This window comes from Lynx canadensis, chromosome A3 (genome assembly GCF_007474595.2).
Source record: "Lynx canadensis isolate LIC74 chromosome A3, mLynCan4.pri.v2, whole genome shotgun sequence".
NCBI classification, from domain to species: domain Eukaryota; kingdom Metazoa; phylum Chordata; class Mammalia; order Carnivora; family Felidae; genus Lynx; species Lynx canadensis.
Window position 1 is genome coordinate 120,284,654 of NC_044305.1, and position 121,896 is coordinate 120,406,549.

The 121,896-nt window shown below is 49.5% G+C and overlaps 3 protein-coding genes across 6 annotated transcripts; 2 read left to right on the top strand and 1 right to left on the bottom strand.

Annotated features, from left to right (window-relative positions):
- Positions 1 to 13,744: 13,744 nt before the first annotated feature.
- ADCY3 (adenylate cyclase 3) lies at positions 13,745 to 103,721 on the top strand. 2 transcript variants are annotated; one of them, XM_030311523.1, is made up of 22 exons: positions 13,745 to 13,807; positions 14,307 to 15,135; positions 59,197 to 59,346; positions 81,965 to 82,095; positions 82,632 to 82,743; positions 82,896 to 83,023; positions 84,134 to 84,292; positions 85,045 to 85,222; positions 89,453 to 89,581; positions 91,125 to 91,267; positions 91,404 to 91,565; positions 93,183 to 93,270; positions 94,045 to 94,161; positions 95,906 to 96,165; positions 96,423 to 96,488; positions 97,877 to 97,958; positions 98,795 to 98,953; positions 99,469 to 99,615; positions 100,154 to 100,273; positions 101,258 to 101,381; positions 102,045 to 102,169; positions 102,716 to 103,721. In XM_030311523.1, the coding sequence occupies exons 2-22, from the start codon at positions 14,461 to 14,463 to the stop codon at positions 102,896 to 102,898; spliced, it is 3,438 nt and encodes a 1,145-aa protein (XP_030167383.1). In that variant the 5' UTR covers positions 13,745 to 13,807; positions 14,307 to 14,460; the 3' UTR covers positions 102,899 to 103,721. The 2 variants fall into 2 exon arrangements, with proteins under 2 accessions (XP_030167383.1, XP_030167382.1); XM_030311522.1 differs by lacking the exon at positions 102,716 to 103,721 and having other exon boundaries at positions 102,045 to 102,373.
- On the bottom strand, positions 100,439 to 117,385 carry CENPO (centromere protein O). 3 transcript variants are annotated; one of them, XM_030311526.1, is made up of 8 exons: positions 117,265 to 117,385; positions 116,910 to 117,011; positions 115,284 to 115,450; positions 108,834 to 108,951; positions 107,882 to 108,141; positions 105,711 to 105,882; positions 104,601 to 104,767; positions 100,439 to 103,511 (listed from the first exon to the last, which is right to left on the bottom strand). In XM_030311526.1, the coding sequence occupies exons 2-7, from the start codon at positions 116,938 to 116,940 to the stop codon at positions 104,631 to 104,633; spliced, it is 885 nt and encodes a 294-aa protein (XP_030167386.1). In that variant the 5' UTR covers positions 116,941 to 117,011; positions 117,265 to 117,385; the 3' UTR covers positions 100,439 to 103,511; positions 104,601 to 104,630. The 3 variants fall into 3 exon arrangements, with proteins under 3 accessions (XP_030167386.1, XP_030167387.1, XP_030167385.1); XM_030311527.1 differs by having other exon boundaries at positions 104,656 to 104,767; positions 117,249 to 117,385; XM_030311525.1 differs by having other exon boundaries at positions 117,249 to 117,385.
- On the top strand, positions 117,382 to 120,448 carry PTRHD1 (peptidyl-tRNA hydrolase domain containing 1). Its single transcript, XM_030311528.1, has 2 exons — positions 117,382 to 117,638; positions 120,107 to 120,448. The coding sequence occupies exons 1-2, from the start codon at positions 117,387 to 117,389 to the stop codon at positions 120,275 to 120,277; spliced, it is 423 nt and encodes a 140-aa protein (XP_030167388.1). The 5' UTR covers positions 117,382 to 117,386; the 3' UTR covers positions 120,278 to 120,448.
- The last annotated feature ends 1,448 nt before the right edge of the window (positions 120,449 to 121,896 follow it).

Genomic DNA, 121,896 nt, shown 5'->3' on the forward strand with positions numbered 1-121,896 from the left:
ATGGCTCAGAGCCTGGAGCCTGCTTCCGATTCTGTGTCTCCCTCTCTCTCTGCTCCTCCCCCATTCATGCTCTGTCTCTCTCTGTGTCTCAAAAGTAAATAAACGTTAAAAAAAAAAAACATTTAAAAAAAGACAGAAATCACCCCAACAACTATCATATAACCCAACTGCCAAAAATGTTGCTGGCCCCACCCTGGGAGAGATATCTGAGAACGCCATCATTTTCAGTGTATTAAAGACAATTTCTGCATAAAACTACAAATTTTACCCTTGAGAGGGATAAATCACCAAGCTTTTAACACCTTTGAAATTATTCATTTATTCCTAAGCATTCCTTTCTCCAAGCATTTACTTAGTGTCTTTTCTATGCCAGTCACTCTGCTATACTCTGGGATAAAAATATAATGAACAATAAGTTTCAACTTATAGCTAACATCTAAATCCTTCACATCTTTCTCTCTAAAGCTATTTAAATGTGCAGCTGACCTTTGAACAGCATGGGGGGGTTAGGAGCACCAACCTCCACACCGTTAAAAATCTGAGTATGATTTTTGACTCCCCCCAAAGTTAGCTACTCACAGCCTCCTTTTGACCAGAAGCCTTAGCGATAACATAAAGGTTTGATTAACACATATTTTATGTTATATGTATTAATGCTGTATTCTTATAGTAAAGTAAACCAGAGAAAAGAAAATGCTTTCAAGAAAATCATAAAGGAGAGAAAGAAAGTACATTTACAATACTGTTCTGTATATATTCACAAAAGTCCATTTGTAAGTGGACCCATGAAGTTCAGAACCGTGTTACTCAAGGGTCAACTGTATTATTATTTAAAAAAATTTTTTTAATGTTTATTTATTTTTGAGAGAAGAGAGAAAGAAAGCATGAGCAGGGGCGGGGCAGAGAGAGGGAGACAGAATCTGAAGTAGGCTCCAGGCTCTGAGCTGTCCTTAGAGTCCAACAAGGGGCTTGAACCCATGAAGTGCGAGATCATGACCCGAGCCGAAGCAGACGCTTAACCAACTCAGTCACCCAGGTGCCCCTGTAAATTATTATTTTTAAACAATGTTTATTTATTAAAAAAAATTTTTTTTAACATTTATTTATTTTTGAGAGACAGAGAGATGCAGAGCATGAGCAGGGGAGGGGCAGAGAGAGGGAGACACAGAATCGGAAGCAGGCTCCAGGCTCTGAGCTGTCAGCACAGAGCCCAACGCGGGGCTTGAACTCACAAACTGCAAGATCATGACCTGAGCCGAAGTTGGTCGCCCAACCAACTGAGCCACCCAGGCACCCCAGACAATGTTTATTTATTTATATTTAGACAGAGAGAGAGAGAGAGAGAGAGAGAGAGAGTGTGTGTGTGTGTGTGTGTGTGTGTGTGTGTGAGCACGTGGGGGAGGGGTAGAGAGAGAGAGGGAGAGAGAATCCCAAGCAGACTCCGCACTGTCAGTGCAGAGCCCCACGCGGGGCTGGATCCCATGAACCGGGAGATCATGACCTGAGCCGAAATCAAGAGGTGGACGCTTAAGCAACTGAGCCACCCAGGCGCCCCAAATTATTTTTGTTTAAAGGCGTATTTGAACTTAGACTTCATTAAAACAAAAAACAAAAAACAGACCACCTAACTCCCGCTTACGGCTACATTCATACGAAATTACGAACAAGATGCAGTCTCCAGCTCCATCCAGGTTAGTGTCTGTGACTTGTGGAGCAGCTCTTGTTGAGAAGCAAGGAAATGCGGCCCCTGAGAGACGTGCTCCTGCCCTAGGAAAGTGCGAGAAGGGGGCGCGGGCCGAAGCTGAGCCAGGCAGGGAGACGGGAGACGTGCTCACCGCCCCAAGAAGTGACAGCGCAGGAAGGAGAGAGCAGAGGGCTGCCAGCCAGCAGAAAGACTGAGTCAATGCTAGCACCTCCTAAAAATAGCAGAGCAAGGCTATAAGCTTTCCTGTCCAAACAGATTTAAAGCTGACAGGTAGTGTGGGCTCTGTGGGGCTGTTAATGAAGGGAAGGGCTAGAGTCATCATGACCGGAAAGCCTTGCACTGGAGGCTCTGGGTCATCGCTCAGCGGTGAGGAAAGTGGTTGCTTGCCTCCCCCTGGTCGGGGCTGGTTGCACATAAAGCCAGAGGCATCCTAGAGGAGGGGTGAGAGACAGACCTGCTGAAACCCACGCTGAACCTATTTCACCAAGATGGGTTTTAATCAAATGAAAAACTTTTAAATTAAAATAAAAGCTCTAGGGGCGCCCGGGTGGCTCAGTTGGTTGAGTGGCCGACTTTGGCTTGGGTCATGATCTCGTGGTCCATGGGCTCAAGCCCCGCGTCGGGCTCTGTGCTGGCAGCGCGGAGCCTGGAGCCTGCTTTGGATTCTGTGTCTCCCTCTCTCTCTGCTCCTCCCCTGCTTGTGCTCTATTTCTCTCTGTCTCTCAAAAATAAAGAGAAGTTTAAAAAAATCATAAAACTCCAATAAAAACAAAAAGGGCTAAGCCCTTGATCTGGTTTTGAAAAAGCTTAGCATGTATTCCACTGAAGAGAACATCTTCAGAGAGGTGCCTGGCACCCCCCACGTGGCACAGCAAGGTTGTAAAAAGGATGGCAAAGCGGGTAGCTGACTTCTTTCTGCCAGCGCTTGTGCAGTAAACAGCATCTTTTTTAAGAGCACAAGAGGGAAAACAATGCCAGCATGAATTATTTAACAGCTATAAACGTTACTATCTGTAAAAACACACGAATATGCTTACCCAAAAACCTGTGAGTGTCTAATTTGAGTGCAAATCCGCATGACAGCTTCATGTGCGAGGCCTGAGAACTTTGTGGAACGAATCCTAGAGAGCATTACTTAATTTGGACCACTGTCTTCCGGTAGTTTTTTTTTTTGTGTGCCTTCTTGCCAGTTTTCCCTTGACAGTCTCTTCCTTTTCCAAACCATCTTTTATTCCAAATCAATTCTCTGAGAGAACGGAGCTGGTCAGGACCTGTCATTTGTCCAAATGAAGCCTCAACAGCTGTAAAGCCCAAACGTAGCAATTCTAGCTCGGCATTCAAGGCCTTCTGTGATCTGGCCCTTTTCTACCTTTCTTGCCTTGCCACGACTTCTCTTTCTACACCCTTCTGCTATCCACCTGCATTCACCATTCCCACACGCTTGCTGGACTTCCCCGCCTCCACGTCTCTGCTCCTGCTGCTCCCTCTCTGCTCGCTGCCCCTTCCTCATTCCGGGCAGATACTCTTCCCCCTCTTCCTTCTCAGGGGCATCCTACTGCACGGAGCCTTTTCTGGTCTCCTTTTTTGAAGCAGACATTATGAATGCTGCTGAGTAAACTTCCGCAAGAAGCTTGACCCGGAAGAAAGAAGATAAGGTGGCAGCTAGAGGGAATGAAGAGCCCAGAAGGGTTGTCATTTGTTTATGATTTAAGATGGGAGCGGCCTTGCCTGTTGACAGGGAAGAGTCAGGAGAGACGGGGAAGGAGCAGAGTGGGGTGTACGGGATGGGCTCCAGGGCAAGGGGAGGGGCCAGCTCTGCACAGGAGGCAGCGACCTCTCCTCTACAATCTCCACTGTACTTTTGGATCATGTATGCTCTGATCTAATCGGGGGGGGGGGGGTGCTGGGAAGGCCACTCTGCCTACAAAATACCATCTTTCTTACTCCTTAGTGAAATCTGAAATACCATCTTTCTGACTTATTCCTTTGACCCATGGCTTTGACCATCAATCCAAGGGGTGTGTGTGTGTGTGTGCGCGCACACACACATGCATGCATGTGTCTGTGTGTGTACATGTGTGCATCTGTGTGCGTGTCTGCACATGCCTGCATGTGTCTCTGTGTGTGTATTCACACATACATCTGTGCGTGCACGTGTGTACTTGTGTGTGCATGTGTGCACATGCATGTATGCACGCATGCATCTGTGTGTGCCTGTGTGTACATGCCTGTGTATATCTGTGTGCATGCATGCATGCATCTGTGTGTGCGTGTGTGCACATGCATGTATGCACCTGTGTGTGCACATGTGTATGCATCTGTGTGTGCATGTGTGCACATGCATGCATGCGTCTGTGTATGCGTGTGTAGAGATGACTATTAGTGAAGTACCTCTCCCTCTTTTGCTTCTACAGAGACCCCCCTGGAGAGCTCTTCTGGCTTCAGTAACTTTCTTCTGGTGAAACGGGGAACAGGAACTGAGCCCCATCTGCTTGGCCCTCTCACTCTGTTCTCATTTGCTAGCTGAGTGAGCGATAGGGTGCATTTTGTTCTCTTACTTCCATATCCCCAGGGCAGGCTCTGCACCTGGAGGGGGGACATTTGGCCACCCCCCATGCCTGGGGCTAGGTGAAGGGGCTCAAGTCCAGAGTGAAGCATTATCACAGACTGTGGCCAAATATCTGAGCCCCAAGCTCTGACTCACTCCATCCCGGGTGACCTGTGCGCCCCACCTGCCTGCTTCCAGGGTCCGCTTCCTAGGTGGCTCAGAAGCGGAAGCAGGCAGTGGCGGAATTGATGGCTTCTAGACCTCAGCAGTAACGTGTCCATCTCTCCAGCTTCAGGCGGATCACTCTCTGGGATCTGGTCCTAAGAAGAAGAGAAGGTGAGAGGCCCAGACACTGGGAGAAGGGAAGGGAGGGTGCCTTAAAAGACCAAGGGGGACAGATAAACCTCAGCTTTACAGACCTGGGCCTCACTCTGCTCTGACTTGGTAAATATAATCGCGGAAGCTTATACTCAATGTTTCTTATTTTAAGATATGAAAATGGGTCAGCAGCATGCAAATCAAGCTGACCTGAGTCTTTCCTAGTCGGGCTGCAGGCTGCAGGGTCCCCCTGGGTGTCGCCCTGTTGTGGGCCTGCTGTCTGGTTTTCCACCCTCCAACGGGGCTGCCTTCCTGCCTCCCAGGCTAGCGACACAACTCTGGATTTGAACAGACATATCTTCTGGCAAAGGCCTAGTCTCTCTCCTGCTTTGCTTTCCCCTGACTCGCACCCTGTGGTCTGGCACTAACTTGACCCCTACCCAAGCAGGGGGTCAGGCTACTGAGTCTATCATTCCTCCAGCAATGACTGATAGGCTGGGCAGGTCGGATTGCACAGAGCCTACGTGCCAGGCCCTGGGGTCACGTGCATGGGTACAAACTTGGCAGTATCCTTTATCTGCTGTGGAACCTCAGGCAAGTTATGAACCTAGTCTCAGTTTTCCCATCTGTAAAATGGACATAATAATCATATTTACATCATAGAACAGTTGTGATGATTACATGAGATAAGGAGCTTGAGACCCAACCAAGAAATATCCTGGATGCTAAGGACTTTAGAATCGAATCTAAAAACAGTAAAACCATAGGAGTTTTTGAGGAAGTGCAAAGTCTAAACCGTGGTTCTGGAAGACAATTCTAATGACGGCATGAAGGGGACTTGGAGAGCCTTGGAATGAATCCCACAAATCTCAGGCATCTCTTGTTCCCGACCAGCCTTCCTGGAACAATGGGTCTGTCCTGTTAATGTAGATTAGGTAACGTGGAATAAAGGTGGGGAAGATCTCAGGCAGATAGATGAGTTCCTTCTAGAGCTTTTTCTTGCATCAAAAGATTTCAAGGACCTCTTTCCTCTCAGAAAAAAGCACCTTTTCACAGACTTTTTTTTTTATTTTTTTAACATTTATTTATTTTTGAGACAGAGAGAGACAGAGCCTGAACGAGGGAGGGGCAGAGAGAGAGGGAGACACAGAATCGGAAGCAGGCTCCAGGCTCCGAGCCATCAGCCCAGAGCCCGACGCGGGGCTCGAACTCACGGACCGCGAGACCGTGACCTGAGCTGAAGTCGGACGCTTAACCGACTGAGCCACCCGGGTGCCCCAGTTCACGGACTTTTCAGATGCTTTACAATCTCCAGATTTAACCTGTTAGTGACATTTCGTGCAGCATCAAGATTAGAAACATCTGGGGAAGATTTGTTTAGGAGAAATGAACTAATATGGATCCTTGCTATAGGCAGCATTGCCTGGCCATCCTATCAGGAGCCTACTGTGATAGATGGAACAATGGCCCCCAAACTGTCATTATCCTAATCTCTAGAAACTGTGAGTGTGTTACCTTACATGGCAAAAGGGACTTTGCAAATATGACTTAGGACATTGAGACGGGGAGATTATCCAGGTGGGTCTAACCTTCCCATGGGTCCCTAAAATTGGACTTTCCAGGCTCTGTTACGGGGAGATGTGGCTATGGAAGAAAGACCAGAGAGATGTAATATTGCTGGCTTTGAAGATGGAGGAAGGGGGCCATGAGCCAAGGAATGTGGGTGGTCTCTAGAAGCCAGAAAAGGTAAGGAAATAGATTCTCTCCTAGTCTCCAGAAAAGAACGAAGGCCTGCCAAAGCCATGACTTCCGCCTGATGAGACCCATTTTGGACTTCTGACCCCCAGAACTGTAAGATGATATGCATTTGTACTATTTAGACACTAAATTTGTTATGGGAGCTATAGGAAAGGAATCCATATACTATGGGCCGGTTTGATGCTAAGCACATGAGAATCAGCAGTTTAAAAAGCCAAAACGAAACAGGGTTGTTTTGTTTTGTTTTGTTTTGTTTTGTTTTGTTTTGTTTTTGTTTTTGCCAACGGAACTCACATTCCATGGGGACGAAACAAGACTTAGGAACAAACAGTTATACACTGTCATTTCAGGCAGAATGTGCCATGAAGAAAGACGAAGCAGGGTGAGGAGGTGGATGAGAACACATCGTCTGCCCCTGAGAGACTCCGCCAGAGCGGGAGACAGATGAGCAGACCGTCCTCACAGCGGTTCTCGAGGGGCCTCCCCTGCCTGGGGATAAGAGAGGACCTTACAGAGCACATGGCATGGGAAGGGGGTCTTTGAGGATGGGTATCTGGTGGACAACAGGAGGGAAGAGAGATCCAGGCAGAGGGAACGGCATATGCAAAGTGGTGAGGGCATGAGAGCGTGCTCGGAACCGTGAGAGCTCCACGCGGCTGGAGAGCAGCAGCGCAGGCCTGGGTGACGGCGTGGACCTTGGGCGTCTCCAGCATTCCTGGACACAGAGAGAACGAGCCCTCCACGAGCTCTGGAGGCACGATCCTATGTCCGTTTCCTCACAGTCTTGTCTTGTACCCCAGAACGGATACAAATTCATGTGTTCCGCTCCCCAATCAATTCCTGATGGTTTCGCGATAAAAATCGTGATTAAAATTACTTGCCGGTTAAATCACTCGACTTCCCTCCAAGGGGAAAAAACATCACTTCAAGTACAATTGAAGTCTGGGAATAACTATGAGGTGGATTTTGCCACCCCCTGGCATGTCTCCAGGTCACTGAAGAAGCTCTGCAAATGGAAAAGAGGATCCAACAGAATTGTTATTGTTTGTATTTTTAAATTAAAAAAAAATGTTTTTAATGTTTATTTTTGAGACAGAGAGAGACAGAGGATGAACGGGGGACAGGCAGAGAGAGAGGAGGACACAGAATCCTTAGCAGGCTCCAGGCTAGGAGCTGTCAGCACAGAGCCTGACATGGGGCTCGAACTCACAAACCGGGAGATCATGCATGACCTGAGCTGAAGTTGGATGCTTAACCTACTGAGCCTCTCAGGTGCCTCAGAATTGTTATTAAAAAATTTTTTTTAATGTTTATTTATTTTGAGAGAGGGAGAGGGAGGGGCAGAGACACAAAATCTTCAGATTGAAGCAGGCTCCAAGTTCTGAGTTGTCAGCACAGAGCCCGATCCGGGGCTTGAACTCACAAACCACAAGATCATGACCTGAGCCAAAGTCAGATGCTTAACCAGCTGAGCCACCCAGGCTCCCTAGAACTGTTATTTTAATTCAACAAGGTTTATTCATAACCTACCAGGGGCTGGCATTCCAGGTATACAAGTAAACCAAGGCCTTGACCCTGGGCTCAAAGTCCAATGAGTGGGGCAACAGTCATGTAAAATTACAACAAGTCCTAGTAGGTGTTAAATACAGGTATAGAAAGTGTACTATTGGATCCTGTCTTAGGTTTCTGTGGGTGTCATAACAAATGACCGCACCCTGGGTGGTTGAAAACAACAGAATTTATTCTCTTGACATTCTGGAGGCCAGAGGTCCGGAATCAATTGGTCAGCAGGCCTGCACGTCCTCTGGAGTCTCAAGGGGAGAACACCTCCTTGCCTCTTCCAGCTTTTGGTGGCTCCAGGCACTCCCCGGCTTGCGGCCCCTTCCCCTCAACCTCTGCCTCCATCTACATGTCATCTCCTCCTCTGTGCCTGTCTCACCTGAGGACACCTATCATTGGATTTAGGGCCATCCAAGCAATCCAGCATGGTGTCATCTCAAGATCCATAACCCAATTACATCTGCAAAGACTTTTTTTTCCAAGTAAGGTCACATTCACAGGTTCCAGGGATTTGGACACGGATGTACCTTTTTGGGGGCCACCATTCAACCGAAGTAAAAAATGACTGGCGTTCCTTTAGTGCAACTTGAAAGGCAAGGTGATAGCTGAGCACTTCATAAGTACCATCTTATTTAATCCTAGCGTGTGGCAAGGTGGGCAGTCCTCTTAGCTGGGGCAGGGACAGCTAGCGACCGGATTCTCAAAGGAGATGGGGACAAGATCAGATTTGGATTTGGAACAATCGCCCTGGTTTTGGGGGTAGAGAATGGGCGGGGGGTTGAGAAGGGCAGAGGCAAGGGTGATTCCTGAGATGGAGGTGGGGGCTGGGGGGAAGCAGACATGGGGACAGTAGATTGTTTTCATCTGCAGTGAGGGCTTTTCACCAGCACTCCTTTAGCCCCTCCAGCCTGACCCCCCCAGGGGTCTCAGCCTCGCTCTTTAGGGTGTTGTGGCTTCCCACCTGTGAGAGGGACGGTGAAGGTCGGGGCCCCATGTCCTCCCCACCCGGGCCTTCTCTAGCCATCTTTTGTTGTTCTAAAATCTTTGTCTGTTCCTTCTCATCCCCAGCAGGCCAGGGAGAGAGTTGTTAGCACATATTTCTATGGTGCCTCTTCCCAGAGGGGCCTTGGCTTGAGTGCTTTTGGAAACGTGACATTTCCACAGAGGCCCCGGGATTACTCAGCATTCACACATTGCTTCACACTCCATGGGCATGTGTCTTGCCTTCCCCAAATTTAACCTGTCTGGGCCTCAACTTCCTCATCCGGGCTGGGGCAGAATGATGCCTCGAGTCTCTTTCTCTGCCATCTAGGGAGCCACAATTCCACAGGCTGCCTCTGGCTGCTGGCTAAGCACCTGGTCCCCAAGATCAAGTATCCCTTGGTTAGAGAGGCAGCAACTGACTGACTGGAGGAAGCTTCTTGAGGATTCCTGCTTGAGCCTGACTTCTGTGTGGCCAAGAGCACATTCAGCATCCAGCCCCCTCTCTGCCGCCCCTAACTGAGGGGTCTCTGAGCCCCAGTTTTCTCACCCACGTAATGCGGGACGTTCGTACTTACATCATAAAACTGAAGGAGACAACACAAACCACAGGGTCTGGAAGCACTGTGCTCTCTCTACTCGCTTCCGTCTGCCTATTCGAGAGCTCAAAAGATCCAAGGGCAGCGAGTAGGCCGTGCAGGTGGACAGAACAAGTGGGGCACGGGACCAGAAGGACAGGCTGGAGCCACACCCACAGGGCACGTGCTCACACTGCACACACACTCACCCACGTGCATGCTGATCAAACACACTGATCACACATGCTCACTCACACCCATCACATTTGCTCACGCTCACCCTCATGCACATGCACACTGATCACACACATGCGCACTGATCACACACATGCCCACTGATCACACAGGCTCCCAGATGCAACCAGAGACAGCTCGAGGGAGACAGCAGCCCACCCTGGAACAGTCACGCTGGGACAGAAGTGGCCAGAGCGCCTTGGGGATCCAGCCATGAGATGGATGGGAGCTCCTCCCTTTGACTTGCTCCGGGGAGATCTGCCAACCGCTTTGGTTCCCGTTAATTTCCTCCTTCCTCCCAGTGACCCCATCTAGGGGTTAGTGCTGGGTCATTGCCCTGCCAGGACACACGGCCAGTGCACAGGGGCCAGCTTTGTCCTGTACCACGTGACTCTCTCCTCCAGGTGACAGGATCCAAACCTCTGAGTTGGCAGGAGTTGACAAGGGGTCTGGTCCCTTATGGGACAGTGGTGTGGTGTCTGCCCATCCTTTGGGCCACCTGTCCACTCTGTCATGCAGCGGACGCATGTCGCCTCTCTGCACTGTCTTGTTCCCTGCCTCGTCGTCCCTGAAGCTTGTGCACACCGGGAAGTACCCAGTGGGGTAGGGAAGCGAGTGCATGAATACTCCCCTCTTCCAGCCCTCCAGCGGAAAAGTTCTGAGTTGCTTTTTGCACTCATGGATTGAGCCCTACTGTCCGTGGTGACCACTCATCACACACCCTTGTATTTACCGGCTTCCCCACCTTCTTTCTCTGGGAATCACTTGTTCAATTAAACCAGCTGTATGCAGGCCCTGGTCTCGGGCTCTGCCTTCAGCTAAGGCCCCAAACAGGGCTCTCCTGGGGCCCAGCACCAGAGGAGCTAATGATCTTCTTTCCTCCCACTTCTCTTTCCCCAGGACACCAGGGTTCTGCTCGGATCTATTGTTTGCTAGATTCGGGAGCCGCCACATTTCCCCAGGGGCCCAAACCACTCCTGTTTATCCAACAACAATTAACACTCTGCAATCATCTCTAGTCTCAAACCATACAAGCAAAGAGGTACCTATCCTTTGTCCTGGGCTAGGGTGGGAGTCAGGACACCCACCCGAGCTGACACAGGAGCTGGGCGTGGTCTTACCAAGTAGGAAGCCGGGCGGGAGAACTCCAAGGCAGTTGACACCCAGGTTCTGTCCCCAGTTTAGGACATGCGTCCCAGGCAAGTCACCCACGCAGCCATTCACGGTCTTGGGTTGCGTGGGTGCGTGCCTGTGTGTACATGTGTTTTAAGATAGATACAAAACGTGTAGCTTAGAAACTGAAGATACTTCCTACCCTTTTCTTGAGTGGGGTTATTTTTAATTTCCCTGGACCAGGACATTTCAGCATCAGTGAATGAGGCCCGAGGGCTCCCTCAGGGGCAAGAGGTGCACTTACAAAGTGCCATTTCTTCCTAGGGAAATCATTCATTCAGTGACTATCTGGCTCCAGGTGCCGGAGAAGCTGCGGAAGGCTCTCAGGGCCGGCTCTCAGGGCCGGCTGCCTGTCTCCCACTAGTTGTGTTTTCCCTGATCTCTTCCGCATGCAGGACCTTGAGCTGCTTTCCTGCTCTGGAATATTCACTCAGTGGCCTCTGGCTCCTAGGGAGGCCCATGGGGCTTCCCACATCCCCAGGGGAGGGCTGAGCCCATACCCAGAAAGCAGAGTAGGGACGGGAATGTGCTCCGGACGCTCCCCTCCCCCGCGGAGCCTTGTCAGAGGCTTCAGGTCTCTGAGTGCGCCCCTTTCAGAACGAGTCAGATCCTTCCACCCAGTCCTGAAAGGCCCAGTTTCGGGTCATCTCTGATTGCCACCTGGGTGCAGCCGAGGGTCTGTCTTATTGGTTATTTGGTGCCCCCACAGAGACGGCAGGCATCCTGAGGGCAGGGACTGTGTGGCTCCTCTGGCCTGCCCCGATGCCCGGCCCGGCTGTTGATAGGTGTCCACAGCAGAGAGAGGAGGATTGTGGAAGGTCAGGAAGTGGAGTAGTGTAGGCCAGTGATTAGGGCAGGAGGGGCAGGAAATCAGGCTTGTGTTTTTGTTTTTGTTTTTTTTAACCAGGGGTATCTGTGCAGAAAACTCTCCCTTTGCTAGGTGAGTGTGGTACAAAGGCTGGGACGTGAGGGCAAAGGCCCAGCAAAGAACCCACATGGCCCGGGAGCTGGAGGTGGTCTTGCCAAGTAGGAAGCCGGGCAGGAGAACTCCAAGGATTGTCTTATTACCAGGAAAGGGGGAGGGTGCAATGTGGGTGTGCTTTGTCCCAAAGCAGGCCCAAACAGTATTTATCGGCTTTTCCCCCTTTATTAACACAGGTCCCTTTGTTAAACATAAAAATCATGTCCCATTTAACATCCTGTAACAATTCAAAATAAAAAAAAAAAAAAACAACTTTGGAATGCCAAACAAATTAAAACAAAGGGGAAAGGTGCTGTTTTATTCAAATTATGCTCCTCCAAACTCTGATGCTATGCCCCCCCCGCCTTGGTAATCAATGCCCTGACAGGTTTGGACTGAGGTTGGCAAGTTTTCAGAATTAGTAGAGAGAAGGACAGAAACAGCTGTGATAGCATCAATTCTCTGATGAATCTATTCCTGAGGGATGTGAGGTGGCTGAGGCTTTGGAAAGGGCATTCATGGATGACTCTCAGTGGCACGAAGAGACTTGTCCTTCCAGGGCCTGGATGGCTGAGTTTCTCTCCTCTCTGACTCATTTCTTCTGCTCTCCCCATGGAAGCCCATTCCCTAATGCTGCTGGCAGTCTTCAGCAACTCCCCACCCCTGACGCCGCACTACACACACGTTTTGTTCCCCTTTCCCTTTATCTAAATTCTTAAAGTCTGTGGTTGATCTTGGCAAGGTGTTCTGTCAAAGCCAAGAAACGTAATTTATACTAAGGTGTAAGAGACTAATAGGCTTAACCGTTCACAGGAGCATTTTAGTTTTTAAGCGGAGTTTGTAAATTCAGACCCATCTCAAGCAGGTGGAATGTGCACGGGAGATCTTTCCGAAGCGGATCTCTTGCGATTCCACGTGCCAGGTGCCTACCGGGCCACTCCTACCCTCCTCCTTCAGGAACAATTCAAACAGAGCTCAGCTGCGGGCCCTTCGGCGGAAGGCTTGGACTGCCAGGGTGGGCGGGGACACTTAGGCCCGGCGCGCCCGGCGGGGCAGCCAGCTCCAAACCTCAGTCCCGGCCTCTCCTCTCCGCGCCCAGAAGGAAGCCGCGGCCAAGGAGGCGGCGGCAGGGGTGCTGCGAGCGCGCCTCACCTGCGGGAGGGCACGTCCCGGGCTTTCATCCTCCGAGACCCGGCCTGCCCAGGGCGGAGGCGGGGGCATCGGTTCGCCCATCCTTCCTGCCCGCCGCCCACCCCGGCGCCTCCACGCAGCAGCCGCAGGCAGCTCGCCTCCGGCCGCTGGGGCGCGGGGCCACCGGGGCCCCTGCGACTCTCGCCCCCGCGCTCCTCCGCCTCCTACCCCACGCCGGCCGCGGGGCTGGATCGGGGCGCTCGCCCCCCCCCCCCCCCCCCAACTCCGGGACGCGCTCGCCGAGAGGGCGGCGACTGCGGGGAGGGAGGGGCGCCGCCCGCCTCCCGGGGCCTGGAGCGCGCGTGGCCCCGGAGCCGCCGGCGCCGCGCGGGGACTCACACAGTGCAGCGCGCCGCGCCCGGACTCGGCTGGCTCCGCTCGGCGCGCGGGCGGCCCAGAGGATGCTGGCGGGCTGCCCCGGCCTCGGCCCGCGCTCCCGCCCGAGAGGGCCCCGGGTGCGCCCCTAGCCGCGCCGCCGCCGCCACCGCCACAGCGGGGGCGAGAGGGAGGGGTCCGGCAGTGCCGCGAGCCGCAGCCCCGGAGGCGGGCGCCCCCCGATTTTTCAGCCCCCGCCGTCTTCCTCCTCCTGCGGCCGGGCGCCTGCGGATGCTGAGGGGCAGCCCCGCGCCTCTCCCGGCCGGATCCCGGGCCTGACGGGGGGGGGGGGGGGGGGGTCGCCCTCCTGCCGGGGACCGGGACGCTGGCGGGGCGGCGCGGCCCCCGCGCGCCACACGCGTGACCCAGCCCCGCAGCCCGAGCGGGGACCGGCCGGACTACGCGGCTCCCGAGTTCCCGCACAGGTAAATGCAGGGGCAGGCCAGCCTTCCCGAGAGCAGGTAGTGCCCGGAGGCGGAGAGCCGGAGCCGCCCAGGGTTGGGTGGGAGAAGGAAGTAAACACCAGGAAGATTCAGGAATCGCCGGGATGGCTCTGGTTGCTCCCGGGCACGTTTAATCTCCAGCTTCTAAGGCTTGGGCCTGTTGGAAATTTAGGTGAGGAAGTCAGGGACTGAGGGAGAAGGGATGACACAGATGGACCCGGAGTGTGAGGGATGGAGAGGTGGCCGGGCCTCTGGCAAGCCACAGACAGGAAACTGGTGAGGACGGGACCAGGTGTGTGGGTGTGTGTGGGGGGGGGGGGGGTCCGGTGGTGGCGTGAGCGTGGGGGTGACTGGAGAAGGCCCTGATCCTGGAGCCTCCGGCAGCAGCAGCAGCGATTCGTTCGGGAGGGGTAGGATGGGTCACGAGAAACCACAGATGGGAATGAAGAGCCGTGTATCTACTTGGTGTTGTCCTTCTAAGTTCCAGATCAGCGCTGCCTGTGCCCTGGAGACCTGCTCTGCGTCCTGCTGGAGGTGGCCGGCCCTCGAGAGCCCTGGTAGGTGGCCCGTTCCAGAACCCTTCCTCTGATCCCGGTCCACCTCTCCTGGGCTGGTAGAAGCAGACAGTCGCCAGGATGCCAAGGAACCAGGGCTTTTCGGAGCCCGAGTACTCGGCTGAGTACTCCGCCGAATACTCGGTCAGCCTGCCCTCTGACCCCGACCGCGGGGTGGGCCGGACCCATGAAATCTCTGTCCGGAACTCGGGATCCTGCCTCTGCCTGCCTCGATTCATGCGGCTGACCTTCGTGCCCGAGTCCTTGGAGAACTTGTACCAGACCTACTTCAAACGGCAGCGCCATGAGACGCTGCTGGTGCTGGTGGTCTTTGCGGCCCTCTTCGACTGCTACGTGGTGGTCATGTGCGCGGTGGTCTACTCCAGCGACAAGCTGGCTCCCCTGGTCGTCGCTGGGATGGGACTGCTGTTGGACATCCTCCTCTTCGTGCTCTGCAAAAAGGGGCTTCTCCCCGACCGTGTCACCCGGAAAGTGGTGCCCTACCTGCTGTGGCTGCTGATAACTGCCCAGATTTTCTCCTACCTGGGCCTGAACTTTGCCCGCGCGCATGCGGCCAGCGACACAGTGGGCTGGCAGACCTTCTTTGTCTTCTCCTTCTTCATCACGCTGCCCCTCAGCCTCAGCCCCATCGTCATCATCTCCGTGGTCTCCTGTGTTGTGCACACACTTGTCTTGGGGGTCACCGTGGCCCAGCAGCAGCAGGATGGCCTGAAAGGCAGGCACTTGCTGAGGGAGGTGAGTCCCGCCTTGAGTCCCACCCAGGGGCTTCCCTTCCCACCAGCCCTCCTGCGAGGTGGTACCAGTTTCAAAGGTGGGATGGCATTGTTGTCTTTGCCCTTGAGTCAACATATGTTGGGGGAGTGCCTCCGGGGCTCTGGGCTTCTTGTACAGAAAGACCGTCTCTCTCTCAACCTCTGGAGTTTCTCTGGAGCTTCTCTGTGCTTGGCCTGAGGGAGTGGAGGATGTCAGGACATTGGGCCTCAGGGCCACTCTGTCACCCGTGTCCAGCCCAGGTGGGCAGCAGGAAGGCCCACTAGGCCTGGTTCCAAGGCAGCGTCGTCCTGGTCATTGCTTCTGTCCTTGATCTCCAACAGAAAGACCTCTTATGGGGAAGGGGAGGGTTCCCTTAGCCTCTGGTCTCCAGCCTGTCCTTGACTAGCTTCAGCAGTTGACTGACTTGTGTGGTGCCCCTCTGTCGGGTGGGGACCGTCTGTCTGCATAAGTGGTTGTTTTCAAGATCAGAGGGCATGTGGGCGAAGATGCCCTGGGAAACACAAAGGTGTGATGGTCCTAGATCCTGCGTCTGCCGCTGGGAGCTCACGGTGTGTAGAGCAGTTGGAAGGTGTGGGGACGTACATGGGGACAGTCGTGCTGGCCACGGTAGTGGAGGGTCTGCTAGTTCTTTGAGGACGCGTTCTGCTGGAAGGGGTGGAGTTTGGGCCATCACTTAACTAATCGCTCCTGAGAGGTGTGATTCTCAGCATCTGAGTTTATCTACTTACCCATCTGGAGGAGCCTGCGGGGCTTAATGAGCTCCACAGTCTTGTGCCCTACCTGCTGCCTCCTTTATTCGTGAGCCCAGAGATGGAAAGTGCCCTGTTCGAGGCTGCATAAGTAGTTACAGTGATCACATGCCTGGAGCGTCCATTTCTCGATTCCGGTTCCAGTGCTCTTCCTCCTATGTCATGATGCTGGCTACATCTCTGCCAAAGCCATTATCATGGTCTCTTGGGCTTGAGAGCTGAGTCTCCATAGGCCCAGCAGTGCCATAGGGGTTGATGTAAGAACCCCAGGGAGCCGTCCCATTGCCTCCCACTTGGTTAGAGGAAAACACAGGTTTTCTGTTTTAACTTTTTCCTGCTCATGCAGGGTCCTCTCTTAGGAAGCCTTGTGCGTTCTGCAGGAGCCCAGCCCCGGGCTGGTGTGCACGGGCGCCGTGAGTACACCAAGAGTTCCCTTGGTTTTTCTCCCGATGCCCTGTTCACATAAAGTGACAATCCGCCATTGCTACCTTGACTTTTGAGTCCGTGAACTTTAGCTTGTGCCTCTGCCAGTCAAGGGTCCTGCTGGAAGCTATCTGGGGAAGAGTGGCAGGGGTCATTCCTGCTTGGAAATGGTAGGAAGCACAGCTCAGAGCAGACAGGCGGGTGGGCGTGGCAGCCTTTGGGGTCTGACCTCCAACTCAGAACCATTACTTTCTACTCAACAGTCACTTCTGGCATCTTCCTCCCTGTCTGGGCCCCTGGACCACAGGAGTTTCCCATATGCTTCGCTGTCCCTTAAGAGAGCAAAAACAAATTCTCCCCTTTGGAGCCCAGCCACTAAACTCGTGATTTGCTGGTATCCTTTGGGTGCTGCTAAGAAGAGACAAAAAACCCAAAAGATTAGGAAACCGGGAAAAAAGAAAACGAAGTAAATAGAAGATAACAATATTAGCATCCCAGGAGAGCATGGCCCTGGCATGGAAGCAGTGCCCTGAATGTGACTTTGGGAATGGAGGGGAAGGAGGAGGTCCCTCTCAAGGTCCATTTGGGAGCCTGAGATAGAATGCAGGAGGCCCCAGCTTTCAGTGGGCTGCATTCCAGAAGTTTGAGTCACTTGTTTGGAACTAATGTGCCTTTTTAAAAGGGGCCTGGGTTCCCAGACCCACTTGCCCAAGTTTTCCTTAAGTCACAGAGTCCCTGCATTCAGTATTTTTGAATGTGGTGGAAATTAAGCCCCAGGTGGCTGTGTGCGCTGTGGGGAGAACACTGGATATATCTCTCCTCCAGCTGTGTAATGAAGCAACACCCACCTGCCCTCTGCTCCTGCGGGCCCATGTTACCTCCTGGGATCAAGGGTAGGATGGGACGGAGATGTGAGAATGGGGCAGCCGGATCCCCAACTAGGGTAACCCCAGGAATGTTCTCCAGACCCCAGCACCACCGTGCTTTTCTTTCTCTTGCCTAAAGACTCCCCTTTTCTTCTTCTTTGCCCATCACCTGTTGGATCCAGCCAGTGACTCCCTCCTGGGCCGGTGGGGGGCGGTGAATTGGGTTCCAGCAGGCACTGGGTCTGGGGGCTTTGGGAACGCTCCTGTTGCTGCTGCCACCGGCAGCACTAAGAAGCATTTTCACTGTCGATGGCTTCCTCCTCTGCACCCTTCGTGCTCTCGAACCCATACTCCTCTAGTGGGGGGTAGGGGATAGACAGGGACAGGGAGACCTCAGGGTAGCCTGAAATGTCAGCGGCAAGACATCCAGCCTGCCCTGGGCTCTTCTCCTAGGAGGCGGGAAGGTTGGGGTTCTGACCAGAAAAGTAGGTCGAGCCGGGCTGTCAGATGGGGTGTGGGATTGGGGTGTTGCTGGGGTTTCACTTATTAGTGGATGAGAGAAGATTACTGAGCAATAGTATGGGCCTTGCTGCCTGTGGGGTCTGAGGATAATGGAAATCAGACAATCCCAGTCCGAGGCTGGGGGGTGTAGGGGAGCTGGGCTGGGGGGAGCAAGCTGCAGCTAGTGGGGTCTCCGCACATCCCTCCCTTTGCCTGGGTCCTGGCGCCACCCTCCTCTTATGGCACAACTTGCCCTCTACTGCCCCAAACTGCCCCTTAGGGTGATGTGATGGAGCAGGATGGGGTCCAGGGCAGGGCTAGGCAGCAGCTGATGGGGGAAGGGGGGGTGGGCAGAAAACGCAGCTAAGGTGGTAGGGAGCATTCCTGAGGCCAGTGGCGATTCCCAAGACCCTCAATGCGTCCACACAACCTGTTCCCTTCTGGTGGGGTTGTTAAAGAGTCTGTGACCGGTTAGGGGCAAGGAACAATATTTGAAAACTATTTCATAGCAGAAAGGCTGTTTGAGAGCAAAATTTTCTCTTGGAATTAATAGCCTGTTAAGACCTTTATTTACAAATGGGAACACGATATGCCGGGGATGTGTAATTCCTTCACATGTACACATCACACAGCATTCACCCCATGGATGGACATTCCGCTCCGGGGGGGCTGGAGGCAGCTATAGGAGGGATATTGTGTGAGAGGGCTGATGCTTCCAGACTCCCTCATCCACAGGCTGGAGTTTAGGGTTCTATATACATCATCCCATTTGATTCTGGATGTTACTGGCTCCATTTTACAGATGAGGAAACTGAGGCTCGGGGAGGTTGAGAGTTCGTGGAGGGGCTGGATAACGGGGGAGGGGTCCCTGCTGAGTGAGAAGGGGGATGATGGGGGAGAGGGGGCAGGACATATCCAGAGGCTTCCCTGAGATCCTCTCTTCCTCTGGAATGCAGGCTTCTGAGCCTCTTCCTGCTTCTCCGGCTGCCCCGAAATGCGTTCGCTGAGTGGTGTTGAAGAAAGGTACCAAGAGGTGGGAGGCCCTAAAATATCACAGCAGGCACCCCCCTGTCTCCCCCTGGGAATTGGATACAAGGAAGGGAGAGGCCATGACGGACTCTTCCTGGTGGGGACATGGCTGGGTGGGTATGTGTGAGATGAAATGTGATGAATTGGGGCAGGAGGACAGCAGGCTGGGGGGCTCTGAGCAACCAGAGGCATCAGGGTGAGAGAGGCAGGCGTGCAGGAAACGGGCGGGGAGGCAAAGCCACCGTCCCAGAGTGGGACAGAAGGGTCATCCGTCTGCGCCGTGTGCGCAGCTGGGCATGTTTTAGGAGCCAGAATACTAAGGAAAGGTGTAGAAGGGATGGGGAGGCATCAAATCCAGCTGTGGAAGAACAGTGCATTACTGAACATGGAAACAACTTTGCAGAAAATCACCCCCTCAATCCCATCCCGGGTGTGTGTGTGTGTGTGTGTGTGTGTGTGTGTGTGTGTGGCCTTTTCTGATCCTCCTGTGTGTGAGAACAGCTTTTCTAGTACGTCCTTGTCGTGCATATGCAGTGGGTCCTGACTTTCACCACGTTACCTCACTCATGTTTGGCCATGAATATCGGATCCCTCATGTTTATTTTAAATTGGCACTTTATCATTAGCTGGTTTTCCTGGAGAGTAAACTAAAGCCTGGGGCTGGGCCAGTAGTGGGGGACTGGGTAGCAGTGCCAGTCGGACCCCAACATCTGTGCCCGGGTCTCCCCTTGCCCCGCCCCCAGGCTTGCTTTGTAAACTCCAGGATGCACACACACGTACGCCCCTGGACTTGGTCTGCCCAACAGCCCTCGTGAATGCTCCTTGAGGTGGACTTCCTAGGACTCCAAGGTCATTCTCGTTCTCCAGTTCCTTCACGTTTGCACGCTAAACCCCCTAGGGTGTTCCAACCCTGAATACATATTCAGACCTTCCCTCCCTGGCCCCACCTCCACTGTGTCCTCTTGATAGGCACTTTTTTTCTTTTTTTTTTTTTTTGAGACTGAGCATGGTGAATGTGGTGAATGAATAAGCACAAGGGAGGGGCAGAGAGGTATGGGGAGAGAGAATCTTAAGCAGGCTCCACGCTCCGTGCTGAGCCCCACGCGGGGCTCAAGCCTGCAACCCTGGGATCGTGACCTGAGCTGAAATCAAGAGTTGGACATTTAACCAACTGAGCTACCCAGGCACCCCATTGATATGCACTCTTGATGATAGGCTTCCGTGGGTGTAATCCTGACCAACGCTCAGCTGTGTGTGCTCAGGGGGAACACCCACGTGCAGGGCCAGGCCCACTGAATATGGAGTATAGACAGGATGCCCTCATTCACTGAACTCTTGCTGTGTTTCCGGTAAGTAGCTCCCAGCAAGAGGTAGATATTGTTTTCATTTACAGATGGGGAACCTGAAATGTGTATAAGTGACATGACTGGTCTAAGGCCATATAGCGAGCAGGTGGCAGATCAGGATTCAAACCCAGATCAGTGAGGTAACAGAGTTCCTTCTCTTCAAACATAAAAGAACCCCTTAGACTGTCTTTCCTCAGACCTGTTGAGATAAAGTTCCAGCAGGGATAGGGTCCCAACCCTCAGAAGGCGCTATGCGACAGAGGATGAGGTGTTTCTAGGGGCAGGCATATTGCTACTGATCAAGGCGTATAGCTGTCCAGAGATTGAATGGGGGTTGCAACCAAAAGCCTACATACTTCTGTGACTTCTGGAGATTTCATTAGGTCCTAGGACAGTGTAGTTCCTGATGTCTCTGCAGCGATGACCCATTCATCAAGAAAATATTAAGTTACATTTAGTGTAAGATGGGGTGTGGTATTGCATTCTAAAAACCTTTTTGGCCAGGGGCGCCTGGGTGGCTCAGTCGGTTGAGCATCCGACTTCAGCTCAGGTCACGATCTCACCGACCATGAGTTCGAGCCCCGCGTCGGGCTCTGGGCTGATGGCTCAGAGCCTGGAGCCTGCTTCTGGTTCTGTGTCTCCCTCTCTCTCTGGCCCTCCCCCGTTCATGCTCTCTCTCTGTCTCAAAAATAAACGTTAAAAAAAAAAAAAAAAAAAGGGGCGCCTGGGTGGCGCAGTCGGTTAAGCGTCCGACTTCAGCCAGGTCACGATCTCGCGGTCCGTGAGTTCGAGCCCCGCGTCGGGCTCTGGGCTGATGGCTCAGAGCCTGGAGCCTGTTTCCGATTCTGTGTCTCCCTCTCTCTCTGCCCCTCCCCCGTTCATGCTCTGTCTCTCTCTGTCCCAAAAATAAATAAAAACGTTGGAAAAAAAAAAAAACCTTTTTGGCCAGAGTTTGATAAAAGCTAATTTGGATATTTTGGTTCTCTAGGAAACTCTTTAATGTGGAATGGCCCACTTCTCTTTGGCTTTACCGCACATAAATGCATCCAGTTTACTAAGTGTTTCAGTTATCTATTGCTGTAACAACCTCAGAATAATAGCTTACTATCTTATTCTGTGGGTTGACTGTGGTCAGCTGGACAGTTTTTCTGTTTCAGGTGGCACTGGCTGGGGTCACTCACTTGACCGCCTGGGCTGTTGCATTCAGCCATTGGCATTCAGCTGACCACTATGCTGGAAAGCTCTAGGGAGGCCTGGAGCCTTGGAGCTCCTCTAAGTGACCTCTCCACGTGGTTAGCTTGGGTTTCCTCACAGGTGTGGTGGTCTCTGGGAGGAAATGGCAGCTACCAGAGTTGTTTTTAGAGGCTAGACTGGTCACTGTGGTCAAAGAAGGTCACGCTAACCTGGATGCAAGATAAGGGGACCTTCTACCCCTTGATGTGAGAGTGGCCTGTGCATACAGGGAGGAAAGGGATGGAGAGCAGGCATCCTCTGAGGCTGCCTACCAAACCAGGGACACATGGAGGATGGTAGGGAGAAGGAGTTAAAGAAATCCATGAGTCTGGGTGGGATACCAAAATACCATGTGACCACAGGATGCTTCAAAAGTTAGAAATGTGGTCCAGAGCAAGGCATAATATAACTTCTTTAAGGTATTGCTTCTCTGTGAAATCCATCATTTCTGTGATTTTTCAGAAATTTTTAGAAACTGCAGCGCACATAAAAAAAGACAGTGGCTCATAGTTCATTTGCGTGAGCTTTTCATGCATTATATTCTTGAGAAGAATCCTCTTGTCAAGGGTGCAGACCTGCTCTGTCCAGGGCACTGTGCCAATTTACAGGGAAGCTGTCTCTGCATCCAACCACAACCCCAGCACCAGTGCTGGTCCTTTCTCTCCACACATCATCTAGATCAGCAGCCTGGCTTTGATATTTGTATTCCTTTCCCAGGAGGTGGGAGTTTGCTCATGTACATGTTTCAGAAACATGTCAAATTTGTCTTTCTTAACAGGTTGTCATTGCTTCAAGGAGAGGCTAAGACTGATCGTAGAATTCCTTTGCAGCCCTTTGTGGTGCCTTGGTTGTGACTTCACTCTATAAATGTTGAATATGTACGTTCCTGCTCTGGTTTTGCCTTTATTTCCTTTCCCATCAACTCATTGAGAGTTTCATAAATCTTTGGCTAGATCCAAGATCGGGGAAATGTTTTAGGGTTAAGCCGAGTGATTTGAGAATTATTATTTTTTAAGTTTATTTATTTTGAGAGGGAGAAGGAGTGCAAGAGAGAGCACGAACCAAAGAGGGCCAGAGAGAGAATCCCAAGCAGCCTCCATGCTGTCAGCACAGAGCCCCATGTGGGGCTCGATCTCACAAACAGGGAGATGATGACCTAAGTTGAAACCGAGAGTCAGATGGTTAACCCACTGAGCCACCCAGGAACCGCAAAAATTATTTTTTAAAGAAAGATTTATATAAAACCTTTCAGGGGTGCTAATCAATACTCCTTTGCCACTTGTTCATATCCTTGTGTAGGGAAAAACAGCAATAGAGGAGGGTTTTTAGGAGCCCAAAAAATGAGTCATAGATATCCTATTGGCCTAATTCTAATCTCCTTGCACAAAAATGATTTGTGTGAGATCATGTAGGAGAATGGCTGAGCAGAGTTGGAGCTGTTACCATCCCACCTTCTCTGCTTGTTCCTGTAGTTTGAGAAACTTAATTCCTTCCATCACTTATCAAACATTTCATCAGGGTAGTAAGCATTGATCTAGTCAGAGTATACAGAGAATGTCTAAAACTTAGCCCCTTCCTCAAGGAGCTCATGGGCTATAGTGCAAGTCCTGTTAGTGAGGACCTACCTAGGGAAACCAGAAGGCTTCTAAAGAGCTGGCCATTGAGCTGGAATTTGAAGGATGAGTAGGAGTTTGCTAAGTGGAGTAATGGGAGCGGGGCTTCTCAGTCAGAGTCCTAGGAGGTTCTCACTTGGTCAGGACTGGTGAGCATTATTATGTGACAGGAGCATGAGTGGGTGATAGGAGCTGGAGAGACAAGGTGCAGAGAAGCCAGATAGCAGAAAGGCTAAAGGATTTTTTGGCCTTTATTCCTACAATGATGAGGTCCATTGTAGGAATTTTAGCAGGGACAGATAGGATCTGATTTGCATTTAGAAGAGTCATTCTGGTGGACTTGAGTGAGGGCAAGACTGATTAGGAGACTTCTAAAATCATCCAGGCATGATGCCGTGAGAGCCATCCACCAACATGGAAATGGGATGGAGAAGAGGACTTCAGTTTGAGGTGTCCATGGGACATCTGGGTAGAACTATCAGATTATTCAGTGGGTAATTATTTGAAAAAAAATTTTTTTGATGTTTATTTTTGAGAGAGAGAGAGAGAATGAATGAATGAATGAATGAGAATGAATGGGGGGGGGAGGGGGGCAGAGAGCAAGGGAGACAGAATCCAAAGCAGGCTGCAAGCTTTGAGCTGTCAGCACAGAGCCTGAGTGGGGCTCGAACTCACGAGTCGTGAGATCATGACCTGAGCCAAAGTTGGATGCCCAACCGACTGAGCCATCAGTGGGTAATTATTGAACACCAGGCCCTGTGTTCAAGATCTGGAGCTTAGAAGAGAAATCTAGAGTTTCAGATTTGGGAATCATTAGCATTTAAATGGCCCCCATCACCACAGAGAGGGTGCATTTTGCCCAAGGAAAGTGTGGAATCCAGAGAAGTGGGCTTAGGATCTAGCATTAGGGAGGAGCCCAGATGAGGAGTTCCCTAGCCCAGAGCATCCATGCCCCACCCCATCTACAAATACAGCTTAATTTCTTCCTTGCCCATATGGATGCCTCATTTCTTTTTCTTGTCTGATTGCTATGGCTCGGTCTTTCAGCACCATGTTGGATAAACATGGCAAGAGTAGACATGTTTGTGTCGTTCCTGATCTTAGAAGAAAAGGACTCAGGTTTTCACTATCGGGTATGATGTTAGCTGTGCATTTTTCATATATGGCCTTTATTACATTGAGGTATGTTCCCTCTGAACCCACTTTGTTGAGAGTTTTTATCATGAACAGATGTTGAATTTCAGCAGATGCTTTTTTTGCGTCTTTGAGATGATCATATGATTTTTATCCATTTTGTTGATGTGGTGTATTGTGTTGATTGATTAGCAAATATTGAACCATTCTTGCATCCCTGGAATAAATTCCACTTGATTGTGGTGAAATTTTTAATGTATTATTGAATATGTTTTGCTAGTATTTTGTTGAGGATTTTTGCATCTGTGTATATCAGGGATATTGGCCAGTAGTTTTCTTTCTTTCTTTCTTTCTTTCTTTCTTTCTTTCTTTCTTTCTTTGTGATGTCTTTGGCTGGTTTTAGTGTCCGCTTAATGTTGGCCTCATAGAATACATCTAGAAGCTTTCTTTGCTTTTCTATTTTTTGGAATAGGTTGATGAAAATTGGTATTGTCTCTTTAAATGTTTGGTAGAATTCTCTTGTGAATCCATCTGATCCTGGACTCTTATTTTATGGTAGTTTTGATTATCAATTCAATTTTGTTACTAGTAATTGGTCAATTCAGGTTTTCTATTTCTTCCTGATTAACTTTTGGAAGATTGTATGTTTTTAGGAATTTATCCATTTCTTCTAGGTTGTCCAATTTTTGGCATATAATTTTTCATAGGGTTCTCTTACAATCCTTTGTATTTCTGTGGTGTCCGTTGTTACTTCACTTTTGTTTCTGATTTATTTATTTTATTTATTTGGGTCCTTTTTTTCTTGATGAGTCGGGCTAAAGGTTTATCAATTTTGTTTATCTTTTCAAAGAACCAGCTCCTGGTTTCACTGATTTTTTTTTTTTTTCGATTTTTTTTTTTCAGTCTCTGTCATTTATTTCTGGTCTTGATCTTCATTATTTCCTTTTTTCTACTCACCTTGGGTTTTGTTTGTTCTTTTTTTAGTTTCTTTAGGTGTAAGATTGATTTGTTTGTTTGAGCTCCCTCTCGGCCAGTCTATGTCTGATGCCTCTTCCTTCCTCTGATCAGGTTTTCAGCTGTTTCCTCCAGCAAAGTTCCTCTTTGTGGTTTCTAAGAAATTTCCTTTGATTAGTAATGAAGGTTTTTCTTTTCCCTTTCCTCTCTTCAAGAATGCTTTCTTTGTTGTAAACAGAACAGAAAATGACATGTTTAAGATGAAATCCCACCCCACCCTTCACCCCCATTCAAAACCCCAAAGTACGTGGTCTGGATTTGAACCTTTGCAAAATTTCCACGGTTGTGGTTTGTTGTTCCTGCACCATTTCAAGACTGGTCCTCGTGAAATGTAACCAGCTGAGTCTGATCTGGCAGCATAAGGTCAGGCAGCTGCCCCTCCCAGTTCCATGGTCGGCTCTAAGTGGGCTTCTTGGCTACCCTGGGAAGGCTCTTTTTCACTCGGTGGGACCGGGTCCTGGGTAATTGATCCCCGTGGGCCAAATTCTTAAGAGACTGACTGGTAAGCCCAAGGCTTGGTCGCCAACTTGATGATAGTAGATGGACCTGGCTACCCTCCTAAGGAGGGAAATACTACGTATGTCTGTTACTCGGTACATGTTTGCTACAAATTCCTAAGAAACCAGATCAGTAATTTCCTGAAGGGGAATTGAGCAAAGGACAGTGCATGGTGCTGAGTGTGGGTCCTCGTCTCAGGCTGGGAACTGCTCCTGCTGCCCATAGGCCCATTTCCCAGTGTTGGCGACTCCGTCCGTTAGACATAGCCTCCCTCTGATAGCCAGGAAAGTGGCACAATTCTCTCTCCAGCTCTTTTTCTAAACTCCTACATGTGATTATAGTTTATACTTCACAAGCACTCTGAAAGACACTAACACCCCCACCCCTACCCCCACCGCACACTGGGATTGTAGTTGTTTAAATCACCCATCTCTGGGAACACACCTGGGACCTTATCTCTTTATTTCAGAAAGGACCCAATGTAGCGTGGTCATTTTAGGGAGCATTTTCTCTTCCTTCCATAGTGTCTGGTCTCAGACCCTGCTGACCTCTATAGTTATAAACCAGTGAAGGGACCTTGGGGGCCTGGCCTGCCAATGGGCTTTGTGCTTTGAGAATCCATAAAGGCACCGGCTTCACAGTTATTTGACTCAAAGTACTTCCTAGCTCCCAACTTACCAACTATAAGAGCTTAGGCATGTTATTTAATCTGTCTGGTCTCTACCTCTGTGAAATGGGGTAATCTTCCTTCACTGGGTCAGTGCAGTGATGAAATGCACTAACCTATGTACCTGGCTTTCCGGTGTAGGGCTGAGGCACCGCTGGGCCTAGCAGTGCCCGTTGCTCTGGCTTTTGCTGTCGTTATTACTGGCTCCACTGGAGAGGAATTTTAGAACAACTTGGGCCAGTCCCAAGGGAGAGAAGAGAAGCTCCATGCTCCAGATGTCTGGAGGGCACCGTGGTTGGGTCATTGGAAACTTAACTCCCCTTATTGGGGGATAGGGGAGCTAGGCCAACATTTTGTTGTTGTTGCCTTAGACATGTTAGAGGGAACGAACTTTTCAGGTGAAGTTTCCCATGAGGACAAAGAACACTGGACTTTTAACGCAGGCTTTTTGTCCTTTGATTTTTGGGGGGGTTTCTTTTGCTTGTTTTTGTTTTGTACCATAGCAGTGACCTTTCATTTAATGTCTTTCTCTATTTTGAGAAGGATGAATTAAGAGTAGGTAGCGGGTGAAGAAAGGCTCCAGAATGATTTGGACTGGAGGAATGTCAAATCATTCTTCCATTGGGTCAAATCACTTGGGCCATGTGGAGCTTGGTTTCTTTATTGAGAATAAAGAGGACCCTGGGGCTGTGGGACAGCCCTCCTGGGTGGCCTCGCTTTGCTTCTCTTCACCAGCATACGCTAATACACACTTCCTGAGACTTCTCACTGGATTTGGAGGTGGAAAGGATCTTTGGGGCTCATGGTCCAACTTGTAGGCTGTGGACTCCCCAGCACATACTCTAGTCTTGGCTTCCATTTCTCTGGGGATGGGGCACTCCTCTTCCTTCAGAACAGCCTCATTGGTCTGAAGGTGCTGTTAAAACTAATTACAAAGGACATTTACATAGATCTTTAAAATATTTTTTATCTACTGAATGTCTTTAGGCCTCATACCTACTTTGAGTTGATATTCTTGCCTCTGGCACTGTAGATGGAGAGAAAGGGAAGGAAGGACATGGTGCAAATATGGTGCCTAGAACCACAGTGAAAATGCAAGCAGGTTAATCTCAGGTCTTCCAGATCCAAATGCAGTGAAAATGCTCTTACCAGGTGAAATTGGGACATGTAGGTGATCAGTTAATGTGCAAAGTTCTCGTGATGGTGGCCACACAGCTGTGTGTCAAAACACATAGACTCTACACCAAAAAGAGTGAATGTCACTGTAAGGAAAGGGACTAAAAATCAAAGCTTGGAAAGATAGTAGGCGATGGGTGACCTCAATACAGTGCGGTAAGAGCTGTGATACCTCTGCGGACACACTGTGGGGTGAGGGAGCAGGCTTGGATGGGCCCTAATAGAGCCTTTTGGGGCTCTGAATCACGATTGTGGGTGTAGTCACATAGCTGTAGGCATTTGTCAGCACTCATCAAAATACACGCTTGCTGATTGTATGTAAAGAGTAATGCAGTGAGGTAGATTTTTAGAAAGTCCGTAAAATCCAGGAACCCAAAGCAATTGTACGTATATACACATTTATATGTATTTAACATTATTTTGATTGAATACACTTAGCTATATGGTCACCTGCTTATCTTTTGTTGAGGGAAAGATCTTTCCTTTGTGTCTAGGTGCCCACATTGGTTTCCCTTGTAGTTAAGATGTGTCATCTGTAATTTCCAGGTTCTTTTAAAGGAGAGAGAATTCAGTCAGTTGGAAATAATCCGGGTACAGAATTTTAGATTTTTATGACTTCCTGGCCATGTTTTTGTTATTATCTTGTTCACTTACTTTTTAGAAACATTTTTTTAATGTTTTTATTTATTTTTGAGAGAGAGAACGAGTGGGAGAGGGGCAGAGAGAGAGAGAGGGAGAGAGAGAGAGAGAGAGAGAGAGAGAGAGGGAGACACAGAAGCTGAAGCAGGCTCCAGGCTCTGTCTGAGCTGTCAGCACAGAGCCCAGCGCAGGGCTTGAACTCATCATGAGCATGAGATCATGACCTGAGCCAAAGTTAGACACTCAACCGACTGAGCCACCCAGGCGCCCCTATCTTGCTCACTTCTAATTTACTACTTTACTAATTTTAGCTGTTCACTCAAAAACTTCCAGAATATTCACTTTCCTTAGAAACAATTGCATTTTTTTCAAACTCCTATTCTGTTTAGGTTATATATAAATTATGTAAATAGGATACCAAAAAACAGCTGACATAACCAGGCTTGGGACTAAACACAGCTGCCTGTGGGGAAACACTCCAGAAGTTAGAGCAGAAATGCAGGAGTGTTCTAGATCCTGCCAGCTGTGTGTGTAAGGCCAGTGGGTCTTATTGAGGGACAGATGGTCTTGACTCATCTGGAATATTCAGTGCTGTCCCACGCTCCTGGCCCTTCTATTTGAGCCCCATCCTGCCCTCTCTTAGTGTCTGTTCCCTGTTCAAAGGGATGCAGAGAAAGTGCTGTGCACCTGCCTCCTGTCTTCTGCCTGGCAGCCCTTGTGGTATTTGAATTCAGCCATCTCACTGCCCCTAGTCTCCTTCTCAGCCTAAACCACTTCTCCTTTCCAAGAAGTCCTCAGGTGATGTGGGTTTTGAACCTTATAGGATCCCAGGCATTTTTTTTTGCGTGCAAACTGCAACTCCGTACCCAGGGGCCCCTGCTCCTGTTTTACAGATGCTGTTCTCCTGCCTCATTGCAGGACACGAACACTAGAGGCAGAAATTCTTCTACAGCTATAATTTAAGGTTGGTGGGGAGAATGGTCTCTACTCTTGGAAAATTTAGGTATTGAACCTTCGTGAAAGAATCATAGTCTGTGTAAACATTTACATTAATATAGAGAAACCCACTGCTGCCTAGATGGTGGGACAGCTCTGTGGAGACTGTTAGAATGTTCCCCTGCCTGGCAGCATGTGCTGTTTAAGGGAGTGGGGAGAGGCAGAGGAGCCCTTTCAAGGGACCATTCAGCTGGGGACCGCTGGTCATCGCTGAGGGGTTGTGCTTGCCAACCTGGCTGCCCTCTGCCCATGGCCGTGACCCTCTGCAGCCTGCACGCCCCTCACGCTGTTTCCTTTCTCTGTTGCTTCTCTGCTCCCGTCACCTTGCCAGAGCAGCTGAGATTTGCAGGATTGCCAAGTTAACCAGAGTCTGACCCATCCTCTTTTTTGCCTTTTTCGTCACAGGGATGCTGCATGTGGTATTGATCATCTAGACTGTGTAATCTTATTTGTTTATTGATGGGTATCTGTTGTCCATCTAGCTAGCAATTTATCTTTTCGTTCAGCCAAACACATAGGTTCTAGATGCATGTTTGCACAAGTTGCCAGGTGCTGGGGCTACAGAGAAGAATAACCTGGGGTCCGGCCTGCAAGAGGGACCTGACTTGGTTTATTTACTTTCTTAACACCAAAACAGTTTGTCCAGATATGGACACGGCACAGAGCGGTCCCTCCATAAATATTTGTTGAATGTTAATGCTTGAATTTTTATTAGGTTGAATCACATGAAATTACCAATATCCAACCATGTTCAATCTGCAAGAAATGCTAATTGCATTTCATATGGTTCAATCTACTACAACAGTAACAAACGTGTCCATTATGGAAAGCCCGGAAAATACTAAATAGTGTGGAAAAATATTACCCATAGTATTAGCCCTCAAGGGTGCCTACTGGTGGCATCGAGCCCTCTTTTATATCTGGATCAATAGGTATGAAGATTGATTTCCCTCAATGTTGTGCAAGTGCTTGTAAGAAACAATTCCACCCAGGCAGGAGTTGTAAAGAGTAGCCGTGAAAGCCCCTCTTCCCAGCCCCCTGCCCCACTCCCCTTCCCATAGGCAACCATTGCCAAGTCTTTGGTGTATTTGCAGAGAGCTTTCTATGAATTTGCATATTTATGTGAATCTATGCACATTTAGGATTGAGAGATTATTTATACATTTATGCAAATCAGTGAAAGTATGACTGTGCTAACGCCTACATGCTCCTCGCTGGTAACCAGTTTCCCTCTCAAGGTGGGCAGTCCGCAGCCCTTTCCTCCTCCAGCCAGGAGGTCCCGCCTGAGGTCCACACTGGTGGCTTCTTGTGTGTAGTCGTGTGGCTGCTCCTTGAGTGGAGGAAGAGCCAGGCTGGCGTGGCAAGCTGCTCCCGCCAGCCTCCATGTGACACAGCAAGAAGGACTGTGTGTGGGTCCCACTGAGCAGGAAGCGTGGGCCCAGCCCAGCCCAGCCCAGCTGGCTGGGTACAGGACAGCAGCATCTCAGCTGGGAGCCAGGGGCTGCCATTAGTCCTGGCACCTGCAGTGGCCCTTGTCCAAGTGGTTTATTCACTGGGACGCTCCAAAGCATCTAAATCCAACACAAGTCAACTTGCAGGGCGAAAGAGAGAGGGTGGCGGTTTGTACAGGAGGAGGGAAGCCAGGCCAGGAGCTAGACGCCCGCGGATCTCTCGGTGAACCCTGAGCCTCTGTTGGAGGGTTGGGGCTCTGTAGTGCCCATGTTTCTGTCAAGTGCTGACATCCTTTGTGTTTCTGATTTTGCCCATTTCACCGTTGTTTTGTCAGTGAACAGGAGTGGAGTTCAAACTCTGCCCCTCTGTGGATGCTGGGGTCTTAGGCAAGCCATTTGATGTCACTGAGTTTGGTTTGCTCTTCTGAAAGTGAGAAGGATAGAGGGGCATGTACCCGATGAGTAAGTGCCAGACCCGAGGCTGATGCTGGGGTTCCAGGGCCGGATCTGCCATTTATCAGCTCTGTGATCTTGGTCAGGTTGCTTAGCCCTGTCTGTGCCTTCTTCATGAAACCTCTAAACGAGTTACCATAGGTAAAGCTCTTAGACTAATGCTTACCTCAGAGGTTTGCTGTGATGATGACCCACCAACTGGGTTGTGGCAAGGACTGTATGAGATAATGAGTGAAAGTACTTTGTAAACAATGAAGCCATGTTTAGATGCAAGTGTTATTATGTGTTGATAACTATGTTAAATCCAAAAATGTATCCCCATTGAGAGGTGCTCAGCAGCATTTTCCTTGAGTGGAATTTACAAATTGGGATGAGTTGAGGTTTGCATCTAAGAGGATCTTGTTCCTGCTGCGCTCTGTTCCCTACTGCCCTTGTTGCTTCTGCCAGATGGGGATAGCCTTGGGGATATTACTGTTTCCAGAGAAAGAATGCTGAGACCCAGAGGGGAAGTCACTTGCTTGAGGTCACACAGACAGTGTCAGTCATCCCAGCCCCCATCTGTAGCCTCAGTCTCCTGGCCCCCAAACCAGTACTCTTCCACCCACTCAAAGAGGAAGCTAAGGAACACCACGACACCTGTTTATGTGGTGAGGCAGGGACCTGCAACAGTATAGGAGATGGAGGGCCTGTTCATGAGTATCCTTTGTGGCTCTGCTCCAGGAACTTCTGTGGAGATGGGAGAGCTTCAGAGGGATATGGGTGGAGGGGTAGGTGGGCACTGGGACTTGGGGTGACAAGGGTGAGTGAGGGGCTACTGGGGTATTAGGAATTTATTCAGGTGGAAGGCTTTTGAGTATGTGGTTGTGTGGGGAAGATGACGGGAACAGGAGGTGGGGATAGAGGGAGGGGAGGTGACCTGGTGTGAGAGCATTCGAAGGAGCTGGTCTGGAGTTCTGTGCCTTGAAAGAGTTTCCAGGGGCGCCTGGGTGGCGCAGTCGGTTAAGCGTCCAACTTCAGCCAGGTCACGATCTCGCGGTCCGTGAGTTCGAGCCCCGCGTCGGGCTCTGGGCTGATGGCTCAGAGCCTGGAGCCTGTTTCCGATTCTGTGTCTCCCTCTCTCTCTGCCCCTCCCCCGTTCATGCTCTGTCTCTCTCTGTCCCAAAAATAAATAAACGTTGAAAAAAAAAAATTAAAAAAAAAAAAAAAAAGAAAGAGTTTCCAGTGTGAAACTGAAGTGGCTTCAGGCTTCAGATTTTTGCTGGGGAACTGCTCTTGGTTGCATGGTTAATCTTTTGTTCTCCCAATCTTGGGACTTGTTTGCTGCCCTGGGGCCAGGGCTCTCTCCCCAGAGACCTGGAGCCAGGAGCTGTGTGGCTTCCTGGGACACGATTGCCCGCGCATAAGATCTCCTGGCTTTATACGAAGGAAGTCACCGGCTGGCATGTTTTTTCCCCCCAACTCCTGAGAGGCCGTATTGAGAGAGACCGATCCGAGAGTAAATACCCTTAGATGTATTTCCTCTGGCTCAGAATAATTGACTTAATCTGTGATGTGGCTCATTTATTCCCTTTGGAAAAAAGAGAGATGCTGCCTGACTCACTCCTTCATAAGATACTGTTGCTCACCTTCTCCCTTAGGAAAGTCTCATGCAGGCACATTTTGATATAATCATTACTTGTACTCCTGTCACAGAGAGAGCATGGTCCAATACCTTTCCTTCTCCTGGGTATGAGAGTGGGGCTCATCCCAAGTTGACTGAAAGGATGTCCTCAAGCCTTCAAGGGGCCACTATGACCCGCAAGACCGGAGAGTGTAGAGATAGAGCATCTTTCTGCCTCGGTTAGGAGAGGGCTCATGGAGGAGGCATTACTGAGCTGGGCCATGAAGGGCAAATTCCATTTTGAGCCTTACATTGATAGAGAAAAGGCAGAAGCAGATTTTGGTGAGCAGTGGTCTAGAGGATGAGCATGTGTGTATTAACAGATATCCTTTGGAGAAATGTGTGAGATAGTAAGAGAGAAAACTGGAAGGTAATTTTGGATCTGAAGCAGGGGACCTAGACAGTTATTTGAGATTGCTTTGACTGTAAACTGTAGAGGGCAGGGAGCAGTGATATCCCAGAAAAAGAGAGGACAGAAAAAATATTTGAAGTAATAATGGCAGAAAAATGTCCAAAAACTATAAAACCACAGTTTAAGAAGCACAGCATAACTCAAATACTAAAAAGAGAGTCACACAAAGGTGTATCATAATCAAATTGCCTAATACTCATAATAAGGAAAAACTAATAAAAACAATCAGAAAGAAAATAAAAAGACCTATTACATAGAGAACAACAAAGAATGATAGAAGATGTCTGGTCAGAAATTATTCTAAGGCAGAAGGCAATAGAACTGAAAGATGAAATCTAGAATTCTATACCTAACAAAAATATTCTTCAGAAAATGAAGGTGAAGTACTTTTTTTTTTTTGTGGGAGATGGTGCCTGGCTGCCTTAGTCAGAAGAGCATGTGACTCTTGATCTTGAGGTGCTGAGTTCAAGCCCCACATTGAGAGAGAGATAGCATGAGGGGAGGGGCAAGAGTGAATCCCAAGCAGGCTCTATGCTGTCAGTGCAGAGTCTGATACAGGGCTCAATTTCACAAATTGTGAGATCATGACCTGAACCAAAACCAAGAGTAGATGCACCCCATGATTTTCTTAAATGTATGTAAATTAATAATATGTGAAGTATACTGTATTAAGTTAGAGAGGTGTAAATATCAGAGCAACCATTACAAATGCATAACAAAGACATATGGCACATAAGCCAATAATGGAGAATGATAAAATCAAAAGGTGGCAGGAAAAAAGGGAAAAAGTAATAGAACAAATGAGACAAATAGAAGACGGTCAATGTGATGGTTTTAAATTCAGCCATATTGATGAAAATATTAAGTGTATGTGATATAACGATGCAGCTTAGTAGACGGATATTGTTACGTTACAAAGCAAGAATGGGGCGCCTGGGTGGCTCAGTTGGTTGAGTGTCCAACTTGGGCTCAGGTCATGATCTCACAGTTTGTGGATTTGAGCCCTGCGCTGGGCTCTGTGCTGACAGCTCAGAGCCTGGAGCCTGCTTCGGATTCTGTGTCTCCCTCCCTCTATGCCCCTCCCCCACTTGTGCACTTTGTCTCTCTCTCTCTCTCTCTCAATAAATAAAAAACAAATATTTTAAAAAAGAAGCAAGAACCAACTATAAGCTATCATAAAGAAACCCATATTAAATGTAAAGACACAAATAGATTAAAAGTGAAAGGATGGAAAAAGACATTCCATGCAGACAATCAAAAGAAAGATGGAGTGGCTGACTGTATTAAGCAATACATAAAGAACCTGTAGACTTTGGAATATGGAATATTATCAAGGACAAAGAGGGACAAATAACTTTTCATAATGATAAAGGAGACAATTCATCAAAAATTCATCATAATCCCGAATACATAGGTACCTAGTAACAAAGCTTCAAAATACATGATGCAAAAACTGACAGAATGAAAAGGAAGAATAGACAAATCCATAATATTTGAAGATTGCATCACTCCTCTCTGTAACTGGTAAAACAAATAGACAAATGAGTAAATATATAGACCACTTGAACCATCTGATCAACCAGTTGGACCAAAGTGGTATTTTATAGAACCTTCCACCCAGCAACTACAGAAAATGCATTCAAGTGCATGGAAATATTTGTGAAGACAAGCAATCTGCTGGACCATAACACAAGACTCAATACATTAAAAAATGATTAAAAGTATGCAAAGTATGTTCTCTGACAAAAATGATGGATTGAAGTAGAAATAAATATGTCTTAAAATCACAAAATTATTTGGAAGTTAAACACATGCCTAAATAACCCATTAGTCAAGACAGAAATCACAAGAAACATTAAAAAAAATGTGTTGAATTAAAAGAAAATGAAAACATGGCCAAACTTGTGGGATGTAGGCAAAGTGGCACTAAGAGGGAAATTTATAGTATTAAATGTTTATATTAGTAAAGAATGTCTAGGGGCTTCTGGGTGGCTTAGTCGGTTAAGCATCCGACTTCAGCTCAGGTCTTGATCTCATGGTTCATGACTTCAAGACCCACGTTGGGCTGCCTGCTAACAGCTCAGAGCCTGGAACCTGCTTCCAATTCTGTGTCTCCCTCTCCCTGCCCCTCCCCCACTCACGCTCTCTCTCTCAAAAAATAAACATTAGAAAAAATAATGTCTAAGATCAATTAGGCTTCCACCTTAAGTAGAAAAATCCAGAGTAAGAAATAGGAAGTAATTGGGGCACGTGGGTGGCTCAGTCGGTTGAGCGTCTGACTTCAGCTCAGGTCATGATCTCACAGTTTGTGAGTTCGAGCCCCACATCAGGCTCTGTGCTGACACTCAGAGCCTGGAGCCTGCTTCACATTCTGTGTCTCCCCGTCTCTCTCGGCCCCTCCCCTGCTCATGCTCTGTCTCTCTCTGTCGCTCAATAATAAATAAACGTTAAAAATTTAAAAAAAAATAGGAAGTAATAAAAAAATAACAAAATCTGAACGAATAATAAAGAAAAATTGGAAAATCCAAAGCTAGTTCTTTGAAAAAGTCAAAATAGATAAATCTCTAGCTAGATGATCAGGGGAATGAGAGCGGATGCAAATTACAAATACCAGGAATGGAAGTGGGAACATGACTTTAGGTCCTACAGACATTACAGAAAAATAAAATGTTTATAAACTACTATATGCCAACAAATTTGACAAATTACATAAACAAATTACTTGATAGACCTACTACCAAAGGTGAATAGTCCTGTATCCATTAAAGAAATTGAGTTTGAACTTAAACACTCCAGTCTCAAAGAGACCCCAGTCCCACGTGGTTTCAATACTGAATTCCACCAAACAGTTAAGGGTGAAATAATACAATTCTATATAAACTATGCCAAAAAATAGAAGCAGGAACGTTTCCCTACTAATTTTAGTAAGTCAGCATTGCCCTGATATCAAAACCAGAAAAAGGCATAGGAAAAAAAACCACCGCAGGGAATAGTTCTCATTGTGTATGTAAGAATCTTTAATAGAACATTAGCAAATAGAACCCAGCAATATGTAAAAAGGGTAACACATAATGACCAGTTAGGGATTTTCAAAGGAATGTAATGTTTTAGCATGTTAAAATCAATTGATATAATTCAACATATTAGCAAACTAAAAAGGAAAATTCATGATTATTTCAATAAACACAGAAAAACACTTAACAGAATTGAACACCCATTTATGGTAAAACCTCTTTGCAAACTAGGAATAGGAAATTTGAGTTCAGCAAAGGCATCTATGAAAAACCTACATCGTATTTAATAGTGAAAATCTGAATCTTCTCCTCCTAAGCAGGTTTGGCTTTTTGGGCATGTGACTTGTGCAGTCTTGAAATTCTTGATTTTTATCTTTGACCTCGTGTTTTGTAATTAAAGGCTACTTGTATAGTGGAACATGCCCACGTGCAGAGGAAATATGCACAATATGGGTGTCTTCCATTCTTTGCCTGGCCCATGTTCATGTAGTGTTTGCAGTGCCCCAAGAGCATCAATTCTGGTAAACTCACGGTGTCTGGGATTCAGCAAGATGCAAAGCAAGTACAAGGTAAACATGTTACATCTACGACTAAGTGGGGATCCTGAGAGGCCATGCTTTCTGTTCAAACTAGAACTTGCTTCTAATTCAGGAGGAGGGCAGTGACATTCTAAGAAGTGTGAGCATGCGAGGAACCACGTCATCTCTTTATTACCCATTGCGTCCCTGTGTTAGCCAACTATTTAATGCAGAGATTGATTGCATAGAAGGAAAGGGAGGGATTGAAGCCATAGTTCCTTTTCTTTTTCAGTCCTTCATCAGTAAGCTGAAGATGGGCAGTGTTAATAGAATGTGTGCATATCAAGAAGTGAAACACAAACAATTGAGTTATTTTTGTACAGTGTTTCCACTGTTTTGGTAAGAATGGAATACATGTATACACATATGTGCATCTAAGCCATGAGATACTAATTGTTCCATTTCTGTGTTCTGCATATGTGTTAAATGCTCTTATATTTGCATTTAAAATTGGCATTGTATGGGGCGCCTGGGTGGCGCAGTCGGTTAAGCGTCCGACTTCAGCCAGGTCACGACCTCGCGGTCCCCGAGTTCGAGCCCCGCGTCGGGCTCTGGGCTGATGGCTCAGAGCCTGGAGCCTGTTTCTGATTCTGTGTCTCCCTCTCTCTCTGCCCCTCCCCTGTTCATGCTCTGTCTCTCTCTGTCCCGAAAATAAATAAACGTTGAAAAAAAAAATTAAAAAAAAATAAAATTGGCATTGTACAGGGGCGCCTGGGTGGCTCAGTTAAGTGTCCGACTTCAGCTCAGGTCATGATCTCTCGGTTCGTGGGTTCAAGCCCCGTCTCAGGCTCTGTGCTGACAGCTCAGAGCCTGAAACCTGCTTCGGATTCTGTGTCTCCCTCTCTCACTGACCCTTCCCCATTCATACTCCGTGTGTCTCTGTCTTTCTCAAAAAATAAATAAACATAAAAAAATAAAATTGGCATTGTACAATGTTAAGGTAGTGAAATCAGGGCTAATGATTTTAAAATTTAACTTTTCTTAGACCAATGTTGAATAGAAAATAAAAATTATTATGACAAGTAAAAATAAGCCACAGAGGAAAGGGCAAAGCTATATGTTTTAGTACATTTAATGGCTCTTTTTTCCTGCTTTTTGAGGAGGGAACCTTTGTTTTCACTTTGCAGTAGGCCTCTAAGTTACGTAGCTGGCTTTGTCCCTCAGTTCAGGAACAAGACAAGAAAGAAAATTCATTCTCACCACTTCTTCCATTAGATCCTATCCAGTACAATAAAGCAAGAAAAAAAAAAAAACTCCTACAAATCAGAAAGAAATGAAACTGTCTTTATTTTCATGTGATATGGTCATCTGTGTAAAAAATCCTAAGGAATCCTCAAAACTCCTAGAAGAAAGTTTAGCAAATTTGGAAGTTACACAATTAGTATTAAACGATCTGTATTTTTGTACATTGGCAACAATTGGAGATTGAAAAAAAAATCCGTTTAAAATAGCATCCAAGGGGCGCCTGGGTGGCGCAGTCGGTTAAGCGTCCGACTTCAGCCAGGTCACGATCTCGCGGTCCGTGAGTTCGAGCCCCGCGTCGGGCTCTGGGCTGATGGCTCGGAGCCTGGAGCCTGCTTCCGATTCTGTGTCTCCCTCTCTCTCTGCCCCTCCCCCGTTCATGCTCTGTCTCTCTCTGTCCCAAAAATAAATAAACATTGAAAAAAAAAATTAAATAATAAAATAAAATAGCATCCAAAACCATGAAATAGTTAAAGCTAAATTTAACAAGATAGGTGCAAGACCTTTATAGTAAAAACTATAAAACATTGCTGAAATCAAAGACCTAAATTAATGGAGAGATCGCAGATAACCATATTAAGATGTCAATTCTCTGTAAATTGGTACAGATTCAATTCAGTCCAAATCAAAATCCCATCAGTCTTTTTGTTTTTTTTGTTTTTTTTAAACTGAGTTGAGTCTTCAGCAGCTTTTTTTTTTTTTTTTAAGTTTATTTTTGAGACAGGGACAGAGCATGAATAGGGGAGGGGCAGAGAGAGAGGGAGACACAGAATCGGAAGCAGGCTCCAGGCTCCGAGCCATCAGCCCAGAGCCCGACGTGGGGCTCGAACTCACGGACCGTGAGATCGTGACCTGAGCTGAAGTCAGACGCTTAACCGACTGAGCCACCCAGGCGCCCCAACCCATCAGTCTTTTTTGTATGAATTGGTGATTAAGAATTTATATGGGTATGTAAATGAGCTAGAAAAATTAAAACTTTTTTTAAAAAGAGGACTTCTGCTACCTGATTGAGATGTAATATAAATTTATAGTAATCAAGACAGTACAGTACTAGGCTAAGGATAGAATCCAGATAAAGTCCAGGAATGAACACATCTTTGGTCAATTCATAGTCAACTAAAAATGCCAAGGTAATTCAATGGAAAAATGATAATCTTTCAACAAATGATACTAGAATAATTAGATATCCGTATGGGAAAAATATAATGTGTACCTCATCCCACATATAAAAATTAACTTGAAATCACAGTAAAACTTATAGAACTTTTAGAAAAAAAAACAACAAGAGAAACTCTTTGTGACCTTGGGCAAAGATTTCTTGGATGGAGGGGAGTATTGAGGCTGCTAACCTTCCATGTGAGGAAGTTGAAGGAGGAGGTTTTATGGGACCTGCAACAAAACGATAGAACAGGAGCTTGTCTGGCTCCGAAGCCACTGCTTATGCCATGGCAGCACACTGCCCCCTATTGTAGGGGCAGGGGAAGGGCTTGCTGACTCATGACAGGTTCTTTGGTGTCCCCGGACAACAGGCAGCACCGTGGGCTGGCGAGGTACTTGGAAGGGCAGTTCGGGCAGGTGGTTCCAGTAGCTGCTGGCACTGCTAGAAGGTCTTCCCAGTTGGAGTGGGTAAGGGAGCAGGAGAGGGAGTGAGCAGCAGGGTCTTGGGGTCTAGCTGGAGCACACCGCCAGCACATAGCGATGTGGGGAGAGCTGACGGGCAATGGGGGAGGGTCACAGCAGCAGGAAGACACTGAAAGCTGTATGGGGGGGGGCAGCTTGAGTAGGCATCAGGGTGAACCTTACAGGATGAGGCTAAGGACCATGAAGTTGCATTTAAATAATAAAATGTGGCAGTAAGATTATACTTGAATCTCGTGGTTCCCAGGTAGAACGGGCTACGCCAGGATCCCGTTCAGTGGGGAGGAGGGCTTTATTCAGAATAGAGGAGGGGAGGAGGGGAGGAGGGCTTTATTCAGAATACAGATTCCCGGTCCTACACCAGATATACTAAAGCAGAGTCCCTGAGGGTGGAGCCTGGGAATACAAGTGCAGACAGGTTTGGGAACCATTGATAGTCCTACCTTGCCAGGCGATGAAAAGACAATAAAGGAGGCTAAGAAAGCTGGAAAACTGGGAATGAAGTTCAGTGGCAATGTTGGGAATTTATAGTATGTCTGATTATAATAGCTAATATTTATTGAGCCTTACTGTGTCCAGTAGGGTATGAGGCAGGGCGCTTCACCCCCATCGTCTTACCACATTCCCCCCCCCCCCCCCCCACCGAGGCAGGACCGTTTTATCCTGGTTTCACAGAAAAGGGAGCAGGCTTAGAGCAGAAGTGACTTGCAAAGGCCACAGCCAACAGTGGTAGAGGCAGGATTCAAGCTCTGGGTCTAACTGCTGTGTTCCTGGCCCCAAGCTGTATTTCACCAAGGGAGGGAAGAGTGTGTGTGTGTGTGTGTGTGTGTGTGTGTGTGTGTGTGTGTGTTGGGACAGATGGTCATCAGGGACCCACAGGAGGATGCCTTGGGAGCATGGTGCCCAGGCTGTGAGCTGGGAGAGGTGCAGTAGCCACTGTGGGCAGAGCTGGCAATGGCGACGATGGGCTTAACTCCCACACTTGGGCAGAGAGGGTCCTGATCATGTCATTTGTGTGTCAAAAGCATAAGGACGATAGGTGGGGAAATTAGGCAAAAACCAATGGAAAGACTTTAAAAGTCAAGAACCTCTCAGGAAGCCAAGGGCTGGCTTTAGAACTCGTTTGGAAGCCTGGAAAATGTGTGTTCCCAGGATGAGAAAATCCCAGCTGGCTGGGTGGTGGAGGCCAGTCTTTGAGGGAGAGGATGGACGGTTGGCTCTCACAGGTGGAAAAATCATTTGAGGGCAAGAGGAAGGAAACTAGGTGGTTGCAAAGGAGATTAGCCCATCAAGTGAGTCGTGGGGCATCATCTGTAAGGGATTGTCAGGCTGATGCTGATAGGCCCTTCATGCCAACAGCAATGATCCAGCAGAGCCCTGGTGATGGGGTGGCTGTGCCATGTGCATCAGCTGGCAGAGAACCACTCAGGATCTTCCCTTAGGAAAGGCTCATCTGAGTGAGATGGTGATTCTGTGGGGACAGCCTGAACCAGTTCCAGTTTATAAGGAGAGTGCATCCTTTGTAAATGTTGGCACTGAATGATGAGGGACAAACAACTAGCCTGGCAGCATACTGCACAGTGATCTTGGGGCAAACAAGGCATCTTCTCCCGTCATTCCTGGTGGCGGTGACCCTATGGTTCCCAATTCCTGCATTTCACAAAGCAGAGCAGGAGGGCAGAGGGTGAAGTCATTGGATTCTGTGCCCAGGTCTTGTTTGAGGACTTGAGGAAGATACATCTTCCCGGCTGATCCTTTGAAAGACGTGGGAGGAGAAGTGTGTCCCGTAGAAACAGGTGCACAGAGAGGAGCTGCTCAGTGGACTCCTGGACCAGATACAGAGGCTCTGTGGTGGAGCTGCTCTCCACGGGGCATTTATTGAGGGCCTTCTCCATGTGAGGAGGGCATTTCCAGGAAGCTGAGTCTCTGTCTCAAAGGGTCCCCAAGTCTGCTGGTGGGCCGGGTATTCCAAGTGAGTAGAAGAATAGGAACTTTCAAATAGTGCTCATTGTCTTTATTTTCTTCTCACAAAGAGATTCACAACAGAGAGGTTATAAAGCAAAAAGGAAAACAGAAGTTGTCCTAAATCCACAGCAACCACTCCCCACACACAAGACTTTGAATTTTTACCTTTTAGATGATTGGAAGCTATTGATGTGTTTCGAGCAGGAGGTAGGGCTTGCAAAAAGACAGTTTTGGAAGATTAATGTGATACCAGGGATGGGTCGGCAGGATCAGAGAGGGCCCAGGGAGAAGTCTGTGTCTAGTCCTATGGAAGGTAAGGCTTTGGCCAGGAAGTGGCCAGAGGAGTGACAAGGAAGGAGACCAGATGGGACGAATGACCCACTAGAGGCACAAAAATGACCACCAGCCCGACAGGGCTAGTGCTCGTTCAGGCGTTCAGCAAAGGTTTACTGGGTGTGCACAACGTTCAGTGCTGGATTCTAGTTATCTGGAGTGCACGGTCGGTGAGCTGTGGTCCCATCCCTAAGCTGGCAGAAATGGACCTTCAGATGAGTCTGGGTGGGGAAGACCATGGCAGGCTTGGGTATTCCCACTCACTCGAAGTGTTGTGTCGCACCTCTGGCTGCACCTGAGTGTCACCTGGGGGCTTTTAAACAATGTCAATATCTGGGCCTCTGGTTCCATTGTTTTGGGGTGCTGCCTGGGTATAGCTCTCAGGTGATTCTAAGGTGAAGCCTGGGGTGGGAACCCCTGGTAAGGATGAGGAGAGTACCCCCAGGTGGTGCTAATCCAAGACAGTTGAGGTAGAAGAACAGAAATTTAGGAGATGTGATAGTTTGCCAGGCCTTTGAATTTAAAGTTTGGAATTTGAATATGCCATGTGATTAAGACCTCCTTGAGAGACCTGGCCCACGGCCTGGCAGCGTCCTCACAGGCCAGTCTTTCTCTTAATATGTGCTAGCTCTTTTGGGAGACTGGAGAAGGGCAATCAGAAAAAGGGACCATAAGAAGGAAATTTGGAAAATGACTTAAAATCCTAATTGAGGACTAGGAGACTAGACTCAAGGCAGGACCAATGAAACCACATTAATAGATGGAAAACATCTCTGTGGGTGTGGCTTTGACTATAACGAAGAGATGCTGGTCAGACAGGGAGGAGGTGTGGCCACTTGGGGTGAGGGGTGAATATTAGAAAAGGAAAGCAAATCAATGGATAGAAGAGAAGCAGGTGACAGGCACAGGGAGATGACATGAAGCAGTCCTGTGTGTCTAGAGTTTGGTTTCCAGAGCCAGGGAAGTGAGAGGATCTTGGCTTTGCTTTAATGCTTATTACACCACCTAGAACAGTAACTCGTAGAAGAGAGTGTGAACTGCAGGTCCATGGGCCTCAGTAGGCAGGTGGGACCCAGGAATCTCCCTTCTTCACCTGTTCCCCTGGGGATCCCAGCGCACTTGGCTTAGAAGCACTGACCTAGAGAAATAGCAACTAAGGAGTAAGTCCCGAAGGGTTGAGTTGAAACCAGGGACTAAAAATACCATTCCAGATGTCCCTGGACAGGCTCTGAGGGGCTGTAGGGAAGTCAGACCACCGGGTAATGCCTAAGAAGCACAGTGGGAGAGAAGAAACGGGAGGGAGTCCCCAAAGAGGAGGAGCACTGGCTGGTTTCTGCAGCTTGAGAGTCTGCCAAAAGTTTCACTCTCAAGACTGGAGTCATTCTGAATTGAGAAGTAGGGAACTCTGGAATCCTAAGAGCTTGCTCTGCTCTGTGGGTACGTACAGAGGGGCTTTGATGTTTTTGTGTGATTGGTGATCTCCCTCCACATTTCCTCATGCTAGGTTTATGTGATGATTATATTTCTGGAACTCTAAGAATCTTCTGTCTTCAGATTATGTGCTCCTCTTCCTCTGGGCTGGTACATTTGCTCTTGAGTAAAGTCAGGATCTGTACGTTAAATGCAACTGGTATTGCTCAGAGGTTAACAGGACCTGAGCAGGCAGCATAGGACTGTGTTGTCATTCTGATTACTCCCGTAAGTGTTTTGCTAATTTTTCTTTTTCTTTTTCAACTTTTTTTTAATGTTTATTTATTTTTAAGAGACAGCGTGAGTCTGGGAGGGGCAGAGAGAGAGGTAGACACAGAATCTGAAGCAGGCTCTAGGCTCTGAGCTGCCAGCGCAGAGCCTGATGTGGGGCTTGAACTCACAGACCACGAGATCATGACCTGAGCCAAATTCAGATGCTCAACCGACTGAGCCACCCAGGTGCCCCTTTTCTTTTCTTTTCTTTTCTTTTCTTTTCTTTTCTTTTCTTTTCTTTTCTTTTCTTTTCTCTTCTCTTCTCTTCTCTTCTCTTCTCTTCTCTTCTCTTCTTTTCTCTTCTTTTCTTTCTTTTCTTTTCTTTTCTTTAATTAATTTTTTAATGTTTATTTTTGAGAGCATGAGTGGGGGGTGGGGCAGAGAGAGAGGGAGACACAAAATCCAAAGCAGGCTCTAGAGTTAGCTGTCAGCACAGAACCCAACATGGGGCTCAAACCTACGAACCAGGAGATCACGACCTGAGCCAAAGACCGATGCCCGACTGACTGAGCCACCCAGACACTGCTTCTTCTTTTTTTTTTTTTTTTTTTTTTACTTTGGTAATCAGAGATTGGCTTAAATTTCCTTTACCATCCAGAATCCATATACTAAAATGTCTGTACAAGCTTGGTGTTGTGAGTGTGTGTGTAGGACCACAACTGAGTGGGCCAGCTCAAGTTTTACTCCCTCTTGGGGGTCTTTGCTGACCTAGCCTTTTCTCCATCAGGATCAATCTGTGCTTCCTCTTTTTCCAGTAGCTTCTTTATCTCTGCTCTTGAGATCGTTTTTTTTACTGTCCAGGACCCAGGATGGAGCCCTGCCACTTACCAAGACGTCAATGGGGTTGAGTTTTTTTATTTTTTTTTTTTAAAGGATCTGGAAGCCAAGTATGATTAAACATTTTAAAATAGAGTTCTTTAAGCAAAATTAGAATTATTTGGCCCAGAGAAAAAAGACCAAGGTGACTAAGAGAAGACACAGAATAGTGTGACCACATGTTTTCTGTTTCTAAAGTGAAGCCACCAGGGGAGAGGGGGAACTTTTGATTAGTTCTTTGATTCTTAATCATCTGGGCTAACAGGCCCTTTTGAGAATACGATGAGAGCAGTGGATTTGCTCCCCTAGAAAAGGGCAAAACACAATTTGCCCCTAATTTTGGGGGTTCACTGACTCTCCCATCCTACTCCTCAGATTTGAAGTGAATAATCCCTGGGTCATTATAAAATATTAAATGTTGGGTGTTCATTCCTGCATCTCCTCCCACAGGGAGACAGACCGGATGGCCTTCTATAGTCTTAATCGTCTCTCCCTCAGTGATGTGAGCTGGCTTTGCATCATAAGACCATTTATCAAGACATCGTGTCCTTATGTTCAGCGTGTGTTAGTGGTATTTTCCTCTTAGCCCCAAGGCCTATGATTGACATAAAAATCTGCTTGCTCATAACTTTGTCCTCAGAGTTCATTATTGTTCAGTAATTAAAGCTTAGGAAATTTCACATGAATGCTCAGGGATCCAAAAGGAAGACGGCATTGTACTAGCCAAGGTTTCTTGAGCTCGGGTCTGTTGACATTTGGGGCTAGGTCATTATTTACTGTGAGGCCTGCTTTGTGCACTGGAGGGTATTCAGCAGCAGCCATGGTCTCCACTCAGTAGATGCCAGGAGCACTCTCCGGCCTACTCACCACAACCAAAAAAATAAAAAATGTCCCCAGACATATGACCATATAGCCCCCAGCAGGGTCGGATCACCCCCCCACACACACACACACATACACACCACCACCACCACCACTTGAAAACCACTGCTTCTAGCCTTTCTCTAGCTTGATTTTGTCTCTCTTATCAAGGGGAACACCTCTGTGAAGAATGAACTATTCTCTGGCCTGCCTTCTGGAGCTATTCATGCAGCTAGCTGTGCTCTGTGTCAGCCAGTGTATCAGCCCCAGAGGCTGAAAATGTGAGTGAGACACCCTGACCTTTGGGGCTTCCTGTGTTTTAGTTTGGGAGAGAGACACTCAGAAGTATCAGAGGGTATGGTGGGGGTGTCCATGGAAAAGAGGCATGTGTCCCAGGGCCTTTGCAATATATTATCCATCCAGGATGGTCTTGGTTAATAGTTTTCCCATGGCTATGTCTTTTTTGTCATTCATATCTCTGTTTAAATGCCACTACTTCAGGGAGGGGGGGCCAAGATGGCAGAGCAGCATGGAAGTTTTTTGCATCTCTCATCTCTGAAATGCAGCTAGATCAACACCAAACCATCTTGCACACCTAGAAAATTGATCTGAGGATTAACACAGCAATCTGCATAACTTGAACCACAGAACTCGGCAAGTATGTGGCATGAAGAGGTGAACTGGGGGAGAGAGAACCCGCAGAGGGTAGGGAGCTGTTTTTGCTTGTGGAGAGAGGTTGGAGATGGGGGTGGGGGAAGCACAGGAAAAGCACTTCCCCCTGAAAACAGCTGGAGAGAAAGAGAAAGTGGAAACACCCATAAGGGACTTAATAAGAAAGTGAGAAAGGAGAAAGGAGAGGGTTTGGACACCATAAGACTATGAACAGGGGAGCACAGAGTCTGAAACTCCTCAGCTTGATACCTGGCAGAGCTCTGGTGGGAAGGGCAAATCCCCAGGAGCAGAAAGTGGGGTCCTTGGGGTCCTTGGGGTCCTTGGGCCATATGGGGAGAGGCAGTTCCCTAGCTGAGAGGACATTTGGTAGAGGCTGTACAGCCTCCCCACAGGCAGAGGTCCCAGTGGACCCCAGAGAACAGCCACATTTGCTGCCGTTGGAACAAGGATGTTAAGGGGCGGTGAAGCCTGGCGCCAGATGTGTGTTGTGATTTACCGTAATCCCTGAAACACTGCTGCTACACGATCATGCGAACTTTTTCTGGGGTGGGCTGGAACCCGGTCTCAGTCTCTGGGCATCTGCAGCAGTGCAGTTGCATGAACGTTCCTGGGAGCAGGCTGGCACCTAGCCATTGCTCGGGGAGACCTTCCCCCAGAGGGTCTGAGCAGGTCAAAGCCACAGGGCCCTCAGAAGTGAGGGGTTTGGAAACACAGCCCCATCTGAGATGAAACTTGGGATGGAGGTGCTGCCTGGCAGCCTGACGGCATGGTCATGGACAGTGTAGAAGCCGGGAGTGGACTGAAGCCAGAGACAAAAGAGGGGTGCTTGATTGCCAGTCAGAGCAAAGAGTTCTGATATTAGAGATTGGGTAGCTGGGTTACACCAGTTTCGCCTCTCCTGTGCATGCACATACATGCATATATGTGCCACAATGATCCACCCCAGTAAACTAAGCAGCTCCATCTAGTGGAGAACGGAGCTGTTGCACAAAGCCCCCCGTCCAACTGTGCCAAGCATGCTGTAGAGGAACATCATAAATCTCTCCACCTGCTTAGTTTACAGACTATAAAGTGCTTCATAGTTTGAATTCTAGGGGAAACTGGATGTAATTTCAATCATATTTCATTCTGTTTGTTGGTCCATCTGTTCACTTTTTTTCTTATTCTTGAATACAGAAAGAGAAAAAACTTATTTTTATTTTCCGTTCTTATAAAAAAGATTTTTTTCTACAATATTTATTTTTTGTAAGTTTTTATTCTATTTTACTTTCATGATTTCATCTTATTCTATTTTATTGTATTCATTTAAAAAATTTTTCAAACACCTTCCTTGTTTTTTCCTTATGTTTCCTTTCTTTTCTTTCCCTTTTTCCTTTATTCTATCAAGCTGTTTCGACAGTCAGACCAAAACACACCTAGGATCTAGCATCCTTTGATGACAGCCTTTTTGTGTTGTTTTTAATTTTTTAATTTTAATTTAATTTAACTTTATTTTATTCTTTTTCTTCCTTCAAAATGATGAAACAAAGGAATTCACCCCAAAAGAAAGAATAGGAAGAAATGACAGCCAGGGAATTAATGCAGGTACAAGCAAGATGTCTGAACCAGATTTTAGAATCATGATAATAAGAATGCTAGCTGGGGTTGAAAAAAGCATAGAATCCCTTTCTGCGGAGATAAAAGAAAGTAAAATTTAGTCAGGATGAAATGAAAAATGCTATAACTGAGATGCAATCTTGAATAGATGCCATGGTGGCAAGGATGGAGGAAGCAGAGCAGCGAATCAGTGATATAGAGGACAAACTTATGGAGAATAATGAAGCAGGAAAAAAAGAGGGAAGCTAAGGCGAAAGAGTATAAGAATTAGAGGACACAGTGACTCATTAAAAAGGAATAAAATCTGAATAAGATGAAGAGGGAGAAAAAGGGGTAGAAGGTTTATGTGAGCAAATCATAGTGGAAAACTTTCCTAACCTGGGGAAAGACATAGACATCAAAATCCAGGAAACACAGAGAACTCCCATTAGATTTAACAAAGACTGACCATCAACAAGGCCTTTCATAGTCAAATTCACAAAATACACAGACAAGGAAAGAATCATGAAAGCAGCAAGGGAAAAAAAGTCTTTAGCCTACAAAGGAAGACAGATCAGGTTCATAGCAGACCTATCCACAGAAACTTGGTAGGCCAGAAACGAGTGGCAGGATATATTCAGTGTGCTGAATTGGAAAAATATGCACCCAAGAATTCTTTATCCAGCAAGGTTGTCATTCAAACCGGAAGGAGAGAGAGAATTTCCCAAACAAAAACTAAAGGAGTGCATGACCACTAAACCAGCCCTGCAAGAAATTTTAAGGGGGCTCCTGAGGGTAGAAAAGACAAAACAAAAAAGACCAAAAGCAACAAAGACTAGAAAGGACCAGAGAACACCACCAGAAACTCCAACTCTACAGGCAACACAATGGCAATAAATTCATATCTTTCAGTATTCACTCTAAATGTCAATGGACCACATGCTCCAGTCAAAAGACATATAAAAAGAATGGATAAGAAAACAAGACTCATCTTTATGCTGTTTACAAGTGACCTATTTTAGACCTAAAGTCACCTTCAGATTGAAAGTAAGGGAATGGAGAACATCTGTCATACTAATGATCACCAAAAGAAAGCCAGAGTAGCCATACTTATAGCAGACAATATAGGTTTTAAAATAAAGACTGTAACGAGATGAAGAAGGGCATTATATCATAATTAAGGGGTTTATCCACCCAGATGACCTAACAATTGTAAACATTTATGCCGCCAGTGTGGAAGAACCCAAATATATAGATCAATTAGTCACAAACATACAGAAATTCACTGATAATAATACCATAATAGTAGGGGACTTCAACACCCCACTTACAGCAATGGACAGATCATCTGAACAGAAAGTCAGCAAGGAAACAATGACTTTGAATGACACACTGGACTGGATGGACTTAACAGATATATTCAGAACATTTCATCCTAAAGCAGCAGAATACACATTCCTCTTGAGTGCACATGGAACATTCTCCAGAGTAGATCACATACTGGGACACACATTAGCCCTCAACAAGTATGAAAAGATCGACATCATACTGTGCATATTTTCAAACCGCAACGCTATGAAACTCGAAATTAACCACCAGAAAAAATTGGGAAAGATAGATACTTGAAGACTAAAGAACGTCCTACTAAAGAATTAATGGGCTAACCAAGAAGTTAAATAGGAAATTAAAAAGTACATGGAAGCCAATGAAGATGATAATGCCAAAACTTCTGGGATGCAACAAAGGTGGTCATGAGAGGGAAGTATATCTTCCTAAAGAAGGAAGAAAGGTCGCAGATACACCCTACACCTAAAGAGCTGGGAAAATAACAGCAAATAAAACCCCAAACCAGCAGAAGATGGGAAATAATAAAGATTAAAGCAGAAATCAATGCTATTGAAATAAATAAAGCAGTAGAACAGATCAATGAAACCAGGAGCTGGTTCTTTGAAAGAACTAACAAAATTGATAAACTCCTAGCCCATTTGATCAAAAAGAAAAAAAGGACCCAAATAAATAAAATCAAGAATGAAAGAGGAGAGATCACAACCAACACTGAAGAAATACAAACAATAATAGAATATGATGAGCAACTATACACCAATAAATTGGGCAATCTGGAAGAAATGGACAAATTCCTAGAAATATATAAACTACCAAAACTGAAATGAGAGGAAATAGAAAATTTGAACAGACCCATAACCAATAAAGAAATCGAATTAGTAATCAGAAATCTCCCAAAAAACAAGAGTCCAGGGCTGGATGGCTTTCCAGGGGAATTCTACCAAATATTTAAAGAAGTGTTAACGCCTATTCTTTTGAAGCTGTTCCAAAAAATGGAAATGGAAGAAAACCTTCCAAACTCATTCTATGAAGCCAGCATTACCTTGATTCCAAAACCAGACAAAGACCCCACTAAAAAGGAGAAGTACAGACCAATTTCCCTGATGAGCATGGATGCAAAAATCCTCAACAAGATACTAGCCAACCATATCCAACAATACATTAAAAGAATTATTCACCACAACCAAGTGGGATTTATACTTAGGATGCAGGGCTGGTTCAATATCTGCAAAACAATCAGTGTGATACATCAATAAAAGAAAGGACAAGAACCACATGATCCTCTCAATAAATGCAGAGAAATCTTTTGACAAAATACAGCATCCTTTCTTGATAAAAACCCTCAAGAAAGGGATAAAATGATCATACCTCAATCATAAAAGTCATATAGGAAAGAGCCACTGCTAATATCATCCTCAATGGGGAAAAACTGAGAGCTTTCCCCCTAAGGTTAGGAACATGACAGGGATGTCTACGCTTGCCATTGTTATTTAACATAGCGCTGGAAGTCCTAGCCTCAGCAATCAGACAACACAAAGGAATAAAAGGCATCCAAATTGGCAAGGAGGAAGTCAAACTTTCACTCTTCACAGACGACATGATACTCTATATGGAAAACCCAAAAGATTCCACCAAAAAACTACTAGAACTGATCCATGAATTCAGCAAAGTCACAGGGTATAAAGTCTATGCGCACAAATCAGTTCCATTTCTATACACCAGTAGTGAAGCAACAGAGAAATCAAGGAATCAATCCTATTTACAATTGCACCAAAACCCATAAAATACCTAGGAATAAACCTAACCAAAGAAGTGAAAAATCTATACACTGAAAACTATAGTAAGCTTATGAAAGAAATTGAAGAAGACACAAAAAAATGGAAAAATATTCCATGCTCATGGATTGGAAGAAAAATATTGTTAAAATGTTGATACTACCCAAAGCAATCTAGATATTCAATGAAATCCCTATCAAAATAACACCAGCATTCTTCACAGAACTAGACCAAACAATCCTAAAATTTGTATGGGACCAGAAAAGACCCCGAATAGCCAAAGCAATCCTGAAAAAGAAAACCAAGGCTGGAGGCATCACAGTCCTGGACCTTAAGATGTGTTACAAAGCTGTAATCGTCAAGACAGTATGGTACTGGCACAAAAACAGACACTCAGATCAATGGAACAGAATAGAGAACCCAGAAATGGGCCCACAGATGTATGGCCAACTAATCTTTGACAAAGTAGGAAAGAACATCCAATGGAATACAGACAGTCTCTTCAGCAAATGGTGTTTGGAAAACTGGACAGTGATATGCAGAAAAATGAACCTGGATCACTTTATTATACCATACACAAAAATAAGCTCAAAATGCGTGAAAGATCTAAATGTGACACAGGAAGCCATCAAAATCCTAGAGGAGAAAGCAGGCAAAAAACCTCTTTGATCTTGACCACAGCAACTTCTTACTCAACACATCTCCAGAGGCAAGGGAAACAAAAGCAAAAATGAACTATTGGGACCTCATCAAAATAAAAAGCTTCTGCACAGCAAAGGAAAAAAATCAGCAAAACTAAAAGGCAACCAATGGAATGGGAGGAGGTATTTGCAAATGACATATCAGATAAAGTGTTAATATCCAAAATCCATAAAGAACTTATCAAACTCAACACCCAAAAAACAAATAATCCAGTGAAAAAATGGGTAAAAGACATGAATAGACACTTTTCCAAAGAAGACATGTAGATGGCTAACCGACATGAAAAATGCTCAACGTCACTCATCATTAGGGAAAATCAAATCAAAACCACAGTGAGATACCACCTCACACCAGTCAGAATGTCTAAAATTAACAACTCAGGAAACAACAGATGTGGGCAAGGATGTGGAGAAAGAGGGTCTCTTTTGCACTGCTGGTGGGAATGCAAACTTGTGCAATACTCTGGAAAACAGTATGGAGGTTCCTCAAAAAGTTAAAAATAGAACTACCCTACGACCCAGCAATTGCACCACCAGGTATTTATCCAAGGGATGCAGGTATGCTGTTTCAAAGGGGCATGTGCACCCCAATGTTTATAGCAGCGATATCAACAGTAGGCAAAGCATGGAAAGAGTCCAAATGTCCACTGACATATGAATGGATAAAGAAGATGTGGTGTGTGTGTAATATATATATATTTATAAATATATATATATTTATATATATATATATATATATATAATGGAGTATTACTCGGCAATCAAAAAGAATGAAATCTTGCCATTTGCAACAATGTGGATGGAACTAGAGGGTATTATGCTAAGCAAAATTAGAGAAAGACAAATATCATATGACTTCCCTCATATGTGGAATTTAAGATAAAAAACAGATGAACATAAGGGAAGGGAAGCAAACAAATATAAAAACAGGGAGGGGGACAAAACAGAAGAGACTCTTAAACACAGAGAACAAACTGAGGGTTGCCGGAGGGGCTGTGGGTGGGAAGATGCGCTAAATGGGGAAGGGGCATTAAGGAGGACACTTGTTGGGATGAGAACTGGGTGTTATACGTAGGGGATGAATCACTGGAATCTACTCCTGAAATCATTATTGCACTATATGCTAACTAACTTGGGTGTAAATTAAAGACAGATGCCACCACTTCGGGAACACCTGTCCTAACCAACCTGCATTAACCGGCTCTTGTCACTTAATGCAGTGTAACAACCCGAAAGTCAGTGGCTCGCAAGCACACGTTTCTCACTCGTACATCCATGGCTAGGCTGGGGCCTGACCTGGGCTGGGTTCAGCTGGGTTTTGCTCCAGGCTGGAGCTTGAGTTTTGCTTGGCTCCACAGGTCCCTCATGCGCTGTACCAGTGAGGTTCTTGGTGCATATTGTTCTCATGGCAACGGTGGAAGCCCAGAAGGAAGTGCAGGCGAATTACAAACATTTGCTCGTGTCCTATGTGCTGACATCCATTTGACCAGAGCAGATCCCGTGGTCAGAGTCAGCAGGAGGGAACCTTCTGCGGGAGGGAACCTTCTCCGTGAGGCTATGACAAGTGTGTGGCTCTGTGATACTTGTACGGGGGAGTGACGAATTGGGGCCAACAATCTCCTTCACCTTCTAGTCTAAAGCAGCTACCTGTTACTTTATCATTTTTATTCTCTGCTGGGCTCTGATACTTTTATTATCGAATCATGCTTCTTTTTATCTACTGTTAGCAAAACATCAGCTCCTGACAGCAGGAACTTTTTCTGCCATATTCATTGTTACCTGCCAAATACCTACCTGCCACAGGGTGGACATTCACTAAGTCTTTGAATGAATGAATGAATGAATGATTGATTGATTGATTGATTCTGTTTGGGGATTACCTGGCAGATCATGAGGGGCCTCGTGTAACATGTCACATTGGCTAGATGCCTATTCTGGAAGTCGTCTTTGTTTTGGAAGAAGGTGGACATTGCGTATCTGTTAGCAGAGACTCGCCCAAGCTATGAAACAAGTTGGAAGTTTCTAGAGGTCCTTTTGTTTTGAGGCACGTGGTAGAAACCAGACAAGCTTGGAAGGACCCCTCAGCGGTACCCCAAGGCTCAAACCTTGAATTGTGCTGGGTAGGGTTGTATTTCTTGGAGACCCCAGACGTCTCCTGGCACAGTGATGCTGGAGTTTGCTGTGGGCCAGCACGAGAGCATCTACCCCCTCCGCTGTCTGCAGACCTCCCCACCTGTATAGATGCCACAGGTCCTTCCTGGGTTCTGTGCTCCCCACGGGCCCCCAGTGCCTGGGACTTCAGCCTCCACTGAGCCTCGTCACAACTCGGCTGAGTAACGTAGGGAAAGCCCTGGCATTGTGCTTGGCTGGCGTCTTGCTAGCTGGGCATGAGAGCCGCAGTGGACCCACCCCGAGGCCAGGCTGGCTTCTGATACACAGTCCCCTGGGTCAGAGCAGATGTTTAATTAATGCCTTAAAACTCAAACTCTGCTTGTAGCGGGGAAAAAAGAGTAAGGAGATCTGAGCTCCAGCGTCAGCACTGCCAGGAGACCACAGGCTCATAGGCTCACAGCCTCATTTCTGGGGGCTTCAAGGGTCTTCCGTAAAATGCGAATAAGAACTTTGCTTGTTGTGGCCAGTAGGATTGTGAATATGGAGGTGTGATGAAACTCCATTAGTCTTATTGTTAGGCACGAATTTCCCTTCTCCCCTCCAGAGGAATAGAAAGTCACTAAGAACATATTTTGTGCCAAGCCCTGTCCCGGGCGTGTCGCATATAACCTCTCTTTTGATCTTACTGGCCCAGCCTTCGGGGTTCCTGCGAGGATGAAGAAGTCACATCTCAGAAAGGGAAAGTGACTTGCTCCAGGCCACACAGCCTGCTGGTGGTAGGCGAGGTCTGCGTGACTGCACGGCCCAGCCTCTTTCTGCCACTCGTTCATCCAGTAGGCATTGGCGGCTTCCCGTGTGCCAGACCCGGTCCTAGGCACTGGGGAATCCGCAGGGAAACAGAACCAAAGCCCCGTCCCCTTGGAGCTTGCTTTCTAGTGAAGTAAACAGAGTAAACGGACAAATAAAAGGACGAATAAAAAATGCAGATACTTCTCTGCAGGGTCTTAAACAGGAAAACAGAGAGAGCGTGTGGGGGGGGGGGTGGGGGGAGGTCAGGGCAGGCCTCTGTGAGGAGGGGACATGTCAGCAGGGACCTGACTGATGAGGAAGGTCCCCTCCAGTCTGCAGGGAGCACGGCTCCAGAGTGGGGCCCACAGGCACTGAGTGGCGGCCACCCCAGGCTCCGGCCTGTCTTCCTTGGGCTGGGGAGGTTGGTTGCCTGCAGAGATAACTTCTGCCCTGTTCCTTCCTGCTTTACGGCTCCGTGGAATTTTTTTTTTTTTTCCCAAAACATCTAAGTTAGTTTTAATGAACAGAGGCTCCAGTATGGTCTTCCCCTGACAGCAGAGCATCATGAGGTCTCCAAGGGCAGCTCACAAGGATGTTGGCTCCCAGAGCAGCCTTCTCTCCCTGGGTTTCTTCTCCCCAGTTCTGGAGTATTCTGGAATCTCCAGGCTGGAATGAGCCTATGGGGAGGGGTCAGCCTGGGCAGTTGAGGCACCAGCCTGCCTCCAGGGGGATGACTTCTCTTTTAAAGCCCTGCTTAGAGCAGCCCCATGTCCCTGTGGACTGGCAGAAATGTGCAGGATATTGTGATTCATCAAATTCCAAGAGGAAGGACTTCGTAAAGGAATTTTCTCACGGCTGCATTTCTGAGCTGGGGTATTACAAACATTTCATCCGGCTGTCCTGGGTTAGATGAAGCTGTTGAGTCTGAATGTTTACCCACTTGGGAGATTCGTTCATTCTCCTCGTTAGTTTAAAAATCTTGTGTTTAAGAAAAAATAACAGTTCTTTTGCAATGAGATTGCTGCCCAGTCTCTTTCACTGGGGAAAGGGGTTCCCTGGGGTAAGAAGAGGTGACCTCCGTGGCACCCCAGAGCAGAGCTTCTCAGGCTTGTGCGGGGGAATCCCCCCCGAGACGGAAACGTGTGTTGAGTCCAGTGTGACAAGCTGCCCCCACCCCCTCCTGGGCCACCCCGAAGAGCCAGAAGGCCGCATCAGGGCTCCTGCTTGGCCTTCGGAACTGCCTGAGCTGGGAACCTCCCTGTCTGTCCACAGGGTCAGGTGTCATGTCTGCAAACCCCTGGCGCTGAGCTCCCTCAGGCAATCATTGACGATGAGAGGAGAAGCCTTCCTGCCACGCTTGGTCGCTGAGTGTGGTATCCGAGGCAGTCTTTGTTTCTGAGACCCCATCTCTGTAGAGCCCGCGTCTTCCTGAAGCCGTGCGTCACCTCCCCGATCGGATGTGATCCCCACCCACCCGACCTCTGTCTGCATCTTTGCGCAGCCTCATCTCCTGGATATTTCCAGGACCATCCCCACTACTGTCCTGGCCTGTACCCTGCCCAGCAAAGTGACCGAGCCTCATTCCCCTGTTCTTGGGCTGAGGTGGCGTGGGAGAGGGTTGGGGTGCAGCAGCTGGGATATTAGAGGGCTGCGCCCCGGGGAGACCATGAGGCTGGGAGGTCAGGTTTGTGAAGGCTTCTGGCCTGCTCATCTGCTCCCCAGAAGGGGAAGGGCAAGTAGGGGGAAGACCATACTGGACCCCTCTGAAGGGGTCGGGGTGAGGGGCAAGTTGTGACGTGGTTGCACTACCTCAGGTGGCTCTGGGGAGCACGGGATCCACAGCAACCCTGAGGACCCTTTCGTTGAGGTAAGTTTAGAGAATTGGGGGAGCTCTGAGAAGCACAGCCTGGGGCTCCTGGGAGAATCCTCTAGGAAGGAATAAGCTCACCGCGATGCAGGGAGAGAATTCCCTGGCACGGGGGGGACCTGCAGGACCCACAGGACTCTCTGGCGTGTGGCCTGGACATGGCCATTTGCCTCCACATCCCCTCAGATGAGCTGAGAGTGCAGGTCGAGAAGGGGTGGGCAGGGGACAGGAAGCAGTATGACCCTCTGGCCACCCTGGGAACCGACCCGCCTTGCCTTCCCTCCAGACTTTCTGAGCAGGTGATTTCCAGGCCCACCTTTGCCCTCAGAAGTGAGGTCTGATGAGGGCCAGCCGGGGTCAGGACTGCAGGGACTTCCGAGATGAGGTAGGCGGCCCCTCAGCTCATAGGTGGTGAAGTGGGGGCTCAAGGAAGTTTCTTGATGTAGCAGGTTCCCCATCCAGCGAGGGGCAGGGCAACAGTCCAGGGCTCCTCCTAAGTTTGTTTTCTGCACCTGCCAAGTGGAATGCAAACGTGGGTCTTATTTTAAAATAGGCTGAAGGGAGTGCTGTCCCGTAGAGATGGTTTCCATTGTGAACCAAACCTGAATCCTGTTATACTCTTTGTTTGTTTGTTTGTTTGTTTTGAGAGGGAGAGAGGGAGCAGGGGAGGGACAGAGAGAATCCAAAGCAGGCTCCACACTGTCAGCACAGAGTCCAACGCAGGGCTCAAACTCCCGAACCAAGAGATCGTGACCTAAGCCAAAATCGAGAGTCAGACGCTTAACCGACTGAGCCACCCAGGCACCCCTGTTATACTCTTTGGATAATAACCTTTGGTGGGAGTTGGTTTAAAGCTTTCCTGTTATAGTTGCTCTCTGTCTACAGAGCAGGTGGTTTACTTAAGGAGGGACCCCGATGGGGAGTAAAACAGTTATTACACCGGCTCAGTGCTTACACTTTATGGAGTCTGCTCTATTCACCCCGTGAGGTGGACAGCGGGACCTGTTGGGGGGCAAGAGACCCCTAGGCGTGGAGCTCTGTCCATGGCTCAGTGTGACAGCCCAGGTGGTGGCCAGGGCCAGAGATGGGTCTGGAGCCTCTGGTTCAGAGTTGTTGACACCGGTAGGTATGGGGCCCAGACTTGTGGCTCGTCTGCGTGCAGCTACTCCCTTGACCTCTAGGACCTAGAGACCCTCAGCCCTGGTGACTGCTGTATCTGGACCCTGTGTGGGTTTTGGCAAAGTGCCCCCACTCGGTGAGATGCCTGAGGTACAGCCTGACCTTGTTGACTAGCTTCCTGTGCCATGAATTTGGGACTGGGCAGATTCTAAGGCTATACAGCCCCCAGAGGAAGGTGACCTTTGGGCTGGTAGACATTCTTGGACCTCAGGCCAGACTGGCTTGGAGACGCAGCGCAGCGTGATCTTTGTGATTTGCTTTGACTCACTTAATGTAAATTGGCAGCTCTTTGGGTTTTTAATAAGTGTCCTGAGGCCATATTGATAGTGCTCAGGTGGGAATGGCCTATCATGTCCAAGCAAAAGTTCAAGAGATATCCCTTAGGATTTTTGAAATTGCCCACTTGCCCCATGAATGGTATAGTGATGGGGCTGCCCAGCCCCAAGAACACAATGAGTTGTTAGTTGCTGGAACCAGCAGTTTAAGGAGCTTGTGAGGTCTGCGTCTGGTGACTTTATGACCAGTCTCAAGACACATCGCATGTACTAACTCATTATTCAGTGGGCCTGTGATGAGTGCCCAGGCCTGCAGGAACTTTCTGCCGGGGGTGGTGGGTCCTCAGGGTTAGCACTGATCAGCCCTGATAAAACACAAAAACAGAGGGGAATATGGCATAACCAAGAGTATCCAGAAAATTAATGTCAGAATTAACCTCTCATCGTCTATTAAGCCATCTTCTTTAAAAATCTAAAATTGACTTCCCTTCATTTTTCACCTACCCAGAATCCATTATCCTTCACATTATCTCCTCCTGAGGCCAGAAATGAAGAACTTCTGCCTCCCTACCCGCATCTCAGCTAGACTTCTGCCTGAGAAACCACGCCCTTCAGAGGAGGGGTCTGCCTTCCTCAGGCGGGACCTCAGGGAACCCAGGTGGGGAGGGTGTGAGCCTCAGGGCATGGGCAGGGCCAGACCTTGTTGGAGCTGGCTCCTGGCAGGTGGCTTTGGAGAAGCAGGAGGAGCTAGAACCTGGTGCAGCCCCAGATGGGGCCCAGCCAGGGTCAGAGACTGGGGCCCGGGAAATGAGCACCAGGAAATGAGATGTGGTTTGAACGTTCAGGTCCATATCCAAGGTTACCTGCAGCAGGAGGCGGTTGAGTCTGCAATCCCGGCAGCCTGTGGAAACGGGCTGGGGACCACAGACACCTAGGGGAGCCTGGCGGGTGCCAAGGGTGGAGGAACAGACTCAGTGCCCAAGGAGGCCTTTGTACCGATGTACTGAGCTTGCAGGACAGACATCCGTCGCACAGCTGCCCTGTCCCCTTCCCGTAACTTCCTCATGGGACCTCGGTACTGGTACCGGCCACCCCTCATCTGCTGGCAGGTGGGGTTGGCTGGGAGGATGCCCGTGAATGCCAGACACCTGTATACCTGCAGCGTCACGTGGAAGGTAGCGTGAGGGCTGGGAGTTGGCCCAACACGCTTCACATCTGTGACCTTCAGTGCAACCTGCAGCTTTTAGGATTATACACCCCCAGCTAGTAGATCGGGGTTTTGTACACTCTCCTCCCAGCTAATCAGCACAGCACCTAAGGGCGCCTAATAAGTGAGTCCTCAGTAAGCGGTGGTTGAACAAATGAGAGAACGAATGAATTGGGGAGCAGAGGGACCGTCAGGCCACACAGGTGCACGGGATCGGCCAATTTAGCTGCGCTGTGAGCAGGAGAGGCAAACAGCCCCATAACCAGCCTTCCAGGCCGGGGCCTCACCCGCCTATGGTAAGCGGGGCAGGGTCTGTTCCAGGGCCCTAAACGTCCCATCAGGGTCAGAGGCTCGCCGGGGCCCTCCCTGGACACTGGACAACTAGGGGTTTGATTTTCGTTACCACCCACCCCCCCTTCATCCTCTCTCCTGAGCATGTGCCTTCACCATTGTCCTTTTCTCTCCTCGGGGCACAGATCCTGGCCAACGTCTGCCTCTACCTGTGCGCCATCATGGTGGGCGTCATGTCCTACTACATGGCGGACCGCAAGCACCGCAAGGCCTTCCTGGAGGCCCGCCAGTCGCTGGAGGTGAAAATGAACCTCGAGGAGCAGAGCCAGCAGCAGGTGAGGTCCTCGCGGGGTGGCCATGCGGCCGTGCAGGCCTGGAGCCCGGGGCCAGCGACTGGGGCCAGAGAGGGGCCGATTGGGAGGGGGTGGGCCTGGGACAGTGCAGCCCCCCCTCCCCCCCGCCCCCAGGGCTCCCCGGGGCTCGGGGATCACCTGCCAGGGCCAGGTGTTGGCTGCCTCCTGGGCCTCTGACCGTCACAGGGCTCCTTCTGACTTCGGAGAGCTTGCCTTGCTGGAAGCCCTGTCCTCTCTCCTCCTCTGTGCTTGACCTACTCCTCCCCTCCTCCTGTTTTCTTCCCCCCTATAATTTAAAACTTTTTAAAGAACTACATTGGCTCAAGCAGTCACCAACGACTCCTTGTATTCCTCTCTCAGGTGAAAAAGTTCTCTGGGTTTATTCTAAGTGCTTTTCCCCCCATGGGCATCACTTCAGGTCAGTCCTCCTCTGCCACCCTTTCCGGTTCTACGGCAGATTCGCCATGTGTCCCTGCTGTGCACTCCGAGCCGTGTTCTCTGCAGCGGGGTGGGCCCAGCCCATAGCAGGGGGGCCTTCTGGGTGAGGCCCATCAACCTGCTCGCCTCCACCCAGGGCGCTAAGTTTCCTTCACGCTCTGTGCGTCTCCCACTTCCTTCTCCTTCTGAGTCCTCGATGAAGAAGTAAAACCAGTCCAAACCCTGGGGACCCCACTGTTTACATTCTTCCACTGAGAGAAGTGCCTGCTGCCCCCGCTCTTTGTTTACTGGCTTTACTCCAGCCTGATCCACCACAGAACCACCCAGTTCTCGTGTGATTCAGTCTTTTAAATAGTTTCTGGTCTGGATTCATCTCCGATGCCTTTTGAAGGTCTGCAGAAATTACATCCGCCAACTTCCTGTTATCCATAGGTTTATTTCCTGCTAACAAACAAACTCAATAGTTGGAAAATAGAGGATTCCCTGTTCTGGGAACCATGTCATTTTGTGTTCAGGTGGTGCTCTTGGCTCTGGATTCACTGAAACGGCTGTTTTCCACTCAGGTGGACAGGGCCAGAGTTTCGGGGGCCTCTCTGGAGCCTTTGCCTGGGGGCCTCCTTGGCGGGCCTCCCCTTTTCTAGATGATGCTCTTCAGAGGCACACACTGAGTCATTTGCTGATGAGTCCTCACTTCCTCTGTCCTGGGGATGTGTTTTCTCTGTTTACCAAGGAGATCTAGAAGCTTCTGAGCTGGGCCTCAGACTCCACTCCTTCAGAAGGCAGGTTTCAGAAGAGGAATCTCCCCAGCCTCTGTTGCCACAAGGGGCCAAGCTTAGCAGGTCATTGAATTTGCCTCCTTGTCCCCACCCCTGTAGCCTGTGGTTACCCACGAGCTGCTTCTGCTTGAATGTGTAAAGAATCCCGTCCTTTACTGGCTTTAGAGTGTCTTGAAAGGCGTTCTTCAGTTTCTGTTTTACATGCTGGCTGGGTTCTTTCTGTATCTCCTCTCTCATACCGTGGAGGCATCCCTCTGGATTCTCTACATTAAAAAAAAAAAAAAAAAAAAAAAAGCTTGTGTCATAGCTTATCTAGGTCAGGAGTTCTTTTTCTAGAGTATTTGTGCAGCCTTCAGCACACCTGTCAGTCTTGTCTGTCTCAGGACATATAGTTGGTATAATCCAGGACATCCTCAGTCACATCAAACAGTGCTTGGTGGGGGGTGTCCCGGTGCAGTAGAGGAAGGTCCCGTGTCTCACCTGGATCTGATATTCTCTGCATAGATAATATGGACAAGTTATCCCCCTCTTAGAGCCTTGCTTTCCTCATCTGCAAAGTGGGGGTGTTGAGACTCCAGAGCAGGAGTATTGATGCTTGTCTTTAGGTTTCCCTGAAGGCAGAAATACAAGCAGAAGTGCTTTGTAACCTGTAGAGCTTGGAAATGGGGACGGTCAGGCTGCAGTGCCCAGGCCGTGGAGTACATGGGCATTTTCTAATGGCCCCGCTGGGCAGGGTCAGTGTTGGGAGCCTGACAAAGAGGGCCATTCCTACCTGCTCCGGGACTCCCGAGCGCCACGTAGCAGCCAGGGGGCGCTGGCAGCCTCTCCGGGCCACGCTGCTCCTCTGCTGTGTTGTGAGCAGTAGCAGAGCAGACACTGGCTCCAGGAGAGAGGGGTCCAGGGAGGCCGAAGGGAGGTGCACAGGGTGGAGAGGCACAGATGCACACCCCCAGGCTTAACTGGGACACAGCAGGTGCCTGTAAGTGTCTATCGAGTGGAATGAATTTGTCTTGCCCAGCTCTAGCCTGAGTGTGACCTTGTGCCAGCTCCTTCGCCTCTTTGGGCCTCAGTTTCCCTATGTGTAAACTGTACGTGAGAATAAAACCTTTGGTGAAAATCAGATAATCTGCATCTATCCCTTTGGGAATGAGAAAAGCACTGTTACCATCAGGACGGGCGGAATTCTGCACACACACCCCCCCCCCCCAAAACTGGGTGTTGCAGTTTGCCCATGTTTTCCTTAGGACTCTTGTGACCGTGTGCATGAGATCTGTTTGCAATTTTACTTCCTTTCTGTGTCCTTGGCAGGTTTGGACGTCATGGTTGTGCTGGGTTTAGGAAATAAGTGTTTCCTCTTTCTAACCTGGGAGAGTTTGAAGAAGATATGGGTTCTTTGCAGGAGTAGGACTCTTGGGGCGCCGGGGTGGCTCGGTTGAGCATTCAGCTCTTGATTTCTGCTCAGGTCATGATCCCAGGGTTGTGGGATCGAGCCCCACATCAAGCCCCGCATCAGGCTCCATGCTAACAGCACAGAGCCTGCTTGGGATTCTCTCCCTCTCTCTCTCTCTCTGTCTCTCTTTTTCTCTTCCTTCCTCCCTCCCTCCCTCCTTCCCTCCTTCCCTCCCTCCCTCCCTCTCCTTCTCCCTCTGCCCCCTCCCCAGCTCTCGTGCACACTCTCTTGCTCTGGCGTGCTCTCTCAAATAAAAAAAAATGACTCACTAGTGAAGCCTTGTGGCTCAGGAGTTTTCTTTATGAGATTCAGTCTCCCTCAAAGGTACGAGGTTTTTTTGTATAAGTTATAACGTGTTTTTGTTTTTTCAGGAACTTAACCAACTTCATATGAATATGTCCCATTTTTGACGTGGGATTTTTGTCTTTCCGTGGGTTTTATAGCGATATTCCCTTTTCATTACTGACATTGCTAGTTTGGGCCTTCTCTTTTTTTTATTTGTCCTTAATCTGTCTTGCTGAGGTTTATTAATGTTTGAGCCTTTTCAGTGAACCACCTTTTTGTTGCTTTCTTTGTGCACTTCCGTAATGCATTCTGTTTTTGACTTTGATTCTCTTCTACTTTCTTTGAGGCTGACATCATGTCCTTTTTTACCTTCTTGAGATGGAATTTAACTAATTTTAGCATTTTTCTTTTCTAAAACACGCTCCTGGTGCTCGGATGTCCCGCGTTAGGTGCTTTTGCTTCCTTCTACAGATTTTGATATGTCCTATTTCTGTTGTCATTTAGTTCAAAATACTTTCCAATTTCCGCTGAGATATCTTTGATCCCCAGGCTGTTTGAGGGTACATCAATTAGTTTGCAAGCATACAGGGAATTTTTAAGGCCCTCTTTTTATTATTGATTCCAGTTTACTTTGCTGCAGTCAGAGAACATATTCTGTGTAATCTCAGTCCTTTGAAATCCGTCGGAACTTGATTTTTGACCTCTCATTTTTGATTGATTTTGATGTACTTAAAAATAACATGGATTTTTACAAAAATGCATCAAAATATCTTCCAACAATGAAGTAATGCTGATACATGTCCATCATGATGCATTTGCATCTACCCCAAATTAGTATTTTTACCTTTTTGGGCACAGTGCAAGGGCCTCCCAACATTTAATTCCCCTTCCCCCCAGACTTTCTGGCTATTGCAAGTTTTTTATTTATCCATTTTTTATTTATTTTTATTATTTTTTTTAATGTGTATTTATTTTTGAGAGAGACAGAGCATGAGCGGGGGAGGCACAGAGAGAGGGAGACACAGAATCTGAAGCAAGTTCCAGGCTCTGAGCTGTCAGCGCAGAGCCCGATGCGGGGCTCGAACTCTTGAACTGCGAGATCATGACCTGAGCCTGAAGTCAGATACTAAACCAGCTGAGCCACCCAGGCGCCCCACCCCCTTTTTTTAAAGTTTATTTTGAGAGAGAGAGAGATGGGGGGGGGGGCGGGCAGAGAGAGAGAGAGAATCCCAAGCAGGCTCTGCCCTGTCAGTCCAGCTCTTCCATCCTCTTGAAGAATTCCCCTTAGTGTCACTCTTCACGAAGGTCTGTTAGGGAAGTCTCTGCATTTCTAATTGCCTGGAAATGTGTTCAGTTTGCTTTCGGTTTTGGAAGTCACTTGCTGTCAGAGGTAGAATTCTAGGTCGACAGCGCTGGACTCAGAGCCCTTTGAAGGTGTCATTCCATTATCCTGTGGCTTCTATTTTTGTTGAAATGCCGGCTGGCTGCCTGACACACTTGCTCCTTTTAAAGTAATACGTAGTTTTTGTATTCTTTTCCTCCGGTTGCTCTTACAGTCTGTCTCTGGTGTCCAGCAGTTTCATGGTGACGCGCCTGGCGGTTTTCTTTGCAGTTACCCCGCATGGTATTTGAGGAGCTTCTTGAATTGATGGCTTGATGTCTTTCATCAGTTTTGAGATGTTCAGCCAGTATCTCTTTGCCCCATTCTTTCCTTTCCTTCCAGGACTCTAGATGTCCTTGTTAGACATTACCATGTTCCAGAAATCTCTGTGTTTTTTTCTGAATCTTCCTTTTTTTTTTCCTTTGCTTCAGACTGAATATTTATACTGATGTGACTTCCAGGTTACTAATCCTTTGTCTGCTCAGTGCTTGAGCTCCTCTGTTGCATCCTTAATTTCATTATTGCATTTTTTTCGTCTCTAGAATTTCCATTTGACTTAAGTAAAAGACACATTCCACTTCTCTGGTGAAGTTCTCCATTTTGTCATCTATTCTTTGGAACATAGTAAAAATTTTAAACTTTTGGACAACGGCAATATCTGAAATACTGACGTGTCTGCTTTTCCCTGTTGATTTTTGGTCCCATCTCATGGCATCATGGCCTTTAACATTTTTTTTTTAATTAAAAAAAAATTTTTTAAGTTTGAGAAAGACAGAGTACAGGTTGGGGAGGGGCAGAGAGAAAGGAAGAGAGAGAGAATCCCAAGCAGGCTCCACACTGTCAGCGTGGAGCCCCATGTGGGGCTCGAACTCATGAAACTGTGAGATCATGATCTGAGCCAAAACCATGAGTCGGATGCTTAACTGACTGAGCCACCCACATCCTGGCCTTTTTAAAAAAATGCTGGATAAATTAAATGCTGAATATCATGTATGGAAAATAGTAGCAGCTCTGAAGGATGTGTCTCTCCAGAGAGGACTGACTTTTCTTGCACCTCACCTTGATCCAATGTGGGGTCTAGAAGATTTGGGGCTGGGGTTTAGTCCGAGAGCTGGTTTCTGTTGTGCCTACTCTTAGGAAATAGTCCTTCAAGGGTCTTAACTCAAAGGCTGGTCCTCGCCTTGAAGGACCCTGGACTCCCCGCCACAATAAGACAGCCAAACTACCCTTCAGTGTTAGCCTCTCAGCTCTCACTTTCCACTTGGATTCTTGGTCTCTCACCCCATGTCGCTTGGCAGTGGGCAGACGCCTTGCAGGATTTGTGTAGAGAAAGGCTCTCTTGTCTCCAGGACCTCACCCCACTGCTCTGCCTTGAAATGCTTGCTCACCCATCCTTGCTTCTCCACCCCCTTGAAAGCTGAAGCCATTGCTCTCCGTCCATCCTCTGAACCCTGACCTCAAGGGCAAAAGTGACAGAGTGTGTTGGGCTCGCTCAAGTGTGTTTCCCTGCCCTCAGAGACCTTGTCCCCTCCCATCCTAGCCACCTTGGTTGTTTCCCATAGGCTTCAGATAGCTGTCTTATCCAGCTTCTGTAGTTGTTCGTGGCTTAAGTGTTGGTCTGGTGTAAGCTCCTCTGTAATAGCAAGAAAGAGGGGTGCCTAGGGGGCTCAGTCGGTTGGGCGTCCAACTTCGGCTCAGGTCACGATCTCGTGGTTCATAAGTTCGAGCCCCGCTTTGGGCTCGCTGTTGTCAGCACAGGTCCTCTGCCCCCCCCCCCCCCCGCCCCCCACCTCTGCCCCTCCCCTGCTTGCACTGGCTTTCTCTCTCAAAAATAAACATTTTTTAAAAATAGCAAGAAGCAAAGTTTGGATGTTATTTTATACTTCTTTATGTTGATTTATTTTTTTTATTTTTTTTTCAACGTTTATTTATTTTTGGGACAGAGAGAGACAGAGCATGAACAGGGGAGGGGCAGAGAGAGAGGGAGACACAGAATCGGAAACAGGCCCCAGGCTCCGAGCCATCAGCCCAGAGCCTGACGCGGGGCTCGAACTCCCGGACCACGAGATCGTGACCTGGCTGAAGTCGGACGCTTAACCGACTGCGCCACCCAGGCGCCCCTCTTTATGTTGATTTTTAAGTAGCTAAAAATGTACATAGTGTAAAATCATGAAGGTGTGAAAAAGGTTATACCGTGGAAGGTAAGCTTCTCACACACAGCCATCCTCTTCCCCATCCCTCAGACAGCCACCGTCATGTCTCGTGTGCCCTTTCAGGATTCCAGTTCTTTCCAAATCTGGATCTGGGACACAGACTTTTCACACCCACGCAAATAGTATATCCCCTCTTCCGTACTCGATCTTTCACCTGCTGTCTTCGAGAGGGTTCTAAGTCGACGTGGCACTGCCTCATCCTTGTTAGCGACTGCATTGTATTCCATTATAGAGACGTGACATTTCTTTAATTGGGCTCCTAATTGTACAGTTGAGTGGCACCAAGTACCCCCACAGTGTTGTGCAACCGTCACTGCTATTCGCTTCTAGAACTTTTTCATCATCTCAAACCGAAACGCCATGGCCATTAAACATGAGCTCTCCCACCTCCTTTCCCCCCGGTCCTGGCTACCGCCATCCTGCTTTCTATGTCTATGAATTTACCTTTTCCAGGCACCTCACAAAAGTGGAATCGGACACTATTTGTCCTTCTGGGACCGGCTTGTTGCACTCTGCGTGGTGTCTTCGGGGCTCATCCGTGTTGCAGCCCTGTCAGGATTTCCTTCCTTTTCAAGGTTGAATAATACTCCGTTGCATGTGTATACCCCATTTGTTTATCCGTTCATTTGTGGAGGGATACTGGGTTGTTTCCACCTTTCAGCTGCTGTGAACACGGCTGTGCGGGTACCTGCTTGAGTCTCTGCTCTCAGTTCTTGGGGGCATATACCCTGAGAGGTAGAGTTGCTGGGTCATATGGTAGTTCTACGTAGAGTTCTAATTTTTTGAGACACGAGGCACGTACGTTTTTATTTTATTTTTTAAGTGATTTTATTTTTTTAAAGTTTATTTATTTGAGGCGGGGGCAGAAAAAGAAGGAGAGAGAGAATCCCAGGCGGGCCCCCCCCCCTGGCCGTTGCGGGGCTCGATCTCACCAACTGTGAGATCATGACCTGAGCCAAAATTAAGAGTCAGATGCTTAACCAACTGAACCACCCAGGCGCCCTGGCACATTTTTAATTTGAGAAATATTACCAAATCATCTCATATAGAGGTTCTAACAATTGGCACTCCTCCCGACCGTGAATGGGAGCGCACTTAGACGGTTAAAGTTTCCTTGTTTATCGAGAAAAGGCTTCTTTGACGTGGAACCTGCAACTCCTCCAGAAATGCCTGTTGACAAACCCCAGTGGCAGGGGAGAGGCCCCACGGCGGTCATGGTGGCCTGTGAGCCCTTTCCTGCTGTTGACTCTTTTGGTTCAAGTCACAGCCAGGTAGACTGGGGTTTGGGAGAGGCTTCTGTGTATTTTTTGACATATGTCGTGCGATATCTGTTAAACGCAAGTGTAAAGAAAAAAACGCTGATAGACAATTATTCTTTCAAGTCTTTTGTGCTTCTGTGTTTTGAGAGGGTCCTAAAACCATGTTTTTCTGATTATAGAAGTACCGCCTCATTCTCGTAGAGGATTCTCGTAGAAAGCAGCCAAGAATTCTTATGAGAATATAAGAGTAGCAGCCGAGAACCAGATATTCGAGCCTTTCCGGCTGTGTCCTGTGGCTGCTGTGGACATTAAACGTAAAGAGCGTGTTCAGCGCCGTGTCTGGACCCCGTAGCCACTCGCACTGACTACTGTCGTGCTGCTGTTGGTGGATAAAAGTGTGCAGAAACAGAGAAGTATAGAAAAGACCCCCAAACTTCCCATCGTTTGGGTGCTTCTTTTAAAAACAATTTTAAAAAATACAAACGTGATCAGTCGTGTGCTCAGCTAGGAAAGGTTTTAGAACTTTGCGGGTTTGCTTTGCTTCTCTTTTTCCTTTCCGCGGAGGGGACGTTCTTACAAAGTTAACCACGTGAAAGTGTGCAGTCGAGTACCTTCCCCGGGTTGTCCAGGCGCCACCTCTGTCTGGTCCCAGAACCTACTCATCGCCTCAAAAGAAAACCCCACGCCCAAGCCTGATTTTTAAAACCGCAGAGAAGGGCACCTGGTGAGTGTCGGGACAGCCCCGAGCAGTAGGTTCCTTTCCTTGCCCGGAAGGACAGGAGCCTGAGATCCGTGCACACACACACCGAGTGCTGGGTGCTCCTCTCCGTGAGAGTCTGAAGCTTGCACTTCAGAGGCAAGCTTCTGCCGGTGAGTTTGGACCTGGGATTTCCATCCGACGCTTCCTCCAGCGTTTTCTGGGCCACAGTGAGACCTGGCTTTCCCACCTTCTCACAGTGTGACATCTTCAGTTTTCTGAAAAAGGGAGATTGAAGATGGCGCCATTCATCAGGTTGTTGGGGAATCACTTGAAGGAAGGACACGAAGCCGAGTCAAACGTGGTGAGGCCCTTTAGTGCTATTGCTGCTGTCACACTGGCTCCTGCTGCAGGGATGTCGAGGTGGGAGGAGACCCAGGTGGCTGCCTCCCACTGGGCTGACTTGACTTCCCCGGGCAAGTTGGCCGAGGGCGGACCAGGAGCAGAGACCCGCGGTCCCATCGCACTGTCCTCCTGTGAGGGCCGCTGGTGAGCATAAAAATGAGATCACGGGGTGAAAATGCTAGACAGGGCTGCAGAAAGTCCTAGAAGGAGATGAAACAGAAGCTGGCTTGGACGTGGCTCCCATTTGAGGAGCTGTTTGAGGTCAGTGCCACAGTAGCCACTCATGGTGTTTAAACGCCTTTGTAAAAAAAATGCCCAATTAAATTCTCAGCATCTCCTTTGCAGAGGCGGCTCCATTTCAGAATTTGGCTCTTACGATCCGCATCCCGCTTTGTATTTTGTCGGCGTGGCTTTATCTTGTCCTCTAAACTGCCTTGGGAGGAAGCACCGTGTGCTGAGGGGAAGTCCTGCCCTGGTGGCTGTGTGGCCTCCAGCAGGCAGGCTCCTCTCTGGGCCTCGGCCCCTCCTCAGTTAGTGAGGCCCAGGGGATCCCATCCCAGATCCTCTGATTCGGTTTTCTTTACTGCTGTCACCGGGGAGGTTGCTCTCTCATGTGAAAGTTCCCAGCCTCCTGCTAAGGGCAGGCAACTCCCAACAGGTGGACATCAGCCATCGTCCCCAGGGAAGGTTCAAAGCAGCCCTGGGCCTGGTGCACAGGCTTCCCCTTCTGCTTTGCCACCGAGGTGGGCATGTCAGGGTAGTGAAAAGAAGGGGCATGGGCGTCTCAGGTTCCAGTCACTCCTGCTTAAGCCTCCCTGGCTCCAGGCTACTTTCTGCAGGGAGGGGCGGGGCCGGACAGCTCTGAGGTCCTTGCGGAGCTGAGGTCCGGGAGGGTGGCCCTGGCGTGCTCGTGTCTCACTTTGTAGGCAGTCCATGGCCCTTACCTGTGACACGTGGCCGTCAAAGTGGACTTGAGGACCCAGCTCCATGGGCCCGTTAAGGTAGAGCAGGAAGCCCAGGGGACTGAAGAACGGGGGTTGTTTTCCTTTATTCCCCTGCGGCCATACACCAGAGTTTAGTTGGGGACCTTGCAGGTTGCTAAGCGCCCCAGCTGCCATCTGGGAACGACAGGCATCGGGGAAGTCCACCCGGCACATACCTACTGCCAGGTGCAAACTGCAGAATCATGAGCTCCCCTGGATCTCACGCTCCGAGTTCCCTTCCCAGGGAGGGGGACGTGGTTGAAGTCAAGGAAGCGGCGGAGGGTGGAGGGACGACGGGATGGCACAGAGGGCAGCCAGCCTTTCCTTCAGACCACGTTCCGTTAGATGGTCAGCCTGTCCTTACCAGGGAAGAGAGGGCTGCCCTCTGTCTCCTCCCTTCAGAGGTGAGGAGGGAGAGCCCAGGGCTGACCGTGCAGGGTTGAGTCTAGGTCAGAAAACCACCCACCAGCCCCAGTGAGGGCCAGGTCATGTTCGTCCGGGGCGCCCTAGGGAGTGCGGTGTAGGCTGACGCTGGGTGGTTTTCCACTTAGCTCCTGGGGGGACACGCAGGGCAGAATGGCCACTTTGCTCTGCCTTTCCTTTTACTTAAACCCAAAGCCCAGGGTCGCTGTGACCAGGGATGGCCTTTCTTCTTCACGGTGGAGTCTTTCCCTAGGTGCAGGACCTTCCGCCCTTGAGCATGTCTTGGAGGGAAGACCCACCCCTTTACCATAAAAGCCACAAACGTCTCTCCCGGGAGCCCCCGAGCTTGGGATTCTGGCATGCTGCCATTTCGTAAGCTCGGCTGTGTCTTGTCTTCTTGATGTCCCTCCTTGCACTCTGCCCACGCCTGCTTCACTGTTCCCTTCAAGGCCTTTTGCCGTGAGGGTACGGCAGAGACTAATCCCGCCCCTGAGCCTTGCTCTCACGAGAGGCTGGTGGGGAAGAGGGAAGTCAGGGCGGGAGCGAGAAGAACCGAGAAATCAGCTACCTCTTGTCCTCAGTTGTCCATCGTGACTGTTGTCCTGGCAACAGTGAGATTGGGGCTGGGGACCCGTCTCCTGGGGAGCCGCCGGGGGAGAGGAGGCTGGTGGGGTGGGAGGAACGTGGTCCCACTGCGCCACAGCTCCGCCTCTTGCTGTGTGGTGGCCTGGGGCCAGGCTCTTGTGCCCGCGGCACCTGACGCGGGTGGGGCAGACCCGTCGTCTACTAGACAGCCACAGAGGACCCCCTCATCCCAACGTCAACCAAGAAATACACTTGCTGTCTTAACTTCCTCACACGCCCACTCGTGAATATAGCTAATAGTTGTACGTTTTCGTTTTTAGCCTTGAATGTATCTTGGTTTGAGAAAAGCCAGAAGGCGGATTTCCCATGGTGTGGGGTAGAAATCCGTGCTTCTGTTGGTTCCCACCCCCCACTTCTTGGATTTCACAGAATGTTCTTCATTCTAGCATTTCAGCACTTAGAACGAATCCGCATTTTAGATAATGCAGGTGATGAGCCCGCGGAGCACAGGTTGTTCTAAAGCCTTGACGCGCTCCTGGCAGTGGGAGGACATCTGCTGTGTCAGGTAGACCCGGGCCCTGGTGGTGATGACAGCATTCCAGACGGCACTGCGTATGGGGAGGGGGGGGGTGGCTTCTGAGCTGGGGCCCTGCCGGGGTCACATCCTGCCACGGCACTTTTATCCCCGGTTTTAGTGTCTGCTGTCCATGACGAGCTATGGAATATCCCCGCCTTTCTCTGGCTGTGGGACCGACATCTTGTTTAGTAATGGCGTAGTTGATTGGACAGTTACCTGGTGTCAAGGCCCGGGGCTGCATTTTTACTGGATTATCTCATTTAATCATCGCAGCAAACCCAGAGAAGGGTTGGCACGCATTCCTTCCTGGCCACGGCTTCTGTTCAGTTCTGTTTACTAGGCGTTTCAGTTGTAGTCTCTGGACATCTGGCCTGTGGGCATCGGCTTTGTTTGACCTGCTCAGAGTTTTAAATTTCTAATACTTAAGGATTTGGACATTCTACGTAAAAACTTGCATTTCTGACCACCTTGGGAAATGGGAGGATCTGACAACGCAGGGCTCAGGAGTAAGGTTTGCATTCACATCCTCGCCAGGCCACTTACTTGCCCCGTGTCCTTGAGTCAGTTATCATGCCCTCTGGCCCCGTTTCTTTGTCTGTGAAATGAGATTGGAATAAGATTGTTAGAAGGTCTAAAGGAGAGCATTGCACAAATATTTGGGGCATTCTTCTAGGCACTAGGGATGTAGTTGTAAGCAGAACAGATTCCAGTGGGGGAGATAGATATTAAATAAATGAGCATATGCTATTAGAGGTAGGACAGTGGTGGGCAAAGCAGGAGAAGGAGCATAGGAATTGCCTGGGGGTGAAGGAAGGTTGCTATTTAATATTGTATGGCCAGAGAAGCCTTTCTGATAAAGTGAGATTTGAGTAGAGACCTGAAGTTAGGGCGTGAGCCATGCCATGTTCCAGGGAGAGGGAGCAGTAAGTGCAAAGGCCCTGAGGTACGTTCACAGGACATCATGGCAGCAGGTGAAGGTGGAGTAGAAGTGAGAGGAAGAGAAGTAGGAGGTAAAGGAGGGAGATGATGAGGAACAAGTCCTGTAGGACCTTGTAAGGACCATGGCTTTTTCCCTGAAGGAGATTGGAGACATTGGAGGGCTGTAGGTTTTGTTTTTTTGTTTTTTTTTTTTAATATGAAATTTATTGTCAAATTGCTTTCCATACAACACCCAGTGCTCATCCCAACAGGTGCCCTCCTCAATGACCATCATCCACCCTCCTCTCCCTCCCACCCCCATCAACCCTCAGTTTATTCTCAGTTATTTAGAGTCTCTTATGGTTTGGCTCCCTCCCTCTCTAACTTTTTTTTTCCTTCCCCTCCCCCATGGTCTTCTGTTGAGTTTCTCAGGATCCACATAAAAGTGAAAACATACGGTATCTGTCTTTCTCTGCCCGACTTATTTCACTTAGCATCACACTCTCCAGTTCCATCCACATTGCTACAAAAGGCCGTATTTCATTCTTTCTCATTGACACGTAGTATTCCATTGTGTATATAAACCACAATTTATGTATCCATTCATCAGTTTGATGGACTTATAGAGGGTTGTAGGTTTTAAATGGATCAGTGTGGCTGCCGGTGAAGAGACAGCAGTGGAAGCAGGGAGGCCAGTTAGAAGCTATGTAGTAATTTTAGGGAGAGCGGATAATGGCTTAGACCAGGATGGAAGTGATGAGGGGAAGGATTCTGGGTGTGTTTTGAAGGCAGAGCCAACAGATCTCACTGCTGAGTGGCATGGGGGATGGGGGAGTGGGGAGTCCGTGATGGCTGTCAGGATTTTAGCCCGGAGGCGATCGGAAGGGCGGGTGGCTCTTTATGGAGATGGGGAGGATGGTGAGAGGAATGGGTTCGGTGGGGGGTGGAGAGAACCTGCTGAGTTGGAGATGTCTCACAGACATCCAGGAAGGCAGTCATCCTGCGCGCTAAACCCACGTCTGGCAGGCTGGAAGGGCTGTGCCTGCATTTGCAGACTCCTGCTGGGCCCTCCCGGGGCGAGGATGGTGGGCCTTGTAGGACAGCGCCTCAGGCTGGGGAGCTCAACGCCAGTTGGCAACCAGGCAGCACCTGGGGAAACTTTTATCATTTCTCCTCAAGGACAATAGGAGGTGATTCTGCTACGTGAGTCTCAGACCTGCACCCTCTCTTCTGCCCCAGAGGCTCTCAGGGCCTTGCAGAAGGCAGCCGAGGGGGGACAAGGAGAGAAGCACCCAGTAGAAACTCCGTTTCCCCGGCGACTGCCTCGGCACGCCAAGCCCCTCTGTGTCCTGGCATGTGCCGCCGGGAACATGGCGCTACGTGCCCAGAGGGCAGAAGCAACACGGGACGGTGTAACCCAGAGGATCTGGCCGGGGCACAGCTGGGAGCTTGCCGTTCTGCGGCTCCTTAAATACGCAGCAGGAGAGCAGCCGTGAGCGCAAAGTAGAGTGCACGGCGCGGAGCCGGTGCCCAGGGCGCCGGGGAAGGTGGCTGTGGAGGGCGTCAGCACCTGCTGAGGAGGCTCAGAGAGGTGTGTTCGGAGTTGGATTTAACAAGGTGGATGTGGATTCTTGGGTGGCTTTTCAGGAAGAGGAGTGGGTGCTGGCCAGTGTGCGGTGGGGAGAATGGAGTCCTGATCCACGCGGAAGGGCGGAGGCAGGTTAGTGAGGGCTGAGCGGGGAGGCGGAGGGAGTCCTCCCCGGACTGCAGTGGCTCATCCCTGGTGTGGGAGGGACCAGAGTCAGCAGCCAGGCCAGCCCTGTGTGTGTTTGGGGGGGGCGGGGGGGGGGAGGTCAGGAGCCCGGCCGGCCCTGGAGTGGGACCGGAGGGGAGGCCCAGGAAGAAGAGGAAGGTGGGAGCTGTGTTTGGGAAAAGCACCAGCAAGATTTATTGCCCCCCTGGGAGGAGGCAGAGGGAGTGAAGCCAAACCACGAGCGACCCTCACAAGTAGAGAGCGGGTCGGTTTAACCCGCTGGAAACTTCGTGCCCGGGGTGGGTTGAGCTGTTGCTTCCAGGTCAAGGTCGGAAGCAGATACTGAGCTCTTTCCCATGGATCACAGAGGCGGCTGCAGCGTCGTTCTCAAGGCGGCACTCTAGGCAGCGGCTCTGTGTTACCCACGGTGGGCCGCGGAAGCCGTATTTACGTGCCGTGGCGTTCTAGAGCTGCGCTGTCTGATGTGGTAGCCCTAGGCACGTGTGGCTACTTCAGTGAAATGAATTAAAATCTAAAAATTAAAACTCACTTCCTCTGTTGGACTGGCCACTCTTCGTGTGCTCAGCAGCTACAAGTGACTACGGCTACCATACTGGACAGCACAGGTTACAGAGCATTTCTTTGCAGAAAGTTCTGGCAGTGCTGTGCTAGAGGGTGACGGCCTGCCCCTCGGGCCACGTCTCCTCGTCGACGGCTCAGCATCTCACCAGATCTCTGAGGGGCACCTGCTCTGTATAGCCACACTAGGCGAGGGCTGTAGATTCCACACACGAGACCGTATTTGCGCCTAAAGGGCAATCTCCTGATAATTGCAGTCACCTTGGCCCCCGTCTCTAGAGACTAGGCAGGCCTCCGGGCAAGTGACCGAAGTCCCATGGTTTGTGTCCCCTCTTCCCCTCCAGCAGGGCAAGAGTTCTGGGCTGCCCCTGGCTCTGTGCAACTTCTGTTCTGTTCCAGGTGACATGTCCTGGTGGTGACTTAGTTGTTAGTCTGGCTCCCACAATGCCAAGATTAAGTGTGGCCCTGCTTCCTTCTTGGAGCCGACATCTTGAGAGACCCTGGGGATGCTGGCTCAGAGCCTGTTTTCACATTGGAGGGTCTTGTTTAAAGAGATGCTGGGTTTTGAGTGCTACAGCCCCTCGTCCCCTGTGAATTCCCACACCCCTGGCTGAAGACAGCATAGCACTCCTGCCCCCCGAGACCAGTCACTCCCAGGTGACCTGACTGCCCTGACCACCCGAGCTCTTAGGAGTACTCTTCACCTTTGACCTGCCCAGCATTTAGCTTGGGGACTTGCAGAGACGACCAGTGACTGTTCTTTGAGTGAGGTTGTGACCGTGTCTTTTGGGCGGAGTAGCACATGTGGGTCCCCAGTCTGGATGGTGGCTGTCTGCCCCCCGGCACGGCTCTGGAGTTTCCAGATTTTACATGCTGTGGTCCTTCGCCCTCTCATCAGGGAGAGGTGAGCCGTTTGGGCTCTGACCTCCCGGGGCTAGCCGCCCAGGGCCTCCTGCCCCCCATCTCCTTCCTCTGCTGCCTCCTCTGCCCAGCGGGTCAGGCCGGGATGGGCACTGTTGGAGTCCATTGCCCTTTTTTGGCTTCGAAGCGGCCCGGAAGCTCTAAGAGTCTGGAGAAATCAGGCCCAGAACAGATGTGTTTGCGGACAGCTGTGTCTCTGCTCATAGCCCGTGATGGGTTGTGGTGACGTGTGTGTACACACAGCACATGTATAGGGCACACGTGCGCATACACGAGGCCCCACCTTACAGACTTTACATGTTTGCTTCATGCAGCATCTCACCAGATCACTGCTGAGTTCTCTCTCCATTGAAGTCTCCCTCCCTGCCGCTGCCCCCTTTTCGAGGATGTTGCAGAAACTTAGCTTCTCATCAGCCAAGCTCAGGTATCCAGATCCCTGCCGGCCGCCTTGCTGTAATGAACTCCTGAATGCCTCATCAGGGCCCCTGGGGACAGCGCAGGCCTCCTGCCTCTGTCTTGATCCTGAGCCAGCACAGAGGCGCGGCCTGGCCTGAGTCACCGCTGAGGAGGAGGAGGCTCGATTGGTTCCTTCCCAGAGCCTGGGGGGACCATGCTGACAGACCGCCCCGGTCAGGGGCTCACTGCTCACCTGAGCAGTGCAGCAAATGCGTGTTTACAGATCTCCATCCCAGGCCCAGGACGCGCGCTGCGCCCCAGCCAGCCGCCCCCCACCCCCCGACCCCGGTCCCCGGGTGGCACACCGCCCAGGACGGGCCTCAGGTGCTTCTCCCCAGGATCTGGGTAGTTTTTTTGCTGTACCCAGAAAGCCCACTAGAGACTTTCAGGGCTTGTTCGTTCTTTTGGCTTATTTGGTTCTTTTCCCAGAGAGGGTCACGGCCTTGACTTTGCGTGTATTTTTAGGATAACCATCCAAGCACGGCAGGACCGGAGGGAGACCGAGTGAGGCAGCTCACCACCTTCTCTGTCTCTCTGTGTGGCGCCATGTCGCAGGGCCCCAGGCCTGGACTTACGGAGTCTGGTGGTTCCGTGTCCCCGGGCTAGTCTTCCATCCTGCGCTTGACTCCCTGCTCACCCAGCATCCGGGGCGGGAGCTCACTAGCTCTCAGGGCAGCGCATTCTTCGACTGAACTGCTTTGACTCTTCGAACATTCTTTCTGCGCTGGAAACAACAGTCTGTTCCCCACAGCTTTCCATCACTAGCTTCCTCCGGGGGGACCTCCGGAGCAAGTGTCCTCCCTTTTCCATACAACTGCCGTCCTCAGACGTGACAGTCGCTCTGTGCCACTGCAGAGCCCCCACTCCTCTGGCCGGGTTCCCAGCTCCTCAGCCCCCCTTTGATGCCTGGCCTCAGGCTCCTACACCCTGTGGTCACTCCCCGGTGAGGGCCTGGGTGAACTGCGAGCTGCCTGAGGGTATCTGGGCCTCCTGAGGAACCACCCTCAGGTGATGCTGAGGCTGCCACTCCGAAGGCCAGACTGGGTCGTGGGTCCTAATGTCCTGAGGGATGGCTCAGCCGAACCAGGGACCTTCCTGAGCCCGACGTCCAGGGACTCCCCATAGATTTCTCCTCCAGGTAGCAGCGTCGAATGCCAAGTTCCCCACATCAACCACGTGTTCTTGGGCCGCTTTCAGTCCATTGGGTGGCATCACACTGCACATGTGTCCTAGCAGAGGCCTTCTGGAACTGACGCAGCTGGCCTCCCTCACGGACTTGGGGTGGCTCAGCATCTCCGGGCCCTCATGTCTGGCCCTGTTGGTTACACTCAGAGTCCACTGCCAGTCACTGAGACAGGGCCTCACAGCACTGGCCCGTTTTCTCGTGCCCTCAGCCAGTGAGGGGCGGGGGGGACACTGAGGCTGAGGGAGGTCACTGAGGCCTGCCCAGGTCTGTCATGGAGGCCCGGGGGTCCACCTCAGCAGCACCCACCTCCTCTTCCCTGCTGACCCATCAGAAGAAATTCCAGCAGCTGCCACTGGCCCGGCCTGGCCTCCCTGAGCCCCACAGGTGGTCTGGGATGCTGCCGGGCCCCGTGCTGGGGCACCGCGGACGTCTCAGCTCAGTCCCCGTCTGCAAGGAGTAGCCAGGTGCCCTAACAACTCCATGAGCACTGGGGCCCACAGAATGTTCCAGTGGGCTCACCTCTGGGTTTCTAGAACAGTGTTGTCAGGTCCTTGCTAGGGAAGATTTGGGCACTTCTTGTGCCTTCACATTTGTAGCAGAACAGCGTCCAGTGTGGGTGGGAGAATTCGTGTGTGAAAAGCACATCCTTTGGTGTAGAAGAAAACACCACCCATTCTTTTGGTCAAAGAGCCCTGGGTTCCAGTGCTGTCTGTCACTAACTCTGAGGAACCTGGGATAAACCATTTAGCCCCTCCATGCCTTGGTTGGGTCACCTGCAAAATGGAGACAGTATTACATGTATGTAAAAGTCGAGGGCAGATGAGAAAGTCTTAGCAAAGAAGAGGGACGATTTTGATATTAGTCACTGGTGTCCATTTGCCCAGGGGGTTGTGGTATTTGAGAGCTACAGCAAGAAACCAGCCTATGGTGATTGTTCTGTCACTCAGCAACCTAAGAGGGCCTCTGCCTCCTCTCCGTTGTGCGGTGGGGCAGGGGTCCTCCCCGGCCATCAGTCTCCTCCCTCAGCTCACATCCAAGCAGACATGGGGGTCCAAAGCCCGCCCCCCTGGACTTGCAGGAACGGTTATTATAGACAAGCTGGGGTCAGGGTCACAGCTGGCGGCAACAGGAAGTTTTGTGTTTATTTCCGGTTTAGAAAGTATTTTGAAAAAGCAGCCGCAGCAGTATAACCATATAGCAGTTTTGAAAAACATTTCAGGTTTTCTCTGAATTCCATTCGCCAGATCAAGTTACCCTTTTGTGTTTCGTGCAGACTCTTCCGCCTTGACTCAGATGCACATGTGGGTCTGTGGTCCCCTTCTCAGGATACAGTTGCTGTCTGGTCGTTTTCTTATCGTAGCACTTTTCATTATGGTCACTTCTGAGGTTCCATAATCTTCCATCTGAAGGATGTGTCCCGGTCGAATGAGCCATCAGCTGGGCATTTGGGCCACTTAGTCTTTTCCTCGAGTATAAGTGAGGTTACAATGCAGTTCTTGCACACACATCTTTTTACTTTTCTTGGATTATTTCTGTTGGAGAAATTCCCAGGAGAGCTATTGATGGGTCAGAGACTTGGAACATTCTTATGACTTCCGAAACATATAGTAGTTGCTATTTTAGGAAGAGCGGGCTCTGCCTCTATGCCGGGGAGGCCAAGCCACATCCCGCACCTGCTCTGGGCGGCCCTGCACCCCTGAAGACGCCTGGCTGTGTTTTCAGAGAAACTGGGACTGTGGTCAGGGGCACGAAGCACCTCTCAGGACTAGTCTGGCTTCAAGGGAACCCAGAGAAGCTCTTCTGGAGGGTCAGGGTCTGAGAGGGCGGGAAAGGCCTGACCGTGTGGGTAACGGCTGCTGGGGTTGCACAGGCTGGCTCAGCACAGCACTGTGACTTTCCTAATCCTTGGTGTCCCGCGCCCCCTGCTGGCTCACACACCTGAGCGACCTCTTCCCCAGGCTGGCGGGTGCCCCCCACGCTCGTCACACATCTGCCTCTTCCTCCCCCTAGTGAGCGCCTTCATGCACCTCTGGTGGGGTGTGGGTGTGGGGAGGGGAGGTGGGGAAGGAGGGAGAGAAAGGCTAAGACACGCATGGAAGCTGGGACCCTTGTTTGCATCTCCTTCGTCATTGTGCCTGACCAGACAGAGCTCCTACTCCTGGCCAAGTGACGCCGAGGACTTTCTGCTCACCTTGAACACCCCACTGGGATTCTTAACCTATAAACCTGTGGCCACCTTCAAAGCCCAAAGGAGATTTAGGCCTCGTCTTCCTGAGATACCTGCCGACCCCACGCCCTCAGTAACACTTCACCTCAGGTGACAGAAGAGCTGTAATACATTGAGCACTTGCCGTGTGCAGGCACCCTTCTCAGTGCCTTCGGGTCAGGGTCACTTCGTCTTGCTTTCCCAACGAGGAAACCAAGGCACAGGGGAGTTAGTGGCAGCCTGGTGTCACACGGTGAGTCGGTGGCAATATAGGGAACTGAGGGAGCTGGGCTCTTAACCACCACGCCCTCCTGTCCCTGCCGGCCTGGCACAGACCAGCGCGCCTCACACTCGGGCGGGGGCTACGACGCCGGATTCCAGCCCCAGGCTCGCTGCCACCTTCCAGCCTGCCTCCTCCCCCCAGGCTGCCCTGAGAGCCCGCAGGGCCCCGGGTCTCTCTGGCTTTTCTCGAAAATCCTCCCGGAGGCTCCTGTTCTTCCCCAGCTGAGCGCTTTCTCCAAGGTGCCTGGGTTTAGTTTGGTTTCAGAAGCCCCCTCGCCGCACACCGGCAGGGCAGATGGGTGTGCCGGGGTGCAGCGTCCAGGAGACCCCGTTGCTCTTTCCTGGGCTCAGATGGAGGTCATATCACTGGGGTTATTTCGGCTTCTCATTCCCCTGCAACGCTGCTGCTCGTGAGGGTTTTAGCAGTGCTGGAGACAGCTGTGGAAATGGAAGAATAACGGTGGTCGCTGTAAGTGCCAGGCCCACCGGGCCGAGGGGGCCTCGCTTGCTTACGACGGTGTGACTTCCGCAAGAGGACCGATTCTCCCCACGAAAACCGGGATAAGCGAGAGGGACCTTCCTGTGGTGCGATGGGTGAGCGGGCAGGGGCTCTGGTCTCAGACTGTCCGGGAGCGGAAGGGCAGGGGCTGTCCCTGCAGCAAAGCTGACTTCTCCCGGAGGAGGTGAGGCCCCAGCCCTCTGCCCAGACCCTGGGGAGCCTCTTGGGCTGCCCCGCCCGGAGGAGAGGAGCAGAACCTCCCCACCTTGGTTCTCCTGCCTCAGAGAAGGTGTGTTTAAAGTACAGGTAGCGCTGGGTTCTCTGGCCTCAGGGCCCGCTGAACACAAGGGAGAACAGGAGCCCGGTGCCCTCACCCTGCCCGGCGCACCCCCATGCCTGGGCCCTCACCCTGCCCAGGGCCCTGGTGGGAGACGAGGTCCCCCAGCCCTGTACCCACCAGGCTGGTGTCCCTGCCAAGCCTGTGTTCCTCTGGGGTCCAGTAACCCCTGGGCAGGCCAGGCAGCAGCTCGTGGCGTAGCCCCCAGGTGGCTCCGGCAGCCGGCACTCGACACACAGCACGCCTGGCCCTCCCACGCCCGCCCGCCTTCCTCCTCCCTGTCCGCTGCCCTGTGCGGCATGGCTCCCTCAGAACCACTCCGCCGCTGGGGTCAGACCCTGCCGTGCCTCTGCTCCCAGTCTTGCCTCGGTCTCCTCCCCTACCCCCTCCCCACTTCTCTCGCTGCTGTGCCCCGCAGGCCTCCACTCAGCCTCGCCGTAGCCCCACTTCCCGGCCTCCATCCTGCGAACCTCAGGTTCTCCCCATCGTCACCTGCCTCCCATCTTGGGGCGCAGGGTTCCTGGCACAGCACCCTGCCTGGGCTTCTGGCTCTGGCTTCACCCCCTTGCACCCACTCCCGGGGGCTGTCTCCTGTCCCCTGTCCCTGTTGCTCAGCCTGAGCCGTGCTGCGGGGCTGCAGGCTCAACCCATGAGCCAGCTCAGTGTCTGCCTGCCACGCGTCCCAAATCTGCCCTGGTTTTCCCCTCACCTCTCTCTCCTTCTCTATTTCTCACTTAAAGAGACCGGCACCTTCCACCCAGAGGCCCAAGCCACGGGCCTGTCCCGCCTGCTTGATGCAAGCCGTCGCCAAGCCCCACTTTGCCCAGATGACTGCTAACTGGTCACCTGGCCCGCCCTCCTGTGTCACAGCCCTGGGCACTGGGCCTACCCCCCAGCTTTCAGGAAGGAGCTCCCCGTTCCTTGCCTGGCACATGAGGCCCTTCAGGATGCGAACCAGGGGTCGGCAGACGTTTTCTGGAAAGCGCCAGAAACCCCTTTCGGTTTTGCAGGCCACGTCTTCTCTGTCACAGCAACTCGACTCTGTTGGAGCGAGGGGGCAGCCAGAGGTGACATGTAAACAAACGAGCTTGGCTGGGCCCCCCCCCCCCCCCCCCCCCACCCCGCGAGACACTATCTGTGCGAACAGCGGCAGCCAGGTTTGGCCCGCAGGTGGCAGTGTGGACCCCCCTCCAAACCTAGCCGTGGGTCCGCGGTTCCCTGTTCCCGCCCCCATGGAAACTGCTGCAGGTCCCCGAACCTCGTGTCCCAGGTCTCTGTGTCTGTTGTGAGCAGCTCCCTCTGACGAGATGTTCCCAGCATGTCAGTCGGCTAGCCTCACTTCTAGGAAGTGTCCCTGATTGCCCCCAACACCCCCGGCAGACTCTGACACCCACCCTTCTTTGTTACTGCCCGCTGTCCCTCTCCCGTCCGGGCATTTACCGTAATGCACTGCGCTGGGCCTGCTTACCCATCCCCATGAGACCCTCAGCCCTCTGAGGGCAGCGACTCGCTCGTTTTGTGGCATTGGCATGTTATAGCATGCCGCCTGGCACCTAGTCGGTCTTCAGTCATGTTATGTTCAGTCAGAATTCTCGGGTGATCGCTCTGTGCAAGGTGGGGTAGGTGACCCAGATCCTGCACCCTCCCGGTGCAGGAGAGAACGGGTCCACGTAGGAACTGCCACCTTTCCTGTGGCATTGAGGACACTCTGGAGGTACAGAACCAAGCTTGGGTTTCTTCATGGATTTCTGACTCCCGTGAGGGCTTTTAAGGTGTGCCGTCACAGCCCTGAGCCTGTTGCCCTGGGCCTCCGGCTGCCTCCCAGCGTGGGGGAGGCCCCTGTAAGGCCCCGTGGAAGGTCAGCCGGTTCCTGGCTGATGTGTGTCACCGGCATCGGGGTGTTTCTTCCCGGAAGTATCCAAACCTGCCCGTGGAAGGGTGCAGACCAGACAGACCCTGCTTCTCCACCAACCCTCTCCTCCTCCTCCCAGGAGAACCTTATGCTTTCCATCCTGCCCAAGCATGTGGCTGACGAGATGCTAAAGGACATGAAGAAGGACGAGAGCCAAAAGGACCAGCAGCAGTTCAACACCATGTACATGTATCGCCACGAGAATGTCAGGTGCGCCGGCCCGTGGGCCTGGGCTCCAAGAGCGGAACAGGGGCTGGGCTTTGTGGGGTCAGCCAAGCACTGTGGGATTCGAGAGTCTTCCCCCAGGACTAGAAGCTAGGCCACGCCTTCAGTGTGAGCCTCGGCCCCCGTGGAAGCAGTCTTGCAGACGGATGCCGAGAATGAGCCGTCTGGGCCATGTAGTCAGTCCCCATCATCGCACAGACGTCACCCAGAGTGCGGGGGTGACGTCTGTGAGGTCACCCAGCCATTCCGGGCCGGCTAGGGGCTAACAGCTGTGCTCCTACCAAGACGGGTGACTTCATCACGGGGCAGGAACAGGCAGCGTGGGGGAAGGAGGCCCGGAGAGGAGAGGCCCACGAGGATAAACTAAACGGCAGAGCCCCTCATTCGCGCTGGGAGTGCCAGGGGCTTGCCGCTTTGGGGTCGAGCAGGGACCCCTCTGCTGTGGTCCTGGGGCAGGAGCTGGTGGTGGGGCCAGGCACGCCGCCTGGAGCCTCACGGTGGCGCCCTCTCTGCTCTCCCAGCATCCTCTTTGCGGACATCGTGGGCTTCACCCAGCTGTCTTCCGCCTGCAGTGCCCAGGAGCTCGTGAAGCTGCTCAACGAGCTCTTCGCCCGCTTTGACAAGCTGGCGGCCGTGAGTACCCGGCCCCCGCTCGGCCTCTGGCGCGGCGGGGGGCCACCCTCGGGGCTCCCACGGTCGCCTCGCACGGGGGCCTGCTCTGCCCCCTGCCGGCCCTCCGTGCCCGCGAGGGACTCAGAGCCACGTCGCACACCCTGTTCTTTCAGAAATACCACCAGCTGCGGATTAAGATCCTGGGCGACTGTTACTACTGCATCTGCGGCCTGCCCGACTACCGGGAGGACCACGCCGTCTGCTCCATCCTTATGGGGCTCGCCATGGTGGAGGCCATCTCGTGAGTGGGGCCTCTGGGGGGAGGGGCTCTGGACCACGGGAGAGGCGGGCCTTCCGTGGTCCGTTGTGGGGGCTCGGCGCACCCCAGGCCCCCACGGGACGTGGGTGCCGTGTTGGTCGGCAGGCGGCAGGCGGCTCAGCCCCCGGCTCTGGGAAGGGGGGACGTGGCTCGCCTTCTTGCCAGCTGAGGGGCCGAAAGCCTTCCGTGGCCTCTGAGGGGCCCAGCCTGCATCCACTGTTGTTTTCTAAAGAAGTGGCAGTCGTGGTAAAGGCTGTCACACCTCCTCACACTGGTTTGGAGTCCCCCCAGGCTCCCCGTCCCTTCTCTCCGTGTTTTCTCACTGTGAGCCTCCAGGCCCGTCTCAGGTCGGAAAGTCCGAGTGTGGCAGCGACGTGGGGCAGCAGAGGTGGGACAGGGCCCCGGCCTCTGCTCTGGGCTCCCAGCCAGGGCTCTTGCCTCCGCCACTGGGAGGACGCTGCCCTCTCCCCCCTCACCCTCCCCTGTCGCTGTCACATTGCAGGTGGCTTAGAGGCCCCAGCAGGCAGGCCCTGGCTGGGATCAGGCACCAGGAGGGAAGGGGGCTCCTTGCTGCAGTTTCCCACCCCACCACCAGGATGGAGGCCGGGGTGGGGGCGGGGGGGGGGGTGGGACACCTTAACACCAGAGGGCGGTTTTGCATTGTTACCATCTTCTGGATTAGAGCTTCTCTGACATTGGCCTAGACACAAATGCTGTGCTGGGAACATGTGGGGGGTGGGTAGTTCAGGATCATTCACCTCCACTTCCCTCACCTCGGGGCAGCTTTCCCTGTTGCGCGCGGGCGCCTGGTACAGGTGGACGCGGGGAGGTAGCGGCCATTATTCTGTGGCTTCCTGCCTGCACCCCCATCACGCTAACTCGCGACGCGAGCCTGGGCCCGGGCCGACCTGCTGGACCCCTAGCCACAGGTCACTTAGCTGAAGTGCAGGCAGAGAGCTGTGGAGTGCCCAGCGGCCCCCTCGGCCTGGAGTGGGAGAAAGCCAGTGCAGGACTCTTCCCGCAGGGCACAGAGGGCTGGCCACCTTGCCACGGCCATGCCCAACCCTCCTCCTTTCCGTGTGTGCCTGGCAGGTACGTGCGGGAGAAGACGAAGACTGGGGTGGACATGCGTGTGGGGGTGCACACAGGCACAGTGCTGGGGGGCGTCCTGGGCCAGAAGCGCTGGCAGTATGACGTGTGGTCCACTGACGTCACTGTGGCCAACAAGATGGAGGCCGGTGGCATCCCCGGGTGAGCGAGCATCTCCTTCCCGGTGGGCGGGCGTGGGCGCTGAGGGAGGGGACCGTCCATCCGTCGGGGCTGGGACTCAGCCGGGAGACACCCAGGAGCAGTGTTCTTCCTCGGGGCGCCTGCCTGCTTGCCCCGGGCCCAGCTGCCTCCTGCCTGGGCCTCTGCAGCCGTGTGTCCTCGTCCCCGTCCTCTCCTGGCCCCATCTCCCCGGCCACAGATGCCGGCACAGACGTAGCCGCCTCCAAGGCTCCCCGCAGGACGCCAAACCCAAGGAACAGGTTCTGACGTGGTGCACACCTGGCTCGAGCTCCTTTATACCAGCAGCCAGTCAGGGCGGACGGGCCGAGGACGCAGAGGAACCCTCCCCGCTTGGGTCAGGGAGCGGCCCTCCGGGGCAGTCAGGGTTCTGTCCCTCAGTGGTGACTCCCCAGAAACGGGTAACAACCCCCTGACGGCGGGTGGGAGCCATGTGAGGTGCATGACGGTAGGATCACCACCGAGTTCAGAGCGGCCTTCTACGCTCCTCACCTGGCCCGGTGCTGCGGGCAGCCTGAGGGTGTTTCCTTCCTGTTTCGCGGATGTGGCACTGAGGCCCAGAGGGGCAGGGGCCACACGGCCCTCACAGCCAGTTAGCACCGGGGCACCCCGGCTGGAGCTCTGGTGGCACGTGTGTCCCCGCCTCCCCGGCAGCCTTGGGCTTCGGGGTGGCCCGACCCTCCGCTGACGGTCCCGGGCCTCTTGCTGCCGTCCAGGCGTGTGCACATCTCCCAGAGCACCATGGACTGCCTAAAGGGCGAGTTCGACGTGGAGCCGGGCGACGGGGGCAGCCGCTGTGAGTACCTGGACGAGAAGGGCATCGAGACCTACCTCATCATCGCGTCCAAGCCAGAGGTGAAGAAAACAGCCGCCCAGCACGGCCTCGATGGCCCGGTGAGTCCCCTGCCTGCCTCGCACGGGACGTGGAAAGGCAGGGTTTGAGAAGCAGGGCCTGGGGAAGAGCGGGTGGGGCCGTGGGGGGCACCCTCGCAGGGGGAAAGCGGGCTCCGGGGGGAGTAGTGCACATGGCTCCCGGCAGGCTGACGGTGAGTGGTACAGCAGAGGACAGGCGCCTGGAGAGGTGTACGTGGCACTCGGGAGAGCAGCTGGCTAGGGAAGGGCTCCCTGCGTGGAGGAGGCAGTCAGAATCACGGGAGAGATGTGGGCACCCAGGGAGCGAGTTCGCGGAGTGGGTGAGGATGCCAGGGGCAGGCACTGAGGTTGGCTTGCTCACGGAGGAGAACCGGGCTGGGAACTTTGCGGGGCGGGAAATTAGAAAAGAACCAGATGGAAGCAGTGAGGCCGTCCTGCCCTGGCCTCTCTGCTGATTTCCTGCATCTCGTCAGACCCAGTGCCCTCAGCAGCTGCCCCCACCAGCCTCCTGACAGGCTGTCTGGTTAGAAGCCACCAGTGGCTGCTGTAGGAATTGGGCCGTCTGTCATCCTCTGCTGAGCCTAGAAGGCGTTTTACTCCTCGAAGCTTTGTGCTTAAAAACCCCACCAGTCATGGGAATTTGACAGTTGGGGGGTTTGGTGCTCCCAGAGGTGGCACGTGGAGACGATCCCATGGCCGAGGCTTTGTCTCATGATGGCTAAAGCAGGGCTTGAGCTGGTCCGGTGAGGTTTCTGTGGCTGAAGACGTGACCCCTGTAAAGTCTGGAAAGAAAACTAGACGCCTTCCCCCCTCCCCCACGTGTATGTGATGACTAGCAAATCAAACACAAACAGAAGATTCATCCGTTTAAATCGAATTGCAACCACTGTTTCGTGAGTACTTCCGTTTCTCCGTAATTTCACTTAACCCTCAAGATAGCCCTGGGAGAAGGGGGCTGTCGTCATACCCACTTTACAGAGGAGGAAACTGAGGCCCAGAACTTTGTGTAAGTTGCAGATCTGGTAGGTGGCAGAGCAGGGCCCTGCCCCCGACCTGCCAGCCACCCCGTAACCCAGAATGTGGGCGCCCCCGTGTGAAGGCGTTCACACGGACTCAGCACTGGGAGGCCTGCACATGTGGGCACTGCCTCACTCCTGAGTAATTTAAAGTCCCACGAGGTGCCCGTGTTAAAGCAAAGGACCCTTCAAGGTATTTGGGGCTGCATGTGAAGTCTGAGCTACAATTAAATGCTCCAAGGAACTCAGAAAAGTAGGAAGCTGTTTTTCAGAAAATTAGGAACCAAGACGTGACCTTGCCACAGAATTAACAAGTTCATTCATATTTTTAAGAGTGCTCCTTGGGGAACTGTAACATACTCACTGGAACGCATTGAAAATGTCTCTTCAAAGCTGTTCTACCAGACAGTAATCGACAGTAATTTAAGCAATCAGCTACTTTTGTAAAGCGGTAGGAGATTTGTAATTCCTGGCATACAAAATTTTTAAGAAACTGAGCAATGTTACTCCTTTCAAAACTTACCCACAAATTTGGTTTTACCGGGGGGGCCACCTTGAAGTCACAAAGCAGTCAACACGTCCTTGGGATAGCACTCATTCCGCTGTGTTCTGATCTTGTATTTTATTTCGCTTCTTCCGATCACCCTTGCATGGCATGTCATTTGGCTCAGGGGTTTTCCTCAGCACCTGGCACCCCTCCGAGAGTGTAGATGAGGGAAGGGAGGCCCAGGGAGCCAGGGCAGAGCCCGTCTCCATGGAGCCGTTGTGCTTGAGCCATTCTTCCACTTGCAAATGAGAGAAAAGTTGAGTCTGTTGGTTGCATGGCTTAAAACATCAGCTCTGAAGCTGTGAGCCAGCAGGAAACGGCCCATGCCGAGGCCGCGGCCTGAACAGGACGGAGCACAGGCACTGCGGGTCGAGAGAACCGACCTCTTCTTCTTAAGTGCACCATCACACAAGACAGCCGGCACTGGTTCCCGTGGAAACGTGAATGGTGTTCTGTTTTCAGCACTTCTCTCAGTGACATTTTGTGGCCATTCAGGTTTTCAGTACTTTTGTAAAGTTGAATTTTAACAGTTTTTCTCCAAAAAAATTATTTTAAAGTTTATCTTGAGAGAGAGAGAGAGCGTGTGCGCACATGTCGGGGAGGGGCAGAGAGAAGGAGAGTCAGAATCCCAAGCAGGCTCCACGCCCCCAGCGCAGAGCCTGATACGGGGCTTGAACTCACGAACTGTGGGATTGTGACCTGAGCCGAGCTCAAAGAGTCAGAGGGTTAACCAAATAAGCCACCCAGATGCCCTGTTAACAGTTTCTTACTGCCCCTTCCTGGAAATATCAATTTCTCGAAGTAGAAAGGCTGGGTTAAGGTTTCTGCACATGGAAAGCTTTTACCCCCGCTCATCACCACCTGCCTCCCACCCCCAGAGGGCACCCTCACTGCCCAGCTCTTTACTCACTTTTAGGTTTGTTCATTTGAAAGACAGAACCGTGATGGGCCACTGTTGTAACCTCATTTCTGTAATCATTAGTAAGGCTGGACGCTTACCGTGGTTGTCAGCTAGGTGTTTTCTTCTGTGGCATGTGCTTTATGTGGCCTTTGAGGGCCCAGTCCCCTCTCTGCTTTGTAGGGGCTCTTTGTTTATTAGAGAAGTGAACCCTGGCTCATGCGGTGGCCGGCAGCCATCGGCGGGGCATCCGCCGTGTGCCAGCACCGCTGTGTCACAGGGAACTCGAACGTTCGGCTGTGGTCGGGAGCTCCCGCCTCCTGTGTTCTCTGCAAGGCGGCGTGGCGGCCGCCGGGGCACGCAGAACTCATCACAGCCCGTGTAGCTCGTGTGGTCGACAACTGTTCAGGAAGTCCTCATGATGAGTCCTTCCCGAGTGTTAAAAAGCTTCCAGACCTCTCCCTGCGCACACTGCCCTTGTTGTCAGGCCCGCCCGCTCTCTCTGTCTCACATGCCATCTCTCATGATGCCCAGATTTCCCCCTCGGCCCCGGCTGTTGCCTGCACTCACCCTGTGACCCCTGTAAGTGTCCATCTGCACAGACACGGGGGAGCTCGGTCCCCAGGTCCGAGGCCCAGTGCCTGCCGGTCCCTCCGCCCTCCCGTCTCCGTCAGCGACAAGTTCATTCTTTCAACAGTTCAGACCAAAAACTGTGAACACGTGCTTGAGCCCTCTCTTTGCCGTCCACAAGTGCGCTCTGTTGACCCCTCCTGCGAAAGAGAGCTCTGACCCCCCCACACCCCCTCACAGCCACCCCTGTCTGGGCCACCGGGGGCTGGGCCGCTGACCTAGCCCCGGGGCCCCGTCCCCATGGCAGGCAGTGTTCCTGCTGAGGTGTCGGGTGAAGTCCTGTCACTTGTGTTGGTCTCCATCTCACCCGGAGGGAAAGCCCGAGCCCTGTGGAGGCCAGGAAGGCCCGGCATGGCCAGGCCCTCGCCACCCTGCTCTGCCTTCACTCACCGTCCCGGCAGCGGCTCTGACCTCCCGGCAGCTGCTCAGGCCCATTGCCGGGCCTTTGCACCAGCTTCTCCCTCTTCCCAGGGCCTCTGTCCCCACAGAGCCAGGTGATTCGCTCCTTCAGGCCTTCGCTGACCTCCTCTCCACTGTCCCGCTCCCCTGCGACCCTGTGCCCCTTTCCTGCTTTATCTTTCTCCAGAGCACGTACCCTCCTCTTACGCGCTCTGCTAATTTTACTTACTTGCTTCCCTGTTGTCTGCCTTTCCTCAGTAGAACGTGAGCTGTTCCGGTCAGGACGTTCTGTGTGTATCCCCAGGAGTTAGAGCAGTTCCTGTCACAGAGCAGGGACTCAGTAACACTGCTGCCCTGTGTTTCAGCGTTTAACTTACTCTGTCAAGGAAGAGTACTTAATCGCTGGGGACATGGGCTTGTGGAATTTATTCAGACTTTCGGAAGGCATCTGACGGGCTCTACACCAAAAAAAAGACCTCTGTGAATCACTGTGTCAAGCGACTGTTTCAGAAATAGGAGTTGGAACAATAGGGTCTTTCTCTGCTTTGAATAATTTTACTCGTGGAAAAAGATACCAGAAAAGTACAGCATTTTAAAATTAATGTTCTAGAGGAGGAGTCAAACGGTAACTTCTTTAGAAATTAGAGCTCCCGAACTCTAGTGGGAAGATTCCAGACCGATAGTGCGTGGACCAACCAGGTCTGCTGGGGCCGGTGGGCGGCTGGGTCCAGTGCCCCGACAGCCACGTCTTTCCACCGCAGGCCCTGCTGAATGGAGTGCCAGCTTCCTCAAAGCCCAGCTCTCCCGCCCTCATTGAGACCAAGGAGCCCAACGGAAGCATCCACACCAGCGGCTCCACGTCGGAGGAGCCCGAGGAGCAGGATGCCCAGGTGTGTGCGGGGCAGGGGGCCAGGGCTGTGGGCAGGGGACGGGGTGGGGAAGGTTGCTGCAGGAGTGGGAGACTGGCCTGGGCTCTTCTCCTTTTTACTGGTGTCACCTTGGGCGTCACCTCCTACCCTGGTTCCGCTGTCTCCTCCTGGGGTGGAGGGGGGCAAGTCCAAAGAGGTGCTCACCTCAGAGGCCTTGTCTAGCCCTCCTGTCCCAGAATCCTGTGGCTTTGAGGGCAGCGAGGACATCCGTGGAGAATTCTGTAGGATTCAACCAAGACTGTTCTGGAAGTGAGACTTCAGGGTGGGCCCACCTCTCTGTTCCACAAGTCCCATGAACAGTGGCAGGGGTTTCCGGAGGAATTAACATGCTTTCCGCCCTGAGGACAGGGCCCATCTTGGGACAGCGTCCAGGACCCGTCCATTACTAAAGAGCTTCCTGGGCCCACTCAGTGATAAAGGCAGGTCCCGGGAGACGGGGGTCTCTACCTTGCTCAGGTGAGCCTTCCGGCAGCCGCGCCGTTCTCACTGCCGGGCGGCGGCGGGTGGGGGGCAGACGAACGGCCCTGGCGCCTTGAGATGAGGGGGCTGCAGAGCAAGAGGGGAGACAGGGCTGAAAGTTCACGGAGGTTTTCTGGATCACCGTGACGTTCAGCAATTGTGATTTCCTTGATAGAAGGTGGAAATGTAGACTCGACATAACTCGTTAACAAGAACACACATCCTTTTAGCAGCTTGTAATTTTTCTGTCCTCACGATTAGCCACACTCCCCAGCATGCGCTTTAGGGACAGAGGTTCTTGGTGCGGGAACAGACCTTCCTCGTCATTTTACAGAGGAGAAAGCTGGAGCTGGGCAACACGAGTGACACGGGATCAAATTGGCAACCAGTGGCACACCCGAGCTTAGGACCGGGCTGTCTTGGTTCTGGCTTCCAGATACATCTGGACCGGCACAGACAGCGCTAACAGGCCTGGTCTCAGTTACCATTTGGGCTGATGGCCGTGTAATCACAGTCTGGGGTCATACTTTTGGAGCTGATGCTTTTCCTCTGTGTGAATTAAAATGGTAGAAGTCCCCCAGCCCCGCCACCCCACCAGTGACAAGGGTGTCCCTTCTTCTCCCAGCACTTTCCCCCTCAGACCTTCCTCCCCCAAATGAACCAGATGTGCACTCCCTTAAGCCCTAGGGTTGGGGGTCATTCACGTCCCAGGGACGCCGATTGCGTGGCTGTGTGGGACCCCGTCCTCGTAGCAGGAGGTGCCGGGACTGCGCTGCCCCACATGCTGCCGTTAGTGGCTGGTCACTGCAGAGCCACGGTCCTGGGAAACCAGGAAGGACTGTGGCTTTGGGTCCAGACCCAAGCAAGATGGAGCTGTGTGGGGGCATAGGGAAGACTTCCTGTAAAGTGGTTTCTAGAAGGGCTTAGTTAGTCCTCCTGAGTGTGATCCCTTTTGTTCCCCCCCCCCCCGCCCCTGCACCACCTTCTTTCCCCAACTCCACCCCCACTCCTCCCACCGGCCCCCACCCCGGGCACTGCCTTGCAGGCGGACAATCCCTCGTTCCCCAACCCGCGCCGGAGGCTGCGCCTTCAGGACCTGGCTGATCGAGTGGTGGACGCCTCTGAGGACGAGCATGAGCTCAACCAGCTACTCAATGAGGCCCTGCTTGAGCGAGAGTCCGCCCAGGTGTAAGTGGATCCTCTGCATATACCTTGTAGGCCCTGGCTTGGGGTTCAGGAAGTTAGCCATCTTGAATGGGGCCCCTTCCTGTTAGGCCAAGGCAGATGTGACATCCGTGTTTCATGGGACGTGTTTCCACCGCAGAGTGAAGAAGAGAAACACCTTCCTCCTTTCCATGCGGTTCATGGACCCCGAGATGGAAACCCGCTACTCCGTGGAGAAGGAAAAGCAGAGTGGGGCCGCCTTTAGCTGCTCCTGTGTTGTCCTGCTCTGTACGGCCCTGGTCGAGATACTCATCGACCCCTGGTGAGGAGGGCATGGGGGGAGCCGATAGGCCAGGAAAGAGGAAAGGTGATGAGCGTCCTAGGCCAGAGGCGTAAAGGGTGTGAGTGCATCATCTGGAGCCTGACACTGGGGCAAAAGCCTGGTCTCTTTCTTGCCTCGGTGGAACAGCCCCAGCCGATCTCGGGCCCAGGTGTAGCTAGGACTGTGCCCCGGACCCCCTTCCTTCTGTCTACCTCGGGTTCCAGAATAGCACTAGCCTTAAAACCAGGATGGAGAAAGCCGAGGGGTAGAGAGGGGCCCAGGAGGATGGAGGCCTTGGCTGTGTGGGCCTCAGTGGTTCTTGGGACGAGGAGACAGAAGATGGGGACCCTCTTCAACCTCAGTCATCAAGGCTGATCTGGCTTCCCATTCTTGCCTCATCTTAGCAGATGATTTTAAGCTCGGGGCACAAACGGATTTCTGCAACACAGCAGCAGGTCCTCTGGGGCGGGGGGGATGTTCTGGAGTTCTTGCCCCAACCGTTGAGGCCCGAGTAAAGGTCAGAGGTCCCCCTCCCCGTGGCCCATCAGCAGCTCACTCCTGCACGGGGTTCCCCCTCAGAAGGAGGCGGGCGGAGCCCTGTCCCAGTTACAGTTGGGGGCACCGTAAGGAGCCTCGGACTTAGTCGCAGGTTTCTAGACACGGCTTCGTTGCCTATTTGTTGTACGGCCGTGTCTCTAAGGTTCCCAGAGTATCAGTTTACTCATCGGTAAAGCCAAAGATGATGATGGTAATAACAATTTGAAGATCATAATGCCCGCTCTCCTAACTCCCAGGACTGTTGGAAGGATCAAATCCATTCATTCGCTGCACAGGAATTTACGGGCTGCTCTGTGCCCGGCGCTGAGGTCTAGGGATATGCAGCGAGGACAGTGTACAAACAGCCCCGCTCTTGTGGAACTTCCATTCTAGCAGAGGGAGGCAGACATAAACAGTTGAATACTCAAAACACGTATGCAGACAGGGGCAGGTGGCATGGATAAAAGTCAGGTGAAGAAGGGAGCGGGGAATGCTGGCGGCGAGTTTAGTTGTGTCGGCGTTTGTGTACGACCCCGGGCGGAACGGCCTCACCGACAGGGCGATACTTGAGTAGAGACAGAGAATCCGAGAATCAGGCGCCGGCTTGGCAACAGAGGTTTCTAGGGAACTGAATGGTGGGGGTGTGAGTACAGGGAGGATCTGGAGACCCCGAGTTTCTCGGAATTGAGAAGGTGGGTGTGGAAGTCCCTGCTCAGCTGTGAAGCTCTGTGCGGTCGGCAGAGGGAAGGCCTTGCCGCCCTTGGCTGCAGGGGAGAGGCTCTGTCCCCCGCTCTCCCTTCATGGCAGGGCACTCATTCCTGAGAACCCCGTGTTTCTCCTGGGCCCTGCCCAGGGCATCTGTGCCCCAGCAACAAGTACCGCTGGAGAGGGCTGCACATGCCCAGGCCCTGCACTCAGCGCCTCCGTCCTGTCTCCACAACAGGAGGCAGGGCTCCGTGAACGTTTCAGGTGCCGGCGTGGAAGGGCCTGCCCTCTCCCTCCTCCTCTTCTCTCCTGGCCCTTCACCTGATCTCACTGACCCATCTGCTCCCCTCTCTCATTGTCGTCTCCCCTTCACAGGCTGATGACAAACTACATGACCTTTGTGGTCGGGGAGGTTCTCCTTCTGATCCTGACGGTCTGCTCGCTGGCCGCCATCTTTCCCCGGGTAAGAGCCGCTTCCCCTTTGACTCCGAAGCCTTCTGCAAGTGCAGGTGGCATCGACGGAGTTCTGCATCCCGTCAGATCCTGACAGATACGCTGCCTTTGTTAGGATGGTGCAGGCATTTATCCATTCATTCATTTGTCCCACACCGGTCATTCATTCGCTACAGCTGAGTAAGCAGGGGTGTGTAAGCCAGAGTCCGGATAAACGGGGACCTGCATAGAAAAGCAGCGGAGGCCCCGCCGGAAGGGGGTTGGTCCCGATTGTGACATGCAGTAAAAGCCAGACAAAGGGACTGAGACGTTCTCCTGTAAGCACCGGGGTCCCATGCAGAGTCTGGGATCAGAATGACCAGAGAAAAACAGTGTTTTAGGGAAGGGGGTCTGGCAGGTGACTTGCTGGGTCATTTGCAGGACTTAGGGCACACCGACCCAGGAAAGGCAGGAGCAGCCAGGCAAAGATAGCCGGCCCCGAACATTGTTCCCTGACGTGGCCTTGCCACTTGGACTTACGGAGCGGGTTGCCGCTGCTGGCACTGCCCACAGCCTCCTGGGCTGGTCTCCGTGTCTGCTCCAGAAAGGGCTCTGGTATCTGGAGGCCCCGCTGTATCACAGACCCCTCCGGTGGGACTGATACAGAGCATCAGGTTCCTGCGCCACCTCCTCAGGTCTGCCGGTCAGTTTTTGGTTGACTCACAGGCAAAGGGTCATTAGCAGCCATATTTACAGGAGAAAAGACTGTCAAAGGCTCATGGCCCCTGAAATTCCATTCTTCTAGGCCTTTCCTAAGAAGCTCGTGGCCTTCTCGACTTGGATCGACCGGACCCGCTGGGCCAGAAACACCTGGGCCATGTTAGCCATCTTCATTCTGGTTATGGCAAACGTTGTGGACATGGTGAGCTCCAGCTGTCGCTGTAGAAGGGACACCCCCTCTCTCAGTGGAGAAAGGCTTCTGTATTGGCCAGCGTGAGCAGTTTGTCAACCAGTCCTCCCAACTAGACATGGCTGAGTTTCCTAAACAGATTATCTTGGCCAAATGGAGGGCGTCTTCTACCCCGGAAACCTGAGACTGACCTGTTGCCCCCAGCTCCGTGCTCTCCCAGAGTGCAGGAGCCCGACACCATGCTCCAGATCGTGTGTTGGATGTTGACTCATTTAATCTAACAGTCCCAAGAGGTGTTGGTACCATTGCCTACAGCCTCAAGGCTCAGAGAGGTTAATTCACTTGTTTTAGGTCACACGGCCAGTAAGTGGCAGAGTAAAGGACTGAGCAGTTCTAAACCCCAACCCTGTGAAGAAACTCCCTATCTCGCTGCTCAAGGGACACAGTACTTGTATGCGTTCTGCATATCTGAAGTGTTCCCTACAGTGTGGTGAAAGCCAGGTATCTAAGGGGTATCTAGGGGGCAGGTAAGCCCGTTCTGCTAAAGGAGCTCTCCTGTTTGGCCTTCGTCCATTTGAACGTTGCCAGACCTTCCTAGAGCCCAAATGTCTTGGGGAGACAAATCCTCTTCTCTGCTCTCCTCAATTCACGGAGAAGCGGCAGGTCCCAAGGGGGCAGCCAGATGCTTTCCTGGGGAGAGGGGACAGCAGTTGGAAACCCCGATCTATTGACTCAGAGCTGCCAGTCATTTGCTGAGCATTGGCAGCTTGGAGCTGTTGTTGACTTGCTTGTCATTCGTCACAGCTCCCGACAATTTTGGCAGTATTATATACACTCTTAAAAAGTCCTACATTTTCCAAATAAATCTTACAGCACTTGCTTTATTTTCTTTAAAAATTGAAGCACAGGAAAAAAAAACAAAACAAAACCTCACCATGGAGACTGAATCTGGTGGTAGTAGAGGTGAAAAATCCCTAGGGCCAACTGAGCCAAAGTCCAACTAGAATGAGAAGCTGGGGGCTCCAGAACCTAACACGCCCCTGGTCGCACGATGCGCGAGCGCAGGGAAGAGAAGCCCCAGGCCCCTAGCATGTCTGAACCCACCTGGAGCCTGGTGCCGGGTCATGGACAGCGGGAGAGCCCGTTGCCAATAGAGGGGTGCAAGACCAGGGAGGTATAGGAAAACTTTTCACATGCTGAGAACTTCCCCAAAGGCAGATGAGCACCAGCGGTTGCAAGTTACAGAAAGTGGGTTGGATTCAGTTTATGGGTGCACTTTCCCTTGACTCCATGTGCTCGGCAGCAGGACTTGAGAAACGGAAGTGTTTGCGCGGAGACTGGCTGCCATCGCGGTGATGCTGTGGGGGAGCCCCCCTCCCCCTCAAGCAACAGTGTGGTGTGGGCAAGAGCATTTGTATATGAAACTGAAATACTGGACTCCTGGCTCTGGCTTTACCACTTGCTCATTGTGCTGTTTTGTGCAAGTCCAGCCTCTCTGAGTTTTCTATACAAAGGTGGCAACAGCAAAAATACTGGAATTTTCATAGACGTCAAATGAGAGACGGTTAAGCTCTTAGTAGGAACTAGTGGCCTTTGTATCATTCCTTGGTAAGTTTTCCCATCTGTCAGTGTTTCTGAGGGAGCTGTGGGAAGTGGCAGCTGAAGGGACACTGCCGTGCACAGCCCTCTCTGACCAGTGTCTGCTGTCCCCCTGTACCCTGTGTTCTCCCCCTGCCACCCCGGGCCTGCCCTCCAGCTTAGCTGCCTGCAGTACCACACAGGCCCCGTCAACAGCACCGCAGGGACGGAGGCAGAGGATGGCTGCGTAGAGAACCCCAAGTATTACAGCTATGTCGCTGTGCTGTCCCTCATCGCCACCATCATGCTGGTGCAGGTCAGCCACATGGTGAAGCTCACACTCATGCTGCTTGTCACGGGTGCTGTGGCCGTCATCAACATCTACGCCTGGCGCCCCATCTTTGATGAATATGACCGCAAACGTTTCCAGGAACATGAGTAAGATGAGGCCTCTTTAGGGGTCTGTTTTGTCTCCTTCCTCCCCCCGCTGCCCAAGTCTCCACTTCAGGGTCATGGGCCTTGGGCTCCTTCGAGGCTTGGATGGGAATCGGGGTTCGTGGCTTCTCACAGATACGCCTCTGAGATCCTTTCCATTCTCGATGAGTGGAAGATCACGGCTGCCTCCGTGTTCAGCTTCTGGGCATCAGCCTCTTGTACTCAGGTGGGGCCTGAGTGTGCGATTATCTGTCCAACAGCTTTCCCGTGGTCGCCTTAGAGAAGATGCAGGTACTTTCCACCCCCGGGCTCAACGGCACTGACAGGTAAGGGCAACTGCTTTCCCCGTTCGGTCTGCATTTAGTCTCCCTTTCTTCTAGAGACAAGAGAAGGCCATGATCTCACCCCTTCAAAGGCACACGATGTGGGAGATTTATTAGAGCAGTATGTGTTTCTGTAGGAGGGGTAGGAGGGCTGGAGCAGAGGCGGTATGACCCGGGTACGGACCTGGCCGTTGTGGCCTATCCAGGTCAGAGAGCGAGCCGGGAGAGCAGCGGCAGTGTGGTGTAGGGGGTCGGGTGGAGGCCGGGCTCAGGTGAGGGGAGAGGCAACAGACGGCCAGATGGATGTGATAGCTGCATTTAATGAGGAGGGAAAGAGCACCGCACTTGATCTAGAAGGCCTTCGGCCCCTGAGAGGACTCCTGCAGCTGGGGAGGTAGAAGTTCTCCAGGGTCCCTTCTAGCGCTAAAGTTTTAGAATTTTATGATTCAGTGCCTTGACTAGACTTTTAAGTAAGTTAAAAAAAAAAAAATTACCTAACAGAATTAGGGTAGAAGAACTGAACAGACCCTTCACAAAAGAAGAAATGTAAATGGCCACTAATAAATGAAAGGCACTCACGTAATCAAGGAAATGAAAATTAGGATCAGGACGAAATACCACTCCACACCTACCCGTTTCTCAAGAGTTAAGAAGTCTGGTAATATCCAGTACGATGGTAACACACACGCTCCTGATGGGAGTATAAATTGCTACAACCATTTTAGAAAACCATTTGGAGTTATTTAGTGAGGTTGCAAATAGACCTATGACCCGGCAATTCTGCTGTTCCATACATTCCTTACAGAAACCCATGCACATCTGTACGTCCCAGGACGTGTGGGCAGAAACGTCCGGTCGTGTTCATCATAGCTACACACACACACACACACACACACACACACACACACACGTCCAAAGCAGGTGAAGCCAACCCAGATCCCATCGACAGCAAATGGATATACAAATTGTGACCTACTCATGCAGTAGGCTACTATGCGGTAATGAAAACTGTTAGCGCCGTACAAAAATGTGAAGTTATGAAGCAGCATGATAAAACGGTGCCTTAGTTCCATCACTCCGATGCACATCTCGCCTTTCTCCAGAGGCTTCCATGGTTGCACCTACTTCTGTTATCAATCAGTTGCAGTGTTTACTAAAACATCGAGGGAGTGGCCCTGGTGTGGATTCCAGGAGCGGCCCCGCAGGGCTGCCTATTAGGAGCCCAGTGATTAAGATTTACCTGTGAGTCCAGGCTTGATATGAAGGTGCTTAAGGAGCCGGGAGAAGTTTCTGGAGCCCAGGGTGACGGGAAGGGCACAGCCCAGTTGGAGGGAGTGAAGCTGCCTTCCAAGATGGCAGCAGGGGTGGATGAATTACTGTCTGTCCCACAGGCTGCCCCTGGTGCCTTCTAAGTACTCCATGACAGTGATGATCTTCATCATGATGCTGAGCTTTTACTACTTCTCGCGCCACGTGAGTGCCCACACACCCTCCTCTCCTGTCTTTGTGCACAATCCGTCAGGGTTTCTTAAAAAAGCAGTCTCAGGATCTAAGAACCCCGGCTCCTCAGGAGTGCTGGTTTCCCTTACCCAACTTGGCATGTGGCCCTGGCCAAACCATCACCCCCTCCTTTTTCTGGTGTCCTCCCTTGTAATACAAGGAGAACAGTTCGTTACCTCTTTCCTCTGACTTCCTCCAGCATGCTGAAGGAAGCATACAGTGGAGGCATAAAAGCTTGGAGAAAATATGTTTCTTAGGCTAAGGGCTCCTGGATTTTCACTCACCCTGGTTCTAGGGGTCACTGACACGCATGGAGCCAGAAGAGAAAGGGAAAGAAGCTGATAGTTTTGTTTGGTTAAAAGGAAAAAAAATAAGCAGAGAGGGAGAGAGTGAAGTAGCTCCATGTTAGCCCAGGTGCCCCCCGGTGGCTGGCGAGGGAAAGTACAGCCTTCCCGAGGCACTTCTTGGCCTAATGGAGCCTGCTGGAAATGGGGACGCCCCGCTGGGCTAGATCTCCATTGCTGCCCGCGTCCCCCAGGCCAAGACGGACCTGTAGCTAGAATTAGGTCCCAGAAGGCCCCGCATCTCCAGAAGGCCTCTGGGAGCTCTGCATAACCACAGTGAGGCTGGAATCCTCACTACAGCTGCAGGGTGGCCTTTGTGAGTAGGTGGGTCTCTCCGGGGCTTCTTTGTCATTTAGCCACCTTCCTTCCGGTTTTCCCACGCGGAACCCCTGCATCCAAATTCCCGCTTCATCTTTCCATTAAATGGTCAGCTGAAGCACACACCTTGCCTGTGCCTGTCCACAGGTGGAAAAATTGGCACGGACACTGTTCTTGTGGAAGATTGAGGTCCATGACCAGAAGGAACGCGTCTACGAGATGCGGCGCTGGAATGAGGCCTTGGTCACCAACATGTTGCCTGAGCACGTGGCACGCCATTTCCTGGGGTCCAAGAAAAGAGATGAGGTGAGGGGTGGCCCCGTGCGGTAGCTCGCAGCTGTAAGGCTGTGTGTCGTCTGGCTTTCTGCCAGGGAGCCCCTCTGGGCCCAAGGTCTTCTCAGGAGCTGGCACCGTTCCAGGCAGGGCTGCGCCCAAGCTGCAGCTGCATCGTAAGCAAGAGGGAAATTCACAGGCGCTCGGTAGAGAGCGCTTCAACCTGTGGGCCACACATCCCCGGAAGGCCCCGTTTCCGCCAAGGCCTTGGCTAGAGCTCCCCTGTCAGCTGCCATCCCCTCACGTAGAAGGGTTCTTCTGTCTCACTTCCCAATTCCATCACACCCACTTGCTCAAAGCTAGGGCTGTTCCAGAGACCAGAAAAACTCTTGTTCAAAGTCGTGACAGTCTACCTCCTTACAGCTCAAAGTTGGGATAACCTGGGAGGTATCCAAAAAGCTGAGTACACCAATCACGGGAGATCGTCATTTCTGTGGCACACCGTTCCGTCAGCGTTTCCTTGAGCGCTCGGGCCTGCCTCTTTTTAGGAGCTGTACAGCCAGTCTTACGATGAGATTGGAGTCATGTTTGCCTCCCTGCCCAACTTCGCCGACTTCTACACAGAGGAGAGCATCAATAATGGTGGCATCGAGTGTCTGCGCTTCCTCAACGAGATCATCTCAGATTTTGATTCTGTGAGTCCCCGTCCTGCCCCTAAGCCAGCTCACTCTGGATCACATCCCAGGACAGGCTGCAGAAGTCAGAAGCTGTCGTTACCCTAGCTGCTCCATTTTTCCGGCTGAGCCCCTCCCCATTAACGTAGGAGCTCCTGCAGCCTGGTGGGTCTGAGTGGGCAGGCAGGAGCCTGGGAAATCGCCTGCAAATTCATGGTACGACTGGCTAAAACAAGATCCTGAGGCCCCTCGGATTCTCCCCACCCTCAAATTCAGATCCAGTAAAATTAGGTAACTTGTACACCAAAGAAAATGCTTTTACATATATGCTCAATCACCCTAGGGGACTGGCAGTTTTGTCCCACGTTAAGGTCCTAGAAACTGAGGCTCATCGGGAAGTTTGCCTGAGATCACATGGCTGATAAGCGGCAGACTCTATCAGACTTTAGGAAACCATCTCTGAGCTGTCCTGTGGGGTTGTTGTAAACAGGCACACCTGTCACTTAGTTGGCTCATTTATCCCCATTGACTGACATTTCTTCTTTAATACTGGCCTCAGCTCCTGGACAATCCTAAGTTCCGGGTCATCACCAAGATCAAAACCATTGGCAGCACCTATATGGCAGCTTCAGGAGTCACCCCGGACGTCAACACCAATGGCTTCGCCAACTCCAACAAGGTAGCTAACCACCTCTGTGGCTGGAGGAGATGGGGCTCTGCCTCCAAGGCAAGAAAGCAGCGGCCCGCACCCAGCACGTGTGAAACGGGAAGTTACGAGGGTAGCTGACGTTCCCGGGTACCGGTTGTGCCAAAGGGACACACGCACCGCCAGCACCATGCAATGCAAATTTAAAATCAGGTTTATTGGCAAAGTTTAATGAGCAGAGAAATAGGACACACAACCCCTCCATTGCTGCACAGCTTAGCCCGGGTGTAAGCTGCTTCAACTGTGGCCATGCTCCCTTCGTGTTCTATACTTTGGAAAGAACCAGGGAGTAGAAACCATCCAAACAATTATGTAACAATGACGACATCAAGATCAGAAGCAGTTTTATTAGAAGAGGGGTCTTCAGAGCTCACTGGCTGGCGTCGGCCTGTCCTCTTGTTGAATCAGACCTGTGGACCTAGCCATTTAGCTAGCTCGTTCCAGGGGAGGAGAGGAGCTGTGGGGGCCCTGGTCCCAAGAGCTCTTCCTACACTGTTATCATCCTGTTTTGTCTTACAACTGTCCTATACTATGTAAGTGTTGCTACTGTCTCCATTCTATGGATGAGGCTGAAGAAATGCATCTAAGATGGTTCATGACCTTCCAGTGCTTATAATCTAGCTCAGGAATCAAAGTGAGGACAGCTATCTCAAAATTATAAGACCAGGTTCAGGCAAGGTGGTGATGAGGCAGGACTGATCTGCTACATGGCAGACAGGAAGTGACTTGACAGGACGTGTCTTCCCCACCACTGCCCGGGCTTTGCCCTGGATCCAAAGGGACCCAGGTGAAGCGTCAGTGACACACAGAGGCAGAGGTCATGGACTTGTCTGTGGGAGGAAGTGGAGAATAAGGCCTTTAACACGTAGCTGTAGGAACTCACCTCAATGATACCGTGAAGGAGAGGAAGGTGCCCACGCTGGCTCCTGCTGCCCTCACGGCCGCTCCTTGGCGCAGGAGGAAAAGTCTGACCGGGAGCGCTGGCAGCACCTGGCTGACCTGGCTGACTTCGCTCTGGCCATGAAGGACACACTCACCAACATCAACAACCAGTCCTTCAACAACTTCATGCTGCGCATAGGTAAGGGCTTCAGGCTTGTCTGCTCCTCGATGTATTCCTCTGACACAAGGGACTCAGCACATCAGGAGGGAAGAGGACTTAGCCCTGAGGCATTTAGGTCGAGGAAGGCCACATGGTCACAGCTTTGGGACCTCAGGGATCTCTTCCAGATGTTCAGACCACACATCTGACAAAATGATGGTTAGCTGTCTGTCCTGTACTGTTGACCGTGAAAAGCATGCCTTAGGAGTCCGGCTGGGAAGTCAGGATATTTCCCCAAGCAGTCCTGTGTGCCTGCCCAGGCCTTTGCTGCCTCTGTCCAGCCTGTTAGGAGTTAATGTCACCTGCTGCCCTTATTGGGGGTAGGGGTGGGGTCCTCACTCCTGGGTGAGGTCACAAGACACTTGGAAGTACCAGATATGTGTTGCAACTGTCAACTTCCACACTGCATACATTAGTTAGCATATTGGGGACAGCTGACATTTGCCAAGGACAGGATAAACAGGAGACATGCCTGCCCTCTGGTGGCTTAGAGACAAGCTTCAGGAGTAATGTTACAGATTTAGGAGCTCTGTGGTTGGGGTCGGGTGGCAACTTCTCTGGGGGAGGAGTTGATGGCTTCTGAGATGGGATGATGACAAAATGTGACATGTGGCTGTGCTTAATTTTATGCTTCTACACCAGGCATGAACAAAGGAGGGGTACTGGCTGGGGTCATTGGAGCCCGGAAACCACATTATGACATCTGGGGCAATACGGTCAACGTAGCCAGCAGGATGGAGTCCACAGGGGTCATGGGTAACATTCAGGTATGTCCAGCGAGAGCCGAGCATGTGCTCAGACCCAGGGACCGGGCACAAAGTCAGAATAGGGGGTGCTTTGCCACATGCTACTGCCTCCTTTCTGTTGGCCCAGGTTATCAAGTTGGTGTTTTTGGAAGATTAAAGGCAAGGGTGGAAAGGGATGCCTCAGGAGAAGGGAGGAAATACTTCGACCCCATTTCCAAAATTTAGATTTAAGTTTCTGGTAAGGCTGTCCTGCCTCTTGGAATGAACTACATCTTGTGCCAACAGCCAATACCCTGAAGCCACCCCCATGGCAAGAAAGCGCCAGAGTGGGGAAAAGAGACAAAACAGAGTGATTCTGGGGACAGGGAGCACGGTCACTGGGAGAGGGAAAGGCCCTAGGCAACCCCGCATCCTGCCACTGTCCACTCTGTGCCTGTTGGCATGCAGATAAGGGGCTTAGCCCAACAGTTCTGGAAAGCAACACTCCAGGCAGGCTGATTGGGGCCTGTGGGCCACATGTGGACACCCTCTGGGCAGCTGAGCTCACGCTATGTTCTCCCTCCACAGGTGGTGGAAGAAACACAAGCCATCCTTCGGGAGTACGGCTTCCGCTTTGTGAGGCGAGGGCCCATCTTTGTGAAAGGGAAGGGGGAGCTGCTAACCTTTTTCTTGAAGGGGCGGGAGAAGCCAGCTGTCTTCCCTAACGGCTCCTCGGTCACCCTGCCCCACCAGGTGGTGGACAACTCCTGAATGGCCGCGAGCCCCACAACAGTCCAAATGGGAGGGGAGAATCTGTTTTTTGGAATCAAAGAAAGGCCTTGGGAAAGGACAAATGACCAAGCCCCAACCTACCCAAACTGTTGGAAGTGCACACTCACATAGACTTTAGGTTTAAAAATCTCAAGCCTTCATTTGTTCATGGATACGTGAGCTCTGAGGGTGGCCATACTATTCCTCAGCGTGCCTGTAGCTTCCTCAGAGAGTAGGGGTCTTAGGCATAGTACTGGAACAATCCTTCCAGAGCCCGGGTCTGACCAGCCCTCCTTCCCCCAGAGAGGCCACGGCCACTGTGAGCGGGAACGTATCCGAGGTGGGACAGAGCTGCCTTTGCTGCGGGGCTGGGAGCACAGGTGGGAGAGCTGTGCTTCAGACGAGGACCTGGCAGGACTCGACAACCGAGCGGCCAGCTGCTCTCCCTGGCGCACACGTGGAAGGCCTTTCAGGCTGGAGAGCTGCTGGTCTCCATATGGTCCGGGCTAGGTGAACCGGCCCTCATGCTGATGTTCCTGATAATCTTGAAAGGTTCTTCTGGAACCCCTGCCACCTTAGTCATGAGAGCAGAAAGTGCAATATTTCCTTTTACCTGGTGGGAGGGAGGGAAAGGGAATTTATTTCTGAGAGAAAAATATATAAACAGATCTTCTACATTTATATTTTTAACTTTCTGTTAAACACTTTCCAATATTGCCTTGCCTCTTGAGCTCTTGCTACAGTCGCCTTTGCTACTGCTTTAAAAGAGAATTTACAGGTATTGATAAAGAAGACTGTTTTATTAAAAGCTTTATTCAACTTGGATGTGATCACTGTGAAAATTCTGTTAATACCAATCATCTGAAAAGCGCTAAGTGCTTTGCTAACTCACACCACTCATCCTTACCACATGCCTAGAAGGCAAGAGCCTGAACTAAGACATCTCTCTTACTCTCAAGCTGCTTCCTTCTAATGGTGGGCCAAGCTGGCTCTACGAGTCCCCTGTGCTCCCACACACATAGGTTACTTCCTGGTCATCGGGTCCAAAGAGTGACCACGGTAGAGACCTGGCTGCAGCTCTGGGGCAGGAAGGGGGGTCAGGACTCCTATCAGGCCTGTGCAGCATGGGAGAGCTTGCAGAAGACAGATGAGGGAGGTCTGCTTCCCTTTGTAACCGCTGAGTTTGAGCAGACTTCTGATCGTGCTTTTTTATAGCTGACCTAACACATTCAACTGACATGTTTTAGAAAACAAAGCATTTGCCACATAGAGCCCTGATTATCCACAGTATGTTCTCACACCATATTCTTTATGAAATGGGCCTAGAATACACTGCTTCAATCTAAGGATCAAACACGTTTTCCTTAACTGTCATTCAGGAACCCAGAATGTTGTAAAAACTTTATTTTCAAAAGACTCAGGAAAACGAGGCAGAATTAAAGCTTTCATAAAAGCTACTCTTCAGTTGAATGGTACATACTCTCTCTTTCACAAAATGCCTTCTGCCCCACACACATTCTGATTTTCAGCTAAAATATATGATTAAATCAATACCTCAATTGTCCAAACTTGCCCCTTACCATCATGATGAGATGAATGTTCTCATTACAAGGATGGTCCCTAGGCAAGGGCTCTGAGTCTTTCAATAGTTTTCAGTTCCCAGGACCACACCTGGGACTGTGCACAGTATTACTTTACTCACTTTTGACATGTTCCCAGTGAAAATAATATTCTAGGAGACCAGGCTCATATCCAACCTTTCTCCGTTTCTTGCAAACGAAGTAAACACTTGATGCAGGGGCTTCGTAAAAAACAGATTTTCATGGGATGCTCGCTGTTCTTCCCATGAAGTGGATGAGGCGTCTGTCCCTAAAATAGATTAAATCAATCTCATTTAGTGCAACTGGGGGAACCTGAACCTGGATCACAGGTGTTCTGGACCCACGTAACTTTTTTTTTTTTTTGGTCTGGAGGAAAGAGGCTGCCCTTTATTGGACCAATGAAGTTTTGAGACCCGAACAGACCCTGCCCAGAAGGAAGCCTAAAATCTATGGTGTGAAATCTGCGGCAGCTTCAAATTTTCCACCTCCTAAAAATATTTTATCCTATTTTTCATTATTGCCCATGTCACATTATGATGGTATATTTAACTATAAAACTGTATCATAAAGCTCTCTCAGCCAGCCCTAAAAAATTCCCATCCAGAGAAGGGTCTCTAGAGAGCGACATATACACTTGTCTACTTGGCTTCTTAGTGAAATGAGTCTTTTGGCTCTCTTCATCACAAGTGACCCTCTGACAGCCTCATGAGCTGTCTCTCTTCAGGAGGGGTCTCCAAAGAAAACAAATCTTAAACTGGAGGAGCATTAGCAGACTTGGATGGAACAAAGGAGAGGGAACAAGGGTAAATTATGTCTACTACCCACAAAAAGGAGAGAAAAACTGGTAGAAAGAAGGAAAACATTTGGGACACCTGGGTGGCTCGGTCAGTTAAGCGTCTGACTTCCACTCAGGTCATGATCTTCCAGTTCCTGAGTTCAATCCCCCCATCAGGCTCTCTGCTGTCAGCACAGAGCCTGCTTCAGATCACTCACTTTCAATATCTCTCTCTCTCAAAAATACACATTAAAAAATATATTTAAAAAAAAAGAAAAATATTCTTTGTATTTTACTGAGTAAATTTCTGGTAGATTAACAGAAGAACGGGTCTCCAAAGGTCCAACTGATGTAATCTACCCATTTTACCGTCTCATTCAACCTGAGTAACGTTGAGCACATTGTAATCTCTTCACTGAGGCATCCTTCCTCTCACCTTGGTACGTAATGGTGACGTCAGTTGGAAGGGTTGTCGTGAGGTCCTTATACAGCAGTCTAGCACAAAATGGGAACGACCGACCCTGTGGCTCCACTTTGTAAGTAAACGACAGCAAGTTGTACAGCGAGTTTCTCTGCAAGGGCCCAGCCAGAAAGGCTGCAAAGTCTCTCTAAGGGGTGTGGGGGTCAGAAGAGAGACACAATGTATGATGACTACAGTTCCAAAGGCAGTGAGTGGTTGTGACACTTCAAACAAACATGTCTACAAATATAGGGCCCATTAATCAAATTTCAAAGAACTAAACAAAATAGAAAAGCCTGTAAAAAGGACTAATGATAAAGATGTGAAGAATTAGTGGCATCCTAGAAAGACCTGCAGAAAACACTAAATAAACGGCTGGGGGTTGGGGGCGTAAGGGAGATACAATTTCTGCCAAGAATTTCATTGTCTTCATACAGTTGGCTAAGATGCTTTGTGTCTGTGTCCACGTTATCAGTGTAAGTTTAACTGACAACTAAGAGCTTCAGAGTCATTCTAAATGCATGGGTGGAACACAGCTTCTAAAAGTCATATATTCCTTATCTGTATTCATTTCCTGTCTACTTAAAAGCACTTTTTTTCTCACCCAACCCTAGCTCCAATGCAACCCCAAGAAGGTAGGCCAGAGTTCAGGCAAAGATGTATAGTATTCCTCTATGTATTACTCTGCTTTGCAACTATACCTAAGATTCAGCAACACACTTGGTACAGAGTAAGTACTCTATAAATCCCTGCTGAATTAACAGTACAGAAACTGTATAGGCATTCCTCAGAGATACTGTGGGTTCAGTTCCAGACTGCTGCAATGAAGCAAGTCAAATGAATTGTTTGGTTTCCCAGGACAGTTATGTTTATACCATACTGTAGCCTATTAAGTACACAATAGCATTATGTCTAAAAAACCAATGTACATATCTTTTTAAATTTATCTATTTTGAGAGAAAAATTGAGAGAGAGGGAGGGGCAGAGAGAATCCTAAGCAAGCTCCACACTATCAGTACAGAGCCCAACATGGGCCTTGATCTCACAAACTGTGAGATCATGACCTGAGCTGAGATCAAGAGTCGGTCGCTTAACCAGCTGAGCCACCCAGGCACCCCCCTGCCAATATACAGATCTTAATTAAAAAACACTTTATTACTAAAAAATGTTGGGGCGCCTGGGTGGCGCAGTCGGTTAAGCGTCCGACTTCAGCCAGGTCACGATCTCGCAGTCCGGGAGTTCGAGCCCCGCATCGGGCTCTGGGCTGATGGCTCAGAGCCTGGAGCCTGTTTCCGATTCTGTGTCTCCCTCTCTCTCTGCCCCTCCCCCGTTCATGCTCTGTCTCTCTCTGTCCCAAAAAAAAATAAACGTTGAAAAATAAATAAATAAATAAATAAAAATAAAAAAATAAATAAAAAATGCTAACCATCATCTGAACATTTAGTGAATCGTAATCACTGATCAGATCACCATAACAAATAATGAAGAAGTTTGAAGTATTGAGAGAATTAACAAAATGTGACACAGAGACACAAAATGAGCAAATGCTGTTGGAGAAATGGCCCAAATAGGCTTGCTTAACACAAGGTTGCCACAAACCTTCAATCTGTAGAAAAACACAATATCTGCACAGTGCAATAAAGAGAGGTACAATAAAATGAGGTATGACTGTACTTTGTGAAGGGAAGAAAGGGTCAAGTATAAAAGCTTGACGACTACCATTCGGGAGTGAAAAATCCCTTAACCAGCATCCATGCTTCAACAGCATCCAGAATTTCAAAAGGGGAAGAAGGTGGAAAATAACTTGTATATAAATAAGAAACACGCATCAGAAGGACAATGGTCAAACTTCTGGCTCAGAATTATAAAGCATTTTAAATACAAAAGAGGAGTGCCTGGGTGGCTCAGTAGGTCATGATCCCAGGGTCATGGGATAGAGACCCACATGGGCTCTGTGCTGAGTGTGGAGCTTGCTTAAGATATTATTTCTCTCTCTCCCTCTGCCCAATCCTCTACTTGAGCATTCTCTCTAAAATAAAAAAATAAAAATAAGGTAAAGTACAAAAAATAACTTGCCCCGCACCTTTTTTCACCTTTTGAACCTATTCTGGGCTAATAAAATCCTATATAAGATCCCAGACAGATACCTGAAGTTGATCTGCCTGGTACTTCCTCCCAGCGTAAGCATTTAGGTATTCGCAGAGACAGAACAGGAAGTGCTGAATATTAGTCTGTAAGTATTTTGCAGATATCTCCTCTAGGGGAATGAAGACTGGAACTGAATGGTGATGTATCCGAAGTGGCTTCTGTATGACAAGGTCGACAAAATAGGAATCCAGCAAATTTCCCTCAAAAGCAGTGCTGATGCAGACACAGACCCCTCGGCTGGTCCGTTTCCCACTGAGCCCTGAAGCAAACAAGTTGATACCTGTCAACACATGTCAGCAAAGGTAGTTTCTTTCTCGGCTGTGCAATCACTTCAGCACTGCCTCATACACACAATATGTTTGTTGAATGAACAATCAAATGTTTGTTGAATGAACATAATAGACTCTTTATTCTGACGCTGCCTCACTTCAGATTTGAGTTGTTAAAACCATGGAAGATTGTGGAAAAGATAAAACATCCTTATATCAAATTATGGAAGAAGAGATTTGGAAATTTTCATGTTACTCCTTCTTCTGAGTGTCAAATATGATATGATGTATGATAGTGCAGTTCCTTCCACAATCCTCTTATGCCATAGACAATGGGCAGGATAAATCCCCATTATAGTAGGAAAACAGAGACTTACTAGGTTGAAACAACTTGACCAGTGATATCAAGCCAGCCAGCAGCAAAGGCAGTTCTACCACAGGATCCAACACACACTAGAGCTAAAATGAATAATCTAAGCTGGCCACCAACCAATCTTCTGCAAAAAGTGGCCGATTTTGTAGGTGAAGATGCCCACAAACAGTATGCCAGCTTTGTGTGTATAGGTTGAAGAAGGCAAAATCCATGTTCATGAAATAAGTCCAGGACTGATAATATATCTAGCAAACCAATGCACTAGAGACAAGAGACTCAGACTGAAGCAGGTCAGAAAATAAATTATACCTGTAAAACGATATGCCTGCAAAATGGCTTTCATATTTTCCTCTTTTCCTCCCACAGCTTCTTGCTCGCTGATCTCCAATGTTTGGTCGGGTTCTGCACTGGCAGTAGATGCTTTAATCTGCAAAATATGCAGCAAATCAAACTGGGTGCAAAGGGGCATAGCACAGGGTCCTTGCCCTCACATAAATGCAGAGTATTTTTTATTATGTAATAAGTGTATTATGCTACAGTGACCCATTAGTGCTATGAATTCACAAGAAAGGAAAAATTTTGTGGGTCACTGTGCTAGAAATCAGAGTAGCAACTGTGCCGGCCCAAAGAAGAATCAGGACTTTGATAGGAATGGAGAATACTGTGAGAAGAAAAAGAAAAGGGTGTAAAGCAAGTCTAGGGTAAGCACAGGGTAGCAAAGCAATGAAAACATGACATACCACAGCTTGCGGGATATAGTTAAAGCCACGTGACAGGCACTGAATGTTTGTATCCCTCAAAATTCATATGCTGAAACCTAATGCCCAATGTGATGGTATTTGGAGGCAGGGCCTCTGGCTGGTGATTAGGTCACAATATTGGAGCCTTCATGAATGAGATTAGTGCCCTTGTAAGAGACCCCAGAGAGCTAGCTCACCCCTTCCAGCATGTAAACTACACTTCTAGCACTTCAACTACAGTGAGAAGACTACCATCAATGAGGAAGTAGGTCCTCATCAGACATTGAATCTGCCGGGTCCATAATCTTGGACTTCCCAGGCTCTAGAACTGTGAGAAACGTGTGTTGTTGATAGGTCACCCAGTTTATGGTATTTTTGTTCCAACAGCCCATATGTGACCAAGACACTGTGCTTAGTGAAAAATTTATAACCTCACAAACAAAAAGGGGAAAAGAAAGACTAAAAAAAAAAAAAAAATCAGTAAGTATTCATCTCAGGAAACTAAAAAGCAACTTAAATCTAAAGAATAGAAGGAAGGGTATAGTGAATTAGAGAAAATATCAATGAAAATGCAACACAAGTGTGTAAAAGAGAAAAATCAATAATGCCAAAAGTTGGTTCTTTAATAAAACTGATACAAAACTGATAACAAGACTGATCAAGGAGAGAAAAAGAGAAGAGTGATCACAAATTACCAATCAGATTAAAAACTGAGACAATGCTACTGATCAATCCTATTCACAAGATAGTTGTTTAAGAAGCTTCAAACAACTTTATGGCACAAAAACAGACACTCAGATCAATGGAACAGAATAGAGAACCCAGAAATGGACCCACAGACGTATGGCTAACTAATCTTTGACAAAGCAAGAAAGAAGATTCAATGGAATAAAGGCAGTCTCTTCAGCAAATGGTGCTGGGAAAACTGGACAGCGACATGCAGAAGAATGAACCTGGACCACTTTCTTATACCAGACACAAAAATAAACTCAAAATGGATGAAAGACCTCAATGTAAGACAGGAAGCCATCAAAATCCTCGAGGAGAGAGCAGGCAAAAACCTCTTTCATCTTGGCCACAGCAACTTCTTCCTCAACATTATCTCCAGAGGCAAGGGAAACAAAAGCAAAACTGATCAGGACCTCATCAAAATAAAAAGCTTCTGCACAGCAAAGGAAATAATCAGCAAAACTAAGAGGTAACTGATGGAATGGGAGAAGATATTTGCAAATGACATATCAGATAAGAGTATCCAAAATCTATAAAGAACTTACCAAACTCAACACCCAAAAAATAATCCAGTGAAGACGGGCAAACATGAATAGACACTTCTCCAAAGAAGACATCCAGATGGCCAACCCACACAGGAAAAAACGCTCAACATTACTCATCATCAGGGAAATACAAATCAAAACCACAATGAGATACCACCTGTCAGAATGGCTAACATTAACAACAAAGGCAACAACAGATGTTGGTGTGGATGTGAAGAAAGAGGATCTCTTTTGCACTGCTGGTGAGAATGCAAACTGGTGCAGTCACTCTGGAAAACAGTATGTAGGTTCCTCAAAAAACTAAAAATAGAACTACCCTACGACCCAGCAATTGCACTACTAGGTATTTACCCAAGGGATACAGGTGTGCTGTTTCGAAGGGGCGCATGCACCCCAATGTTTATAGCAGCACTATCGACGATAGCCAAAGTATGGAAAGAGCCAAATGTCCAAGGACGGATGAATGGATAAAGAAAATGTGGTATATATATACAATGGAGTATTACCTGGCAATCAAAAAAAATGAAATCTTGCCATTTGCAACTACATGGATAGAACTAGAGGGTGTTATGCTAAGTGAAATCAGTCAGTCGGAGAAAGACAAATATCACATGACTTCACTCATATGAGGACTTTAAGATACAAAACAGATGCACATAAGAGAAGGGAAGCAAAAATAATATAAAAACAGGGGAGGGGAGGGTGCCGGGATGGCTCAGTCAGTTAAGTGTCCAACTTCGGCTCAGGTCATGATCTCACAGTTCGTGAGTTCAAGCCCCACATCAGGCTCTGTGCTGACAGCCCAGAGCCCGCTTCGGATTCTGTGTCTCCCTCTCTCTGCCCCTCCCCCACTCACATTCTGCCTCTCTCTCTCTCAAATAAACATTAAAAATTAAAAAAAAACAAACAGACAGGGAGGGGGACAAAACATAAGAGACTCTTAAATATAGAGAACAAACAGAGGGTTGCTGGAGGGGTTGTGGGAGGGTGGGATGGGCTAAATGGGTAAGGGGCACTGAGGAATCTACTCCTGAAATCATTGTTGCACCATATGCTAACTTGGATGTAAATTAAAAAATAAATTATTAATAAAAATTAAAAAATTAAAAAAACAAAAATAAAACAAAACAGAAACAAAAATAAAAACAAAAACAAGAAGGTTCAAACAACTTTAAATGAAATGCAATTTACCAAAGATGACCCAAAGGGAAACAGGAAATACAAAAGCTTTATATTAATCAAAGAAATTGAATCAGAAACTTAAAACCTTCCCACAGAGGAGGCCCAAAGTTTTACCAGATAGTTCTTTACAAATATTTAAGGAAAAACCACACCAATTTTATATAAACTTTTCCAATGAACAGAAAAAGAGGAAAATATATCAACTCCCTCTAAGACCCAGTTAAATTTGATGCCAAAACCCGAAAAGGACATTAAAAAAAAAAAAAAAAAGCACAAGACAATCTCAAGAATTTAGATGTAAAAGTCCTATTAGCAAATATTAGCAAATAGAATTCAACATTATATAGAAAGGTAATACATCAAACCAACTTAGGTTTATTCTAAAAATGTAAGCCATTATCATTCAAATACCAATCAATATGTATCACCACATTAATAAAAGAAAAGCCATACAACCACCTTAATGTATGCAGTAAAAACATTTGATAAAATTCAATACTTGATCACAATTAAATGAGCAAGCTAGACATAGAAGACCATTTCCTTAATCTGATAAGAGTATGTATACAAAATTTAGAGCAAACAGGTTGACCCTAAGATTATTTCTACTCAACAATATAGGAAACAACTTAGCTAGTAGAATAAGGCAAGGAAAACAAATTACAAGGATTGGAAAGAAGTAAAACTGTTAGTGTTTGCATATGATATGATTCCAGATGTAGAAATCCCAAAAGAATAGAGAGATAAATAGAATTAATGTAGATTTAGCAAAGTTGTCATAAAGTCAATATATAAAAATCAAATATATTTCTACATAATATGAAAATAAAATTTCTAAAAGATAATACATCAGGGGCTATTAAAATAGGACTTGTGGGTCAAACCTATCTTGACACTTATTTTTGTAAATAAGGTTTGACTGGAACACACCCACGCACGTACTTATTGTCTATGGCTACTTCACAGTACAACAGCAGAGCTGAATAGCTGGCATAGAGACCAGGTGGCTCACAAAGCCTAAAATAATGACTATCTGGCCTTATACAGAAAGTCTGTGGACCCCTGCCATATACGTTAACATCAGGAAAAATCAAATACATAAAGATAAATATACTGAACGATGTTTAAGACCTCTACACATGGGTGGCTCAGTCGGTTAAGCGTCCGACTTTGGCTCAGGTCATGCATGATCTCACAGTTGGTGAGTCTGAGCCCCACATCAGGCTCTGTGCCGACAGCTCAGGGCCTGGAGCCTGCTTCAGATTCTGTGTCTCCTTCTCTCTCTACCCCTCCCCTGCTTGCACTCTGTCTCTCTCAAAAATAAATAAACATTAAAAAAATAATAAAAAAAATAAAGATCTCTACACATAAAACTGCACACATTACTAAGAGAAATTAAAGAACTAAATTAATGGAAAGATACATCATGTACACTGACTGGAAAATGCAATATTGAAAATATTTCAATTCTCTCCAAATTGGTGTATAGATTCAATGCAATCCCAATCAAAACTATAGGTTTTTTGGAAATTGACAGCTGATTCCCAAATTTATGTAAAATTCAAGGGGCCAAGAATAGCCGAGATTATTCTGAAGATGACGACATACATGACAGGTATCCAAACTTACAGTAAATAAATCTCTTGTACCCACATGGAACAGAACAGGCCCACAGTGGACCCAAAGATCCATTACAACACAACAGGAAAAGAATGGACATCAAAAAGTGGTAGCAAATGCACTGGATATTCACATGGAAAAACAAAAGTAGTAGTATGACCTCTACTTCATCCCATACACAAAAATCAATTCCAGACAGACTGTAGTTCTGAAAGTAAAAAGTACAATAGAGTTTTTAGAAAATACCACAGAACATCTTCACCATCTCAAGTTAGGCAAAGATTTATTAAAAGGAAACAAGAGCAGTAAGTATAAAATTAGACTCCTAAATCAACCTTCATTAAAATGAAGACTTTCTTGGGGCGCCTGGGTGGCGCAGTCGGTTAAGCGTCCGACTTCAGCCAGGTCACGATCTTGCGGTCCGTGAGTTTGAGCCCCGCGTCGGGCTCCGGGCTGATGGCTCGGAGCCTGGAGCCTGTTTCCGATTCTGTGTCTCCCTCTCACTCTGCCCCTCCCCCGTTCATGCTCTGTCTCTCTCTGTCCCAAAAATAAATAAACATTGAAAAAAAAAAATTAAAAAAAAAAAAAGATTTTAAAAAAAAATAAAATGAAGACTTTCTTTTCATCACAAGACACCATTAGAGTGAAAAGGCAAGCCACAGTCTAAGAGAAGATTCGTAATACATATACTAAAGAATTCATATCCAAAATATGTAAACAATTCTACAATTCAGTAAGAGATACACAACGCAATAAAATTTTTGCAGAAGCCTCAAAAAGCCTATTTCACAACAGAAGACTTTCAAGTATCCAATACAGGTACTTAACAGCATTAGTTATCAGGCAATTGCAAATTACTCCACCATGAGATACTGTGACACTCAGCAGAGTGACAAATTTTTTAAACTGACAATATCAACTACTGGTAAATATGCAAAATGATGGAAATCTTTTACACAGGTGCTGGGAATGTAAAATTGGTGGAATCACTTCCAAAAACTGTTTGGCAGTATTTACTAAGGACAAATATGACCTAGCAATTCTACAAAGTATACGCCTGATAGAAAAGTACGTATTTTTACATCAAAAGACAGGAACAAGAATGTTTCACAGCCCTGAAGTGAAATAAAATAACCCAAATGTCGCCAATACAATTAAGTAAATAAATTGTGGAATATTCATAAAATGAAATTACTACACAGCAATTAAGTAAATAAATTGTGAAATATTCATAAAATGAAATTACTACACAGCAATAAAAAAGAATGACCACTATGTGCACCAGTATGGATAAATCTCACAGACAACATTCAAAAAAAACAAGTCAGACATAAGTTTACACTTTTTACATTTATATAAAATTCAATGTAGGGTCTTATGAAGCATTTTCCTGGCTGTGTAAGAGTTATTGGAGAAGTAGATATACACGAAGAGAAAACAACAAGCAGACTACTCCAATAATCCCGGCATCCCAATCCCCTGGTAAATATTTACAACATATGTGGATAATACTTTGGAAGCACAAAGACAACCTAAAGGAAAATTTGGCAGGTCTTGCTGACCTATCCTGGCCAAGAGAGAAAACTGAAGAGAAGGAAGCGTCAAAGTTCACTGTGAGGTTTCAAGTCTGTAAGGGAAAGATGGAGGTAATGACAAAAATACCAATGACGCATCAGGCTGAGACTGAAGTAACAAGCTCCTGTCTACAAGTGCAGGTTAAGAGGCTATTATGAAGAACTTGCCTGGCCTATCAGTAACGCCTAACAATTATTGGTTGACATTGATATTAGCTGACTCTACAGAACTGATCATTTGAGAGGTCAAGGACTGAAATCAATCCAGTAAGATCACAGGTAAAACCCATTATACAAATTTGTTAATTCCCAGATCATGCTTATTCTTTATGCTCCAGCAAAGCTTGCTAACATGGCCCCTGTACTCACTCTGGCTTGACGCTGTTTCACTTCAGCCCTGAGCTTATCACGCAGACACCTCAGTTTATGAATCTTGGTCCCAAGATCGCTCTCTGCTGTCTCTCTCGGCGGATCTTCTAAGTTTTTACAGGATCTGCTCATTTGAGTCTCTAGTCTTTCCAAGTGAGCTAAAACACCTGAGGAAAGTAAAAAGGCAATTTCACAAGCATCCAGGGATTTCTGACTCTGGCCACAGGAAGAAGTTCAGGGATGAACAGAGGGTTAACTCCTTTCTTAGAACTTTGACCAGCTAAAATGTTAGACATTGGCCACGATTTATAAAACCAGAGGACCTGACAACAAGAATCAAGAATGAGCAGCCTTATAGGTTGAGCACTAATGTACAAGCAGTTCCTGACCAGGACAGTCCAACGTGAGCATAATCTGAATATAACTCATGTCAGTTATCTCTGATAAGGACTGGGGAAAACAGGGTCACCAAATTCACTGACTCTCTCAGACACTGTTATTAAAAATGTAGATTTTTACATTGGCTTTTATGCATGTTTCCCCAAAGTGCTAATGCATAACTCTTTGGATTCAGACATCCAGAGAGTCTTAACTGTTTTGAAGCTCTGAGAAGTATTATTCACACAGGACTAAAAGGACACTAAAGGGAACTGTCTACCAATATTACTGGGATTTAGACAGGAAAACAAATTTACAGTTGGACAGAAATTCAAAGGCAAATATCAGTTCCCAAGAGATTAAGGACCATCACAGTTTCATAATGCCAATCAAGTCTAACAATAAAGCATCTGCTGCACATTTCCTACACATTAAGACCCCGTGCTAGATGTTTTACTTGCACATTATGTAAAGAATTAAAGCATGAAGGGGCCCCTGGGTAGCTGAGTCGGTTACGTGTCCGACTCTTGATATCAGTTCAGGTCATGATCTAAAGGGTGGGATCAAGCCTTGGGTCAGGCTCTGTGCTGACAATGTGAAATCTGCTTGGAACTCTCTCTCTCTCTCCCCTCTTCGTTTGTCTCCTCCTCATGCTCGTGTGCGCGCGTGCTCTCTCTCTCAAAATAAATAAGCTTAAAAAAAAATAAAGCATGAAGATAATTCAGTTCTTATTTTCTTTCCACAACCATCACCATAAGGCTACTACTTGCCTCCATTTTCCAGATGAAATGAGAGCAGAGAATGGCAAAATAACTTGCCCAAGGCCACATTATTTCTAATGGCAGGGCCAGGACACACCCAAGTCTAACCAACACCAAAGTCACTGCTTGGCTCCGATCCCTCCACAGGTGTAATGCATAAATGACCCCACCCAAAAAAATCCTGGAAAGGAATGAGACCTCAGTGACTAGAACTGTAGCTCCGAATATATAAACACTAAGCATTATTATGAGTGCAACCTATCCGTTTAAAAAGGGGCAGGAGCCTAGAAATGTCTGAAATAATTTCCCATCTGCAATGAATAATCTTAGCTGGCCTGTGCCTTTTCAGTCTTCAGTGTTTGGATCTTTCACCATAATGCTCCCAGCAGGCCGGGTCACACATCCGTTAGAGGAGGAAAGGGTTGTTTTGATCTAGGCGTCCTCTTTGGCAGCAGTACTAAGGGGGAAAAGGCAACCCTTTGAATACCTCCTTTGGACTTGTCATTCGCCCACTCCATCTCCTCGGTTTCCCACCGGCCTTCCTACGAAGTTGTGCAGGCAAGCCTTAATAGGGACCCAGATGTCCTTGCTGGTAAAAGAAAAAAGGCAAGAAAGTCACATCTATTCACACTTGGGGTATCGCGAGACACCCCAAGTGACACCGCTAGGACTCCCCTTCCCTGACCCGTCCTACCCTGCCCGTTCCCCGGTCCTAGCCGGCAGTCTACTTGCCCCGCGCGTGCCCCACAACACGGCTTTAAGAGGCTGTTCAGCCTTCCACCCCGACCACGGTCTCGTCCGTCACCGGGTCTTCTTTTCCCCTTACCTCTTCTCTCGCTCACCCAGGCCAAGGTTGAGTTCCCGCCGTCCACGCCTTCAAAACCAAACCAATCGGACCCAGCGTGCTTTGCGCCGCCACCGTACAAAAACATGGCTGCGCTCAGGGCCCCTCCCTCATCCCGGCATGCACCGGGGAGTAGGGCCGGTCTTTCTGTGGGCCCGGAAGATGGCGGCCTCTGGCGCAGAGCCGCAGATCCTAGTCCAGTACTTGGTGTTACGAAAGGATCTGTCGCAGGCTCCATTCTCCTGGCCGGCAGGCGCAATGGTAGCGCAGGCTTGTCACGCAGCCACAGCGGCCTTGCACATTCACCGCGACCACCCCCACACGGCCGCTTACCTTCGGGACCTGGGGCGCATGCGCAAGGTGGTCCTCGAGGTGAGGCACCCGGCGGAGGGGGAGGGGTGCCGAAGTCGTCGGGACCGGAAGTGGGTGTGGTCTTGGTGCAGAGGCCTTACTTGGTCGAGTAGGTGTGGCATGAGTGGGGAGGAGTCTTCTAAGTAAGGTTTGGGAAGGTTGCTGAGACTTGAGCGATGGCCCCGGGAGCTTTACTTCGGCCGGACGGGGGCCTGTGTGAAGAGTGAGTGGACATTGGGTTATTAAGACTTCCCGCCCCCTTCCGCTCTTATCGGCGTCCCTCTTAATAGAGGGGTATGACACCTAATTATTTGAAAAATAAATGTGTACATATATTGAACCTAGCTTCATAAATAACCAGATACCGCTGGTGTAAAATAGAGGTAAGTTTCGTTTTGCAGGTGGCCAAACAGATCTTACCCTTACCTTTTCCCTTTGTCAATTCTGCTTCTGGAAGCGTAACCTAGGAAGATACCAGATACCAGACGCATCGAAGAGCATTGTATAGATCAAGAATATTCATAGGAGCACTTTATAATAGTAAAGAATGTGGAAATCACCAAATTTCCAGCACTAGTGATTGGTTAATTTTATGCTTAAAATGTGCTATTATAAAGCTAGTATAAATCACGGGTTTTGAAGCATATTTAGTTGGCATGGAAGAGTGCTCATTATGTTATGCTAACCGAACTATATTCTAACTACAAAATGATCCAGATTTTGAAAGGGAAAACTAAGGAAATACATCCACATATTGAGCAGGTGGTGAGATTTGGGTTATTTTCTAATGCTTCTCTATTCTTTTTAGTTTTCTACATTAAACACATTTTTTACTTTACATTATAAAATGTACTATAAACAAACTAGAATCCTAGGGCGGAGATGGGGTAATCCCTTAATGGCCAGCTGACAAAGCAGATTGTCCTTCAAGAGAAAGATTTCTGTTGGGTAGTAAAACATCAGTCAGTAACCTAGGGGAAAGTGTCTTGAGAATCTATGAGTAGACAGAAAAGAAACAGATAGCTTTTCATTTAGACTTTTTATAGGAAGAGGACCTCAAGAAATCATCTGGTTCAGACATCTCCCTCTCCCTCACGTTCAGGCAGATAAGGTATTTATTTACCCCTTTTCTCAGATGAGAGATCTGAAGCCCACAGAGATTAGACGACTTCCCTTAAGTATAGAAGATACCTGATGAGAGGTGCTCGGGTGGCTCCGTCAGTTGAGCATCCAATTCTTGATTTCGGCTCAGGTCATGATCTCACATTGGAGAGAGATGGAGCCCGAGCTATTAGCACAGAGCCTGCCGTGCTTAAGATTCTCTCTCTCCCTATCTACCCCTCCCCCACTCATGCTTTCTTTCTCCCTCAAAATAAATAAACTCAAAGGTCGCACCATCACTAAGTAGCAGAGCAACGGACTCCCTCTAACTCACTGTCCTATGCTGCTATGTGGTGCTGAAGAAGGAGTGGGGGGGGGGGGGTGGAGTCCATGAGTTCTCCTCCAGCATGGCTGTGCCCAGAGGACTCTAGCTAAAGAGTGGCAATCCCTGCATCCTCCTAGTTGATAAGACAAACCTCTAGTTATCTTAATGGCTTCCGCCCTCACAGGCAAAAAATATACATTATGCCAAATAACACACTATCTTTTTTTTTTTTTTTTGAGAGAGAGAGAGAGAGAGAAAAACCATGAGCGGGGGAGGGGCAGAGAGAGAGGGAGACACAGAATCTAAAGCAGGCTCCAGGCTCTGAGCTGTCAGCACAGAGCCCTATGCAGGGCTCGAACTCACAAACCACAAGATCGTGATCTGAGCTGAAGTTGGATGCTCAACTGACTGAGCCACCCAGGCGCCCCTAACACACTATCTTCCTTTTGAGTGCTAGCTTTAATACCTCCTATTAATGGGAGTCAGTGTGGTGACAGAGAAACAATCTGAGAAGGATGTTAGAGAATGGTTTGCCCTCTGAGCTAACAAGTGGGAACTGTCCCAGCGAAAGGAAAACCTTTCCAGGTTTAGGAGGGGTCCGATGGGAGGGGAGGATGGAGCTCGAGGTGATGTGTTGTTAGAAATCTTTTCATAGTCCACTCTTAACATCACAGCTGGCTGAAGCATTAGGGATAGCTGTGTGGACACCAGCCAGAAGAGAAGTAGAAAATCTAGAGAGCATAATTACTGACAACGCATACAGCATCTCAAGAGGGAAGAGAAAAATCTCCATTTTAGAAACAAGCATATTAAGCCTGTCCCTCTCCTACTCCCAGGCAGCTTATCTAAGGTCCTACAGAGAGTGAATGGCAAGTGGGGCAGTAAAGCTGTTGCTTCTGGAGACACGCTCTACAGCTCCTTCGTTGAGAGAGCTGCTCTCCACTTTTCAGTCTGGAGGAAACCCCCCTACCCACCCACCCCCACACACACTTTTTTTTTCATTGCCTTCTGACACTTCCTAAAGGGGCCATTCAATCTGTGTTCTGTGCTCTGCTCCTGGTAGGCTGCAGATGAAAGCACCCTGAAGGAGCTGGCTGAGACCCTGCAACAGAGCAACATTGACCACATGCTGTGGCTAGAGCAGCCAGAGAATATCGCCACTTGCATTGCGCTCCGTCCCTACCCCAAAGAAGAAGTGAACCAGTATTTGAAGAAGTATCGATTGTTCAAGTGACTCATGCTATCAGTTGCCTTGATATCTTTATCAGCTGGATCCAGAAACTGCATGCCATCTATCCCTGAGCATCATGTACTCCTTTCAATGGCAACTCGTTCTTCTCTTTAGGCTGTGAGTGTTTCTGGAGGGTCAAACACATGTTCGTATTAAAGTTGTCATTAATAAGTACTTCCTCTACTTATTTTTGATTTGTTCAGATGGGGAAAGTAGGTAAGCAGCAATATTGTCCGTGGGTCATGGCTCAAATAGAAGATTTGGTTAGACTCCTATCCAGGGATCAAGGGAATGCCTTCCTTCTTTATTAGGAATAATAGAGTTCTTCCAGTCACCCAGGTTTTCAATTTTGCCTTTGAATTCTTTATTTCTTATTCACATCTAGATATATTCATTGAATCTAGGACAATATCAATTTCAAGATACACCATTACTTTACATGTTGTTAAGAAAGAAGAGATGCTGCCAGTTAAGACACGTGATTAACCATAAGATGTATTTCAGTTTCAAAGGTGTTAAAATACACATAACGCGCGCACATACACACAAATACGTATGTATTTGGTGAAATTTGTCAAGTACTAGAGCTATGGTAGTTTTCAGGGCTCCCACCCGGTATCAGGCTCTCATTTTGTTCATCGGAGTGTCCCACTGGTGACTCCTGTGTGTCCTGGCTACCGTCCAGCAGACTTTCTGACACCAGGTTTGTTTAGGACCATTGAGCACCCTGTTCGGTATAGACTCCTACTTGCTCTTAGAATAAAGGTAAAATCTTCAGCTTAGACTTCAGACCCTCCACATTTATATTTTCCTACCCACCTTTTTAAGTTTATCTTCTACTCTTTCTATATCCAAACTTGAGGTTTCAACAAGGTACTCCAGTTGCCGCCTGCCGGTCTCTGGCCTGGGAGTCAAGTGTTCGTACTCTTCCCTCCCCATTCCCACATCTGGACTTTAAACTATTTCCGGCTCAAGTTTGATCACCTTCAGCGAGTCTTACCCAGCCCCAAATGATAACACCCTTTCTGAACCTCTAGAACACTCTGTACAATGTTTTACATGTTTCTATAAACATTTGGAGACATCTACAGAAATTGTTTGGACATCTGTGAAGCAAAGGTTATAAAGGGTAATATCAGCAGGTATCTGTTGCAAGTCTACTGTGGCAGGCTGTATTTAGAGTTGAGGATATAAGGATGAACAGAAGTTTTTGCCTTCAGGTAGTGAAGAATCTAACGAGAAGACAGAAACCTAGATAATTCATGTAGAGAAGATTGCACAAGGTAATGTGGGTAGACCTTCCCCTTTCCCTCTAGATACCAAGACAACTAAGACACTAGATACAAAGATTTTCTATTAGATGGTTGTTTCAAACTAAGAGAGTGGATGGAGAATTGCTGGGGGGCTGAGGGCAGAGCCGATTCCGGGAAGCCAAGTGAATAAGAGATTCAAGGAGGGGAGAGCAATCGAGTGCAGCATAGAATTTCAATATATAAGTACTGAAAACATTTAGCAGTTGGGAACATGCTGGTGAACTTGCTGAAAGCAGTTGAAATAGCATATGAGGGTGGGACTCCGACTGCCATCTGTTGAGACAAAAATGGGAGGGGAGGCAAGAGGTG

Coding starts and splice junctions, on each gene's coding strand:
- ADCY3 (XM_030311522.1), top strand. CDS start 14,461: ATGCCAAGGAACCAGGGCTTTTCGGAGCCCGAGTACTCGGCTGAGTAC. Junction 83,024..84,133: donor GCCATGGTGGAGGCCATCTC/GTGAGTGGGGCC, acceptor TGTGCCTGGCAG/GTACGTGCGGGAGAAGACGA. Junction 91,268..91,403: donor GAGCGAGAGTCCGCCCAGGT/GTAAGTGGATCC, acceptor TTTCCACCGCAG/AGTGAAGAAGAGAAACACCT.
- CENPO (XM_030311526.1), bottom strand. CDS start 116,940: ATGGAGTGGGCGAATGACAAGTCCAAAGGAG. Junction 115,451..116,909: donor GAATGACAAGTCCAAAGGAG/GTATTCAAAGGG, acceptor TACTTTCCTCAG/GTGTTTTAGCTCACTTGGAA. Junction 108,142..108,833: donor GCAGGCATATCGTTTTACAG/GTATAATTTATT, acceptor TGTTTGCTTCAG/GGCTCAGTGGGAAACGGACC.
- PTRHD1 (XM_030311528.1), top strand. CDS start 117,387: ATGCACCGGGGAGTAGGGCCGGTCTTTCTGTGGGCCCGGAAGATGGCG. Junction 117,639..120,106: donor TGCGCAAGGTGGTCCTCGAG/GTGAGGCACCCG, acceptor TGCTCCTGGTAG/GCTGCAGATGAAAGCACCCT.